Consider the following 144,179-nt stretch of genomic DNA (forward strand, 5'->3'; position numbering starts at 1 on the left):
TAACAGTTTGCAAAAAGTACAAAGGTAGCCTACAGTTATGAAATAATGATAAAAGGATAACACAAAAAGCCCTGTTCCCGGGTTCCATTTCCTTTGGCGAGCTAAAAGTCGTGTCTAGGACAGTTGCAACAGGTGCTCTTTTAGGGCGGTTTTGAAGCATGGTAGTCCCACTTATTGATTTCTGTTGGTAGAGAACACATTTGGCATAATAGTAGCCTAGAATTAATTTATCACCCGCATGTGAAGGTCCCTCTGGTGTTGTGCCTTGAAAACCAGGCCCATGTGCTAATGAGATGGGGCATATAATTATATATGGGCTGGGGCCCCTGACTACCAGGGTCCAGGGTCCTTTGTCTACCAGGGGCCCTTGACTTGACTACCAGGGGCCTTTGGACATGATGCTCAATGACAATGTAGTAAAATAAGTAACACTCAAATATGCACTGTAGGCCCAGGATCAGCTTTGTCGTCACATCACAGGTGTACAGGTGTGTAAAAGAAGAAGAAGAAGGTGGGTCCTCAGCCTGTACAGTACAAGGCTCCTCCTATTTGGCTGTGCACTGTGACAGGAATCCTGTAAACAAATCTAGTACAGGGTGTGGTGGAGCCAAAAGTAATTTGTTTATTTTGTTTTGTTTTATTTAAATGAATGGTGTGGCCTTGTTAATAACAATGATGTCTTGTCAAAGATAATTGGCCCTCGGGGGCACCTGTGAGTCTTGTTTTGTCAATACATGTTATTCTATTTTTTATCTTTTGGGGAAAACAGAAAACAGCAGGTACCTGTCACATTTGAGTTTTTTTGTTTGTTTGTTTAAGAAACTAATGTAGTCACATTGATCAGGTAATAATAATCTACTGAATTGAACAAGGTGGACCCTCTAAACAAGTGTAGTGGCTTTATTGGGTCGTCCACTCATAGTGAACAGTTTTTGTATTGAGTTGTGCTTGAAATTTACTGTAATTCTGAAAACTTAATAAATACGTCAATCAATCAATCAAACCGTTGTGCTTTACTTAATTTTCTAGTGCATAACTGGTGACAACCCCTAGGCCTAGGGTGTGTTTCACATCCACAAACACAAGACGCAAAACTCTTAAATGGCATTTATTTATTTCTCTTTCTCGATACAATAATACAATGTAATTTACACCAGCACATATTATCTCTGAAATAACTCTCATTATAAAATAGGGCTTCTACAATCAAGGTAGTCAAATGTTTGTTTTTTTGTTAGTTTTTTAGGGACAAGACGACAGCGACAGTAGAACTTCATATAAAGCAACAGGAAGTGATTGTGTTTACCGAGCTAACCCAGGAAGCTATACATCTGACCATGCCCCTTTTAGAGTATATCACACACACACACACACACACACACACACACACACACACACACAAAGAGATTCCATGGAACTTAATATTGTGACAGTTGAACAGAAACCTGTATATAAGATAGCGATATATTACATTATTATATCATATTTATATTGAATCCATTGATGAACTTTGACATTTTTTATTTTGCTGGTGAAAGTAATGGTAAACCATCGTCAACCAATTATCTTTAATTAAAGATGGTTTGATCATGCGTTCTGTGGAATATCACAGCATAAATGTGTCTATGTGTGTGTGTGTGTGGGCCTAGATTACATTACGTTTTAATGTGTAAGTCTGTTTTGCAATAGTACACACGCAACGCCAAACCGGCTCACGTGTTAGACCGTTTATTATTACGCAACGATTCAGGGTGTTGAATATACCACGATAGATACGTGCGATTTGAACGACACGAGGCATAAGTCACGACAGGACGTCAAATATAAACGTCAAAATACAACCGAGAGTCTGTTAAGTCGCCTCACACGTCGGGGTAAAGAGAGAGAGACAGAGATGGAGAGAATAGAGAGAGAGAGAGAGGTCTAGAGTATTGAGGTAAGAAAGGTGTTTCAGTAATAATGCCCGACCTACAATCATACAGTTACAATCATTTATTCTCTATTTACAAAACATCCTGATTCACATACACTCGTCCTGCTCGCCTGATTATTCACACACAAACAAAAATAGACCTACCTAAAGGACAACCTCACCAAATGTCAAACTACCTTCATATAATTAGTCCCCACTAATGTTCATGATAAAATGCTACAATGTATTTCTACTCCGACCGCGGGTGCGTTCGGAAATGCGCACCGGGAATGTGGTCTGTTTGTCGAGTGTGGTGGGCGGTGACGTCACAGAGTGCGTTCAGTGTGCCTTATTTACGAACGACCACAGCTGTGACGCAGTCACACCGCACAACCCCAGCTTCAGGGTAGGGTCGCTCAGTGCGGGCACTCGGCACACCCGGTGCGCAGCGCACTGGATTTTCGAACGACAACGCACCGAGTGCACTGAATAAACGAACGACAAGAGAGCACACCAGTGCGTTCAGGGCGCATTTCCGAACGCACACAGTCTCATTCTCATAGTAGGGCTGTGGTCACTTCAGAAACACACCTACAAGTGACATCATCTTTAGACAGATATATATTTTTTTCATTTTTTTTTGAGTGGTCCAAGGAACAGCAATGTCCGTGTCCTATGTATGTAACGCCTATGTATGTGACGTTAATGAGTATGACTATTAGTACCAGTAGGGGCGCTGTTGTGCCAGAAACAGAGAGAGATAGTGCTGTACTGTTGCCTGCTAATGAGAGAGACAGAGAGAGAGAGGAGGGGGGATTTTTTTTTTTCAAACAATATTTCACATTTATTTTTGTTTTGTTTTTAGTTACACAAGAACAACGGCAATGCTAACGTTCCAGGAATATAAAGCCTGCCGTTTCTATTAGCTTGGATTCCCCATTGATGCTGCCACTGGTTTCTGAACCGTCTATATAGCCCTGCTCTGAGACACGAATGGACAAAAATGGTACCATATTAAAAATGAGCATTAGTAGTGAGGACCAATTGTATAAAGATACAGGTTGAAAATGGGTGACGTCGTCCTCAAATGAAAAACTAAAACATAAGATCACGTGAACAAGAGAGCGTAGAAGGGGCCGAGGGGGCTCTGAGACCATGAACCACTGTGGTGAAAGACTTGGTCTCAACACTACAAAAGTGTGAAGAGACACTTTTATTCAGTTGACAACGGAGGATGAAATCGCCTTAACCCATTTTGGGTGCGGGAACCCCTTTTGGTGTTAGCATTTATGTTATGCTTTAGCTATCGAAAAATAGCAGATCTACAAGCTCATAGCGCGCTACGAGCTTGTAGGTCTGCTATTTTTGAAAAATCGAAGAACGACTGACATAGAAACATAGCTTTTTCAGAAAACTGTCAGGATGTAAGAAGACATTTTTAGAATCTGATCTCGGTTGGATCCCCCCCCCCCCCCCCCCCCCCCCCCGCATTATCATCATCATTCTGAAAAGAGTGCAAATTCTGCTGATCAACTCAAACGCTCGGCAAAAATAATGGATGGCGACAAATTGGTAGGTTGCGTCGATGACGTTGTAGATTAAATATCAAGCCAACATTTCATATACATCCATACAGGCCTTCTTGCGTTGTGTATTGGTCAATGTTTCGGGGGCTCAAATCAAGCTCGGTTCCAAACATGGAAAAGGAGGCCTTTTGTGGCAGAATGACATGAAGCAGAAGACAACCATGTCAATAGGAAGTGAAGCTCAACCAGCACTCCATCTACCCTGCACTGACCATGTTCACACAGCGGAGCTTTTGCACTGGCAAATTAACCCAAAACATATCGGAAAAGGAAATATAACAAACTTAATCCTTTGGTCACGTAGGTTAACTTGATTCATCGAGAAGGAAGTTTTTTTTTTTTGTGATTGATTTTTTTTAACGCCATTTATATCATATATTATCAACAAAATTGATTAGTCTGATCTGATAAACCACTTAAAGCACGTAATCGGAGCAAAGGTGTGAAATAATTGTGATATTGATTTGAAGTCGTATCGCCCAGCCCTACACCGTACTGGTATGAAATAAAAAAAAAGCGAAATGGCCGCCGTCTGAATAGGGCCAATAAAGCTCCGTTCGTTCCGGGCACCGATTTTTGGCAGCCCACCATAGACGACAGGGAGCTCCTCGTTTAGGGACGGGAATTAAGAAACCTAAACCGCTAAGAGAATCGGAAATCATTAACCCATTTTAGGCGGGAACCCCTTTTGGTGTTAGCATTACGTTATGCTTTAGCCATTTAAAAAATAGCAGATCTACAAGCTCATAGCGCGCCACCGAGTGGCGCGCTACGAGCTTGTAGGTCTGCTATTTTTGAAAAATCAAAGAACGACTGACATAATTATAGAAACACAGCTTTTTCAGAAAACTGTCATTTTCAAACAGACATTTTTTAGAATCTGATCTCAGGTCAGAATGGGGTTAACCGATCGTATACCTCTGCCGGCAACGCTGAGGATTGGGGTTTCCGGTAGAAGTTTAGTTCAGTGATTCTCAAACTTTTTTAAAATTTCACCCCCATTTTTACCCAGATTATTTGTTTATTTTGTGTCCCGCAACTCTCAAGAGTTCCAGGCCCGTTAAGGGCCCATTATGGACCCCCTGGTGCGGGTCCCTGGGCGGTCCGTGCGTGACTCGACAAACGGTTGGCCACAGACTGGAGGAGAGACGTGTGACATCATTAACGAGCTTAACGAGGACGAGCCTAGAGGAGGACGCTAACAGTACTAGTGCTACCTGAACGATGCTACACTACACAATGACACGAGAGGGGGGGGGGGGGGGGGGGCTACGTGTCACCTCGGCACAAGACAACAACCAGCCACCGTCGGATTTGTCAGGCAAAATTATACGCTTTACAATCATTTTCTTTCTTTACAGTACCATGTAGCCTGTCGACGGAGCAGGTATACAGAACTGTAGCCAGTGGTGGAAAGTCATGAGATACATTATTACAAAACATACATTTAACCACTTCAACCCGGCTATATATACTGTACATTAACCACTTCAACCCGGCTATATACTGTACATTTCGTCCATCTTCTGTAAGCTTACTTACTTTTACTCCAGCACGTTTTGAATTCAGGACGTTTACTTGTAACAGTATTTCTATAGTGCAGTATTAATACTTTTACTTAAGTAAAACATTTGAGTACTTTTCCCACAACCGACTGTAGCTGGTTTTTATCATGTGCCTCACAGAAACATCCCCAACTGGAGTCAGTTACTGCCATGCCCCCCCCCACACACACACACACACACACACACACACACACACACACACACACACACACACACACACACACACACACACACACACACACACACACACACACACACACACACACACACACACACACACACACACACAGGGTATTCAATTGCCAAACAGCACAATAGTTTTTTTGATTATCGATTTGAGTGAGAGCTGGGATTGCATACTGTGCCATAGATCTATGTGGACAGGCACTCTCTTGACAACCATACATACCACGTACACACACACACACACACACACACACACGCACACACACACGCACGCACGCACGCACACACAAACAATAATATTAACGTTTAATTGGTCAAAAAAACATTACAATCACATGCTCTATAATGGAATGTATAGAAAGCCCAAAAGCAGAACTTTGACTCTAGCCAGGACAGAATCCAACAGAGACACACATGGACTCACGTTTTTGACTGTGGTGTGGTTGAAGGTCACAGAGTCAAAGACGCGTTCATGAGTCAAAGACGAGTCTGAAGGTTCTGGTGGTTGAGAACCACCACAGAGAGGTCTTTCTCCCCTCAACAGTTCAGCAAAAAACTAAAAAAGAAAAAAGGTTCTGAAGTGCTTTTCATACATGCTCTGATAACTAACAATGCAACCTCAACTATGACTGCAATCCTTTTGGAAAGGACAAAAAAAAAGAAAAAAGAGTTGCTTTTTTTTAAATAATTATCTTAAAATATATATCCATATATTTGAAGGGAGTCCTGTCAGACCACCCACCCCCCCCCCCCCCCACACCCCCACCCCCCACCCACCGCAGACACCTGAAGGGGAACGGCCAGCCGACAGACACATGTCTCCATATAGCCTCTAGAGAATGCAAAGGGAGTCCATGGCGGCGTTCGGAAAACCTTTAAAAGAGCATCGTGGCCAATTTCTTTCGACCATAATCCGGGGACACGGAAGGCGTCGTTCGCGTCAGATTTTCCAGAACAGGAAGGATTTAGGATTCAGGTTGCTTCAGAAGGCTTTTAGAACAGCGATAGGTTCCTGCTCGGAGACACAGAGGAAGTCATCATGGACCGTTATATAGGCAGGTGCTCTTTCTGACCGCACACATTTTGGCTAGCCTGGGATCCATTCCAGACTGCTTTTTTTCTCTCACTTAGCTTCACACAGTCTGCCTCCTATACAGTCCGTGCCCAGACGAGAGAAAACGACTTGTGGCTTCCGGTCGGTCGGTCTGTGTGCGGAGACCAGTGTTGCAATATATTGTGTTGTCCAATATAAAACTCAGGTTGCTTCCTGACATGCCTATGTAATGGAAAATACGAGTCAAAATAGGCCCCTTGGTCAGACTGAGTGGCGAAGTGAGAAAAAGACAAACGTAGCGAATCAGGCTGGATTCCAGGCTACAATTTGGCAGCTATACCGATTTGGCTTCCATTATACCCACTGAATCCACAGCAAAGTGCAAACGCCCTCTTTCTCTTCGTTTTGGGACATCCTGGATTGTGTGCGTGTTTGTGTCTATTCTCTTTTTTCAAAGCCTTTTTTCTCTCCTTCGGAGTGACCCCTGATCGGGCAGATCAAAGTGCAGTGCTCCAGACAGCAGGTTCTATGTTAGGGCTTAGTGGAATCCACGTTCATTCTCTCTGAGAGAGAGAGAGAGAGAGACCCTCACACACATACTGATAGACGTGTTCCCATGACAGCACACGGAAACGCGTTTGCATTACTATAATTGTGAAGACATTTTAACGATGGCAATTTTATAAAGTGCATTTGTAAGCATTTCTTTTGCCGTTCTTCAACCTCTAAACCTGATTTTGGTGCATAGTTGCGCTCACCGGAAAATAAATCTATAGACCTGCTTATTGTTCGATGCATGCCCCCCGCAATGCAAAGGATGCAACTAAGTATTAAGTTGTCCTTTAACCTTCTTAATGTCTAATCTTAACCCTAAAACCCAACCCAGAGACTTTGGTTGGGATTGTTAAAACCCCAACTCTAAAAGTCTCCATTAACCATTTCTCTTGTGCGGACCAGGAAGGTTGTAGCCAAAACGTCTACTTCTGAAATTATATTATGCTCACAAGTATAGTAATGCAAATGCACACGCACACCCCTCTCCGACTAAGGTCAGATGAGTCTGGCCTCTCCCTCCATGTCAGGCTGTAGGTCACACACTCCGGTGAAGTGCATCTCTTTTCTCTTGGTCCCCTGCTGCAGCGCGGCGGGCCGGGCCCCGCCCAGGCTGGGAGAAGGCTGGGGGGCCCCCTGGGGGGGGTCCGGGGAGGGTCCTCCTCCGCCCGAACGCCTCTCCTTCAGGAAGAGCTCCAGACGACGGAGCATCAGCTTGGGGTTCTTTTTGGCAAACAGCTCCACCTCTGGCAGGAGAGAGAAACACACCACCATAGAGCTTTTTTTTGAGTGGCGCAACCGCTCCGAGGAACAGCAATGTCCGTGTTCACCTATGTGACTATTAGGGATGTCAGGGGTTAACCGGTTAACCGGTTAGCCGACCGTTAAGAAACATCCGGATATTTTTATCAGCTTTAACGGTTAATTTGCATAATAATAAATGCGTGTTCTGATCTTAAATCCCTTTATTTTAGATCGTTTTTAGTAATAGTACAACATAAACATTACAGAGACTGTAGTTGTCACTGTACAATACTTTAAAACAGTTGTCATGTTGCACACATGCCTAAAATTGCTATTTGCGCCGCCCAGCTTGTCGCACTCCAGGCTGCATGAACAGCGCTCGGGCTCTGTTTTCTGCCCCCTCAATGTCCCCGTTCTCTGTTGTACTTCAATGGCTAGTTGGCTACAAGTTACAACGGTAGCTTTGCGGTAGTCAAAATGTAAGCGAGTGACAGCGAGACGAGATGAACACATGTCGACCGTATCAATGCAGAGACCTACATTATTAAATCCATTATTGGCCATTTGGCCTGGAGGGAGAACGTTTACAGCCGCCGCTGCCGCTTCCTCCTCCTTCTCCTCCTATCCGTCTCCACACTGGCACGGCTTACGGCTATCAAAAGTTAGCCATGTGCTATCGATGTTTGAGGGTTTTCTCGTCAGCGAAAAGTCAACAAACGGAACACGGTGACATGCATGCTGATCTTCCTTAATAATAAAAAAGGCTTAGCCCATGCGTCCAGTGGCTTTATAGGTATAGGTTGCTCGGATCTGGACTGGATTTATTTATGTTTTGTTGGACTAGAACCGGCGGACCTCTGTACTGTAGACGCGCAGATGCATGCATCATGCAGATGCGATGCGTTGTTTATTGATGATTAAGCCAGAAGCCTACAACAATTTATTTATATTGTTAAATGTTGCTTTTTTGTTTGTCTTTTATAAAAGGAGCATAAATAAATGTATGCCATTCGTCTACCAACTTTAATTATGTAGCCTGCTATACATGCATATTACATTTGGGGTAGCCTATTAAAAAAAGAAAAAAATCAACCACTATCCGGTAATGAACCGGTTAATCCTAACGGGTAACCGGTTGGGAAACTATCCGTTACTGACATCCCTAGTGACTATGTGTGTGACTATGTGACTATGAGTACCAGTAGGGGCAAAAGTGGCGCTGTTGTGCCAGAAACAGAGAGAGAGAGAGAGATAGTGCTGCACCGTTGCCTGCTAATGAGAGAGAGAGAGAGAGAGAGGGGGGGGGGGGGTTCACACGGGTGTGATTTTTTAACACAATCAGCCCCGGGATTCCTTCAAAATAGGAGCTCTGGGGTGCCGGGAAGACATGGCCGCTTTTACTTTTCATAAATAACAGATCGACAAGCTCTGCTATTTCTTTCTTATATACTTGTGTGTGATACGGTTATCAAGTAGGGTAAAAATCGTTTTACGACAAAAGAATACACAAAAAGTAAAAATCAAGACGCGTCTTCCCCGACGGCAAAAAAAAGTGAAAGGGCAGCAAAAAGCTCCGGGTTGGGTCTTGTGTTTTGTGTTTTACCTTTGAGAACGAAGCCGGAGTCAGAGATTGTCTTGTGCTGGCTCTTCCACAGCTGGTACAGGTGCAGGTACGTGGCGACGTAGAACTCATTCAGCACGCCCACCACCTGCTGCCGACGATTACACTCCCTGCACGACACAACATATAGTTCACTGGCCCTACGCCGCATAACCACAGAACACAACACGACACAACATATAGTTCACTGTCCCTACGCCGCATAACCACAGAACACAACACGACACAACATATAGTTCACTGGCCCTACGCCGCATAACCACAGAACACAACACGACACAACATATAGTTCACTGGCCCTACGCCGCATAACCACAGAACACAACACGACACAACATATAGTTCACTGACCCTACACCGCATAACCACAGAACACAACACGACACAACATATAGTTCACTGGCCCTACGTCGCACAACCACAGAACACAACACGACACAACATATAGTTCACTGACCCTACACCGCATAACCACAGAACACAACACGACACAACATATAGTTCACTGGCCCTACGCCGCATAACCACAGAACACAACACGACACAACAGTTCACTGGCCCTACGCCGCACAACCACAGAACACAACACGACACAACATATCGTTCACTGGCCCTATGCCGCATAACCACAGAACACAACACGACACAACATATAGTTCACTGGCCCTACGCCGCATAACCACAGAACACAACACGACACAACATATAGTTCACTGGCCCTACGCCACACAACCACAGAACACAACACGACACAACATATAGTTCACTGGCCCTATGTCGCACAACCACAGAACACAACACGACACAACATATAGTTCACTGGCCCTACGCCACACAACCACAGAACACAACACGACACAACATATAGTTCACTGGCCCTACGCCGCACAACCACAGAACACAACACGACACAACATATAGTTCACTGGCCCTACGCCGCACAACCACAGAACACAACAGGTTGTTAAGTTCACTGGCCCTACACCGCATAACCACAGAACACAACACCACACAACATAGAGTTCACTGGCCCTACACCGCATAACCACAGAACACAACAGGTTGTTAAGTTCACTGGCCCTACACCGCATAACCACAGAACACAACAGGTTGTTAAGTTCACTGGCCCTACACCGCATAACCACAGAACACAACAGGTTGTTAAGTTCACTGGCCCTACACCGCATAACCACAGAACACAACAGGTTGTTAAAGGGTAAGACCACGTTTTTGGAGGTTTGGGTTGTTTTCTTACCTTATTATGGTCAAACTAGTCCAGTCCAGGAGTTAATTCGCTCCATTGTGCAGTTTTATAGAAAACAGCTCTCAAAGTCACTCTTTTAGCACATGAACGAACGCAACAAAAGCTGATTCTGACAGCTTATGACATCAGGAAAACTCATGTGGTTTTATTTTTAATAAAACATTTCAACGTTGTCTTGTTTTGACTAATTTGTGTAGAAAGAAGATCTGGTAGGTATGCTTACGCCAACCGAATCACTTCTGTTTTCACGTGACGCGGTACTACGATCCGATTGGTCCAACTCTAACTGCAACAATCTGGAACAGCGCACTTCATCCTCCGTTCTAAAAGTATCGTAAGCCTACAAACTTGCCGTGGGTGTCTGTGTCGGGGGTACTGCTCGACTGCAGATGGATTGGGTGCTCTCAGCGTACAACACAGGCAGCCAGCGTGCTTCCTTGTTTACAAATGAAACCGGAAACGGAAGACCGCATTGCAGCTTCAGTGTCTCTCCAAACAAAATAGTACCTTTATAAATATACGTTAAAACATGAAAATAAAACCTCATGAGTTTTTCTGATGTCATAAACTGTCAGAATCAGCTTTTGTTGCGTTCGTTCATGTGCTAAAAGAGTGACTTTGAGAGCTGTTTCCCCGCGACAATGTAAGTCAATGGGCTCATTGGGCTGGTATTTTTATAAAGTTATTTTCTATAAAACTGCACAATGGAGCGAAATAACTCCTGGACTGGACTAGGTTGACCATAATAAGGTAAGAAAACAACCCAAACCTCCAAAAAAGTGGTCTTACCCTTTATGTTCACTGGCCCTACACCGCATAACCACAGAACACAACAGGTTGTTAAGTTCACTGGCTCTGCGCCAGATAACTACTGTGCAACAAGAATGAAAAACATCAATTACTACTTGAGCAAGCAGAGCGCGCAAGTACTAGTTTCGCCGCGGGACTCGTATGCACCGTCCCAGCCGTCCCGCCAATTTTTATGCGTATGCACTGTCCCAGCAACATATACATATGCATAGTATACGTATAACTAGCTCTCAGTGATGACGTCAAAAATATGTGGATTAAAGGACCCAATGCCAGAGTGTAATTGGATTTCGATGGTGACGTAATGACGATATGTTTTAGTGTTGGGAGGATTAAAGGTAATGCTCCTGTGTATACATGTATGTAATCTGGCACCCCTGCCGTATCAGGCACAATTTGCTGGGACGGTGCATACGCATCAAAAGTGGCGGGTTGGCTGGGACGGTGCGTAGGCGCAAAGTAACCACAGTATACCGCTAATCAACTTACAAATTACATATACATAGTATATGTATAACTAGCTCTCAATGATGACGTAAGAAAATATGTGGATTAAAGGACCCAATGCCAGAGTGTAATTGGTTTTCGATGGTGACGTAATGACGATATGTTTTTTACACCTAATAATTAGAAATTTACAGAAAGGCCCTTTCGCCAACCCCACCTATAGGGTATGGGTGCTGATGACGCGGAGGAGAGAACACGCCCCCTGGCGGGAATCAAACCTGGGATCTTTTAGCTGTGAGGCGACGGCACTACCGACTGTGCCACTTCCAACATTTTAACGTAGACCTACTCAGGCTTTTGTGAACACCCCAGACAGTGTTTGTTAATGTATCTATCATGGTTACCTAACATGGCAACATGACTTAGTACTGCATGCTTTTGTGTTGGTGACTCACTTGGATAAGGCCTCCTCTCTGAGCACGTGCAGGGCGATACGTGTCATGTTGATTGACATCACGCTGAAAGGAAAGTTCTGGAACGACACAGTACAACATGGACACGAGGATACTAAATGGAATTACTGTACGCTACTTACAACAGCTAAAAGTATATTATGTAATGTTGTTTGCATAGTTTTTAATTTATATAGTAGAATACCACCTGTGTAAATACATAATTCACTCTTAGAGTTAATTTAACATTGCTTTTTCAATATAAATTGGGGTGCCAGAGATGGAAATGCCATTAAATGGGGACCCATAGCTTAATTCAAGTCATAGAAATTAAAATGTTTGAGAATCAGTGTATAAAAGTCTTCTCTAAATGGAGGTCCCTGACATATCTTTTCAAATGGTGGTCCGCGGGCTAATAAGTGTCAACTCAGGGGTCCACGACATGAAAAACTTTGAGAACCACTGTAATAGGATAACCCATTTTGGGGCGGAAACCCCTTTCGGTGTTAGCATTATGCTATGCTTTAGCTATTGAAAAATAGCAGATCTACGAGCTTGTAGGTCCGCTATTTTTTTTGAAAAATTGAAGAACGACCGACATGGAAACGTAGCTTTTTCAGAAAACTGTCAGGATGCGGAAGACATTTTTTAGAATCTGATCTCAGGTCAGAATGGGATAACGGAGGAGGTCGTCACCTCACCTGTGAGGGATGCAGTGACAGCCTGTAGATGTCCCTGGCCAGCGGCAGAGTCTCGGGGTCCATCACAAAGTACAGTGTGTGCATGAGGCCCAGGAAGCCTGTTCCACGCAGGTCTGTGGCCGGATCCGCACCTACACAGTGCACGCGCACACGCACACGCACACACACACACACACACACACACACACACACACACACACACACACACACACACACACACACACACACACACACACACACACACACAGGCGCCACATTACACTGGGAGGACATATTTGGTGCCGATCGGATCCGGCGTTTGTGACACATGGTGTTTTGTTTGTAAGAAATTGACTGCATCAAAACCGTTTTTGCACATTTTGTTGGCGACCCTTTTGGGTCAAATTGAAAATGCTTTCGGTGATTTGTTGAGTGATTGGCGTCGAATGGACGTTTTCGTTCATGATTTTTATCGAAAGGCACGCATGCCATTATTTGTGAGATTTGGACAAGATCTGTAGGAGTAGGAGCTAAAAGTGTGTTTTTAAGTGGCAGAAAATCTATCTAGGCCCAAATGGGAGTTGAGGGAGTTGATTTTATGACCCACGGTTCAAACGCCACTTGTACATCTGCTATTTTTGAAAATAGCAGATGTGGTGGGAGTGGTCCTTGGCACGAAAAAGTGTGAGAACTAGTGATTTAGAAGAACGGTGTGAGTGCAGTAGTGAACTGCTACCGAAGAGAGATGCTGACCCTGAAAGCCGATGTTCTCCCAGTGTTCTCCGTAGCGAGGGCAGTCCATCCTGCTGCCCAGCAGCCTCTTATAGATGGTCTGCAGAACACGCATGTGGACCATCTGGCTGTTGTCCAGAGAGCCTGGACAACACACACACACACACACACACACGTACACACACACACACACACACACACACACACGTACACACACACACAATGTATTACTATAGCAGTACGGACGTCCTGACGTCACTCGTTCATCCCCTGGGTCACAGAAGTTTTTCTGTGAGGAGAATAATATTGGGTCTAGACTAGGGTGGCACGGGTGCGCCCCGGAACTGAAGACCCGAGCCCCGAACCGAGTCAGTCAATGCTTCATAATGCTTCAGTCAAACCGCCAGGATAATAAATAAAAATAATTAACCCAGGAGCTAAATATAGCAGATCAAGATCACACACACACACACACACACACGAGACAATTAAGAAGACATTAAGAGGCGCGTGAGAAACAGTCCTATAGTAAAACCAGGTGAGTGGTACTGTGTACGTAATGGACTGGACTCACATTGTGCGATGGCGAACACCAGGTCTCTCTCCTCCGACAGCTCTCGGTGCAGCCGCGGAGGGCCGAACAGGAAATGTGTGATGGCCGCCAGACCCGTCCTGTGAATGGTGGGCTGGATGTTCTTCTGCGGGGGGGGGGGGGGGGGGGGGGGGGGGGGAGCGACACACACACACACACACACACACACAAGGTTAATAAAATAAAGCCTCAGTCAGTGCTTCTAACAAGTGTTAAGTGGTCAGATTGGCTTTTCATCAATCAAGCGATCGTGTTTCCCGGCTTGGATCAATGGTATCCTTGAACCCATTCTGACCTGAGATCAGATTCTATAAAATTGTCTTCTAGATCCTGACAGTTTTCTGAAAAAGCTATGTTTCTGTGTCAGTCGTTCTTCGGTTTTTTTTAATGGGTTAAGTTCCATATTTAACAGTATCATATCACAATGAACGCTCACTTTGCAAAGGTTTTAACAAAAATAAGAAAACAAATGCCACTACTGCCATACTAAGGATGTGGTTCAAATTCAGATTCTCAAAAGAAAATCACTTTGTGGGTTTCCATTTTTTTATTTGTGCCGTTGATATTTGATGGAATTCCAGTCTGGATAGAAGAAGTAGGTCGGGGACTCGGGGAGTGGCTTTATTGTCAGGAGTCTGTCCCTGTTACAATGTGCTAGACAGTAGGGCTGGGCGATATGACAAAATCTCATATCACGATATAGAATTTATTTTATCACGATAACGATATACTCACGATATAGCATATTTTTTACGATACCTATTTTTTTATCTAAAAGAATTGATTTTTGTTCAGGTCGAGTACTTTACTGTACTTGGGCTGTACTGTACTGTACTGTACTGTACTGTACTGTACTGTACAAGCTCTCCTCCCTGGCCTCTGTCTGTGTTAGGCTGCACAACAGTGACACTTGGTGGTGACAATAGTTATGCTATTTCCGTGCTCGGATACAGGGACAGGGACACACATAGCTGTCTATAATGGTTGCACCACTCAAAAAACAATTAAATTCACATTATCCAGTCTACTTATATGAATATAATACTGATGCCCTTCCCATGCACAGACAGGCCCAAAGCAAGTACAAAAATATTACAAAATAAAATGTATATAATAATAATTAGAGGCTGAACTCAATTGTTCAGCCTCTGTAGACATTTTTAAAGCACAGCTCAAGACCCACTTCTACAACATTGCTTTTAATTGATCTTTTATTTTTTGTTATTCATGTCCTCACTGTATTGCATCACTGCTTGTTTTTTAATGTCGTTGCCTTGCTTTTCTTTTTTTCTCCATTGCTCTGTAAAGCACTTTGAGAGCTGCATTTCATGTCATGAAAGGTGCTATACAAATAAAGTTTTATTAGTATTATTAATAATAATTATTATTATGACAATTAAAAAGAAAAAAGAAAGAAATAAGACGTTGCCATTCAGACACAGAAGTACAGGCCTGTGTCTGCATTAAATTGGCTTAAGGAAAAAATAAATATCTCATGTCACAGTTTGTCACTACAGTTGTTTCAGTTCATTTAAAGGTATATTCAGTGATTTCACTTAATTCAAATATCACTTCTTTTTTTGTTTTGTTGTGATAATCCTCCCTACTATAGAGTGTGCTGACCATATCAGGAGTTCCTCCCTGTCCCCAGTTAACCCCTGGGGGTCAAAAAACCTTAGGTTTCGTTTTTGACTCTCTATCCTGATTGGACGAAAGGCTGGGTCCCACAGCCAAAAACGAAACCTAAGGTTTTTTGAGTGAAATCACTGAATATACCTTTAAGCTCTGTATAGGGAATCAACATGTTCTGTTGTAGTTATAGTTTAGTTTGTTAAAGACGTTGGGCAGCTTAACGATGTTTAATTGACTACAGGCGATAGAGTGAGAGAGAGTGAGAGAGAACGCGATCTTGTCGTCAACTCTCCATGCCCACAGCTGTGCGTATATGGGAGTCTGGGACGAGTGGGGCTTTTTCTTTTCCTTTTTTTTTGATGATCACAACAAAGTCAGCGTCTTGTGTTGTTGTTGTAAGCTGTTGCTGAATTAAGGACTTTTCAAATGGAATAATTTATTTGGAACAATAAAACAAGACAGACACGCGTGACGCAGCAGGAGGACTGCACAGGTAAGAGGAACGTCTTCGTCTTGGAAGAAGTTTGCAGTGCACCCGACGACGGACAAGCTTATTGTTCAACTGTGTAAAACATGCGTGGCTCACGCAATTTATCAATTTGACCCAACATGAAACCTGCATTTATAACAGTGAATGACCGGTTACTTTAGGGCGCGTTCGGAAATAGCGCACTAGGCGCACTGTGCAATGCAAACTGATAGATGAGTTCGCTCCGGTGTGGTATTTCCGAACGTGCCCCTTACACCGCTCTGAATCTCGTCAGCCATCATCATCATCTCCCTCTTTTAGGTGCAAGCACCACCTCGGCTTGTGTTGTGGTCGTGTTGGCCTTAGAGTATATAATAGAGAAGACATCCGAAAGGTGTTGGCTCACTGTTTTCAGTGCGCGCGGTGGGCTGCTGGGCATGCCGTATATAAGCGCTGTGACGTAAAATACTGCCGTAAAGCGAAACGGCGATATAAGCGATATAGCTTTTTTTTCGTGATAGACATTTTCTATCGAAAATACGATATATATCGTCATATCGCCCAGCCCTACTAGACAGAGCCTCCCGGGAGATGGGATTGCTGGGGTGGCTGCGCCACCACACCTACAATCAGCTCCCAGTACTTCCCTCACGACTTGCCACACGCCAAGCCGTGCCTCTCATACACCAAGGTGGCGGTGCCCGGGATCGAACCCGTGAACTTGGGGTCCAAAGGCGAGAGCTCTACCAAAGGGGTGCATACTTAGTTTAGACTAGTCATTGGTTAGACATGGGTTAAGGTTAGGTTTAGGTGTGCTGCCCCTGTGGGAGGTTAGGTTTAGGGCGAGGGTTTGAGATAGGTTGTAGTTGTATAGGACTAATGACTGGTCTAACCAATGACTATAGTCTAAACCAAAAACTGTCTAAACTAAGTACTGCACCCCCACCAAAGACTGAAGAGGCACAGACTTCATTAGCGCAATGGACTCCAAATCCTACAAATGGTCTCTTAAGTAGGCATGGTTTGCTCCTGCCCTTGCCAGGACGTCCTTAACAGAATACATTTCTCTTTCTCATCTTACCAGGTCATCTTACAAGCTCATAGCGCGCCACCGAGTGGCGCGCTACGAGCTTGTAGGTCTGCTATTTTTGAAAAGTCGAAGAACGACTGACATAGAAACATAGCTTTTTCAGAAAACTGTCAGGATGTAGAAGACATTTTTAGAATCTGATCTCAGGTCAGAATGGGTTAACAGATTTCTATGTCATCTTACCAGGACGTCTCCAAAGTCTGTGGTCTGGAAATGCTGCAGAGCCTCGTTGAAGGAGATGAGAGGGACTGGACCGCTGTCCTCGCTGAGGAGAGCTGCTTGAGGAGAGCATTAAAGAGTTAAAAAAAATGAAACAAGACTTCAGTGCCATTCTAAATTAAACAAGACTTCAGTGCCATTCTAAATGAAACAAGACTTCAGTACAATCTAAATGAAACAAGACTTCAGTGCCATTATAAATGAAACAAGACTTCAGTGCCATTCTAAATGAAACAAGACTTCAGTACAATCTAAATGAAACAAGACTTCAGTGCCATTCTAAATGAAACAAGACTTCAGTACAATCTAAATGAAACAAGACTTCAGTGCCATTATAAATGAAACAAGACTTCAGTGCCATTCTAAATGAAACAAGACTTCAGTGCCATTCTAAATGAAACAAGACTTCAGTGCCATTCTAAATGAAACAAGACTTCAGTACAATCTAAATGAAACAAGACTTCAGTACATTCTAAATGAAACAAGACTTCAGTACCATTCTAAATGAAACAAGACTTCAGTACCATTCTAAATGAAACAAGACTTCAGTACCATTCTAAATGAAACAAGACTTCAGTACAATCTAAATGAAACAAGACTTCAGTGCCATTCTAAATGAAACAAGACTTCAGTACAATCTAAATGAAACAAGACTTCAGTGCCATTCTAAATGAAACAAGACTTCAGTGCCATTCTAAATGAAACAAGACTTCAGTGCCATTATAAATGAAACAAGACTTCAGTACCATTCTAAATGAAACAAGACTTCAGTGCCATTCTAAATGAAACAAGACTTCAGTACCATTCTAAATGAAACAAGACTTCAGTACATTCTAAATGAAACAAGACTTCAGTACCATTCTAAATGAAACAAGACTTCAGTACCATTCTAAATGAAACAAGACTTCAGTACCATTCTAAATGAAACAAGACTTCAGTACAATCTAAATGAAACAAGACTTCAGTGCCATTCTAAATGAAACAAGACTTCAGTACAATCTAAATGAAACAAGACTTCAGTGCCATTATAAATGAAACAAGACTTCAGTACCATTCTAAATGAAACAAGACTTCAGTGCCATTCTAAATGAAACAAGACTTCAGTACAATCTAAATGAAACAAGACTTCAGTGCCATTCTAAATGAAACAAGACTTCAGTGCCATTCTAAATTAAACAAGACTTCAGTACCATTCTAAATTAAACAAGACTTCAGTGCCATTCTAAATTAAACAAGACTTCAGTGTGATGTAGTGTCTCACCTGGCTGGTTGCACTCCACAGCCTCCCACTCCTCTCTGGCTTTCTCCAGCTCAGAATCCTCCTCTGGCAGAACAGAAAACAAGAGGGGGGCAAACGGTGAACGGTTTAAAGCTAAATAAAATCTCACCGCTGAAATATTTCGGATGGCCAAGTCCTACAGTAAGGAGCGTCGCATTGAGAACTTGTAGATCGGCTATTTCCCCTGCGCCACACGCTTCCATAGAAGACTGCTATGGAATCCAAATGACTGAAATCAGTCGTGGCGACTGAGAACTTTAAAGGGATGGTTCAGATTTTTTTAACTTAAGCTGTATGAAATACTTTCCATTAATATAGCGGTTGCAACTGTATTAACTGATTGCCCGAGTCCCGTGATGGGAGTTCTGCTCTGGTTTTGGTGAAATATTAGTTAAAAGTAAAAGTAAAAGTTAAAGTTAAAGTTAAAGTTAAAAGTTAAAGTTAAAGTTAAAGTAAAAAGTAGTTCCGGTCATTTTGTGGGGGGCACAGGGGGCCATGCAGTAAAAGTAAATTAATCCACAAAACTAACGTAATTTGCATTGTTGAACTATTTCTAATATATTAGTGCAACTTTCGTTCATTTTTACCTCTCTATCACACGGAACTATGTTTTTTGTGTGCATATCACTACGCCCAAAAAATAGTTCCATGTGATAGAGTGGTCAAAGTTGAACGAAAGTTGCGCTAATATTTTAGAAATGGGTCAACGATACAAATGACGTTAGTTTTGTGGATTAATTTACTTTTACTGCGTGGCCCCTTATGCCCCCCAAAAAATGACCGGAACTACTCTTTCAGCGCCACCTGGTGGTCCCCAGTTTAGGCTTCGAGTGCCAATTATCCCATTACAAAAAAAGAAAGAATTTGTAATTCTATTATGCATGTAATGTGCATATCATCACCTGTACACCAGATTAGAGGATTTTCTTATTTTTTTAATTCCCAAGGGAAGACGTCTTGTCGTCCGTGGCATCCGGTACTTAATTGGCAATTAGACGTCTTGACATTTATGGCTCTTTATTGACCAAAACCAGAGCAGAACTCCCACCACGGGACACGGGACATCAATTAATACAGTTGCCACTATATTAATGGAGTCTAAAAAAATCTGAACTATCCCTTTAATCCCTCACAGTACAAACGCAACTCACCGGCTGCGGCGCACACTGGTGACAGGTAGCCGTCGACCCAGGCTGCAACGGTACGGCCTTCGTCACCACTGACGGACGCCCAGTTCATTCTCAAGAAAGTGTGTCAGCGTGCTGTCCGAGTACTGTACTGTACTGTACTGTACTGTACTGTACTGTACTGTACTGTACTGTACTGTAGGATACGTAGCCTGGCACATTGCAGGGACCCCAGGGAGGTACAGACCTGCAAGGCCTGTCATGTATCTAGGAAACAAGGAGCCATCTCCACTGGGAAGGACACCCAGAGGACAGCGCTAGACTAAAAGGAGAGAGGTGTGTGTGTGTGTGTGTGTGTGTGTGTGTGTGTGTGTGTGTGTGTGTGTGTGTGTACTGTGTGTGTGTGTGTGTGTGTGTGTGTGTGTGTGTGTGTGTGTGTGTGTGTGTGTGTGTGTGTGTGTGTGTGTGTGTCTTACCTGCAGCTTTAGGCGCCTCCCCTCCCATGGTCAGTGTCTGCAACAGGCCATTCTGCTTCAGAGCTGAAATCTGTGAGGTAACAACACCACCAGTTATATTCATATGTTCCCAATGTTCAATGTCAAAAACACAATTAAATTGTTAATCTCAATTATTTGCATAACAGTTATTCATCAACTTCAAATGTTATGGGCGTCAACAAACGTTGCGCGCACGGTGCGAGCACTCTCGGTAAGATATAAAGACCAGCTAACACAGGAAGCTGTGTAAACGTTCCCTAAAATACCCTGGACAACGCTCCACACGTCCCAGACTCTTCTCCCTCACGACTCCCGAACTGTGGAAGAAACTCCCCATTGCAGTTAGAAATACAGACACACTCAATTTTCCGCTGTAATCTGAAGACTATAACTTCGACATACTGCACCTTAGCCATAGCACTTGCACTTTAATTTAGATATGTTATGTAGACAGATGCCAGGTTCATTTGTTGACCTGGCATCCGTTTGAATGTACAGATTATTATTTTGAGTGTGGACAATGGCCCTAAAGCTAGCTCTCCGCCGCACCGACGTCCAAGACGGTAAGTGTTGAAACACGAATCTATGTGTGAACTGGAGGAGAAACAAAACAAGAAAAACAAAGGAAAGACTCACGGGCAGGGATGAGAGTGGTGCCGTACCGCTGGTGGTGTGGTCCTGGATGTTATGAGCTGTTAGCACTCCATTCATGATCTACACACACACACACACACAGTCACACTGTAGATAAGTGGTTCTCCAAGTGGGCTATAGAGCGTCGCAGTCCCGCCCCCCTTTCAGAACGGCGAGTGGCCCAGGAAATAATTCCCCGTTCATTTTTCCCATAGGCTTTTCAAAAAGTATTTATTTAAAGACGTTTACACCGCGGACAATGCCAACTCAGCTCGTGACAAATCCTGACAATAAACACAATGTTTTGGGCAGATCAAATAATTAGAAAGAAGAAGAAAGAGAAGGCAGGAATCTACAACACTTTTTGTTTTGTTTTTCTTCCGACTAATTATTTGATCGGCCCCAAAACATTGTGTTTATTGTCATGATTTGTCACGAGCCGAGTTGACTTTGTCCGCGGCGTAAACCCCCATGAAAAGCCTATGGGGAAAATGAACGGGAATTATTTCCTGGGCCACTCGTCGTTCTGAAAGGGGGGCGGGACTGCGACGCTCTATAGCGGTCTGAACCTATAATTCAAGATTTGCCCGGGGAAAAAGTGGTTGTAAGTCTGTTTCACGTTTCAAGACTAGAGGTTTTAATGAGCGTCATGCTTGGTACAGACATGCATAGAGCAAGTTCTGTCAGGGAACTCAACCAATCGTAGAGCACGTTCCGTTAAGGAATCTCAACCAATCACATACTCACTTCATGATATAACACCCGAGAGAAGTTGCATTGCTCATTCCTCGTTTGTCTTTTGCGTCTTTAACCCTTTTTGGGGCGGGAACCCCGTTTGGTGTTTTAAACATTATGTTATAATTTAGCTATTGTAAAAAATAGCAGATCTACAAGCAGACCTTGTAGGTCTGCTATTTTTGAAAAATCGTGAAGAATGTGGCACAAATTTGGAATATATATATTTTTTTTAACTCAAATCTTTGCTTCTGGTGGGGGGGGGGGTCCCTGGAACAACATATTTTCAGACGGGGGTCGGAGGCCAATTACATATAATTTGTGGGGTCCTTGACATGAAATATTGCGCACCACTGATACAGAAAACATAGGTATTTCAGAGAACTGTCAGAATTTAGAAGATTTTTTTTATTTTTTACGTCAGGCCTAAATGGGCCTAAAACTGCTGCTCACCCTCCACCACCCCAGCCATAAAAACCTCTCACCAACACACACACACACACACACACACACACACACACACACACACACACACACACACACACACACACACACACACACACACACACACACACACACTTCAGGTGACATGTCGTACTCACAAACTTATGGTTGGAGTGTCCGTTGGTGGTCCCTTCCTCTGGTTTAGGGTCATGGGACAAACCATTCAGGCCCTGAGGAGGACGGGGGATTAGAATAGATGCTCACAATAAATATACATTTAACCCATTTTGGATTTTTTTTAAAAGGCTTCTAAACCCTGACAGTTTTCTGGAAAAGTTTTGATTTTTCAAAAATAGCAGACTTACAAGCTCGCCACTCGGTGGCGCGCTATGAGCTTGTAGATCTGCTACTTTTCAATAGCTAAAGCATAGCATAATGCTAACACCAAAAGGGGTTCCCGCCCCAAAATGGGTCAAGTGGCAGGACAGCAATGAGCTGCTAATTGCATAAAAGCATAACATCATATTACATTATATTTTTTTACAATAAAATATGTAGTCACATCTGTAGTGCGGCACGAAGCTTTAAAAATCTAAAATGACAGTTATGACACGGATGCTTTCGCGGTTGTAATGGGGGTTACTTGCGGTCAGGTGACAGATCCTTACATCAGTGTGTTGCGCCGCGACACCAGCGTCTTCTTCCATTGCATACGTGTTGCGTGTGTGTGTACGTGTCGTCAAGCGTGTCCTCCAGACCCCGCCCCTCTAAAAGCCTCCCAGGTCAAGGGTCGCCAACGCGGTGGTCCCAGGAGCCCATAGGAGGAGCGCCATGCCAGCTGCAGAGGATAACGAGCGCACCCGCTTCAGTCCCAGCATCCACCGTCTCTGACCGTCCGATCTCAGAACAGCCTTATAGCGCACCAGCTTCAGTTCCCAGCATCCACCGTCTCTGACCATCTGATCTCAGAACAGCCTTATTGGGACACGGGCGTCTTCCAGGTTACGCTCATCATCATATTCTTCGAGCATAATCCTCTTTATCTCTCTCTCACTCTCAGTGTTCCAGAAGCTGCCTCGACGTTGTGTTCAAGTGGAGATGAAGGTGATGAATTGTGTTCTCTTGGCCGTGGTGTTGGCTCTCTTTCAGTGTGTGTGTGTGTGTGTGTGTGTTTATGTTTGATTGCAGATGCACGGCCTCCCGGACGAGCTGATTGGAGGAGAGCGGCCCTCCGGGACCTGCTGATTGGAGGACAGCGTTATCCGTTGATGCAGGAGTTGTTTCCTGGAATCTTCCCGGCTTCCTGTCCTCCACAGAGCCACCTGGTCAGTAGGCCTCGCAGTAGGCCTGCAGGTATTCAGTACAGTTAGTTTAATAATAATAATAATAAAGTTTATTTATGAAGCGCTTTTCGAGAACAATGTGTACAACGTGCTTGACAATGCCAAGGGATAACCAACAACAATCAAATTAAATTAATAAAACAAACAGTATGAGACAAATAATAAAACCAAAGCATGCATAAATGGACATGAAAAACGAGTAACGTGATTGAACTAAGGAACCACCTGGTGGTCAGTAGGCCTGCAAGTATCACTACAGTTGGTTAAATTAAGATTAGAACGACCTGGATAGCATAGGCCTGCAAGTAGCCTGGCCCAGCCACCGTGATTTCTAGTGTAGAGGGGCGGGTGCCGCCATGGATCACGGCGCTGAATAACCCATTCTGACCTGAGATCAGATTCATACGAGGTTTCCACTGGACACACACTGGTCTGGTTAACCCATTCCGACCTGAGATCAGATTCTAAAAATGTCAGTCGTTCTTCGATTTTTCAAAAATAGCAGACCTACAAGCTTGTAGCGCGCCACTCGGTGGCGCGCTATGAGCTTGTAGATCTGCTATTTTTCAATAGCTAAAGCATAACATGATGCTAACTCTCACTTCCTAGACCAGGAAATGTGGCTCATTTCCACAGGCTTTAATTTCTTTAGCAGAATGCGAACGAAAGATAAACGCCTGGGTACCAAGGCTAGCCTGCAAGTATCAGTACAGTTTAGTTGACCATTCATTGTCACAGAAATAATTACATTTTAAGTGTTTTATGGGGGTTGACACTAAGGTCTCAGAGGCACTTGCCCGTTAAGCAAGTACAGGTCATGTTCTACTTGCCCTCAGGTCATGGCCACTTGTATAATAGCGACCGATGGTCGCAGTTAACTATGGAATCAAGCATTTCCCGTCAGTGTGTCAGGCACAACATATGGACATGGTACCCAGGTCTCGTGACATCATGTGACCTCATCAGGGATGGAGATGTGGAGACCCTAATGCCATAGTAAAAAAAAAAAAATTCCGGTCGGTGCATTTGTGACCAAATTGTTCGCAATTCCGAGCCCTGGCTTGAGAAAACTAATGGCTTTCGCAACCTGGTGATGCCGTGAGCTTGTAGATTAGCTGTTTTCGCCGGAGTGCTCACTGTGTGTGTGTGTGTGTGGTGGGGAGGTGGACATGGTAAAGAGATAGGGAGACACGCAGAGCGCTCTGACCACGTTCTAGACACGATCTATCTCGTGTTGTATTTATAGGGAATTGAAGACGATTGCATCCCTACGCAAAATGTGCACTTGCCCGGTCAGGCAACCCAGTAGCAAACTTCATCTGCCCGACCATTTTATTGACCTGACCCGGGCAGGTGGGCAGGTGTTAGCGTCATCTGCTACTTACTTTTGATGCTTTTGTGGGATTCTGTACTTGTATGGTCAAGTAGTGTAGGGCGTTAAAACACAAAAAGTTTGAATTAAAATTATGGAGATTAGCGGTTTTTGCCCAACAGAAACGATATAAATAACACAGCGTCACACAAAAGCATCAAAAGTAGACCCACATTGGCCTGGGCCGTGGCTCAGCGGTCCAGGCACCTTGGCCGGTAGCCCGAGCCTGGCAGTGTGCCGCGGGTTCGACTCCCGATCCCGACGGCCTTTACTGCATGTCACTCCCCCATTTCCTGTCAGCCTACTATCCCTCTATAAAATATATATCAAATAAAGGCGAAAGCCGAAAGAAAAACAAAAAAAGTAGATCCACATTCTCGAACCGCGGCACAAAGCGACACGTTTTTTTGTGTTGGATCTGCCATTTTTGCCATTGTTGAGTTTGAATCCTGCAAAGTAACAGTTTAGGACATAGCGTATAATAATAAGGCTTCCTCCCGAATGTGGACATGCAGGCTTCCTTACCTGTCAGAGCTGAACCCAGGGCGGATAGATGAGGCATCACTTGGCAGGGCTGGGCTCCCCCTGTCCAAGCCCCTGTATCACTGTTGGCACCGAAGAGGAGGAACCGGAGCGCCACCTAGAGGTACCAGGACACCGTTGCTTCACGTGCAGGCTGCCACAATGGGCCACCGTGTAGTTTAGGTCTTCAGCCTCGCCCTTGAACACCACACGTTTAGTGCAACGAGTTGTTCATGGACTCATGGGTAAAAAACGTCCCGCTGTCACCGCGCAGAGTTGTTGTCATATGTCCAAAGAACTGTCACGCATCTGAAAGCTACAGGACAGGACAATAATAAACATTTATAAAGCTAGGAGAGGACAATGATAAGAATTAATATAGCTATGGGACAGTACAATAAGAAGAATTAATAAATACTGAAACTGTAATAAGGATGTTTCGGGTATTATCATTCTAAACCGATGTTAAGATATTTTTTAAATGGAAGAACTACAAGAGAAGGGACTAAATTATTTGGCAACTATGACATACATGTATGTACAGTCGCCTATGTATGCATGCACTGTATGTGTAATTTCCAAGTTATACAACAATCAAGTACTTTCACAGAGCGAACGTCTAGCTGTCTGCGAGTAACAGAATTCAATAGGCCACCAACAGCAGCGTAACACCACAACTGCCCTGGCTATCAGTATTCAGTACAGTAGTGACGTTACCGATATAGCAGTGTTGCCAGGTCTGCTTATTATAAGCGACTTTAGGCTAGTGTAGTTGCCTAATTGGGATTGCTTCAGTTTAACCCGGCCCTTGCAGATCTACAAGCTTAGCTGATCTACCAGTATAACACAAATATTAGGGGTGTCACTCACTGCCTAGCACAAAAATATTTTCAGATGGCGTCTCCTCTGCCAAATACATTTTACATATCATGTGAGGGTCTATTTGACATAAAATGTGTGAGAACCACTTGCTCTTGGACTGACGGACTCAGTCTAAAAACAACATTAGACCTGGGTTCAGTCAGTGTTGCCAGATGGATGATAACTATTGTAGTTGTACTATAATTTTACACTTTTTTACGAGGTATATCAATAATGGCTCAATTTAAGTGTATGATAATTTCACCATATCACAAAGAAGTAGGAAATAGGCCGGGAGTGGCTTATTGTCGGTATCAGCCGGTAACACGCGGGAGTCTATCCCTATTACACACAGACGGCTCCAGAAAATTGTGACTGGGGGTGCTGGCTATTTAGAGGGGGGGTTACATAGAAGTCAGTCAATTGGGCTTGTTTGGAAGGGGGCTTAGGGGGGCAGTGATGTAAATAGGTTTGCAATGTAATGGACGTGGTCTTTTAGATGGATCCCAGGGACATTTTATGAGTCCTACTTCAACGACGTTAGAGACAGTACAGTACTGAGTACAGTATTGCATCCCCCAGGACCCCCGGAGGGTGACATGATTGCGTTCTTTTTCTTAATTTAGTGAGTTTAAGGATGCAGGATGCAGGCTGCAGGATGCGAACACATGAACTTGTGGTCCAAAGGCGAGAGCTCTACCGAATGAGCTACCCGGACACAACAAAACAAATCTGAATTTTATAAATTCCTTGGGTGCTGATTTGGGATCCGGTTTGGCTTTCAAAATAAGTCATAGAATCAGTAACTTTTACCTGTACTTGGAGGCATTTAAAACACCTAGTCTTTCTAGTGTTGTTTCAGGCTTTTATTTTTGTAAGGTCAAGGAAGATGTCTGTTTCCAGGCATCATTTGTGATGCATTTTTTGAGTCTCAAACAAGGTTGTTTCTTACAATAAATATGTTATTTTTTGTGAAATTACAGATTTACACCTGCGATTTCTCTTTTTTTGGTTTAGTTTTCTTTTGAATATGGTCATTTTAAGCCTCTGGTACAACAATTTTACATTTCCCATCTAACAACACTGGCTAGGTTGCTTGTTTCTCTCACAACATCTGGCAACACTGCAACCTAGCTAGTTAAAGCTAGCAATGAATCTCTAGCAGCAACAAAGCATTAAACCCTAACCCCGACCTTTAAAACTGAACGCACGTTTGACCCTGCGCCGGTCAAACTAAAACTAAACTAAACGTGAACATGTGAATAAAGTGAATTAATAATAATTGCGAACTGTATTAAATCCAAAGTAACCAGTTCAGTTCAGCTATGTACCAAGTAGATCTGGTCCAGCGACTCTCCACTGCTCTGCCAGCAGCAGTGCCATTCCCTGACTGTAACCATTAATGTGCGAGGTCTAAACTGTAGTAAAAAGAAATTAAACGGTTTCACCAGTCACCGAAACAAATGCACTTTTATGGTGTTGTTGATAGACTATTCTCCGCGGTGGGAGAACCCCAGCTTGGCAGCTTCTGTCTAAAAATCCACTTTTTGGCCAGAGAAATGTAATGATATCGACCAGACGGATACAGTTTTATTACTCAAGTGCGCCATCTACGGCTCTGGTCAATAGAAAAAAACCATAGACCAGATCTGTAGGCGGCGCATTTGAGCAAACAAAAATAATATTCAGTGCGTTTGATAGGTTTTATTTTCTGCCCAAAGTGGATTTTACACAAAAGGTGGAGGTCTGAGACGTTTCCCACGGCGGAGAGCAGTCTTTCATCGTCCCTTCGTTTCGGTGACTGGTGGAATCGTTTTCTTTATGTTCTATTATTACTACGGTTTAGACCTCGTACTTTAGCGGACGTTTCCGTCCAGAGTTATTGTGTACACTGACTATCACTGATGGAAATCTCTTCCACAATCCACAGCACTATCCGCCGATCATAACCACATCTCTGTAACAACACGCACGGTGCGTGACACCGTACTAAACAAATGCATGCAACAGCGCTGCATGCAACACACTGTCCGAGATATGTTTTGACTAAACAGTGAATCATTTAGAAACTAATACCTACAGTTTATGTGATTGTTTCTCTCTCCCTCCAATCAGTGCTTCCTTCCCTTCCCCCGTCCAGGCGTCCACTGGACACAGTCTCATTCCAAGTGCATTCTGGGAGTTGTGGTTTCCTGACTGCCTGGCGCTGGGTTCATTACGTCATTGCTGTCTTAGCTCTCTCTCTCTCTCTCTCTCTCTCTCTCTCTCTCTCTCTCTCTCTCTCTCTCTCTCTCTCTCTCTCTCTCTCTCTCTCTCTCTCTCTCGCGATGATCATGATATGCATTGAAAGTTCAAAGTTGAAACATAATATATTACATAATATTAGCATATGTAATATTTTACACACGCAGAATGTAGAATAGATGATTATGTGTGGGATTCATTTGACCAGCCCATGGGGTCCCCATGGGGATGATGATGATTATCCGACCGTCCTTCACGCACGCACAGTCATGCGCGCCCGCGCGCACACACCCACACACAAACACACACACACACACACACACACACACACACACACACACACACACACACACACACACAGTGAGAACTAACCTTGCTTATATCACCACTGTCAAGTTGAAACCTGGAAAGGACAAAAGTGTTACTTTTCATCAGGATTATTATTTTTATTTTTTTAAATAGCAAAAGTAGCAGATCTGCATGCTCAAAATGTTTCTTGTAAAGCTTGTATAGATCTGCTAGGTACTTCTGCTGCTTGTGTGACACTAGCGGCAGTAGCTAGGCTATACAGACAAAACACATATGGAGATAAGATGTTTGTGCCGGACAGCAGCCATAACGTCTTCCCTCCAGATGGGGGGACATGTAAACTTTCTGTGGTTGAGTGTGGGTGGTCTGGGACTCTCGGGTCATGGGTGGTGTCAGCTGCTCCATTCTGGCAGGGTCTAGTCCCAGGCCAGGCTAGATTTGTGCCTTTAACATTTGCCAGATATGGCAAAGCTTTTCTAGATTTTCTTTTGCAAATAGCAGATCTATACCATTATGGTATATATAAAATATGTTCAATGGACCAAAACAGTGGAGAGTGTTTGCATCGAGCTGCAGGCTCGGCACACATGTTGAATAGGCTCTGCAGCCAAACACCTGCTCTGCACCGGCTGCACACTGTATACCGTATAATCAGTGTTGTTTTTGGCAACAAATTTTGATTTTAGTTTCAGTCATGAATATAGTTTTCATTTAGATTCAGTCACATTTTAGTCACCTGGAATGTTTTAGTGTTAGTCTAGTTTTAGTCGACTAAATGTCATAAGATTTTAGTCGACTAAATCTACAGTTGATTTAGTCGACTAAAAGGTATTTGGGCGGGCCTTGATGCCGTCGTAATGACTGATTTTACGCTTGCTGAAAATAGCCAACTATTTTCATCATGCAACCAAGTGTAAAATGACTTATACTGGATCTCTTGTCCCTTCCTAGCATTTTAATCTAGTTTTGTTTTATCTGTTGACGGAATTGTCAATACATTTAGTCTTAGTTTTAGTCACCATAGCTTAGTTTTCATTTAGTTACCATTTAGTTTTCGTCAGTGAAAAAAGGTAGGCGACGAACATTTTTCGTCTTAGTTTTAGTCGACAAAAACAACACAGTATACCGTAGAATGATGGGAAAAGTACTAAAATGTTCTACTTAAGTGAACAAATGAGTAGGCTACTTCTTCCACCACTGCCAAACATGGTGGACCCTATTGTAAACAAGTGTAATGCTTTATGGTGTCGTTCACAGTTAACAGTTTTGTATTGAGTTGTGCTTGAAATGTAGGCCTACTGTACTGTTAATACAACATTCTTCAATCAATCAATCAATCAATAAATCAATCAATCAATCAATCAATCAAACAAACAGTGGGGGGAGCAACACAAATCACCATAAAGTCAATGACGTGTCAATCAATCTTTTATTCATTTGGCTTCACGCAGTATAATAATAATAATAATAATAATGTCATGATCTTACAATAAATACATTCAAATAAAACAGTCTACAGAGTCAGAGTGTTATTTATTTTTCTCTTTAAACCCCTTTTTCTCCTCAATTTAGCCATTATGTCAATGACTTCCTTTACACCACTGATTGTGATTGGGCCTTTATGCCAATGACTCCTCCCCCCACTGACTGTGATTGGTTGTGGTTGGCAGTGGTTCTCAACCTGTGGTTTTCTTCTGGGGGGGGGGGGGGGGGGCAGATCATTACCTTATGTGTAAACAAACCAACATAGTATACATATTTGTATACAGGGTATCTGCACATTTCTAAAGTGACAATTTAATGACTTAAAAAAAAAACCAAATAAAAAACCAATACAGCCTCAAAAGTGGCCAATCAAAATAGCCGACAGAAAGTAACACAAGGTGTTGGTGTTCGCAGTATTTATCTGTGGAATCGAGTCAAACTAAATGCAATCTGGGAACCCATCGGCAAAAAAGAAACCATTCTCCTTTAATAGCCCTCCTGTTCCAGTGGTGAGTCTGTGTTTTCATTCCTATAATGGCTGAGGGAAGTTACTAGGCCTAATAATTATGCTGTATCACAGTATCGGCGCCTTATCCTGGTTAATTGCCTGTGTCAGTTTGCTCATGGAGAGGGAAATTAAAAGCCACTTTAACACGTGGAAATGCGCGTGCAAGAGGTGTGTGCATGCGCATTTTGCGGCGCGTGCGCACCTCCTACTGAACGTCCTGGAAATATCTCCCCATTGACTAACAACAAACTCATACACGGTGTAACGACAGATTCAGCTGCGGAGAGACTAAACTAGAGTAAATGCCTCAGCTTATAATTCCAAGTGCTTGTCAGGTGTCCGGGGTCCAGATGCAGTTCAAATATGATTACCAGTATTACCGGGATAATTTTAGGCGGGGGGCACAGCCTGTAAGGTTTGAGAACCACAGTAGTACAGTGTCAGCAGGCTATCGGATCCATGTGCAGACTAGAAACACGACTGTCCAGCATCCTCTGTCTGAGGTGGTTGGCAAAGTCCACCTGGGTCTGGGAGAGCACTTTGTTTATGATGGCCTTGGGGATCCAGCCCTGGAGGACAGACACACAACACAAAAGGCCACGCCTAATCAATTCAGAAGTTTAACCGACTGTTAAGCGAAACTAATCAATTCGTCAGATCATGAAAAATAATCGATTTTTACGAAGATATAATACAATCAATTTTCTTACTGAAATCATTTAAAATGAATGAAAATGTCCCATAGATTTCAGTTTCCCATGACAAGAGTAAAAGGTAAAGATGTTAAGTACATACCTTTAGATCTAGGCTTAGTAACCAGGTGAACTGAGTCTTGGTGGGGTCCTCAGCGGAGGGCTTCAGAACTATACAGGTAGGCCCATTCTCTGCCCTGCAACATGCACACAGCCACACAGTCAGTCAGTCAGTCAGACAGACAGACAGACAAACAGACGGACGACCCATGGCTAAAACCCCAGCTATAGCATCCACATTTTGTGGGGGCAAGCTGTCACAGAAAACCGCAAATCGTGGCTATATTTTCACTGGCGACAGCTGTCCCCACAGCGATGGGAAACAGAAAACACACCGGTACGGAACCCTGAGGGACTCCGGTGGTGGTAGTGTAAGCCTACAGACCTGACCACTCCCCTCTGCTGGGGCATCTCGGGGTGCTGGGTGGACATGCCGGCCAGGAAGCAGGTGGACCCTCGCCGCTTGGCACAGCGGACGCTCACAAAGTCGCGCGGCCCCACCACGTTGCCGGGGGTCTCGGCCGACACCTCGTGGGTCACCATGGTCTCCCGACCAATCTTCTGAAGGATCTGTGCACGCCAGAGGAGAAACGTGCACGTCATCTCTGTAGCTTGTATACTGTACACGTGTACAGTATGGTATATGCTTGATATTTTGTGTGGGGTTAAAAGATAAACACACTTGCACACCTCGCGCACAGATAGATAGAGCGACAAGTAGTGCTAATTATTCCGACTAAAACTATGGCGCCTTTTTTCACTGATGAAAACTAAATAAAAACAAAGTTATGATGACTAAAACTATAAGTAAGTACACCTTGCCGAGCAATGAGACCCATAGGCCCATAATGAAGCATTACAGCGCCATCAAGGCCCGCCAAAATACATTTCCGGTGTCGACTAAATAAGCTGACAGAGAGACAGACGTGTGCATGCATTAGTAATAAATGCCTGGAACATATTTATTTTGTTCAGTGACAGCTATGAGTCTTTGCATTCCGGTGTGTGACAGACCGTCTCCGCTCCTCACCTTGACCTGTTTGACACTTGGGTTCCAGTCTCCCATCTGCTCCATGTTGTCCACCAGCTCTCCATACAGCCGGTCTGAAGGTTGGTCCAGCACCACCTCCAGCCTGAATACCTTCCCCACGTCAGGCAACACCTTACTCAGTACTTTATCCCCATTGGCCTGAGGAGGAGGATGGAGGAACAGGGGTCATCAATATGTCCGCGTACGTACACGGACAAATGTGTCTGTGGCAATGTCTGTTCTTTTTCTTTTTTACACACGATAACACACGACTTATTTTGATCATATGTCCCAATTACTGAATGTGAAGTGTTACAACTCATAATGTCTAGGGGTAAGATGAGTAGGCAACAGGAAACCATGATCAAATGCGAGGTTTTATTATAATAATATATATAATAAAACGTTATTCAAAAGTATAGTTACAATAAATGGCTCTTAATCAAAACAAAAATAAATACAATAAGAAACAATGCCTTTCCGAAGGGCGTTCGGAACACAACAGAATGGGTTTAAACTTTAAACAATATAAGGTAGTTTTCAGTTAGCGGGTCGGTGTTCCCCCGGTGAGCTGTCAGGCACAGACTGACTAAGTAGGCAACGGCGCACCCATTGGCCACTGGGTGACACGTGACCGTCAGCCAATAAGTGAGGCAGGCGTTGATCAGACGCACCTGACTAGAGCCGGCCCTTTCGTTGATGTCACTGACAAGGTAAAACACAGTCAAGCCAACCTGGAGTGGAGAAGGCGCTCTCTATTCCAATATATGGTTCATGACAAGTCGATATACTATATATAATATACCACAACAATACCACCAGTTACCTCATATAAATATATACATAATATTAACCAATATATATATTTATACTACATCATAACACAAAACGAATCATAACAAATAATAAACACACACGTGACCGCAGTCCACGTGACATCAAGTCTCCAGGTTTTCTCCATAACACTGATTTCTACTCACAGCCTCCACCTCGGTGGTCCAGCCGTCCTGCTGACTGAGGATGCTGACGGCCTTCTGCAGGGCGTTCTCTCCCTGCTTCATGTAGGACATCTCCTCCTCGCTGTAGCCCTGCTCCGCCTCCTCTGGGATGCGAGAGCCTTTCGGACGCCACAAGGAATACAAATGATAGAATGTTATGTCCGTGACTGTCCTGTTTGTACATTAGTACAGTGGTACTGAAACCTTTTCATGTCAAGAATATAGGACCCCCGAATTAATATGTATGTGGCCACGGACAACCTGTCTGAAAATGTTTTTGTTTTTTTTACATTTTTCAAAACAGCGGATGTACAAGCTCGCAGTGCAGCACAAAGTGATGGGCTGTGAGCTTGTAGATCTGCTATTTGTTGAATAGCCAGCATATAAATGGATAAAGTGGTTAAAATGATTGTTATGCTACCCCTCTTCCCGATAAACAGCATCCCAGGTGGCAGAAATTCTTTCAGAAATATCTCTTTCAGTCTCAACAGTGGTTTGGTTTCAACTACCAAGTTCAGTAGCAGGTTTTGTAGTTGCGCACAGACACTGATATTTATCAGCCTGAGACTCACTGAGAAGCGAGCTCCTTCGGCGGACTTGTCTGATCCAGTTACTGGGTCCTGGACCTGCTATCTTGTTGAGCTCATGGTGGATGGCCACCATGGCGTTCTTCTGCAAACCTGGGGATATATGAAAAACAATATGTTAACACAAACCTGGGGATATAAGAAAAACAAGAGTCCATGTCAACACAAACCTGGGGATATACAGTACGTGGATATGAGGAATACATAATAGTTCATGTAAACACAAGGCAAAACAACATGTTGGCCTGGGTTAGAGCACATCGATTAAATGTCCATATAGCTACACACACATACTCAACAAGTGAGCAACTAACTCAACATTCAACAAGCTGCTATATTGAAGTCAGTTCAGTATTGTTCAAGCATCCTGCTGTGACTTTAAACAGATTTCCAAATCCCGGGAGATTAGAATTCAACAGTCAGAGAAGAGAAACATGCCTACCGTATATACAGTACATGTTTTAATGTGTCTGTATAATGAACAGACAGCCTACACTACAGAGTAGGCTACATGTTTTAATGTGTCTATGTGTATAATGAACAGACAGCCAGAGTAGGCTATGTTTTAATCCATTATGTAATGAACAGAAAGCCTATGAACAGATAGCCTGTAGCCTAGTACATTAATGCACGTCTGCAATGAGCAACTCAAAGGCGTTGGTCAGCTCTTAACTTTAGCCATTAATATTATCTAAAAGAACAAAACACATGCATGAAGAAACATCAAACATAACATCACAACAAGAGAATGCATTGGAACATAAATGACATTAAACACCATTTAAAATGATAAAGCTAAAAAAGTTAAAACTGTTCACAGCTTTTGCTTGCGTTTTAGGTTCAGCTTTTAGATCAGATATTTTTTGCTACTTTTGAATTTGAATCCTTAAAAAAGCAACAGTTTTAATTGGTTTGGAGATACATTATGAGGGGTTATTTTTTCGCCCTATCTCCGCGCTATAGTAAGAGAAATCTATGAAAATATGGGAACTAAATCGTTACCAAGACATTTCTTGCACCAATGTGTTTCTAAATGTGTCTAATAACATGTACTAAAATTTTGAAATTCAACTCCTGTGGGAAATTGAGTTATTAGCATAATATGTGACCATACCCATAACATCCTATATAAGGCCAAAAAGTCAAAATTTCATCATTCTTTAAGTAGCATGTGACATATGAAACTAGGGGTTTTCAAAAAACACTCCTTGGGCTAAATTAGGCCATATCCACTTGGCCAAATGTGCTGACCTCATCACGTTTGTGATGACGGCTATGGCCGTTTTCCTCCCAAGGAGTGTTTTTTGTGCAAAGCTAATGCTTGGAATGGATTCAGAATCATGAAAAACCCCTAGTTTCATATGTCACATGCTAGGCCTACTTAAAGAATGATGAAATTTGGACTTTTTTTCTTTATATATAGTATGTTATGGGTATGGTCACATATTATGCTAATAACTCAATTTCCCCCGGGAGTTGAATTTCAAACTTTTAGTACATGTTATTAGACACCTTTAGAAACACATTGGTGAAGAAATTTCTTGGTAACAATTTAGTTCCCAGATTGGTCAAATACCTGATAAAATGCCCTTAGGCCTACTACTAGCCTGGCGCAGACCAGACTTCATCCGCCCCTATTGCATATCGTTAGCCTCATAGGATAAATGCCTAAGTCATTTTTTGGCGAAATTGAGATTTCTGCATACAGGTGATCTCCTGGGGCTGCTGCATCGTTCTGGATCATCGCCTATGTCCTCAGCCAATCACAAAGCTCACAATCTTCAAAAATGATGATCTGCCTAAGTCACTTGTGTGATTTGAGCATTTTTACGTTGCCGCCTAACTCACTTTGTGTGACTTGGGCATTTTTACATTGCATACACAGCAAACAACAGTTACTCTAATAGACCCCCAGGTGTTTAGTATGGAGTTAACATTACTCTAACAGACCCCCAGGTGTTTAGTATGGAGTTAACATTACTCTAATAGACCCCCAGGTGTTTAGTATGGAGTTAACATTACTCTAATAGACCCCCAGGTGTTCTGTATGGAGTTAACATTACTCTAATAGGCCCCAGGTGTTTAGTATGGAGTTAACATCACTCTAATAGACCCCCAGGTGTTTAGTATGTAGTTAACATTACTCTAACAGACCCCCAGGTGTTTAGTATGGAGTTAACATTACTCTAACAGACCCCCAGGTGGTTAGTATGGAGTTAACATCACTCTAATAGACCCCCAGGTGTTTAGTATGGAGTTAACATTACTCTAATAGACCCCCAGGTGTTTAGTATGGAGTTAACATTACTCTAATAGACCCCCAGGTGTTTAGTATGGAGTTAACATCACTCTAATAGACCCCCAGGTGTTTAGTATGGAGTTAACATCACTCTAATAGACCCCCAGGTGTTTAGTATGGAGTTAACATCACTCTAATAGACCCCCAGGTGTTCTGTATGGAGTTAACATTACTCTAACAGACCCCCAGGTGTTTAGTATGGAGTTAACATTACTCTAACAGACTCCCAGGTGTTTAGTATGGAGTTAACATTACTCTAATAGACCCCCAGGTGTTCTGTATGGAGTTAACATTACTCTAACAGACCCCCAGGTGTTTAGTATGGAGTTAACATCACTCTAATAGACCCCCAGGTGTTTAGTATGGAGTTAACATCACTCTAATAGACCCCCAGGTGTTCTGTATGGAGTTAACATTACTCTAACAGACCCCCAGGTGTTTAGTATGGAGTTAACATTACTCTAACAGACCCCCAGGTGTTTAGTATGGAGTTAACATCACTCTAATAGACCCCCAGGTGTTCTGTATGGAGTTAACATTACTCTAACAGACCCCAAGGTGTTTAGTATGGAGTTAACATTACTCTAATAGACCCCCAGGTGTTTAGTATGGAGTTAACATCACTCTAATAGACCCCCAGGTGTTCTGTATGGAGTTAACATTACTCTAACAGACCCCCAGGTGTTTAGTATGGAGTTAACATTACTCTAATAGACCCCCAGGTGTTTAGTATGGAGTTAACATCACTCTAATAGACCCCCAGGTGTTCTGTATGGAGTTAACATTACTCTAATAGACCCCCAGGTGTTCTGTATGGAGTTAACATTACTCTAACAGACCCCCAGGTGTTTAGTATGGAGTTAACATCACTCTAATATACCCCCAGGTGTTCTGTATGGAGTTAACATTACTCTAACAGACCCCCAGGTGTTTAGTATGGAGTTAACATCACTCTAATAGACCCCCAGGTGTTCTGTATGGAGTTAACATTACTCTAACAGACCCCCAGGTGTTTAGTATGGAGTTAACATTACTCTAATAGACCCCCAGGTGTTTAGTATGGAGTTAACATTACTCTAATAGACCCCCAGGTGTTTAGTATGGAGTTAACATCACTCTAATAGACCCCCAGGTGTTCTGTATGGAGTTAACATTACTCTAACAGACCCCCAGGTGTTTAGTATGGAGTTAACATTACTCTAATAGACCCCCAGGTGTTTAGTATGGAGTTAAAATCACTCTAATAGACCCCCAGGTGTTCTGTATGGAGTTAACATTACTCTAACAGACCCCCAGGTGTTTAGTATGGAGTTAACATTACTCTAATAGACCCCCAAGTGTTTAGTATGGAGTTAACATCACTCTAATAGACCCCCAGGTGTTTAGTATGGAGTTAACATCACTCTAATAGACCCCCAGGTGTTTAGTATGGAGTTAACATCACTCTAATAGACCCCCAGGTGTTTAGTATGGAGTTAACATCACTCTAATAGACCCCCAGGTGTTTAGTATGGAGTTAACATTACTCTAATAGACCCCCAGGTGTTTAGTATGGAGTTAACATTACTCTAATAGACCCCCAGGTGTTTAGTATGGTAACATCACTCTAATAGACCCCCAGGTGTTTAGTATGGAGTTAACATCACTCTAATAGACCCCCAGGTGTTTAGTATGGAGTTAACATCACTCTAATAGACCCCCAGGTGTTTAGTATGGAGTTAACATTACTCTAATAGACCCCCAGGTGTTTAGTATGGAGTTAACATTACTCTAATAGACCCCCAGGTGTTTAGTATGGTAACATCACTCTAATAGACCCCCAGGTGTTTAGTATGGAGTTAACATCACTCTAATAGACCCCCAGGTGTTTAGTATGGAGTTAACATCACTCTAATAGACCCCCAGGTGTTTAGTATGGAGTTAACATTACTCTAATAGACCCCCAGGTGTTTAGTATGGAGTTAACATCACTCTAATAGACCCCCAGGTGTTTAGTAGACATGTATTAAAAAATGCCTAAGTCACAGATTATTTTCTTGAAAATGGCCTAAGTCACTTTTTTTTGTTATGGAATGACTCTCATGTTTATCTTTTTGTAAAAAACATTTTGTTAACCCCTCAGGAAACCATTGTAAAAATCTGCATTAAAAACTCTTACATACTTGCGAGAAAATGTGTTTTTCCTTATTATCCGAAAATCATAAAAAATGACTTATGCATTTATCCTATGAGGCTAACGATATGTGTTAGTTTACCACGCAGCGCAGCGGAGTGGTATTTTAGTATCGCAACGTGAGGCTATCTCCGCACGGCCACTCACCCGTCATATTCCTCATGTGCCTGTAGGAGATCCCAGCACACAGTTTGAAGGTGGCAGGCAGCATGGTTCTGGTTCTGGAGGTTCAGCAGCAGCTATATATAGCCTTCTGGCTTTCAGGAAGAAACTGGAGAAACTATAAATCTGAAGCCGGTGGAGGTATTATGAGACTGAGAGAACAGAAGAAGATGAAATAAATGTATATAACTAACTTTAGTTGAAAGCAGGACGAGCGGAGCTGATGATGAGCGGAGCCCGGTCAGTATGTGTGTGCTCAGTGGTCAGTGGGCTCCGTATATAAGACAGATAGGACACAAGGCCATGGTGTCCTATCTATCAGGCTGTCATTATCACCACAGATAAACACAACATCACGGCCACGGAGCCAAGGTTGATGGCCGGACGTGACGAGCGTGTTTCGGATCAGTGGGTTCTCTTTAAGTGTGGTCCGGGGAGGGGGTACCATGGGGGGTCCCAAGATACAATTATAACTGCAATATATTTATATATTTTTTAAAAGCGTGTTTAACTCAAATCTTTGTGCAGGAGGAGGTCCCCGGCACAAAATATTTGAGACGGGGGTCCCCGGCACAAAATATGAGACGGGGGTCCCCGGCACAAAATATGTGCCGGGACGGCACAAAATATGTGATGGGGGTCCCCGGCACAAAATATGTGATGGGGGTCCCCGGCACACGATACAAGTCATGGCATTTTAACATCTGGCTTTTGGAATTACGTCACCCATATACCTATCTAAATACTTCCTTAATGTTAACGTCCACAGTCCACACCCACAACACCAGAGGGAGTGCAACGAACCATGTAGCCTACAGCCCAGATTCGGCACAAACAAGGGACTAAATTATTTTCGCTCCTATGCCACCAAAATGTGGAACGCCCTACCAACAGTCATTAAGACATGTGAATCTCTTGACTCCTTCAAAACCGCTCTCAAAGGGCACCTACGGACAGCTGCAATTCGAAACTGGCCTCTGTAAAATCGGAATCCCCCCCCCCCTTTTTCCCCACTGTATTATGTTTCTTTTCCCTTTTTACCTCCTTTATGATGAATTCCTGTTCTGTTCTTTGTATATAGAAGTGTCTATTTGTACGTCTCTAAATGTTTTGATGAATTGAACAAGGTGGACCATCTTGTAAACAAGTATAATGCTTTATTGTGTCGTCCACTCACAGTTAACATAATTGAGTTGTGCTTGAAATGTACTGTAATTCTGCAAACTGTTAATAAATATTTCAATCAATCAGTCATATGACAGCTAAGTCTATGGACTTTTAATGTTTGTTTAGGTCAGTAAATGTGAGAGGCCACAGTGGGTGCCCCTCACTTGCACACGAGTGTGATTATTTTCTTTACAACTTTCTTAATGTTGGTTCCGTTGGTCCAAAGCCAGAACACTTATTCCTAATTCCTAATTTTAACAATAAAAATAACAATTATTCTTGTGACGACCAGGAAGATAGTCCTCACAAGATTGTCTCTCAAATTATACTATACTTACTTGTATTTGGTCCTCACAAGTTTAAGTAACGCACGAAAATAATAAAAAAAACTGCAGCCACATGTGTGGTTAGAGAGAGATAGTCAGGCCCAGTGGTCAAAGGAGGTGAAGTGATTCACACAGACGCATCACATCCGCTGCCTTCACAATTACATTCCACCCCGCCTACTGGAATGTATACTCTCCAACCAAAAAGACTCCCAAACTAGTAAAAAATAGCAGATATACAAGCTCACAACGTGGAGCTATATTGAACACCTCTTATGGTAACAAAAACAAAAAAGAATCTCCATGAATTCAAGGCTTCATGGGGTGTGTAATTGATCGATTTCTTTTGGGTGAACTATAGGCTATACTCCTTTAAAATGTCAGAAAATAGCTGACTTCTGCCCTCACGACGCATCTCAATACAAACGCAGTGCAGTTTGTATTGAGAATATATTTACATTGTGTGGTTCTGCATTGAGAAGATTTTTTGTGCAGAGGGAAAACAGGACCGGTCATTGCTCAGTTTGTGGCCCCACCCCTCTAGATGGACAACAAAATGCTACAGAAATACTTTTGTAACCTAGACATGCATTAATAGAGATTACGCATGACTGTAGAGAGTGTGACAGGTGTGTCTGTGTGTGTGTGTGTGTGTGTGTGTGTGTGTGTGTGTGTGTGTGTGTGTGTGTGTGTGTGTGACAGAGGTGTGTGTGTGTGTGTGTGTGTGTGTGTGTGTGTGTGGGGGGGGGGGGGGGCGGGGGCTTAGTGGACAGAAATTAAGGCCATCTGGAACTCGGAAGGTCGCCGGTTCACCTCCTGGCCGGTCCATGCTGTCCACGTGTCCTTGAGCAAGACACTTTCACTGTGCTTTCCTTTTGCACACTCTGAAGAGTTGCAGACCTAAAGGCTCCATAATTGGTTCTTATCGCTAAGATCTTATATTTAGTTGGCTGAAACTAGACTAAAACCAAAAACATTTCAGATGACTAAAACATGACTTAAACAACATTTTATTCAACAGACTAAAGCTAAATAAAACAATTCTGCCAAAATTAACACCGATAAGATTGTGGCCGTACTGGTGAGCTCCCAGGTTTTAGTGTGTGTGTGTGTGTGTGTGTGTGTGTGTGTGTGTGTGTGTGTGTGTGTGTTGTGTGTGTGTGTGTGTGTGTGTGTGTGTGTGTGTGCGTGTGCGCGCGGCCGCGCGCGTGCGTGCCGTTGTTGAGTAGCTGAGCACATAGATAGATAGATAGATAGATAGATCTTTATTTGTCATTGCAACGTGTACAACGAAATTAAAAGTGCCAACCAATCAGTGCATCATATCACAAAACAACATACTGTACAAGATAAAACAAAAACACATGACTTCTTGTTATTGCACAACCCCAGCAGCCCTAATGCATGTGCTCTCAGCTACCACCCAGCTGTGCAAATAAAGAATAAGAAATAATACCTAAAAAAGCAGTCAACTGCAGACACTCAATTACAACGATTTAGGAGTGTGCACCCACAAAATGTGCACCCACCCTTCTAATAACAATTAATTGCATTATTTATTTATTTTCTACAAATTGTTTCCTCCACAAGACGTATTAGGCATGATTATCTCATGTACTTAGGCGTATACTGTCGGTGTGCTTCAGATGTACAAAGTAATGAAATTCAGAGGGGGAGAACAATGAATGTGCCACAGATATCACATTGATATTTGTTGTTACAAGCTGCAGCCAGTGTGTCACTTGTAGATCCGCTACTTTATAAAATTGAAAATCTGTCCACATAAACCTTTGCGTACAAATCAATTTGGGGGTCCGGCCGTCCTTGCCTTGAAAAAGTTTGAGGACCACAACTGTATAGCCTAATTCTAATCAAGGTCCATTATTTATTCAGCATTTGAGCCATGGACAAGATTTTGCATCGCAGACCCCAAACTTATATTATATTTTGTTGTCGTTGGTTAAGACTTTTTTCCACAATTCCATGCTGAATTCATGTTGTAGCATAGGAGAGATAACAGGCAGGCACATGTTGATCAAAATAACAATCGTTACATGCTCTAATTGCGTAGACTCATGGTAAATTAGGTAATGCAGACGTTTAACAATATTTTAACTCTTGAGAGTGTAAAATGAAACCAAATGGACTCGCTCTCAGAGTTAAAGGTCTAATAAGGGTCCATTTGGTTACCAACTCTCCATCATTTAGCTGTGGACCACCTGGACCACTGGTGATACCCGGACCACTGGTTGAGAGCCACTGTTCTTGGGTATTGCTTCATCATTGACCGCGTTCCGTTTTGCTCGAGTTCATCACATGTTTGGTGCAGCCCTGTTTAGACAGCCTTGTGCTCCGAGTCTCTGGTTCCAGTCAAGCCCCACAGCTATCTAAAGGACAATATTGCTCCAGCAACAACACAGCTACAAATAGGTGTACGTCAAACATAAGCTGGAAGGCAACAGAAACACACAATCTGAATGGAACATTCGCCAGAACACTCTCCGTGTCCGTCCAGAATTGAGGACAAATTCATAAATCCTGTAGAAGGATTGCAGTGACCTCGAACCTGCGACCCCTCCTCACTGCATGATGGCAGGTGTTGCCAGATTTTGCCAGAGAAACCAGGGCAGAAGTTTGCAGGATTGGTCTGTTTTGAACACAATGCCTCAAATCATGAACGCAGAGTGCAATTTGAGAGACATTTTGCATGCACATTCCCACTAGGCAGAGGAAGAAAATGCCACTTGAAATTGTTCACATCAGCCTCATGGTTGGGCTATAACTGGTCTAGGCCATGGAAAAACCTTTGACCTGCATTTTTCACTTCTGCTCTTTACAGCGCCACCAGGAGGCTGACTTATGTAAAACACATTTTTGAGACTCCTTCAGACTTTATCCAAATCTCACGCAAATCGGTAGACATGATCTCTACAGTCATGTGATCAAGACGGGTCTGTTTGATTTTTCATATTCGCACTATAGGCCGAGGAAGAAATGCCACTTGACATTTATCCAAAGATGCTCCTATCCTGGGGGGGGCACTTTTTCTAGTTCATGATGCTTTACATTATTACTTTTATTTTTTTTATGCTCTGCCCAGTCCTCTCAGGTGGGTGGAGCCTGATAGTGGGCACTTAGGACTGGATTGGGTGGAGTTCATTGTTGGCACCACCTACACCTAATCATCTCTCGCAGTTCGTAGAGAGAATCATTGTATTTATGTATAAGGCCTTGTGTGGTAAAAGCTTCCTTGTACCTATCCTCTCTTCTAGAAAGCAAAAGTCACTGGACAACACCTTCACAGTCTCCATAGAGACATTTAAGGGTGCTTCTAGAGGTGTAGTGACCGGATGGAAACCGCAAGGTTCCCAGTTTGAACCCGTGCTCCCCCAGAGTTAGTGTCGAAGTGTCCTTGAGCAAGACTCTGAACCCCTAATTGCTCCCGATGTGCAGGTTGGTGCCTTGCATGGTTTCCTCCGGCATTGGTGTGTGAATGGGTGAATGTAATGCACAATCTATGTACAGTAACTAGCTCTCAATGATGACATAATAAATATGTGGATTAAAGGACCCAATGCCAGAGTGTAATTGGTTTTCGATGGTGACGTACATAATGACGATATTTTTTAGTGTTGGGAGGATTAAAGGTAATGCTCCTATGTATACATGTATGTAATCTGGCACCACTGCTGTATCAGGCACAAGTAGTCATTACTGAGATTTGACAATTTGTAGCGGTCGAAAGTACTTGCGCACTCTGCTTGCGCACTAGTAGGCCGTGAATGGCCTACTAGTGTGCAACAAGCAAGTATGCACTCGACACGACAGAGTGCAGTTCTAGTTTGCACTGTTACTGTATCTATTATTATGTTCTTATTTTGTATTTATGCTTCATTGTATATTGTTATATAATTGTGTTTTATTTGCTTGATGTTCTGCAAGCACATTGAATTGCCTTGTTATTGAAATTTGCTATACAAATAAAACTGCCCTTGCCTTGCCTACTGTACCATCAGAGGACAGAGTGGTTGGTGGCTGGACCTGTCTGCTGTTGGCTGTGCAGCACAGCATCGTGTATGGTGGGAAATACCATCTCAGGAGTCACAACCCCCGTGAAGAACTGCAAGGTGCCCAGCTCAGACAGTAGGGTCCTGCTGCATGCACCCGGCGATGAACACCTGCACATCCACAGCTGCGTACCCTTTAATTACAGATCTGATGGATTTGGCCCCCACCGAGTCAATGAAGTTGACAGGCATCCAGTCCAGAATTATAGAGTGGCTGGATGTGAGGGGTTGGAGGAAGGGATCCTCTTCAGTGGAGGCCTTGTACCCCTTGACCTGGTTGCCGGGCATCACTTCACTGTGGGCCACGTCCATTTCCAGTTTAACCTCAGCGTCCATCTTCCACAGAGAATTCCATTTGTGGTTCCTCGTCCTGAGATTTCTCTGGGCTTTCCAGACAGCTTATAAATGCATAGGGTGCACACCTGTCCTCTCTTTGAGGTTGTTCACATAAAGCTCACTGTGTTGGCAAAGTAGACCGGGGAGTTGGAGTGGAAAATCTTGACCCCAGAACACTCCGCTGCCTCTTCATACTCGGCCACGTCACAGTACAACCCTGTGTCTGTCACCTGGTCAAGGATGGCACTTTTCGGGCTTTGTGTTCTGTATGACAGTCAACACAGCAAACCCAATAGCCACCAGAAGACCATAATCCAGACCCAACAACACTGAGGCTACAAATGCCACCAGCCAAATCGCCAGTTCTATTTGACTGGTCCTCCACAGGACGGGGATATCCCGTCACCACCATCGAAAACCATTGGTTTTATACATATACATAGTATATGTATAACTAGCTCTCAATGATTACGTAATAAAGATGTGGATTAAAGGACCCAATTCCAGAGTGTAATTGGTTTTCGATGGTGACGTAATGACGATATGTTTTAGTGTCGGGAGGATTAAAGGTAATGCTCTGTATGTAATCTGGCACCACTGCTGTATCAGGCACAATTAGTCATTACGTCATTTGCTGGGACGGTGCATACGCATCAAAATTGGCGGGACGGCTGGGACGGTGCATACGAGTCCCGGGCGAAACTAGTACTTGCGCGCTCTGCTTGCGCAAGTAATGAGAAAAGAGAAAGGCAGCGACAAACAGAAAGCTCTTCAGTTTGGCGTTTCCAAATAAATACGAGTTGCAGCAGACCTGCCATTTTCCAGGACTTTGTTCCAGATATAATGTGTTGCATATAAACTAAATGCTGCGTCACCATGTTTATTTTTGGTTGTAGGGACAGACATTTTTTCCCAGATCTTGTCCTGAGAGGTCTGGATGGTTCATGATATCATGAACCATCATGATATAACAAAATCATAAATGTATTTTGGCCCTAAACCATATTTAAAGGTTTATAGACCAAGACCAACCTCAGAGGAAGAGACGGATATAGCAAGATGCTATGACTTAGATAGGAAAGGTAGGTCACATACAAACATTGAATGCCATTGACAATGATTGGCCAGTTTTGAGTGTTTGTTTAAACACAAATATTGAAGTCCCTTTTAATATTCTGTCTCAAGTGAGAATTTATATTGTTGTGAACACAGAATACGAATTTTAATATATTTATTAACCATATTTTCAGAATTATGAAAATGTATCAATTTCCTCTATATTTGAGTGTAACAGGGTGAATCAGTAAAGCAACCTAAAAAATAGATTAAAAAGGCAAATTAACAGTGATACTTCAGCCTATATACTTCTGCTGGTAGGATAGGCCTATAGGGTTTCCTATCAAAAATAGATGCTACTTTTTAAAGGCAAGTGGCTAGACCGCTAGACAAATAGTCAGGGGGACATACAGGAGGATTTGCATCAGCATACCGGGCCGGGGACAGTCGAGTCACGGACAAACATTGATTTCAAGATTTTAAGCATTAAAAATACATTTATCACAATTAATAACTTAATTTAGTGAGAAGCATTAGAACCATACTAACAATTCGAAATTTAGATTTGATTTCAATTTGATTAGTTATATTTGTAACTGAAGCTGAATAAACATAATGGGGGACATGGTATTTTAGCATACCTGCTCTACTCAAATCAAAGTAGTTATTCTATATTTATTTGCATGTAGGCCTACTCTGAGTTAGGCCTACAAATCATTTTTTCCTATGGCAGAAAAGCTTTAAAAGCATAAGCTTTTTGGAATGTGTTGTTAAGACAGAATGAGTGTTTTTGCTTATTTTACACAATTATGTCATAGGGACACAAATGGCACCGCCTCACACATTGTACAGCAGTCAGGAGTGGGACTCAGCAGTTATAAATCAGTTTTTCCTAGAGAAAAAGTCCACTAGATGGCGCCAATGTTCTTGATATAGGTATACCCCGGTAGTTTATAATCCATATTTTAATTTCTGTGTTATTAATGATGAACATAATGGGGGCTTGTCTGCACTTTGACGACCGACTATTCGACAACTTTCCTTAAATCGTGTCATGTCAATACACATTGCTAATAAGACAATAGTCCATGTTATGAAACGTTTACAAATGTGTGTAGTGAATAGTGATCCTGAACGCAGCTCTCATTGTGTTTGTGAACACATTACTACAACAGAAAGTGTTGCTGCGTTCAGAGGTTGATTGAGACTCTCAAAGGAAGACAACAAACCTGCGACCTGACCTGATATTAGGTACCAGGTACGACTGTGTTAGCCTTGGATAAAGAGTAAAGACTATCATATTTGTATTTTATCTGACAGGCAGCAAAAGTCAGAGACGGAGTGAGGGGTGTGTGTGTATCATGGACCAGGAAATGGGACAAACTAGCCTAAGACTCTTTATGTATTGATTTTCTGACATTTGCAATCTACGACATCTCGTAGATTGAAAATGTCAGAATGAAAATGTCAGAATCGAATAAGATTTAGACTAGTCACTCTCGTAGATTATGGACAAACGTGATGTTTTAGTTGTGATTTTGTCAACATAACATGTCCTTCTCAGCCACACACAGAAAAGAAGATCAATATGTATAGCTGCGTTTAGGCCTAGAATGGTTGTGATTGTGTGATATTTGTTGTAATGTATTGTGTGTGTGTGTGTGTGTGTGTGTGCTCGTGTGTGTGTGTGTGTGTGTGTGTGTGTGTGTGTGTGTGTGTGTGTGTGTGTGTGTAGCAATATGGCCTGGAACTTCAAGACTATCATAGATGTATTTTATCAAGTCTGACTTTTGCTTTCGGATAGTCTTGGTCTCTATACCCCCCTATAGTCACCGGCTCACCGCATTCTCTATTGAAAAATACAGAGTGCAGTGCATTCATTTTGCTCCTCCATCCATCCATCTTCAACTGCTTGTCCGTAGTCGGGTCGCGGGGGCAACAGCTCCACCAGAGTGCTCCAGACTTCCCTCTCCAGAGCAACATTGGTGACTTCCTCCTGGCGGATCCCGAGACGTTCCAAGGCCAGTGAGTCGATGTATTTCCATTTTCCTCCAACTGCGCCTTGGTCTGCCCCAGGGGGTCTCCTCCCATTGGGACGTGCACCGAGGACCTCCCTAGGGAGACGCCTGAGAGGCATTCCTAACCAGATGCCCGAACCACCTAAACTGGCTCCTTTCCAGGCGAAGGAGCAGCGGTTCTACTCCGAGTCTCTCTCGTGTGACTGAACTTCTCACCCTATAAGTTCATTTTGCTCCTATGCCACAAAAATGTGGAATGCCCTACCAACTGTCATTAAGAATCCCTTGACTCCTTCAAAACCACTCTCAAAGGGCACCTACGGACGGCTGTAATTCGAAACTGCCCCCCGTAAAATCTGAATCCCCCACCCACCCCCTTTTCCCCTCACTGTATATGTTTTCCCCCCTTTATGATGATTTCCTGTTTTTGGCTATATAGAAGTGTATTTGTACGTCTCTAAATGTTATGATGAATTGAAAACGGTGGACCCTCTTGTAAACAAGTGTAATGCTTTTTTTTATGGTGTCGTCCACTCACAGTTAACAGTTTGTGTATTGAGTTGTGCTTGAATGTACTGTAATTCTGCAAACTTTTAATAAATAATTCGATCAATCAGCATTTTATGTTTTTTTTCTCCTTATTGGTTGCGCACAGATTTCCAGTGACTAGGGAGAGATGGAGACCAAGATTGTAGATACGAAAGCAAAAGTCAGACTTGATAGAATACAGATCTATGATAGCCTTGATCCGAGGCTACCAGCATGGACTTATTTGAGAATCTTGAGATTGTGCCAACATGGCAGTAAATTGCTGTGTTCATTCATTTTTCATAATTGCACCGTTGTACACATGAACCGATGTCTTTATTTTTGTCCAAAAGCTGAAAATAAGCTGAACTGAAGCACACACCGCCGTGCAACAAAGTAAAAAAATAGGGCAGTGCGTCTCAACCTTTTCAGGCGATGACCCCCCAAAATACTCATATTTGAACTGGGGACCCCCACCCGAAAAGTACTTGGAATGTAGGAGTTCAATTTAGTTTGACTGTTTTCACAGATTACACCTCGCATTGAGTCGTTGCTTGTAGAGTGGCTTTTTTCAAAATGTTGGCTCTTTCTTGTATTATTTGACAATTAGCCAATGTTTGACCAGTTTTCATTGCATAGTTTCTTGATTCTTTTTTCTTTTATCTATCTATCTGTGTGTCTGTCTATCCCCCCCCCCCCTTCAAATCATATGGGGAGTGGGGTCCCGACTCACAGGCCGAGAACCACTGAAATAGGGGTGGTTAAATAAAACCTTCACATATTACAAACGCTCAATGTACGCATGTCCTTTTTTGTCTTTTTTGTCGTCAGAGCTGCATATCATGCCTTTGTTCCGGGGCTCCAGGACCTCGGGTAAAGAAGGCTGGCCTGGAGGAGGCAGGCAGAAGAAGACGACGGGGAGGACGAAGCCGAGGACCCGTGGTGTGGATGACAGTGGCTCTGTGAGCTCCCTGACCCAGCTCTGTCTGCTGAGCTTGGCCGACAACATGGACAAGCTGTGGGTCAGAGACTACGTCGACAACTACCTGGACAAGCACTGGTTCCGACACCTCATGGGGCCGTTCAGCGTGCTGCGTGAGTGCCCTCTTATAGCTGCGTCCACCCGTATATTTCCAAATACTAGCCCTGCCGCAAATACCCGCTACCTAATAACTGCCGAGGGTCCGATGCCATTTTGCGTATTCTACGCCTCCTACAAACAATAGCCTCCGGTCCGGTCCGTTTAAATGTCGGGCCTGTTTAGTCAGCCTCATCTATTTTTTTGTTGAATGACGTGTCCTGTACCTAAAATAGAAGATCCACAAGCTCACAACGCGCTGTGGACGCGACACTTACTGCATCCCTAAAAATAATCTTGGTTGTTGTAGGACGTCGGGTAGTTTAATATACTATACCATCAGCCAATTCACAACTGATTGTTATAATTCAAAGTGAACTATACTCTGTAAAGTGTCTGTTAGAGAGAGAGAGAGAGAGAGAGAGGGAGAGAGAGAGAGAGATCATCAGTAACATATGATAGCTTACAGTATGTGTATCAATATCAAATATGGTTTTATTCAAATGCAGTTAAAGGCTACAGCTTATAATAAACATTGGCATTTATGGTTCCTCAGAGCTGCAAATGGATCGTAAAGGCCTATTCATAGTCTGGATTTCCGGTGGTGAGGTGACCACCGCTCCGGTGGTGAGCTGACCACCGGAGCTGAAATAACGTTGAGCGGTGGTGAGTAAAAACAGAGAGAAGGGCTGGAGCGGTGGCGGTGGTTTGCTCTTCACCGCGGCTCGTGACGTCATGTTGTAGTTCGGCGGTCACCCCACCACCGAAAATCCAGACTATGTATGAACCTTTACCGGCCTGTAACTCAGAGAGTGTACGAATGAAAGTTGCAATTGTACACTACTAAGGATTGTACAGTGTAGATTGGGGGTACCAGAGTTTTTTCTTTAAGTATGTTGTATCAAATGGGGGTCCGTGGTCTGGGGGTCCTTGAAATAAACCTCTCTCTCGCTCTGCCCTTCTGTCTTCCCTCGCTTGCACATTGTTGTACTTCGCCCAGCCGATATGGGAGTTTCTTGTCATTAGTCGAGTTTTTAAAATCTCCGTGGGTGACTGTAATCTTTCTCTCCCCCCCCCCCCCCCCCCCCCCCCATCATCCCAGCTTGTCACCTGGTGGAGGAATTGACTCACATGTTGAGCTCCAGGAAGCAGTTGTCCAGAGCAGCCATCCATCTCCTGTTGGTGCCCCAGCTCCGCAGCCTGTCCCTGGCAGGTTGTCCGGGCCTGGCCACCCCGGCCGTCTGCAGCCTCGTAGCCGCTCGCTGCCAGGTCGATCTCCTTCAAATTATAATCAAAGATGTATTTAACCCATTCAGGCCTGACCTCAGAATTTAAAAAGAAATCTTCTAAATCCTCCAGTTTTCTGAAATAAATATTTTCACGATTCTTCAATAATAGCAGACCTACAAGCTCGTAGCTTTTATATCTGCTATTATTCAATAGCTAAATTATAACGTAATGCTTAAAACAACAAAAGGGGTTCCCGCCCAAAATGGGTTAAAAGTTCATCAGAGTTCAGTGTAGGCCTGGTTTACTGTATGAGCACGGCTCAACAGAGTTCAGTGTCAAGGAGAAAGAACTGCACTCACGGACATGTCCTTCAGGACCTTTTAATTAAATATTGGCACAGGCAAAGGCACGGACATGTTTAAGCCGCAAGCCTTGTCTAATTGTGTAAAGCCAAGTGTAATGCTCATCACACTGATGAATGCTTTGTTTGAGTGATTGAATACTTCATTAAAGACATTAAAGACATTAAACCTAAAAGGGCAATACAAAAAGGTCCCAGGGACTTGTTGTGGGTCTATGTATTCAATTCATCAACATAGCATACACAATGAACACAGTAATGCATGTCATCAACGCATACAAACACTATATATCTACAAACATGGAAAGATTACATAAATGTCCTAGTCCATAGTTCATACCCGTCCAGGGTTAAGAACAGCCAAACTTACACAAGCAGGCATGTGCGCAACGGCAACTGGCGTTGAAGAAAGTGACTCGCGTCCCACACGCACACGGCCAGGCATGCATGCGCATGTGGCCATGCATGCGCAGTAATGGCAGAAACTTCAGATTCTTAGCATACAGTTTAGAAAGTGAAAAAGGGCTTCGCAGTTGGGTGCATATTTAAGCTAATGGTCAAGGCCCGTGTGCAAATTCAAATCAATTGCTCCAGGTACTGAGGAGAAGCGGGCGGTAAGGACAGACAGACAGACGGACAGACAGATAGACATTTCAGGTATACGTGATGGATGTTTTTGTTTTTTTGTTTCATGCCAATTTTGAAAGAAACCGGTGTTCCTCTTGAATGGTGTGTGTCAGGGCGTTCCAAATGTTGGTGTCCGAGCAGTTGAACTTCCTAACGTGTCGAGGACGACTCTCTATCTGACTCTCTGTCTCTCTCTGCCAGGTGTTGTCCACTCTGGACGTGTCGGGCGCCCAGCAGCTGCCCGCCCAGGCCCAGTGTGCCATGCTGAGCTGTCTGCCCGGCCTCCGCTACGTGCTGCTGGCGGGGACGCCCTGCGACGGACGGGTGATCGGGACGCTGGTCCGCCGGTGCCGCGCGCTGCGCCACCTGGACGTGTCCCGGTGCCACCTCCTCTCCCCCGCCGCGCTGCTTCCTCTGGGAGGAACGGCCGATGGTTCGCCTTCCTCCTCCTCTCATCAAGGTTTGTTATTGTCATTTATTTAGGTTGTTAAAAAGCGGGTTTGCTCACTTTGTTTAGTGTTTGGCTTTTTCTTTTTTAAAGGATTCATTTTAGCTTTGTTGTTTCTTGTCAGTTTCAGTGTTGATTTTTTCTTTTTTTGTATTGTGTTATGAGGTTGCCATGGGGCTTAGATTCAACAAGCTCACACAAATAGTGAAAATAGCTAATCTACAAGCAACAGAAACTATTGAACGATGTCATATATCCACCCAAGATATTATTAGGCTTATGTGTGGAAGCATGGACGACGTGTGCAAATCTTAGAATATATATTCTTTCACAGCAAACGCTTTTGACTCAAATCTTTGCTTCTGTGGATCCCTGCCCTGGAACCACATATTTTTAGATGGGGGTCGGTCGGCCGGCCTAATGCATCACATTTTTGGGGTCCTTGACATGAAATGGCCTGAGAACCACTGATATATATAGACAGCTGTCATGATCTAGAAGACATTTAGGATCTGTTCTCGGGTCTCAGTGGGTTAACCCTGGCTCTCATTTACTCAATGTCCTCCCCAAAGCCGCCTCCTCCTCCTCCTCCTGGCCTCCGCTGCCTCTCAGCAGCCTCCTGGCGCTGGACATCGGCTTTGGGGAGGAGGAGGGCGACCCGGTGGCCGCCACGGCGTACCTGCTGCTGGCGCTGCCCTGCCTGCAGCGCGTGGCCATGGACAGCCTGGCGCAAGCCTGCTGCCTCATCCAGCGCCGGGAGTTTGGCCGAGCGGACGGCCTGACGGCCAGGGAGGAGCTGCCCAGCCTGGAGGAGGTGTGGAGGGAGAGGAGGAGGAGAGAGAGACTGGAGGAGGAGGAGGAGGAGGAGGAGGACGAAGGAGACGAGAGGAGGAGGAGGAGAGAGAGACTGGAGGAGGAGGAGGAGGACGAAGGAGACGAGAGGAGGAGGAGGAGAGAGAGACTGGAGGAGGAGGCAGAGGAGGAGGAGGAGGAGGACGAAGGAGACGAGAGGAGGAGGAGAGAGAGACTGGAGGAGAAGGCAGAGGAGGAGGAGGACGAAGGAGACGAGAGGAGGAGGAGGAGGAGAGAGAGACTGGAGGAGAAGGCAGAGGAGGAGGACGAAGGAGACGAGAGGAGGAGGAGAGAGAGACTGGAGGAGGAGGAGGAGGAGGAGGACGAAGGAGACAAGAGGGCGTGGCCGTGGGCCGAGAGCGAGGGTGCGGAGGCGGGTGGCGATGAAGGTCCAAGTAAGTCTGACGGAATTATTACATCGTCTGATTATTTGAGCTACAGTGTTTTAGAATATTCTTTAAAATGATTAAATATGGCCTATTTTGGCCATAATATATTATTCATTTTGATTGGTGGTGCCAGTCATTTCTTTGCATAGTGTAGTCTATTATTTATCATATCTGCGAGTTTTCTTTTCTTTTCTTTTTTACAAAAAAGGCCAACAGAAATGTCATTTTGATTTGTGTTCCAATGTGCAGTTCCAAAAAAACCATAAAGGAAACGTTCATTAGCAATTATTTGTTCTACCGTTAACCCATTTTGGGTGGGAAGTGGGAACCCCTTTTGGTATTAGCATTATGTTATGCTTTAGCTATTGAAAAATAGCAGATCTACAAGCTCATAGGTCATAGCTTGTAGGTCTGCTATTTATTTTTTTAATCGAAGAACAACTGACACAGAAACATAGCTTTTTCAGAAAACTGTCAGGATGTAGAAGACTTTCTTTTTAGAATCTGATCTCAGGTCAGAATGGGTTAATCACAATCGTGACAATCCTAATCCTAGGGCCAAGTTGCTTCCGGGGCCCGGAGGAGGAGGAGAGCGGCCACGACGACGCACGGCACAAAGGCAGAGAGAAGAAACTCGCGCAGAGAGAAGAAACTCCAAAGCCGCCGGGCAAAAAGAAGAAGAAGGAGGAGAGTTTCACCCTGCGCCTGAGGGAGATCCATGGCTTGTCCTCGTCGTCCTCCTGCCTGGAGGCCATGGGCCGACTGTGCCCCGACGTCTGCTCCGTGAGCCTGGACTACGACGACGACGGCGACGACGACGACAGCCCGCCGCTGGCCGCAGGCCTCCGGTGCTGGGCGTCCGGTCAGCTGAGGAGTCTCACCGTGCGGTACCCACGCTCCCTGTCCGACCTGCTCCCGTCCGTGCACCTCGTGGCCTCCCGCCTGACCTCGCTCACCCTGGAGGTAGGTATAGGTCGCCCCCCCGGATGGATCGCCAGTAAATGCCCCGATGGCAATATATTAGTTGAGATGATCGCACTTGTTTTGCACAATTGTTATGTATTTGGCCACGGACCCCCCATCTAAAAAGGTTTTGTGGCAGGGACCCCCCCAGAGGTCATTTATTTTCTGTCATTACAGTTATTTATCATATCTGGTCTGTGTACAGTTTACATGTCGCCTAATTAGGCAAACACACATTCTTCCGTAATTACTGGTACGACAATTAATTAATCAATCAATCAACTCTGAAATGTCACGACGATCCTCCGTGGAGGGGGTTAAGACGGGCCCTCAGACGCCTCTGCTGGAGCTCCTGGGGGCGTGTCCCAGACTCAGGGAGCTGTCCGTCAGCGCGGAGCCCGGCCCCTTTCAGATGGAGGAGGTGGTGGTGGAGGGAGAGGAAGGGGAGGAGCTCCGGGATGACGAATGGGATCATCATCGTCGTCATCTGCCCTGCCTGCCGCATCTCCACTCCCTCGCACTCAAGTATGTCTATGTGTGTGTGTGCCGCACGCGGGAGAAATATCTATATATGTCAACTATATCTGTCCGACATAGTAGCCCAAACCAGTAGTCACTTTGAGCTCTTCCGTGTTTTTTAGACAGCCGGTGGATGGAAATGAAGCTCCACCCACGCCGCAACTTGCAGCGTCGGCCAGAAAATCGGAAACTCTTTGCCGCAAATTGCAGCATGGGTGGAGCTTCATTTCCATCCACCAGTCTTAAAAACCACGGAAAGAGAGGCCTGCCGCTCGCGGCTTGTGGCATCTCCGTGACTCCACTGTCTGGTTGCGCTGACTGTCGGACATTACTAACCCCTAACCTAACCCTAACTTCATGCGGAAGCCACAGGTGAGTCTTAACCGGCCACGTATGTCGGACATTACTATTACTAACCCCTAACCCTGCCCCTAACCCAGGGGTCGGCAACCGGCGGCTCAAGAGCCGCTTGCGGCTCTTGAGCACTCCCCTAGTGGCTCCCTGTAGCATTACAAAAAAATCTATGAAAATGTATAATGTTTATTTTTTCACATTTTTATTTTTCATTTATGGTTTCTGTAGGAGGCCAAACGTGACAGAAACATTCTTAAGTTTCCCAATTTTGTAAAAATGTGTAGAATAAATATTATGATGGATTGCCTGTATGCTTAATCTGCAGTAGGCTATAGCCCTGAAACATGACTGTCAGTCATGACGCAACAGCAGCCTGTTTTACGCAATCGCAGTCCATAAACATTCCGATTTAAAATATAAAGTCCTCGACACATGTGCCACGGGAGTTAGAAATTTGCTGGTACAGCGATTAGCATTGCTGCATCCCGCGTTTAATAAAAAGCATTTTTATCCGAGCGCCCCTTTTCTCAAACGGGGTTGGGAAACAGTTGCACACCGGGTGGGGGCGCGTAGTTGAAAGCCAATGGCAAAATAACAGCTCGGATAAAAATGCTTTTTATTAAACAACGCGGGATGCAGCAATGCTAATCGCTGTACCAGCAACATTCTAACACCCGTGGCACATGTGGCGAGTACTTTATATTTGGAATCTGAATGTTTATGTACACGTTTACAATGTAAATGTAGCGATTGCGTAAAACAGGGTGCAGTTGCATGACGCACCATGGCTAAATCTGCAGTGACAAACTATCAAACAATAAATAAAACGTGGCAAGCCGTTCACAGACGGTGACTATATGAAGGAGTCATATAGACGTTTTATTATCTCCCGGGTTGCAACGAAACAGCAAAGCAGCAGCCAGCAGTGGTGGAGTTTAAAGCTGCGATCCACTTCTTAAAAGTTTTCTCCCTTCTGCCTTCCCACACACTTGTGTGGAAAACATGGAATACTCTTCCAGACAATTATGTGAACATGAAGAAACTCGCATTTGGAGTATTATCCATCTTTGGATCAACGTACTTTTGTGAGCAGATATTCTCAAACATGAACTACATTAAATCCAAATACCGCACACGCCTCACCGATGAGAGCTTGCAATCGTGTGTGAAGATTAAAGTGACATTTTACGTGCCCAATGTTGAGAAGCTCTCCAGCGATGTCCACACACAGAAATCACATTAAACGGGTATAAGAACACAATGCAAAAAACATGGCATAATAATGGAGGGTGCGTTGACTGCGTTCGGAAATGCGCACCGCGGGAGCGCACTCGCCTATTAGTTTGCATTGCACAGTGCGCTCAGTGCGCTATTTCCGAACGGGCTTAAACCATAGCGCACTTTTTATTTTGATAGATAGGCTAATATCCACTTGCAGCCCTGTTGTCTTCATTATATAAGCATTTTAAGGCTTAAAAAATTTTTGCGGCTCCAGGTAGATTTTGAATTAATTATTTTGGTCGAAAATGGCTCATTCAACATCTTGGGTTGCCGACCCCTGCCCTAACCTAACCCTAACCACACGCGGAAACCATGGGTGAGTCTTAACAGGCCACGTATGTCGGACATTACTATTACCTAACCCCTAACCCTGCCCCTAACCTAACCCTAACCACACGCGGAAACCATGGGTGAGTCTTAACAGGCCGGACTCCATCGCTGTCTAAAACGTTGCAAAAAGTGGTTGGCAGAGGATCTACTATTAAGGAGTTGAACTATGTTCACTTGTATTCTCGAGGACCAATTATTTTAGCTAAATTTGACATTATTGTTACCTTGTAGATCAGTATAATTAGTCTTACGTGTGTGTGTGTGTGTGTGTGTGTGTGTGTGTGTGTGTGTGTGTGTGTGTGTGTGTGTGTGTGTGTGTGTGTGTGTGTGTGTGTGTGTGTGTGTGTGTGTGTGTGTGTGTGTGTGTGTGTGTGTGTGTGTGTGTGTGTGTGTGTGTGTGTGCGCAGCTTCTCCTATGAACACAGCATCATGATGCCTGTCATGTACTGGAGGTCCCTGCAGAGGGCGATCAAATGCCTCCTGTCCGGTTCGCCCCTGCTTGAGAAGGTTAGCATTTGCCAACATGACATGGTCCGCTAGTATTCAGTATTTAAGTCTGACGTAAGGTAATTTTGTAGTGCTACGCTACGGCCGGGTCCAAGTGGCACCAGCTCCCGTCCGCATCTCATTGTAAACAGAATATCTAAACGTGTGAGTCTTTTTACAGTGACGTTATTTTTCAGAAAGGAAGCCATTGAGGGTTAAATTGGTCTTAATGCTTCCAACTCGAGTAGAATTATTAATGTTGTGTACAAGTGTCCATGACAAAGAAAATATATGATGTGGAGACAATAAAGACTATTATTATCATTATCATTGAAGGTATAACAGTCCATTTGCTCAGTACAATATTTCGGGGGCATATTTAGAATATGTGCAGGCTTGAGTATGTTGAATCTAGTTTGCAATTACTGAGGATTTAGTTGACACAATGAAATAAAATGGCGATAGTATCCAGTGTGGGGCAGACGGCCTGTCACAGCCAGATTTGGGAGAGCAGCCTTGTTATGAGGAAAGCGGTAAAATGAGACTTTCGTGGTTGTTTTCGTCTCAGATTTAGTCAGACGGAGCGTCACAGTATAACTCTATGGGGACACAAAAGCGACGCAAATGTAGGACCCGGGAAGTATCTCTGGAGGGGGGCGCTCACGTCACGGCTAAAATACCGAATGGTGTCAGTTCATACATTTTCAAATATATTTGTCATATCTGCACTGTGCAAATTTTGATTACGAAGCCTAAACGGCAAACGGAATTCATGATGTACTTCCATGCCAAAAACACAATTAAATACTTGATCACAATTATTTGTATTAATCGTCAACTTGTATTAGGCCTGTCACAATTGTTTTGTATACAAATGATGAATATGTCAGTAATTAATTGTGTTTGTTTGTTCTGCCCTGTGCATGTTTTGATTACCAGGCAAACAAAAATGTAGTTCCAATGTTCGACGCCAAAAACACAATTAAATCGTTAATCACAATTATTTGTGTGACAATTAATCGTCAACTTACATTCGTAGCGGTGACAGCCCTAAAAAGAACACTTTTCAGTCACAAGGTTTTATTTTAACTTCCTTCCATCATGTGGTTCTATAGGTGTCCTTATTGGCCCTGCCCTGCCCGTTGAACTCCGTCCTCCGTCACGTCCTCCTGACCCCTGCACCCAGCCAGGGTCACCTCCGTCACCACATGGGTGCTGCCGGCGGTCCGTGGTCGGACCCTCGCCCGGCGCCGCCACCGTCGTCGCGGCCGTTGGCACGGCTGCAGCAGCTGTGTGTGGCGCGCACCGACGTGACCCCCGCCGTGGTCCGGGTGCTGCTGGACGGCTGCAAACGGCTCAGACACCTCGACCTGACCTGCTGCTGGAAGATTGACCAGTCGTCCATGTTGGGCTTTCACCGAGAGGCTCTCACCGTCCTGTGGAGATAGCAGCAGGGGTCATCAATCAATATGTCCGTACACTGACATATGTGTCCGTGGCAAATGTTTAGATTTTCTGTTTTACACACCATTGCAGACACCATTACAGTGAAGGTGAAATGGGTGGAGGGGGAGGCTCCACCTGGTGGAGGCTTAGGGCCGATTCATACTCCTATTTTAGAGCCGAATAAAAGTCGGTTCGGCGCTGTAGAGCCTACAATGTGACGTCATTTGAGGTTCGGGGGGGGAGGCGGGTACCGTCCTAAAGTCGGCTCTTCGGTGCTACTGAAAATGTATGACGAGCCGAAATCATTTCGGCACTACAGCGCCGAAACAGCGGTAAAATAGGAGTATTAATCGGCCCTTAGCCTCCCCTTACCCCCCAGTCCAAACAACTTATATGTAAACCCAAGATTCATTAGCCCCTGCTCTAAATAGCCAGCCCCCCTTTCCTCCGAGGTGGAAAGCCTGGTGACGCGAGATTAGGAGAAGAGAGAAGGGAGAGCAGGAGAGAGAGAGAGAGCCCGCCCGCCCGCCCAGGGCTAATTGTGTCGGAAACCATTGACCCATCCGCCCGCAACACTTGTTTGTTCAAATATGCGCTAAAAGAATATATGACTGGCTTTTGTAAAATTGTCGTCCAAAAATGTTGTTGTCCTCACAAGTAGAGTAATACAATCATCTATACTCCAGTGTGTTCTTGCTGCCTCCCTCCTCTCTCTAGCCTAGCTCATCCAACATGCTCATTTCTGTCCCCAAGGCCTGAGGCCTTGGGTTGTTCTGCGTGGCTGACACTGTCCCTGCTTCAAAGCAGCTCCCTGAACTAATGCACACTATGATTATTTCAACCCACAAATAACTCATGTTAAACTCTTTAAGTTGCTGAGCTGCACAGAGATAAAAGAGCTGTGTCATCCTGTCTGAAAATAGCATGAAGGCTAAAAGCTGTGCGGTGGCAGCCCACTATACTCCTCCTCCCTCACTGGCCAGGTGGATTCTTATCAATAGTGGAAGAAGTACTTTTACTTAAAGGTAGGGTGAGTGATTTTCAGATTTGATTTGTATCCCAGGTCTTCAGAAAGGACTGAAATTACTTGGGGACTCAGAGCCCATATTTCTTCCATTTACAGTAATGACCAATCCCTACCTTTTAATTTGTAGGACTCCCGAGTCCCAACACATCTCTAGCACGATCTATTGCACTTGTCAACCAGCAGGTGTCCCTCCTGAGTCTAAATGTCTCAATTGTAGAGTATACTGTAGGGAGATCATGTCCAGTGACAGCAAGGGTGTTGACTCCACTAGGCCATAGGGCCTAGTTGACAAGAGAGGCCTAGTGATTAGGGACGAATGAGCACTTCCATGTAATTTTGATCCCCCCAAAAAAAAGAATAGCCTAATAATAATCATTTTGAAAACGGTCTTAATAAATGTAAAGAATACATGATTAGAACATGATTGAACTTTTCACAATTGAGGTCTAATATTTGTTCAATTGCTACTACAAAACCAATCATTTTTGGGCATAAACAAGAAGTTTATGCCCAAAGGTAAATTTAAGTCTGATGATGATGTACCAACAGTATGGCGTATGTTCAAAACATGTATATGCCTACTTTAGATCAAGACCATTTTAAAATTCATATATATTTATAAACATTTTGGATACAATATTACATTTTACATCTAGGTGCCCACTCTTTCGAATTGCAGCCGTCCATAGGTGCCCTTTGAGAGCTGTTTTGAAGGAGTCAATGGATTCACGTGTCTTAATGGCTGTTGGTAGAGCGTTCCACATTTTGGAGGCATAGGAGCGAAATTAATTTACAGTAGTCCCTTGTTCTGGGTTGCACATGGTTTGTTGAACTCTCTCTGGTGTTGTGGGTGTGGACTTCATTGACATTAAGAAAGTATTTAGACAGGTACCTTGGTGGTGTAGCGAATCTTGTGGACTAGACCCATTGCAAGATACTGTACTCTGTCGTCAACCTAAACAGTGCGTTTTAACAGCGCACTGTAAGCCATTCCAGCCTGTCAAAATGGGCAGGGGTGAGGTGGGTTCGGGGAGTGAGGCCAAGTAGTAGCCTGATCAGTTGAATTAAACGGTTCTTTCACCCCGCTCTAAAAATGTTACTTTACACATGTTATTTTATCATCTGTAACTCGAGCTCTGTAGAAATACCTTTTACTTTTTGGATACGATACTGCGCAAAGGGTTTCCGCCACTGCTTTTGGGAGATCGACCCATTTTGACTTATTCAGGGATATCCTGAGCTAACAGCAGAGGGTGAGGTTCCAAATGGGGCTAGGAGCCAGCCCTTGTTCTGGGAGATTTAAACCCTAGTGTTCTTGTTCTAGGAGATTTGGTGTAGAAGGAAACTCCGGCCCGTCAACTATATGTAGTTGACAAAGGATATTAAAGCACTTAAACCATAATAGTATATGGTTTAATGAAACCACTTGGACCATATAATATATGGTTTAAGTGGTTAATGGCTTTTGTAAGCACCTGGTCTCAAGCTTTCATCCTAAAGGGAAACCCTGCCCCCTCATTCCCTGCCTTTAGCCAATGGAGGCTATTTAGGCCGCTAGGGTTCAGGCAGTGCTGCTCTACCACACATGGTAGAACATTTACTCAAGACTGTAATTTGTAGGCACTTTTACTTTACTTGAGTATTTCAATTCTTACACAGAATCTGCAGATCTACAAGATTGTAGATTTTATTTTATTTTAAACCTTTTTGGAGAAAGAAGAAATGGAACATACAGTATTTCTACTACATTGTAGTCTACTTCTTCCAGTTCCACCCATGGTTGGTGCTACACCTAACTTGACATCAGCAGTTCAAAGCAACAAGCAGATTGGACCTGGCGCCCCAGAGGGTTGGTAGTTGACCCTGATAATCTTGACAGCACTCCCAGACAGTAGCGTCACCAAGATGCAGCTAAGAGCAGGCGTCTCTTCCGGGTTTTTAAACAGCTGTTGGGTGGAAATGAGAAATGATGCTCGTGCAGCCGCTCGCGAGCTTCATTTCTATTCCATCCACCAGCTGTTTAAAAACCCGGAAGAGATGCCTGCTCTAAGGCAAGCTGCATCTTCATGACTCTACTGTCTGGGAGTACTGAGAGGGGCCTACTCTGGACTGCCACATTCTGCGAGAGGAACAAGCGGTCAGGTCTACGAAAACAAGCCCCCAAAAAGCGACTAGGCCACATTAGTGTGCACACATGCGTGCGTGTATGTGTTTAACCATTTTAAACCTATATACATCTGCTATTTTTGAACACATTTAAATTTTCAATCAACATTTTAACAACGCAAAACTTGTATGGGGGTCCCAGGCACAATATATTTTCAGATGTTGGGGGGTCACAACAGAGCCACTGGTTTAAAAATGAACTACACTTTAACAAGCAACTATAGCCTACTTTAACAAGTCCCATATTAAGTGACTTCACACAAAAACAAGCCTGAAGTGGCTTATAAATTGAGTTGAGTTGGCAACCCTGGGCTGCCGGTCTCTTCAAACAGATGCTCAGGCTGACACACCTCAGCTGCCATAGCAGCTGCCGGCTTGTGCCGCCATCTGCACACAGCACACACTCCCCATGCAGAACTCAGGAGTGTGTGTGTGCGTGCGCTAAACATGTGCTGCCTAGCTGGGTCCAAACCTTTGTCTCTTGCCTTGGCCTAGATAAGAGTTGGTTCTCAAACTTTAACTTGAGACCTGAAACTTATCTTATCTCCATATTCTTTTGTCTTACAAACTTACTTTATGAATTAATCACTTTAAGGCATATGTAATAGCGAAAATAGCCTGTCACTAAAGGATTGGGGCAAACATTTGTTGTGGATAGCCTATGTTGGGTGCATGGAATGCTTTCATGCAATCAGACAGTCGTGGCGACTGAGAACTTTAATTCATGATCCATGATGTACCGGTAGATCTCACAACAATCACATAATGGCAACATCTTTCCAACACCTTCCTTCAATGAACGTTTAAAACACAGATTCGCTGCACGCCTGGATGAATCAGCTTTAAAAAAATTCTAGTGGCATAGCATTACAAGACACAAATATCATTCTACACCAAAACATGACAAGGCCTTTGTAATGTCTCTCTGTACATGGTTTATTTACATGATACAATTCTGCTGTAATGCTGGGATAGCAAGATTATATGTAATACATAAATATCAACACAGTTTGTTGTTTTTTCTTTTTTGTACAAATTTGCATATAACTAAGAATCATAAAGGGTGGGGGGGGGGAACCTCAAACGGATACAGAGTTGTTTTTTTTCTCTTTTAAATGAAAAAGAAAAAAAACTCACATCCTCACCAGGAAGAGGAAAAAACAGGTTCAACACAAGTTGAACACATTTTGTTTTCCACATCTCAGGCAGCCATGAAAACATCACACACACACACACACACACGTGTCTACAGTGCTGTATTGCAGACACACACAGATCAACAGCTGTTAAGAAGAGAGATGAGAATTGAAATTACATCCAAGTCCAGGTGTAGTATTTCTCATTAAGTCTAACTCGGGCATGCTCCGGAAGTCCTGTAAACATGTGCTGTTAAAACCGGCTCCACAGACAAAAAGGGTTCACGTACATCAGACGTGCCCACACACACACACACACACACACACACAAATCTGTGCTCACACAAAAACTTTGTTAGCGCCACATACACACAAAAATAATAATACATAGCATGGCTCACATACCCTAATTCCACGAACGCACTGAAGAATACATGTGCTAACATCAGTACTATAACCAAATTAACACATAATTTCAACGGGGGGGGGGGGGGATCGAAATGACCCCAAAAAAAGAAACACTAGTCGAGTGGATGCCAAAGCCGTTACAATTCATTCAAATGTTGCTTTACACACTATTGCAGATAACATACGGTAACCCATGCATTTATCCCATTCATTCCCCCCCCCCCCCCATACAGTGATCCCCCCCCCCCCTCCCCTCCGGATCATTAAACAACAAGCCCTCTGCCCGAGCTACAAGGGAGTCCATGACTGCGGGCGGATCTGATGTAGTCTCACAGATCAGATCTTTAGGACTGACCGTCCACACATTTGCAAGGCCTCACATTGGAGTTGTGGCCAAAATAGCTGCTCTACAGGCTCACAAGGAGCTGCGAGATCGGCTACGTTTGGCAGGACTGAGACAAAAGTTTGGAAATCAGATTCAAATCTCATTCGTAAAAATAAATCTCGTTTCCAATCATTTGTTTCCATCACCAATCTGACTGAAATCTGGATATTAATATAAATCTGATTTGGGTTTCCAGTGTGAAGGGTACAGTCTACAATCTGAACTCAGAGCAGCAGGGGAGCTTCCTTCACCCATCCATTACCGTCACTCACATGTTCAGCGATGAAAGAGCCAGTGTCCCCCCCCCCCCCCCCCCCCCCCCATCTTTTATTTCTATGACACCTTTCGCCTCTCGAACACGAACGACCTCCGGTCGTCATCGCGGTCGAGACGACCTGCAGCCCACGTGGCGGGCGTGTTGTCTCAGAGCCACCGCGGGCGGGCGGCTGGCTCAGAGTAGAGACCGTGAGGGTTTACAACAATGACCTGTCGTTTCTGTCCCAGGCTCTCTTGGGTGAGATTCTGAGAAAGTAGAGGAGTCGAGCGGGGGAAGAAAAATGAAAGATTGAAGTGTCGGCTGTGAGGTAGGTAAAGCTAGGAGAGACAGAGACAAATCGACGAAAGCCCCTTGTGCATAGTGGGGCGTTAGTTGTCATCTGACTTCAATACTAAAACGGAACACAGAATGAAAGGGTCACAGAATGGAACGGAGGGGGGGCCACAGCTCTGGCGTAACGGAGGGGGCCACAGCTCTGGCGTAACGGAGGGGGCCACAGCTCTGGCGTAACGGAGGGGGCCACAGCTCTGGCGTAACGGAGGGGGCCACAGCTCTGGCGTAACGGAGGGGGCCACAGCTCTGGCGTAACGGAGGGGGCCACAGCTCTGGCGTAACGGAGGGGGCCACAGCTCTGGCGTAGTCGTCGTGACATCTGAATGTAAAAGGTTGAAAAGACCTGTCAAGCTTCATGCCACGAGTTGACATGGTCAAATCAAAATGGCTACCCTGCGGTTTGGCACAAAATGGCGCCTGCTTTAGGTGAGAGGAGCACAGCATATCTAGCACAGTTCACCTGGGCAGCTCTGTAATAAGACGATACATATTCTTAAAAAAAAAAAAAAAAAAGATCAAAGAGCGGCAAAGACACACCACAGGAAAAGGTAGGATAAAACAAACTAATGAATTCGTCAAAATAAGGAGAAAAGTGATCATTCATGCATCGCCCCTCAAACAGGACCTTGACTTTTTTTTCTTCTCTTTTCCTTAATTTCTTATCTCGAGGCAGCATCTTAAAAGATCGAGTCCTTGGTTTTGTTTTTTTTTCTTTTAAATCCTTTTGTTAACCACCCATGCCAGTGTTCATTGTCCAATGTTCGCACTCGTACTCCAGTCTTTGTCAAAAGGTTTCATCAGGGTTTATGTCGTCGTGGTCGCTGATGTTCCTTTTTTCTCTCCCTTCCTCTATATTCTCTGGATCTTGTCGGCGACCACCACGGGATTCTCCTTGCGGATCTTGGCGGCGGCCTCGGCCTTGTAGTCGTAGGGACAGTTGTGCTTGTCGGAGTACCGATGGATCCCGCAGAAGAGGTTGCCGCAGCGGCAGTCGAACCCTGTGTGGCAGCAAGAACACAAGAGGTCACAAAAGGTCAACGGCCTGTTTAACCCATTCTGACCAGAGATCAGATTAAAAAAAAATGTCTTCTACGTCCTGACAGTTTTCCATTCTGACCCGAGATCAGACTCTGAAAATGTCTTCTACTGTATGTCAGTCGCTCTTCGATTTTTTCGAAAATAGCAGACCTACAAGCTCGTAGCGCGCCACTTGGTGGCGCGCTATGAGCTTGTAGATCTGCTATTTTTCAATAGCTAAAGCACAACGTAATGCTAACAAAACCAGGTGGTCAACAAATCATTTAAAACAATAATTAAAAGAAGAAAAAAAAAGAGACAAAAACGATCTACAAGCTGCTCACTGCTAAGAGGCTGAATTGTACATCGTTTCCCAGGCTCACCTGTCAGTCCGACCCTCTTGCGGCACATGAAGCATCTAGCCTTCTTGGGTTTGTGGCCGTCCCCCTTGCCGTCATCGGCGCTGGAAGAAGAAGCTACGGGGCTGCCACTGGAAGCAGTGGGCTGGCTCACAACTACAACAAGGAGGAACAACACAGACACCAAAAATACTTCTTAAGTCACGTGTTTAAAAAAAAAAAAAATCTTTTCTTTTTGTCAGGTAAAACCTGACTTAATGAAAGCTCATGAAATGTAAGCGACCTAGTCTTCTTCATCAGTCATCATCATGCTGCCTAAGCCAATGGGAGTCTGACCCCATACCTTGAAACGCCACCTAAACCAATGACAGTCTGAACCATACTCTGAAACGCTGCCAGCCAATCGCATAGTATGATTGCCTGCCTCCTAAGCTATGACACGCACTGCGAAAGGGCCGTTGTTATGAGCTAACTGCATGGACTGCAGGAAAGCCACAACAAAACAGTCATTGAACCACGCACAGAACGGCGGAAACAAACGCAAACAACTGCCGCACTGTTGCCACTCAGAAACATACACTTTACTAAAATAATAATAATAATAATAACAATAATATGGGAAAACAAAGACAAAAACGGAGACAACGCACAGAACTCTGCCACCGCAACGGCCGCGAGATTGCGATTAGAGAAACAAACAAAACATACAAACAAACAGAAACAGCGCCTGTTTCACCGGACACATTATGACTATGTCATCATTCCTTGTTTTTCTCTATGAACACAGAATAGCTCTTCCTACTTCCTTCACAGGTGTTACTGATAATACTAATTAAGGCTCCGCTATTCCATTTAGTGTACAGTGGTTCTCAAACATTTTAATTTCAAGGACCCCCATAACTCATAAAGGGCCCATTTGTTTCCATCTGTACACTAGTTACAGACCCAAACTCAAGGACACTTTGAGGCCCACTGATGTAGCAGAGTGTTTACTGCGAGCCAACACGCACAATAGCAGCTCCATGACTCTGTTTGACCAGAATGGAACATAGCCTTCATCTATAACACCTGTGAAGGAAGTGGGAAGAGCCCAAGTTCTTTCCAAAACGGCGTGTGTGCATAGAGCCCATGCCATGTTTACTGTGGTCCTTGTCATATGTTGGCCTGCGGTGGGTGTGTAGACAACCACACGTCTCCTCCCATTCACATGCAAGTCACCACACCAGCATCTATAACCACGTTAAGCCCCTGGCGTTCCAATTCTGGTGCATGTCATTATCGGCAAAAATTAGCTAAACTAGCAGAAGTTCAGGTTTTGTCTCGTTGTAGATCAAGCTTGTATCATTATACCACTAAACGCTAAAATACATCTGGGCCTTCGGTAAATATCCCAAATATTGTCAAAGATTTCACACATTCACAACGTTAAGAAAAATAAATCCTAAATCTTATGTTCAAAGTAGGCACCTAACCATGACAGCTTGCATGCATGTTTATCAACTTAAAAAAAAATCACCCATGCTTTAATCTAATTGATTGATTGAAATATCCAATATGAATCAATTCATTTCTTGGCCCAAATGTCTTCGCTGGAAATGGCCAATCTACAAGCTCGGCTACTTCCGGCGAAAGTTAGTACATCAACGCTCTATTGATCACACTACACTACAGCATCACAGAAAAGGCATCAAAAGGCGCAGACCCACGAGCTCGAAATGTAGATCTAGTACTTTTGCCGTTTTTGGAATTTGAATCCTGAAATGTAACAGTTTTGGACATGTGAGGTTTTCAGCCGACGGCGACGATACGCTCGACAGGATAGCGTGCCGTTCTGAGAAAGACGTTGGCACGCGGCAGGCATCGAAGAATCTCAATGGCTCTCCACAGCGAGGAGGTATTTTTGAAGCAGGCTTTTATTTCTAGACAGCCTCCATATCTTGGGGAGGCTGTAAGGGAAAAGTGATAGCTGCGGGTCGGAGGTTCACGTCGAAAATAAACCTCGGCCCTGAAGTGGATCATACCGAGCAATGGTTGCCTTTAGACTAGGGTCTGTGTGTCTGCCAGTTGTACACTGAATGTGTGTGTGTGTGTTCGTGTGTGTGTCTTACCAGGCTCTAGGGGTTCCGTCTTGTTCTCTCTCGAGATGCTCATCTCTGTCATTTGCTGAGTCACCGGAAGAGAGCCTTGAATAGTTCTACAGGGAGATAAGAGATAGGAATCGGTTAGCCCTTCACACTAGCGCCGCTTCCTAAAAACATGTAAAATGATCATGTTTTGGTTGCTGTTCTACGGGTGAATAAATTACAGATTGAGGCTTTTAGCCTTTGCTTTTATGAAATATCCAAGACATGCTCAGAGAGATTCCCTTTGGAACATGGCAATACGTTCCAATCTTAAACTAACAACAGAAGAGAGAACTAACCTAGCCATGTCCGCTGAAGAGACCGGCATGGCGTCCACCTTGGCTAGACTGGCTTCTAGTCTCTGGATTGCCGAGGCCTCTGAGGTAGCACTACCGGCACCACCTGCGGGGGGAGACAAAGTGCACAAGACATGAGACGTGAAACAAAGCCGAGATTAAAGGTATATTCAGTGATTTCACTTAATTCAAATATCACTTACCTACGGTTTTTTGAGTGAAATCACTGAATATACCTTTAAATCTGTATGAGGGGCTGGACAATATTAGCCCAAAATATATCAAAACCCATATTTCGTTGCTGTCGGGAAGAAACCTCTTATCGCTTTCTTTTACCTATTTTGTGTTCATTTTTTCAACCCTCTTATTGCTAGATTTAATAACATCTTATTGTGCATTGGGCCAGATTTGGCGACTTTTTGAATGGCAATAGAAAAATGTGAGATATGACCACAATGTCACGAAATGTCTAATTTTAAAGCTGCAAATCTCTACTTTATAGCAAAAACATAATTATGTTTCTATCATGTTCCCTCGTTTACTTATAAGCATTTTAGTACACCTTGGTTTAACTTTGCACTGAAACCAAGGTCTACTATAAGCTTATAAGTAAACGATGGAACGTGCTATAATCATAATTATTTTTTCATTGTAAAGTAGTGACTTGGAGCTTTAAAATTAGACATTTCGTGACATTGTGGTCATATCTCACATTTTTCATTTGCCATTCAAAAAGTCGCCAAAGCTGGCCAATGCTGGCCAGAGGACCATTTCTTTCGTCATTTTAATGGAAAAATAGAGCTCAGCGATCTAAATAATATATTTCACTTTTTACTTTCACTTTCAAAGTAATACCCAGAATTGCCACCAGATGGCGGGAACGCACCATTATGCTGATTTTGGCTAAAGTGTCAAATCTGGCTAAATCACTTCCTGTCAAACGGAGGTAAACAACCGAGGGTAGTTTGACCCCAAACAGATAGCTTGGCTGTCCGGATTGCTAAGCTAACACTAGCTTTTTCATAACTTAGTCAAATTAAGCCCAAAAACGGCCAGGAACATCCCAAAATATCAAAAAAATTGCCGCGAATCACAGAGACGGTGCGAGTGCACGATAGTGCACGATCGCGCGGATTTCAGCCGGTTTTTGGTAGATTACATAAAAAGAAGAAAAAAAAAGTCTAAAAGTTACATTATTTTGTTATAATAAGACGTACTGGCAGGGCAGTACGTCAATAACGTCCTTGGCCACGAGGGATTTGTTGATTTAACACGCAGATTACGTCATTGGCCACTAGGGGGTTAAGTTAATGCCGCCACTTGTTCACAGTTTGAGGTTTCCACCAGACAGATGATTTTGAACCAATAACCTACTTATTATATTTATATTATAAGAGAGAAACAATTTGCCTTCACACACACACACACACACACACACACACACACACACTTGGTCTAACCACTCAACTCTATTATAATGTACAATGGTGGCATGCAAAAATGGCTGATCTACTTCAGATCTACTGCTAGACTGCTACTCTCACAAAAGCTATCAAAATGACAGGCAAAATAAATAGGCTCACAGTCACAACACGTCACCTTGACAGATTGCGAGCCTATATATTTATAAAGGAGCTTGTAGATCTGCTATTTTTGCTAGTTTAGAAAAATTTTACGCAAAACTGAAAGTGGTGAAAGGTCAACTTCAGCCATTTCCAATGTATCTTCGTATAATTGGTCCTCACTAATACTCATGATAAATTATTTTCTACTTGACCTGTGTCAGAGGAGGGCTGTGGACATTTCAGAAATCAGTGACATCATTGATGGGGAATCCAAGCTAACAAAAACTGCAGGCTTTCTATTCCTGGAAAGTTAGCATTCTATAATGAAAGCCATTGTTCCCACGTTTAATAAAAATCGAAATAAAAAGATTGAAATCTTAATAAATAAATGTGGGTTTCTGAAGTGTCCACAGCTCTGCTATGAGACACAGACAAGTATAGGGGCTTATAATGAGCATTAATGAAGACAAATTATATGAAGATAAGGTGAAAATGGGTGAAGTCTCCCTTCATAAATATTGAACCACTGAATCACATTCATTAACAAGAGCTTGTGACTAAATAATAACTACATTGGATCCATTGAAACACAGCCCCCCACCCATTGCCATTTTCACTAGTGAGAGATCCCATTTCTCTTTTGGGTCACGGGCTAAAAGGTTTGGGTTGGAGGGAGTGAACCCCTGCAACACACACACACACACACAACCCCACCCAACCAATACATTGTTATGTAGCAAACAGCTGTCTTTCATCATTGTGTGAGTGGAACAACAGGGAGGCTGGGCATAGAGGAGAGGAGTGAGAAAATAAACAATGTCCTCTCCTTGGCCTCCAGCTGAAAATGTAGATGTCCCTAAATAAATAAAAAAACGGCTCGTAAACCGATTTAGTCGCATTATGAGATTTGAATCTATTAGATGTAGCAATCCAAACATAGTCAACAGTTTAATAATAACTTATGTTTGTGCTATAAATCTCAACATAGTCAACACTTAAGGCTCATACATAGTCTGGATTTACGGTGGTGGGGTGACCACCGAACTACAACATGACGTCACGAGCCGCGGTGAAGAGCAAACCACCGCCACCGCTCCAGCCCTTCTCTCTGTTTTTACTCACCACCGCTCAACGTTATTTCAGCTCCGATGGTCCGCTCACCACTGGAGCGGTGGTCACCTCACCACCGAAAATCCAGACTATCCAACAATAAGGTTTGGGCTATAAAAAGGTAGATTATTGCCCTGTGGTGACTCATGAGTCATGACAATAATGATTTCAGAAGAACATGGACATCTCTATTTGTGTAGTACAGTAGAATTCAAGTACAGTACAGTACAGTAGAATTCAATAAATATACGTTGACCATTTACTATCCTCACAAGAGAAATAGTTGTTGTATGGTTAAAAGAAGAGTGAAGAGTTAAGGTGTGCGAGGTGCACATTGCTGCATTTTTCAGATTTTTAGCGGCGTTCTCTGAAAAACGCATCCCGTCTGTAAGGACCTTTATGCCTGATTTATACGAAAATATCGGGCCTACAATCTCACATCACAATGCATAGATCTGACATTTTTGGCTGTGGGCTTAAAAAATGGTAAAAACTGCATTCATATGATTTACCACCCTAAAATGCTGATGTCTTCCCAAGTATAGTAGTGTATGTGTGTGTGTGTGTGTCTCTTACCCATAGGGCTGAGTGGGCTCATGCGGTCACTGTTCTGCTGTCGATTCAGGTGATCCTTGTAACACACTGAGCACATGCCATTGGTTCTGGGGTTGCCATAGAAACCACAGCCAGTGGCACAAAGCATGGGCACCGCGCTCTGATTAGTCTCTTGGGCCATCGCTGAAACGAGAGAGAGAGAGCTGATTAGAATGTGTGTGTTTTTCTGGGGGACATGCACCCCCCGGAACAGGACCCCAGTGGGAACCCGGGCCCCACGTTGAGAAGCAGTGTGCTATTGGACAATGTGAAGAGCGGTGTGTGTGTGTGATTGTTCAGTGTGTTGGTTAGAAGCCGTTAGATTGGGAGAGGTCTGCCGAGCTCTGCTCCTTTTATACTATACGGTTTTCTTTAAACTCCACTAATGTCCACTAATGTAGGAGTAAAAAAGTACAATATTTGGATCCAAGAGTGGAAGTAAAAGTGTTGGAACTTGGAAATACCCATGTGCAAATACCTAAACATTATAGTACAGCGCTAAAGTAGGCTAAATACACTTTAGTCACGTTCCACCACTGCTGAACGCAGTCATGAATGAGCCGATGAGGAAACTTCTCTGCAGTAGATCACAGGAACAAACAACAGTGTTGTTCTCGTTCTCGTTCAGCAGCACCTTGGCAGAAGAGCCACGTTACGTTCCGTCCCCGCAACTTTGTACAGTCCCGTCCCCCCCTCTTCCTCCCCCCTCCACACAATTCAGAGAAAACCTGGCACGGCTCAGAGAAGAACCTGGCACGAGGCTGTGTCTGACATCACACAGATGAGACGACGACAACAGCCTCTGAAAAATCTGTCCTTTTTATGATAAAATGGTAAATGGTGCATTTATATAGCGCCTTTATCCAAGGCGCTTTACATAAATTCACCCATTCACACACACAGCTGGCGGATACCATGCAAGGCACCAAGCATCACATCAGGAGCAATTAGGGGTTCAAACTGGCAACCTTGCGGTTACCATCAGGCCACTCTACCCCCGAGGCACCGCCGGTTTGTTTGCAACATGGGAAAATCAGATGAGATCTGTGAGAGATGCCCTTAAAGGTGCAGTGAAATGAAAAAGACGTTTTTCACACTTTTAGACCATATCCGTGGTCATTATATGGGCATACCTAACAATGGATGCCAAAGAAATGTGAAAATTCTCATTTCTGTGTGTTTTTATATCAAAGGTCCATAAAAACGATTGCATTATTTATTTATTAAAACGAAAACGTGCTGCGTGATGACGTGTAGAGATACACATCGATAAAAGCCAATAACAATGAAGCTCACCCGTTTAATTTCCCATATTTGTGCGTCCGTCCATCACAGCTGCTATTGATTACAGAATACTCCGTTTTTATTTCCATTCCAGATAACATCCAGACAGTGTATTACTCGCTTTCAACTTAATCATCACGCTAGAATATGTATCTGAAAACATTATATGGAAGAAATAAGCCACATAACAGTAAACTGGTTGTGCTGGCCGACCATATGATTTATAAACAAACAACACCACGCTGTTGCGCCTAGCATAGCTACCGTCCCATCGCCTGAAGGGATGCAACGGTCTGATTGGTTCAGAAACTTCAGACCGGTGTTTCATGTTGAAACACCATTTTCATGTTGTTCACCATTTCCGTTTCACTGCGCCTTTAAGGCAGTCAGTGGTTCCCAAGCTTTCCTGGATCATGGTCCAACACAAAACCCGAAAGTGTCCATGGCCCACCCATCGATCCGACCACTTCACACAGCTGCCTTTATTATCGTTGCAATTCTATGTGTTTGAGCCAATTATTTGGGGGCCCACTGAGAATTTGCTGGTTCAAAACATAAATGTGATGAGATATGTGTGAGAGTTGACCTTCAATCAGGGAAAGCATCTGTGTAATTTTACATTTTAGCTAATACATTATACAGAAAAACAAGTTTAGAAAAGTGAGAAAACAGTAACACTTAGAACAATGCTTATCAAAAATAGCAGATATACAATCTCACAGCCTTTGTACATCTGCTATTTTTGAAAAATCTTGAAAGTGTTTGAAAATGTTTCAATAGTTTAGATGTTTTTTTTAACACAAATCTTCTCTCTGGGGCAGTCCCTGGCACAAAACATTTTTAGATGGGGTAGAATCGGCCTCAGGTCCTAATGGGTTAACGAGGGAACCACGAGCCTGCTAAACTCCACTATCATGGCATCACAAAGTTTTATGACAACTCGTGAGTCATCACTTTGTGCGATGATTACCATACATAACTGTCGACGGTAATGTGTCTCAATCAGCCAGCCTCGTTGTTTCCTCCTGCCAGGGACACATAATAAAAGACACTTTACTTTATCTTACCCACACAGAGGAGAATGTCTGACTGTTACTGGCAGAGGAAGAACAGAGTGAACCAACAAGTTTCAAGACGAGACAGCGCAACGTTTCAAAATAGTTCAGCGGACCGTTTCAAAATAGTTCAGTTTAACTGTGGTTCTGTCGCCACAAGAGAGATATGAGTAATCCAAAACTTCCTCCACAATTTTCCCAAACAGTCGTACGTTTAAATTGGTATACTTGTGTGAGGACATTGAAGTTTAAGAACACTGTTAAAACAGCTGCCCAATAGCATATCGGCCATTCTTCTGTGTGATATCGCCGCACAACTAAGTAAAAAAATAGGGAAATCACCAACCCTAACCCCTATACCTAACCTCTAAATGTGTAAAAAGAACCATGTATCTTAATGTGAGGACCAGGAATGTGCTATTTCTCAAATTCTACTATACTTGTGGGACATTTGGCCCTGACAAGTATAGTAAAATACAAGCACAAGCACACACACACACACACACACACACACACACACACACACACACACACACACACACACACACACACACACACACACACACACACACACACACACACACACACACACACACACACACACACACACACACACACACACACACACACACACACACACACACACACACACACACACACACACACACACACACACAGAGAGAGAGAGAAGGAGAGCATCTGGACTTAAGTTGGGGAAACGTGACAAGACGTTGCAGCCCTGCTAGCTCTGACTGCAGCAACGAAACACAACACGTCAGGGGCAGGAAGTTGTGTAATGGGAGAAGAGAAGTTGTCTGAGGCAATCATACCAAAACCCACACAAAGAACCAACCAGCCAACACACAACCGAACCAGGCAGCGAGGAGAAAAGGCCTTGATGTGTAGTGTAGTATGCAATATCCTGTCCCTTTGGATGTAGGCCTACTATTGAGCAAATCCTCTTTAACCACCCCTGCTGGCACCGTGACCAGTGTGACGTTCAGTTTTTCTACACAAACCTACTACCGCTGGCAACTGGCCGCAAAAGGGCTCAGCGGCAGGCAAGCACACGACCGGTATCGTGTTTCATTAGCATAAACAACTCCTGAACCTGTTGTATACAGCGACGAGGCAGCTGCTGTTGGTGGTGGCGGCGCTCTCTACCTGCCTGGCAGTGGCTTAGCCTATCTGTATTCTGGTCAGGGACACAAACACGGCACAGCAGTAAAAAACCAGGGACGACTAATGTTCCAGTAGAGTCTTCAGAATGTCCTGTTAGACCCCTGGAGGTGTCCTGACCTCGACAACGGACAAACAAAATCCTGTTAAATCTTCAGAGAGAACCCCCCCCCCCCCCCGTGTTCTGCCCTGCATGCTACCACAGGCGTGTCAACAAAGGGTTTCCTAGGAAAAACCCACAAAGCTGAAAGCTCTCTCTCCCACTACATCACGTGTGTTTGCTGCTGACTGTGCTGAGAAATGCAATGCGCACACACACAACAGTGACGAATGCAATTTGTATTACAACATGTTAGCGTGCTTGTAAAAGGTTCAGTACCGGTATATATATATATATATCTCACACACATTAGGCATCGTTTCCACTTTATCATATCTAGCTGGCTAATTTATCCGAGAAACAAACAAAACAAAAATCCATCTTGGTTCCTTTTATTGTTTTGTTTTTTACTGGCTTTGTTCAGTCAACAAAAGAGATTAACTTGCCCTAGGGCCATCATTAGGGCTTGGTTCTTCTAATAAGTGTCGTCATCTCTAGTAACAACACAATGGAACAATGGACAGTCAGCTCAGTTGTCAGGGGCCCATGTTAGGGCCCACCTGTCAGTCAAACGTCACACATCTGTTCGTTATCACGAGTCTTCACGACAATGTATGACCAGCCAGAAACTAGACCATTGCTTCTCAAAGTGGGGTCCGGGGGTCCCCAGGGGTCCTTGGGGGTTCCAGAGGGTCCAAAGCTAAATGACTGATAGTTGAGGACCAAAACGGACCTTTTAATAAATCCTCTATAACTGAAATGGCACGCAATGGACCCTATTGAATACATACCACAATGGTAACAAGCTCCCATGATTTGGTTGTGTTATCCTTATAGCATAAAATGGCTGACCTCGTGTCGTTTATTTCTAAACTAATAAAGACAAGTATTCAATCAATTATCAATCAACCGCAACCCCTTGACAGTGCACTACAAATGGCTGCGCTACGTCGCATACCAAACGGGTGTGTGGGGGTCCTCGACCTCCGTCCATTCTCAAAACTTAAATAACAAAGTTTTGAGAATCACTTGAACTACAGTATAGTGTCATGGTGCCCATGATGATTACTAGCCTATTGCCGTCGGTGGCGAAGCCCTCGTCAGCAGGCAGACAGGGTAAGTTGGGGGGATTTCCGTCAACTTGGCACAGAATCAGCATAGTCTCTGGCACAATGATTCACCAGCACGACGCCATGCCCATGATCTGCAATGCATGGGGTTCGAGACGAGTTTCTTTCACAATAACCAAACTAGCGTCAAAATGGGTGGTGGGGCAAGGGCAATCGTTTTTCCACTGTTATCTGTTGTTGAGTGAAACGCCTGCTGTCTCCTCCGAGGCTAGTTGTTGTTGAGCATAGTAGAAATCACTTAAAAGGGTTAGATGATGACGCCATTTATGATTGTAATTACAGACGGGTCAACGGGGTGTGATATACATTTAAACCAAGTGGGTTATGAATGATGATAGCCACAGCCTGGTGTGTTTTCTAGGGCCCAGGCAACAACAGAAAGGATGATTGTTCTCCCTGCTAGCAGCTCATGTTTCAGAAAGTACTGAGTCACTCCAACGAGGCCTCGTTTATACGCCACCGTATCACTTTGCGCACACACACGAGAACGGATCTACAAGCCCAACAACTGTAGATCTGTTTGTCGGCCAAGCGACTTAAACCGATGAAGCTTTTAAACAAAAGGAAACGGGGCTAGTAACAGTAGAGCATTGCTACATTAGCCAACAGCCCAGTGGAGGGAGTAACTATAATGATACAATGTATCTTATCTAATCATTCTAACGGGTTTAAGATGATACTGATATTACCATGTTATACAAGGAACAAGGTATAATATAGCGGCTTATGTTTGGTCCCTTTGTTTCTTTCTCCCTTTGTCTAAAAACCCACTTGCTTCCTGTTTAGACAAGAGAAATCTCCCCCTCCTCCATTTATTTTTCTTCCCTTTGCCTACACTGGTGTGTCCATTAAGATACGAAGAAACTACAAACGATTTTCAACTAAATAACAAGTTCAACATCAAAAACAATATTCCAACCACGTTCAGACTAGGACACTGTAGGCCTACTGTACGTTTTCCCTCAGAACAAACAAAAGCCCCCCCCCACACACACCACCAGACAATGGCACCTCGGCCATCCATCCACTCCACATTCACCCCATGTATCAACATTTTCCATCAATCTAACGACCATTTATTTGGTCAATCATCGTTTTCTAAACAGTCTTTTTTTGCTTAGTTTCACCCCCACCACCCCCCCGTAAGAATCGGATAGTCAACAGCCACTAGCTAGTAGCTTGCTGTGCTCCTGCCCCCCTCCTCCTCCCTTGTTTTTCCTATCCAGGCAGACAGGTCACGTTTGTAGGCTTGTGATTATTTTAAGCACAGAGCAGTGCTGCCTGCCTCTAAACCAGCACAAAACCCCTCAATAAATCCAGCATCTATACAACGGTTTAAATGTCGCCATGGCCCCGAACAGATATTCCAAGATAAGACAAAACAAATAATAATGGAACAATGGTCTTTTGTTGAACACAGTAGGCTTAGTTCCCCCCCCCCCCCCACACACACGCAAAAAGAACACAATCCATCATAGATTCTCACCTGTAAATGAAATGCTAGATTCTCCAGACAGGGAAAAAATTAAAAGATTGTATCCGCAAATCTTCAGCGGGAAAAAAAATAATTGTGTGGAAACAGATTAAATGTTATTTTTTCCCCTTGGTGTGTCCTCCGTTTGAGACCGAGAATAGATAGCTGTAATTCAGTTTCTCGTCTGTCTCCCTGTCTGTGTGTCACTATCTGTATATGTCTGTCTGTCCTCTTGGCTTGGCTGTTTGTTTCCTTCTTTAGTAAGGAGGAGTGGCCAGTGACGTCGCGGCTGGAACGACGTGTCGCCATTGGCTGCCCGCGGTGCCCCCGAATGCCGTCTTATGAGGTACTTGTATTGCCTTGACTTGTTACTTCAGACGTTGGTTGGTATTAAAGTGCACTGCCATGTAGACAATTATTATTCAACTCTCAAAGGGCTTAGATTCTGTGCATGTAAATAATATTTATAATGATCATTGTTGGGCAGTAACTATTCAACAACACACACCAACAACGTAGAGTCTGTGGGGGCCACAGCCCCCATGAAGATACCCAGGGCCCCTTTAGGCCCCCATGAAGATTTTCGTGGACATTTTACATTTACATTACATATTTTCTGGGAATTCCGAACATTTTGGACCTCTCCGCCGGCAATCTGAGAATCCCATCGTCAAATATTCGGGAAAACAGCGCCTCCCCTGTTGTTGGCAGGAGGCAACAGTCTGTCTTGAGAGACACCGGCCGTCCAAGAGGTGTTAAAAAGTGCTAATCGGGTTTCTTTTGTAGTTGTTCTTGAGGCGTGACATAATAACACTGATCAAGAATTCACCAAAGAGACCTAACCCTACACAGACTAGTGGGACTACACACTGACTCGAGAAAAGACCCATATCGTCCAAAATAGGCTGATCAGTCGCTGTTTGTGTATAGGCTAATTCATTGGTAAAAGTATGCTAAATAACTCATTTTTAGACCATTTGGGAAATAAATAAATCCGCGGCGGCGGCCTCGCTTCGCTCGGCCGCGACAGTCCCCCCCAACGCAATTCTGTAGCCTACCCAAAGGTAAAACGCACCCGCCACCTATGATCTCTCTCTCCCTCCGTATCTCTCTATATCTCCCTCTCTCTCTCTCTCTCTCTCTCTCTCTCTCTCTCTCTCATAATAATATAGTCCTGAAAGTCCTCACCTTGGCTTGGACATTGGCCTATAGAAGCTGCTTTAAAAGTACCAGCGAAAACAACTTCTTTTTTTCCGCGCTGCGGCGGGGGGGGGGGGTGGTGTGTGCACACACATATTTGGTTTCTTTATTTGAATCCACAAATTACAATTAATTTTACAAGGAAACAAATATAACGGGGTTGACAGTTCATGTTCACTTAAGGATAGGCTACACATGGCACCTCCTTATCCACACAGACAAACTGCCTATAACAGCCGAAACAGAATTATTTGGCACACACACAGTCACGCACACACAGTCACACACACACACCCTGGCAGTCATACTTTCATCCTCTGGCTCTGCCCCCTGACCCCACCCTCCTTTCTCTGTACCTTTTGATGCTACTGAGTTTTGTATCAATACATTGCATTTTATGTATTCAGAAATAGCCTACTATTACTGATGTGCTGACTGACTAGTCTAGAGTTCAAAGGAGTTGGATCACAATGGGGCTTTTTGTGTTATCCTTTATTTAGCGTGACTGTGCTACCCTACCTGTAGACCTAATTTTAACAAACTTTGTAATAAAGTTTTCAAATCAATCACACTCACTCAATCAAAAAGCAGCCGTTTCTGTCATGAGTTTCAGCCTCCCTGTAATGCTAGATAGCCTAATCTACATTTCCTTTATGCCTAGCAATAACCATATTTTGTACTACTCTGCAAAGCTATAATCTAGTACATAGCTAGTTATCAAATGGTGTATAGTGACAAATGCCCCAACAACAGTAGCTGGGCTAGATAGAGGGCTACATCACAGACTAATACAAAGGACCTCAATGGAAATGACCGAGCCCCGACCTAATCCTTTTAGCATTATTTTGTTAAAATCTGTGCCAGTGTGCTACCATGCCTTTTTGTTTTCGCAAACTGTTAATCAATCAATCACATTTTCAGTGGCACATGGACATAAAACATCATAGTTTTCACTTTTCAGTGCAGTTCTTCATCACATCACAAGAGAATTCTGCATCTCCACCCAACTGCAGATTTATTTCCTCTTTTTGTCCTCACTTACCTTTTTATTGGTAGCTTGACTTTACATTTTGCAAAGTAACTCGCCCAAAACAGTTAATCTTCGATATTCAACATAAACTCAGCTAGACCTGATATAGCCTGATGTTAGTACTAGGTTATAGTAGCCTAGTTGTAATGTGTAACAGGAAGAGATGCCTTATATAAAACATTATGGCAATAATATACCTTATGCAAAGCTTGTCCTACAATTTACAGTACACTGTGAAAGGCAGGGGCGGGGCTTGCGAGTCGGTGAGGTATGCCTTATTATTATTATTACACATCTATTCGTCATCCTCGTTCAAGGACAACATCTCTTTATCCCTATTGAGTAATCCACCCCAAATGAACGGTGAATAATGCTGACCTGGCCACAGTGAACAAGGAACGTGACGATCAGGCAGGCGATCAGGGGGCAATAAGGGGGATCCCTTCCCTTGGGCTATATGGTGTGTGAGAAAAGGCATAGTGTTGTTTTTCTTCATGTTAACATCTGTCCCACTCTCTTGACCACTGCTTCTCAAAGAGGAGTCTGGGGACCCCCTTGCCGGTCCTTGAGGGGGTTCCACGCCTCCACGGGGTCGCCCAGCAAAATGGGGGAACAGTTTATTAAGCCCTATTTTATTGTTTATAAGTCTTGACAAATTAATGTTGATGAATCTTCTCTTGTGGGGGTCCATGGTGTAAACTTTTCACATTGGGGGTCCATGGTCAAACGCATCACTCCTTTCCTTTTTTATAAAAAAGAAAAAAAAATAAGTAGTGGTGAAAATAGCCGATCTACAAGTGCAGATCAGCTACTTTCACTAGTTTGGGTCCCGGGCAAATATTTATTCTCTCTTTTGGGTCTTGACCTGAAAGGTTTGGGAACCACTGTTCTATAGACTCTAGAGACATAGTCGGCCATATGTTTGTAAGGCGTGAGGCCGTGAGCTGCTGTGTGGGTGACGCCAGAACTCTCCCACTCCCCTGCTTGTGTGTTGTTGACATTAACCGAGTCAACATGTTTCCAGGGTGCTGCCTGCTGACAGCAGCACACAAGAGCCTGAAATCCCTCTGATCAGCACGTTCGTTTTGGTAGCATGCAGGTCAAACACGATTGGGAAATGTATGTCCATAAAACACATTGTCCAGTTAAATGACAAGACAAATAAAAATGGTGACAAATCCGTTGTCCAATTGCCTCTACACTTGGCACAAATATCACAGCAAGTACTCTCAAGACACTTAGAGCAGGCTAAGATCATACTCTTTCTTGTGGCAATCCAACATGAACACGCGCTTGGCGACGATGGCAAGGGAAAAACTCTCCTTTGAAAAACGCTTAAACCCTACATACATAACTCAGGGCTCTATTCTAGGCACCCTCTTGTTATCGAAAACTTGAGCAGAACCTGGCTGGCAATAGGTGAAGATTATGGCCCTGCATATTGCATTGTCTGCCAGCATTTAATCAAACGCATCATCAGCACATTATTGTTATTATTTATTTTTCAACTCTACTCCGTTTTGCACCCGTTTCAACAACATTCTTCACAACATGTTTGCAGTAGTAATACTAGCATACGGGTCAGGTGTGCATTAGGTACGTTTTGGCCCGCAGGCCTCAAACAAGCCCCAACGTATTCACACACACACACACACACACACACACACACACACACACACCAGGACATCCTGGGGAGAAGGAAAACAGGTGCGTGTGTGTGTGTGTGTGTGTGCGCGCTGCGCGTGCGTGCATGCGCGCATACCTGTGTATGTTTTGAGTTTGTACTAATGAATCGAGTTCGTGGAAAACAAGGTGACAGCGGAGACGCTTTGTTCTGTCTGGTTTGTACCAACCTGGAGAATAGTATACAGTACAGCACACAGCAGCAGTGTCCACTGGAACAGCACAGTGAAAACAAGATTATATTTATTTATTGCCGATTTCCTGCTGGCTTCCACTAATGTTCCTAGTGGAGTATACAGTATTCACCCATGCACGCATGCGCACATGCACGCACGCGCACGCTGGAAAATAGTATACTAAGACATGAAGCCTGATTTATTGCAGAGCAAGATCTCCTCTTTTGACATTGACTTGTGTTCATTCTGACCAATGTGTTATCTGTAAATAAAACTGCAGTGCACACGCGTGCACAAACTCACCCACTAACATTTGCGTTGCTATACTTGTGAGGACATTTAGGATGCCATTGTGATTTTTATTTTTTGGGGGGGAGACCAGGAAAATGGTTCTCACATCTATTTCTCAAATTCTACTATGGGTCCTCAGAAGAACACACCCGCGCGCACACACACACACACACACACACACACACACACACACACACACACACACACACACACACACACACACACACACACACACACACACACACACACACATTGCCAAAGCAGAAAGAACAATACAGCAATACAATCAAAACAAAAATTATGTACTACACACACAGTACTCACCTTTGACACAATTAAATCAATAGAGACAGTTCTCAGTTCCCTATGTGTATTGCGTCTCAGCAGAAACACTCTGACATGCTTTGAAGAATGTGCTCACACACAAACAAGGCATTGCCACACACTTCTTAACCCTTTCCTTTGACAAAAGCCTGAGATTGATAGCAAATACATGTCTCAAACTAAAACCTGTGGTGTCTGCACACATTTCCCCTTTTCCTTCACAAGAGCATTGTACAAACGCCTCACCGCAATGTTTCTATTGATCAAATAATTAATTTATTATATCAACAATATCAATGCAAAACAATTTGAATTGATTAGATAAGGCTGCATATATTGTTTATTGTTTATTGAATGGATCCCCATTAGCTGACGCCATGGCGACAGCTAGTCTTCCTGGGGTCCATATAAAATACATACAAAAAATACATACGGTAATTACAAATACATTCAACAAAGTTAAATACATAATTACAATTTATTCTATCAAATTAAATGCAACATAATAAGAATAACATTATGGTCATGTGGTCAGCTGTATAGCAAGTGTTCCTTTAAAGCATATTTGAAAGATAATTTATTTTGTGTTATGTTAATGTGAGGTGGTAACAGTATATGCTTCAAAAATAGCAGATGTACTGTACAAACTCACAATACATCGCACCTTGATGCATTGTGAGCATGTAGATCTGCTATTTTTGCTTTTTTATGTCACATGTTCACTCTCCCACACCAAATTAAATGATTTTGTATTTAAATCGGTTGAAAACAGTGGGTTGCGCACATCCAGTTTGTTGCTGGTGCCAGACACAAAATGAGGATGAAAGAGAAACGGCATTGCTCCTCAGTGTTTTGTTCACTTCAAACACAGAAAGTTAAGTTCTATTGCCTCCTGTCTGTAGCCTGGTTATTGTGATTTGTGGCAGTGACAATGATCAGGTCTCGCCGACGCCTAGCCAGACAATCAGAGATCTCCGCCTACTGATAACGCCCGCTGCTTTGAAAAACAGTCCTGATACCTGAACATTAGCTCACGGTGCCTCGTGCTGCGAGGTGCTGTGAGCTTGTATATCTTCTATTTTCGGTAGAGATGTTTGGTGTAGAGGGGAAACGGAGTAAAAAAGCCAAAGGTCAGGTTTACTATAGCGGTTTAAGTGGTTAAATGTCTGAAATTAATTACAAAAAACATGAATTAATAGCACAACACTGATGATAGTCTATAAATCTATATGATTTTTTTTTATCTGCAACTCAATTCTTTATACAATAATAGTAGATGCTGTCCGGCTTAATCTCTCTATCAGCTAACCTGGCCTGAAAAACATTACCCTATTTAAGTGATGCTGTATTATGTATTATTACCCAGTTTGAACCCGTTCATTGAATTTAGACTTCACCAGAGATGTCTCACCGTGCTAAACAAAACTAGACAATGATTTGTGTATGGTCCATGACCGAAACTGCATTCATTACATTTCTCAAAGCGGGAATCCTGATTTTCCTGATAAAGAGTATGGTCTTTCTTTACCTGCTCTATACTGTATGTAAAGTGGCACGCTATATAAATGCAAATTGATTGGTCGACGGATTCATTGTGGAAATGTTTTGTCTCTAGTTAAATTGAGCATAGAGTGGTTGATGACTGAGCCAGGGCCGGATCTACCATATGGGCACTTTGGGCACGTGCCCAGGGGCCCTTGGGCACCAGGGGCCCCTCAAACCCCCCCCCCCCCCCTTTTTATTTTATTTTTTTAAATTATTTTAGTTCCACAGATAATTTCCCCTGCTAATCCGAATGAAATAAATGGTGTCTAAAAAGATTAGTGTTTTAATGTTGGTGCGAAGGGCAGCTGAAAAGTGCAATTGTGTCTAAAGCAGCAACAACACACTAGATTGGCTGTCACTCTGGGGAGGTGGGGGGGGGGGGGGTAGGCGACCGGAAATAGGCCAATATAACGGCATAAAACTGCCCCAAAACGGCTACAAAACAGCAAAAATGTTGCGTGCGCGTGAAGGGGGGGGGGACCTTCTAGCTTCAGTGCCCAGGTGCCCTCAGAGGTGTTAATCTGGCCCTGGACTGAGCCTTGTTCTGGGGCCAGTATCGCTGAATAAATCATGAACTGTTTGTTCTGTCCTTTACAAACGTATACGAGTAAGTAAGGGCTTAACTAAGACATGCTATATGTGTTCTGTCTGAACTCTAGACATGATATAAAATGCATTGTTGGCAAAAGATCAGGGCACGCCACAATGTCTGTCTTTTGCTACTTGTTGTAGAGAAAAACTCAGCTACATTTGTTTCCGCACGTATTGAGGAACTATGTCTATGATCATCACCAGAGGTAGAACATCACCAGTATAGCACATGACTTCAAAATAATTTTTCATGGCAGCCCTCAGTGTGTTAATCTGACCCCCGTGTAAAAATGGATTTTGGCTGCTGTGCACTCCTGTACCCCTGCTTCTTTTAATAGCTCATGACAATGGTATTTTTGTTGACTGGGGGTCCCCCAGGGGTCTGTACTTTGCCCCCTCCTTCTCCTCACAACCGACAGCTGCCTGTTCGCCTGTTATGACATGTCCACAATAGGTACGCTAGTTTAGGTTATGTGGTTACCACAATGTTATACTTTTTAGAAAACTGTAGAAAACAGCTAAACTATTTTTGATATATTTTTGAAAATCTGTGAACATTTCTTTTGCCTATAATGACCATCCAAAAATGGGGGCACCAGGTTGAAAGTGTTTTTAAGGATGTCCATTAGATGCGAATGAGCCCTTCCATCAAGCAATGGATTGTTTCTTGATGATGGAGCTCATTAGCATATAGTGAACATATGGGGGTCTTTTGTTAACCGGTCCGTGAACAACACCACCCTTTTGTCACATATACAAAACGTCAACACCACCCACACTCTGAGGACGACACCATCCTTTTATCAGATAAAACGTCACCACCCTGACTCCGCCCTGCACTAAGTCAGTGTGACACTCTGAGGACACCCGAGGACAAAGTGCCATTCACAATCTCACATTGGTCCTGAAACCTCAGACGTATTAAAATATCTAGATGTGAATTCCCATCGAAATGAGGTGCCATTCACGTTTTTGCCTTTTCTCCTTTGTACATAGTGTTTAGTATTTGTTGATGACACGTGTATAATGGTGTTTTCTTTTATGCTATATGTTGATGAATTGGACCACAATGGAAACGAGTCCCCAGAACCTTTCTGTGTTATCCCTTTAAACGTAATCTTATAATCATCTGACTGTACCCTGTGCTGTTTAAATCTTTTGACCAATCAATCAATCAATCAATCAATCAATCAATCAAAAGCATTTGAAATGTTCTTTTCTTAATATAGTACTGACATCATGCTCTGATGAAGGCTGCATAGCCAAAACGCGTAAGCGTTCCTTTTTGGTGTGTGCCAATAAAAATAAATGGAAATGTGAGTACTTTGTCCCCCGCTTGTTTAATTTTTGGATGTGCTACCTTTTTGGATTTTTTTAATTCCTATTTTTGTAAGTACTGACATGTTTGCTACTTTTTTGCACCCCTCACTTTGAGCACAGAGCACTTCATGATAAACTAGAAAAAGTGCCCTTCTGGGCACAGGTCTCCACCAGGTTATCCACAGATCCGTGCAGTTAGAGGTAAAAACACTTTTTGGCCAGTTATAGCGCCACCTTGAGGCTGAGTTGAAATTGTTCATGTGGCATTTCGTCCTCGGCCTAGTAGGAATGTGGGTGCACAATTTCACGGAAATCACGCGATGTGTTCATGATTTGCAGCATTTTGTTTGAAACGGAGGACTCCTGTGAACTTTGGAAGCCAATCTTAACCAATCAGGATGGAGTGTGAGAAATCTGAAAGACCGGTTTCGTTGAATGGCTGTAGAGAGACTGTGTACCAATTTGCGTGATGTTTGGACAAAATCTGTAGGTGTACTGTGCAAAAACTTTTTTTGCACAAAGCGGCCTCCTGGTGGCGCTATAACAGGCCGTTCTGGAAGGTTTGGGGCAGAGGTTCATCGTTGGCATCCAGGAAGTGTGTGTGCAAAATTTGGCATCGACCGGGTTGTTTTGCACAAAGCGGCCTCCTGGTGGCGCTATAACAGGCCGTTCTGGAAAGTTTGGGGCAGAGGTTCATCGTTGGCATCCAGGGAGTGTGTGTGAAAAATGTGGCATCGACCGGGTTAACGGTGGCCGAGATTAGCTGTTCACGGACACACGGACGGACACACAAACGGACGGACGGAGTGCAAAACATACTCTCCCCACATGCCTTCGGCCTGGTGGAGACAAATATCATACTTACAGAGAGAGAGAGAGGTATCATTGCCCACAATTTAGGCGTTTAGCAGACGCTCTTAATCCAGAGCAATTTACAATAAGCAAGAACAAAAAGCATGGCAATACATCACATACAAAGTAGTTCTATGAAACATGCGTAAGCTAAGAACGTAACTAAATATAAACTATACATATATACTATACTATGCTATACATATGTACTATGAAGTGCTATGACTACATACAATGCAATTCTAGTGCTGTCTACATAACATGCTATAAGTCTGTCAAATGCTATAAGTCTACAAAAAGTGCCATCTATAAGGGGGTAGGGTAAGGGTAAGTGCTACACTTTTTCATGGTTTGGCTTGCGTATATATTGTGTGTGTGTGTGTGTGTGTGTGTGTGTGTGTGTGTGTGCTCATTCCTCTCCATGGCAGCCACACGTGAAGGAGGTGTCGACGTATATATCCTGAAGAAGGCAGCTGCATCTGCCGAAAAGTTGGTTTCTCACTCTGCATCCTAATAGATAATCGGCACTTTGGCTATCGGTGTGTGCGGCCACTCTTTTGTCTTTTTAAGACCCATTCTGAACGGGAACCCATTTTGGTGTTAGCATCATGTTATGCTTTAGCTATGGAAAAATAGCAGATATACAAGCTCATAGCGTGCCACTCTTGTAGGTCTGCTATTTTTGAAAAATCGAAGAACGACTGACATTTTTAGAATCTGATCTCAGGTCAGAATGGGTTAAGACTGCTGTGTGCGTATAGCATCCTCCTGCAGAGGTGTCGACGTATTGCCATGACAACAGAAACATACAGTTTTGCAGCCACCCCTCCATTTTTGTGTGAGTGCCCATGTGTGACGTGTGTATGTAGATGTGTGGGGTGAGGGTTAACCTGTGTGTGTGAATCTGGAACATGCAGCATGTCTGTAGTTACTAGGCAGATATTTACACACACACACACACACACACACACACACACACACACACACACACACACACACACACACACACACACACACACACACACACACACACACACACACACACACACACACACACACACTGAGTGTGTGTGTGTGTGTGTGTGGAGGGACACGCTTGATAAAGTACTGCATGGCTGAAATGGTAGATTAACCATTTACATAAGCTGTGTGCAGCTTGATAAGCTCTGCACACTAACGGCATACTGCTCCTGAACGTGGTCGACACCCTGCCAGCACCCTATGTTCAGCACCCAATGCTCAGCAGTGCACCCTATGCCCAACACCCTATGTCCAGCAGTGCACCCTATGTCCAGCATGTGTGTGTGTGTGTGTGTGTGTGTGTGTGTGTGTGTGTGTGTGTGTGTGTGTGTGTGTTGCCAACCCCCTTTACACCACACTGAACACAACACTGAACAAGAATAATTTAGAAACTGACGAGACAGACACGCAGTACGCACGCACTCTCATGCAGGCATACATAAACATACGTGCATACGAAGACGGATAGAAAGAGTGGAATGGGCACAAGTCAGATGAAGGTGATTTGCTGAGTCAACGTCTGTCTATACGACTCACTTCCTGTCTCCCTGATGACTTAATGCCTCATGGGATGTGTAGTTTTTTTTTCAAATTCTTTTCATGACGGGGAGGGAGGAGTTTCCGCAAGACTAATTTATGCTTTGTCCTACGCTGAAGCATAAAGAAGTCTCTCTCTCTCTCTCTCTCTCTCTCGCTTGTAATTTGATGGAATCCCATCCTGTATGGAGTGTGTGCGTGCCTCGTGCTCGTGGGTATGGCTGTTGCTTGTTGGTTGGTGCGTTCTTCAGCTCTATCAGCTACTATTTTGAGCAAAGTTCAGCGAGGACAAACAAGGGGGAAGCGATGGGCGTACTGGACTGTATCAGACTATCTAGGCTACTGTATACTCTGTACTCTGTACAGTACAGTACAGTAGCCTAGATAATAGAATAGTACTGTACTCTACATGTAGCACTTGAACTTCCCATCCCCCGTGCGCTATAATTAGCTACCATCTGACGTGGTGAAACTATACAACGGTATCGTATCCCAAATCTGCATACCCACACACGTCTGCGATCTACGGGGTGTGTGGGTGCGCGTGTGTGTGTGCACGTGCTTGTGTTACATTTGCAGGTTAAAAAATGCATAATAAGAGTCCATATGTTTTGTCTGAAAGGTTGCGTGTGTGGACAAATTGGCATCTGCGTGTCTGTGCGTGCGTGTCTGTGTGTGCGTGCGTGCGTGCGTGTGTGTGTGCATGTGTCTGTGGCAGATGTCCTGTGTTGAGTGTGTTCTGTTGCCTAGAATACGTGGTTCTCTTTGTGCCTGTGTGTGTGTGTGTGTGTGTGTGTGTGTGTGTGTGTGTGTTCTTTGTGCCTGCTCTCTCGTGCAGACAGGGCCGGCCACGTGCGTCTCTGTCTGCTCAGAGAGAGAACACCCCTGCCTGCATCAGCTGTTGGTGGTGGTGCCCCCCCCCCAAGCCCCGCCTCTGGACACACCCCCGAGGATTTGCAGTCTCCTCCCATAACAGTTGAGAATCCCTCTCTCTCACACATTTTCACATACTTTGTTACCACACACACACACACACACACACACACACACACACACGCAATTTTGGTGTGTTCACACGCGTAGATGCAAAGATACTGTCTATATCTTTTTATCCCACGATTTTGTAACCCATTTTTTCACCCAGCGTCATTTATCTAATGTAATCCCGGCTTCCTCTGCCAACCTGGGGGGGCAGTGGACTGACCTCATGCCTCCTTCTATGCATGAGGAGTCCAAGCTGCTTCTTTTCACCTGACAGGGGGGAGTTTCCCCGGCCGGACGTAGCGCGTGGAAGGAACACGTTATTCCAACCAGTTCCTTTCCCCTCCATCAGGCGCCCCGGCTGGCCAGGGGGAGGTAGTTTAGAGACCAGGATTACTGCATGTTTTTTGTGAGGGTACCTATAAGGGACATGGGGAGAACATGCAAACTCCACACAGAAAGGCCCTTTCGCCAACCCCGCCTCTGGTATGGGCAGTGATGACGCAGAGGAGGGAACACGCCCACAGCGCCCACAGCGTCCCCAGCAGGAATCGAACCCAGGACCTTTAAGCTGTGAGGCGACAGCACTGCTGACTGTGCCACCGTGACCCCAAAGATACTGTCTACATTCATTGCCAATAGAAGTCGGCGACGTGATTCTACGAAGCAAATCTGACGTTTGTAGCTACAAAGAGCTACAAATGCGCTTTGCATCTTTGCGTATGCCCGTGTGAATGCATCATCTCTCATAACAATCTTCTCCCTGTCGCTCCATCTCTATCCTCTCTCTGCTGTTTTTATACATCTTATACACACATGGGCCCTCATTTATCAACCGAAATTACCGAAATCTTTGGCATTTACCATTTCCGCCAAAGCTTGAAATTGAACTTGACGTCTGGTCGGGAGCTGTCGTACGCTTTGTCCTCACCTGTTTTTCTGTCGTAGAACAGCGGAGCAGCATTGTTTGACCAGCTGAGAGGCTGTCACAGGCATCTAAACATATGTATTCACTCCTAAAATGTTTATATAAAACTGTATAGGTATGTATATGGGCTACAAAAGATTACAAAATAATAAAATAGTAAAGGAATACATCAACGATGTGTCTTTGTGTCATGAAATTAGTAAGAGTAAAATCGCGCAATTAAAAACAATGTTGCAAGTTAGATGCTTAAGCCATTTAAACAGTGTTTTGCATGAGGGCATACATGCGAGGATTTGGGCTGTCTGTGCTGAAATATTTCCATGACGGGATGTTGGAGAGTATAGCAAGGGAAGCGATCGAAGCGAGAGGAGAAACAGACAGCTTTATTTAATTCATGCAGTTTTATATATTTAAGATACAACAAGTTGCGTGTGCGTGCGTGCGTCTGTGTGTGTGTGTGTGTATGAGAGAGGGGGCAGCAAGGCAAGCGAGCAAAACTTTATTTTCCCTGTAACCATGGTTTCCAGGTCGTATTGCAGATATTCATGTCGCAAAAACGAGGGCGAGGCTTGATTTCATAGGGCGTGCCAGATAGATTTCAGCCGTCACATTTATTAACGTCGGAACGAAATTAAGGAAGGATCAGCTGTTTGCGATCACTTTATAAATGTCGTGGCGACGTGGGTGTACTACGAAACCTACATTCGAATTTGAGGCATATTTTACACTCAATTGATAAATGAGGGACATGCTGTCTGTCTGTCTGTCTGTCTGTCTGTCTGCCTGCAGTCAATTAGGAAACGCAATGACATCATAATTGAGCATGCACACATATACACACACAATATATCATGTGTGTGTTTGTGAGTGCACACACACACACACACACACACACACACACACACACACACACACACACACACACACACACACACACACACACACACACACACACACACACACACACACACGACACGCACACACACGCATCATATGCCACCTGCCTGTGGGGCCGAAACGTGTAGAAAGGTGTTAAGGACACACCTGAGGAACCTGTAGCACTTCTCCCTCCCTGTTCCCTCTCTGAATGTCAACAACTTAACTGCTGGGGCGGAGTTTACCGCTGGGGGTGGAGTGTATCACTTGCATTGGCTAACTAGTAGCTACTCCCAGACAGTCGCTTCAAGGAGATGCAAGATGCAGCTGTGTGTGTGTGTGTGTGTGTGTGTGTGTGTGTGTGTGTGTGTGTGTGTGTGTGTGTGTGTGTGTGTGTGTGTGTGTGTGTGTGTGTGTGTGTGTGTGTGTGTGTGACTTTAATCTGCTTAAAAAATGCATGAAAAACCCCTAACATAAGTAACACACGCACGCTACGCATTATACTACGCGTAGCGTACGCACTATACACGCATTCAGAGCGTGTATAGGCTATACAAAGTACACATTGTTGTTAGTGGGAATGTAAACATAGGTGCCCCACCAGACCCAAAACGGGCAACATCCTGCTATCCACATTCTGCCTCCAGAGGCAAATTCTAAGGAAAACGACCAGTTTTTGCCGATGGGTTCTCAGATTGATCATTTGATGACCGGGAGAGAATCAATGAGTCTCCTATTGACCGATGAGCCGGTCATCAAACTATTGGCTGAATGCTACAACTGAATGCTTCATGGGGTGTGTAACTGATGAAAATAAGTATTTGTTTGGGTGAACTACTCCTTTAAATTGGGACGCAGCAACCTGTAGGACTGGTGGTTAAATATTGACTATATAATCACCTTATTGTTGAAAACAACACAGCAGTTGATCATAAAGCTGTCCTACTGACCTCCCTATCTGTGTACATGTACACATAACAACCAGCGACACTGCAGGTACTGCACTCCCTGTGGGGGTGTGGAACGTTTATGTGGAATTTGAAAGTCGGTGGGGCGAACGGTTCTCAAGTTACGTGGATTACAGCCGTACACACGTACCTACAGACAGCCAGACGTACAGAGACGCGGTGCATTTATAGATGGATTTTCTCTAGAAACAGACTGTATCAAATATAACTGCACTGACTGTCTTAGACGATACCGACGCACCTCCCCGGACAATATCGCCGAGACAAACGGAAAGGAAATGGGAAATAGAAGACAGCTATGGTTAAGCAAATATAACTGATTGGTATTTAAGATAGTTTTTAAGAGACAGTGACCTCATACCTGTCGAGCTACTTCTCCAAAGTTGAGTGGCACCCACAGCCACAACACCAGAGGGAGAGACCAGATCTGATACCACACACATTTAGGACACATAATGGGAAAGTTCTCATTCTACTGCTCAGCCACCAAAATGTGGAACACCCTGACTCCATCCATTACACTTAAAGGATGTGGAACACTGGTTTCTTACAAAATTGGAAATTAAAAAAAATCTATCGGGAGACCCAAAGGGGAGGTAAATTTTCCCAATACCTTTGTTCATATAGTGTCTGTATTTGTTGATGACCTGTATTATTGTGTTAATCAATTTGTATGCTATGTTGATTAATAGCCTCCAAATGATCCTGAATGCCGCAGCACGCTTGGTCTTCAACCAGACAAAAGTTCCACATGTCTCCCCACTTCTACACTATATTGGCTGCACTACTCTGCCGGCTCCATCACTGCCCGCACAGAGTACGGGACTACCTTTTACACAGAGCCTCTATTTCGATGGGTGCTGATGGGACGCTTGTTTTACAGCGCCGGCTACTACTAGTAGGGCGGTGTTATATAACCTCAGTAAAACTATGCCTAAACCTAACTCTAACATGTAAAACAAGCGCCCCCTCAGCAACCATCGACTCCCAGGCTCTGCGAAAAAGGTCATCCCCACAGAGTACGGCCTACAAAGCAACCAAAGGTATGACATCCCCATATCTCCTGATCAAACGCTACCACCCCCTCCTGCTCACTCAGATCACTAACACAGGGAAGCTGGCAGAACCTTCACTAAAAGATCCGGGACAACGCTCCACGCGACCCAGACTTTGCTCCCTTCTTGGCTCCCAAGCTGTGGAATGAACTCCCCATTGCAATAATTATTACCCCAATATATTGAAAATACAGTACTATATACTCCCCATTGCACTCCCAATCTTCCCGTCGTGATCTGAAGACTCACCTCATCAGACTCCACCTTAGCCTGCAACACTTTTTGGGGACATACTGTGAGATTGATGATAGGTTCTTGGTTTACCAGGTTCCAGCCCATAGACCCCGCCCACTCCACTAAGCTTCAGGAAGCTCAGAGTCTGATAACCAGGCTACAATTTATATGTATTTGACGTATTACCTTGTGTTTACCTTGCTTACTGTAAATCGCTCTGGATTAAGAGTGTCTGCCATATGCCTAAAATGGAATTGTGTAACTTTAAAATTGATGAATTGAAAAGTCCCCCAGGACTGTCTGACTAATTAATCAATCAATCAAAGGATGTGTGGAAGTGTAGAATATTGACCCAGTAAAGCAGTCACTATAGAGTGAGATCAAAGAGAAGTTATAGAAAACAGCTTAAATAGAACAAAGAAAGATAATAATAATAATAAAACTTTATTTGTATAGCACCTTTCATGACATGAAATGCAGCTCAAAGTGCTTTACAGAACAATGGAGAATAAAAGAAAAGCAAGGCAACGACAGTAATGCAATACAGTGAGGACATGAATAACAAAAAAAAAACAAAAAAACAACAACAACTAAAAGATCAATTAAAAGCAATGTTGTAGAAGTGGGTCTTGAGCTGAGCTTTAAAAATGTCTACAGAGGCTGCCTGACGAAGGTACAGAGGGAGCTTGTTCCATGCGGACGGCCCGTAGAAGCAAAAAGCTGCTTCCCCGTATTTTTTAGTTACCATTTTTTAGGCAAAGCGAGCAGGCCAGCAGTGGAAGACCTTAGCGGGCGGTTTGGGACATATTTAGGCAGGCAGTCATGTAGGTAGGAAGGTGCGAGACCATTGAGAGCTTTATAGACAAGTAAAATAATTTTAAATTTATTTTAAAAAGATGAAATAATACTGTATACAGATAGCATATGTGAAAACAGATATTATGTACAGGTATGTAGGACGTTAGCATCATATGCATGTGAGGACAATTGGCAGCATTGATTGATTGAAAATTGTATTCATAGTTTATTAGTTTGTACAATGGGTAGGCTACAGTTCAAATGAAAGTACACACTAAGAATCATGGGTATCATGGGTGTCTTAAGGTGGTTGATGGGTTTTTTTCCACCATATGATTATAACGACAAGGACTATAAGGACTGTATGAATTTAGTTACTATAAATAGCTTCGACAGCAGAGCGGAGAGCTGAGAGCGCCCCGGAACAGCGGAGCTCTGGAAATACTTTTAGGAGTAATCGAATTACAATATATACTTAACTTTAGCTTTAACCAGGATACATTAAGTAAATAGCCAATATAAACACTGTTACTTTAGGAGAATTACCTTATAAATACCGAAATGTTACCTGAGTCCACCCAAGGAGAGACGTCCAATTCAATGTGAGGTTTTAGTCATATTTTATATTGATTCAGAGAGACAGAACAAGGATTCACAAACAGCATAATAATATTCACCCAGACCCCTGGTGGTGGTCTCTCCCTGCGGTTCCAAAATGGCACGGAGTATTTATACAGTTTCAATACAAAATGGAGAATGGTATGAAATAGACGTGGCAAGACCGAGGAACATCTTACTCAATGTAAAGGGATATGTAGTTTTGGAAATTACCTGTAGTTCTTAAATCAAGTCACTGGCTGGAAAAACACAGAGGCGGCCTGGTTGCCATGGCACCCGGCTGATAAGATACCCCAGCACTAGAGCAAGGTCAGAAACATGCAGTCTCGAGACAGAGACAGAGTGAAGTGATAATAATTCTTACTAACTAAACGCCATAAGACAGCGTGAAGTCAACCAGATTAAAAGGTCAAAAGGTCAACTGACCATTCACCCACAAAATATACAAAATTACCTATCAGTGGTGTTTTCAAGGCCAAAATAGTGTTCATTCCCCTTGCCTCGATGATGCATAGCTACCCTCTATTTGGTGCATTTTCATTCTACACAACGTTACATTGTTAGTTAGGCAACAGCAAAGCAATCAGAGTTCACCAGGCAGGTTTCCTGAGACACTGCTTTTGTTTTCTTTATTGTTATAACCTGTATTTGTTTTCAGGCTGTGTGTGCATCAGCAGGTCAGATTGGTGACATACATAATTGTCTCTGTCGGGTGGAAACCTCACATCTCCAAAACTGTTTACTTGTCAGGATTCAAAATAAAAAATCATCAAGATCTACAAGCTCAAAATGTGCAACTTTTGCACCGCTTTTCAAGCTTGCAGATGTGCAACTCGCAACTGTTCATGCTTTTGTGTGACGCTGTAGTATTAGTAGGGCCTGCGGCGTTGATTTATGAAACAACACTAAAACGTTAGAATAATGGAGACAAATAAGAGCTTTCTGCCCGACAGTCAGCAACGGTGTATCCTGTGTGTCAGATTGCTGTGTGACTCATGCATGGAGAGACGTTTATCGGGGAACGTTTATCCTATCGTGCGGTTCAGGATGAATCACTGTTTGTCACAGCTGCTTGTTGCCTGCATGCTGAGAGGCACAAACATGCACATGGACATCGTCTCTTAACTGTTCTCGTTACTTTTCAGTATTCAAATTCGAATGTGGCAAAAGTAGCAGCTCTACAAGCTTGAAACGTGGCGCGTGTAGATCCGATGTGTTTGCGTGACGCTGTATAGTATGAACCCATTCTGAACGGGAACCCATTTTGGTGTTAGCATCATGTTATGCTTTAGCTATTGAAACATAGCAGATCTACAAGCTCATAGCGCGCCACTGTAGGTCTGCTAAAAAAAATTAAATCGAAGAACTATAATTGTATTGTATATAGTCATAGCACGCCATAGTACATATGTATAGCATAGTAGTGAATATGTATAGTTTATTATGTATATTATGTATAGTGTATGTATAGTTTCATCATATAGATATTCCACTGTTACCTTCTTAGCTTACGCATGTCTCATGATAAATGCTTTTATGTGATGTATTCCCATGCTTTTGTTCTTGCTTAAATGTAAGTCGCTCTGGATTAAGAGCGTCTGCTAAATGCCTAAATTGTAATTGTAAATTGAAGAACGACTGACATTTTCAGAATCTGATCTCAGGTCAGAATGGGTTAATCAGACCAGTGTGTGTCCAGTGGGAAACCTCGTATGAATCTGATCTCAGGTCAGAATGGGTTAAGTTAGAAAATGGAGAAAAGAGGTTTCTGCCCGACAGCGACGATATACAATGCCTGACACATGCTATGCACCATGTTTGTTCTTTTTTTCCCCTTTTTGACTATTTGTTTTCTATTTCAATAGGGCCTGGATGGCAACCGTAAGGTTGCCAGTTCGAACCCGGGCTCCCCCAGAGTTACTGTCGAAGTGTACTTGAGCAAGACACTGAACCCCTAATTGCTCCCGATGTGCTAGTTGGTGCCTTGCATGGTTTCCGCTGCCATCGGTGTATGAATGGGTGTGTGAATGGGTGAATGTAATGCACAATCTCTGTAAAGCGCCTTGGATAAAGGCGCTATATAAATGCACCATTTACCATTTAATGGACCCTTCGCTAAGCCTCGATCACCCACTCCATGCCAGACCAACAAAGCTGTGCTTGTCACCCATTGAGATTCATGTTAGTTGATGGGATTTCCCCATATAAATAATCGATCATTTCAGGAACAAGAGTCTCTCCTTAAATTGGCAACTGTAGTGTGTGTGTGTGTGTGTGTGTGTGTACATGTGTGTGTGGTCTCTCCTGAAATTGGCAAATTGTGTGTGTGTGTGTGTGTGTGTGTGTGTGTGTGTGTGTGTGTGTGTGTGTGTGTGTGTGTGTGTGTGTGTGTGTGTGTCACACGCACAGTGGACTACAATATGCACACCGAAGCACAATGTACAATTGTACACATGTTTTGTACATACAGTGGAGTAGGGCATGTGTACATACAGCAGTAGGCTACATAGACAAGAACATCCTTTTTTTTAGAGAGAGAGAGATTCAGGTGAGGACATTGTGAAGAATCATTGTCCTGATCCTTTCCTAGTTCAAAATGATTTGGGGAGTGGTTTAGTTTAGGAGAAGATTCAGGTTGGGGCTAGGGTTAGGCATTTAGAGGTTATGTCTAGGGGTTAGGGTTGTAGATTTGCAAATGTGTACTTGTCAGCTGTCACACACTGAAAACAGCATCTCTGGTGTGTGTGTGTGTGTGTGTGTGTGTGTGTGTGTGTGTGTGTGTGTGTGTGTGTGTGTGTGTGTGTGTGTGTGTGTGTGTGTGCCTCACTCACCTTTGGGCTTTTCCTGAAGCTTGCAACATGCAGCTAACTTTAGCGTGAGAAACCTGATCTACTGCTTTATGCACAATGTTATTGCACGCACAATATTTTCTTTACGCACATGCATGCACGCATTGTCGCATTAGAGATAGATGGGCAGTATTTTAAATACATGTATTTGAAATACGTATTTGAAATACTTTTTTGTATTTTTTAATTTGTATTTCGCTGGGATGGAAGAAATGAGATTTTGTATCTAAATACTTTCAGATTGAGTATTTTCTGTATTTCAAATACATAAAATACTTTTTTTGTTTTAATGTAATTTTATTCTCAAATGGACACATTTACACTACCTCAGGTTAAAACTGTAGGGACAGTACATGGGCAAAACACAAGCACCCATACCATAGGCTGTAAAAAATAAGCATTCCCCGGGTCTAACATGGACGTAAAATGAAGCCTGTAATTCCTTGCACTGTAAGTCGCCATATTTCTAGATCCGTTTTGGCCCAGCTGGCCATTGGCTGGCCCAGACAACGAGGCGGGACTTCCCCCCCTTACTCTTCGTTGGTTTTTATTTTGACTGAAGGGGGGGGGGGGCTCCCGTTCATAGACTGTAACGGTAGCCACGCCCCTCAGAACATACACGACTTTATGGTAATGTTTTTAATAAATGGGACCATAATTTTCCAAAAAGAATATTATATTATAATGAGACTTTAAACTAGTGACTGGAAGCAGAAAGTATTCATGACCATGTTTATTAAGGTAATACAGTCTAGGACGAAGTTGGGCCCAATGACAGCGCCACAACAGGCCATTATATGAACTTTCAGTAAGTCCCGATTTCCTTAGTGGCTTCACAAAATATCTGTCTGACTCTTAGAGTATATATATTTATAGAGAAGGCACCCAGAGGAAATCTTGAGGCGAAATGGACATAGTGGCCGAATGAAGGTATTGCAGCCTGGCCCCAAACACATGAACGCGCTGTCCGTTGACTACAGGGGGGCAGTCAGCCAGATATTTCGTGAAGCCTCATTTGAAATCGGTAGTTCATATAATGGCCTGTTGTGGCGCTGGACTGGACCCAAAAAGCCCCATAGCTCCATAGAGGCCCATGTATTTTGGCCCAACTTCACCTAGACTGTATTACCTTAATAAACATGGTCATGAATACTTTCTTCTTCCAGTCACTAGTTTAAAGTCTCATTTCTAATGTCATAATATTCTTTTTGGAAAATTATGGTCCCATTAATTAAAATAATGACCATAAAGTCGCGTATGTTCTGAGGGGCGTGGCTACCGTTACCGTCTATGATCGGGATTCCCCTCCCACTCGAGTCAAAATAAAAACCAACGGAGAAGAAGGGGGGAAGTCCCGCCTCGTTGTCTGGGCAGCCAATGGCCAGCTGGACCCAAACGGAGCCAGCCAATGGCCAGCTGGTCCAAAACGGATCTAGAAAGATGGCGATTTACAGTGCATTAGAATGCAAGGGATTGGCCCAGGCCGTAGTGTAACGGTCTGGGCACCGGACTGGTGATCCAGTCGCGGTGTGCCGCGGGTTCGACTCCCGGACCCGACACGGCCTTTACTGCATGTCATCCCCCCATCTCTCTCCCGTTTCCTGTCAGCCTACTTTCTATCCCTTAAAAAATCAATAAAGGCGTAAGCCACAAAAAAATATCTTAAAAAAAAAAAGAATGCAAGGGATTTCAGGCTTCATTTTACGTTCATGTTAGACCCGGGGAACGCTTTGTCCATATTTTTTACAGTCTATGGTTGACTATCATTGTACACGTTCACGACGGACGACGCTCGTGCGCGTTCAACAGCAGCGCGTTCATGTGTTTGGGGCCACTCACCATTGCAATCCGTCCCAGAATGCACTCTGTTCCTACCAGGAAGGAGGAGTGAATCCGCCTCATGCGCTTTTGAGCAACTCAATGCAAGTGGATGGGAGGAGAACTCAGTCTGACTGCCCCCCTGACCCATACACACAACACAACACAATGTGTGATGTCACTTCTATTCCGCCTTCTGATTGGCTTACACACTCAAATTGAACCACAAATGAGAGGCAGAGTAGGGCGGGCCTTCAGTTGTTCTTCAGAGTTACCTTTCCTTTGTGGGTCCTGTTTTATTTGCTTAAAATATAAAGTGTATAATTCTTAATAATCTTCAATGTATTAGACATTCTGACAGGTCATTCATTTAATATTTGGCAATCAATTATGAATTTACTTATCATTATCCACATGTTCATGAAAATGTATTTTCATGTATTTTCTAAATACAAAATACGTATTTGTATCTCAAATACATTTCTCAGACCAGTATTTGTATTTTGTATTTAGATACATTTTTCGACCCAGTATTTGTATTTTGTATTCAAAATACATTTTCAATGTATTTTGCCCATCTCTCATGCACTCACATGCATGCATTGCACACACTGACACAGGCATGTATGCAGGCACACATAGGCTACAATACAACCACACAAACATGCACATGCTGCAAGATGATAGGAAAAAAAAACATTAATTAAACGTATTTATTATAGGCTATAGCTTGTGCTATTACAGTAAACGCATAAGTCTTGTTCTTGTTTTGTTCATTTCTGACAGTTTTTTTTTCTTCTTTGTTTTGTAAATGTGTAGGCTATGGCTTCAGCCAGCCTATACCGTTTAGGTCAGAAATGTGGTTATTTTCTTTAACTTCCTTTGTATTACGTCTGAAATCTAAACTTTATGTTACTACAGAATTGAATGAACTAAACTAAACTAAGCTAAACTAGAGTGACATCGCCCTCTAGTGGTTTACCAACACATTACATGTTTGTTTGAAAAGTCTCTCATGTCTTGTTCTCAAGTACGGTACTGTCCGGACTGATGGATATACAGTGATTCCACTTATAGATATAATTGATCTACTATTCTACTTCATTGTGTTTTTCTATGACTGTCAACATTATAGTGTTTGGTGGTGATTGGCTTACACACACACACACACACACACACACACACACACACACACACACACACACACACACACACACACACACACACACACACACACAGGGCTATAGTAGCCTACATAATGGCAGTTCATAATTCTTCTGAATTATTCATAGCTAGTGAAATTGCGCCGCTCTAGAGTTTCTATGGCGTCATTGTCCCCGTCTCAGACTGATGGGTAGCTGGGAAAAAGTGAACTTCTCATGCGAGATGAAACTCATCATGGACCAGTCTGCACACACACACACACACACACACACACACACACACACACACACACACACACACACACACACACTCTCGTGTGTATTGGGAGGGACGGACAGGGAGAAGGTGCGTCTTCTCAAACCCAGCATTGTCCTCTGGATTGCAGAGGAGGTGCTGCTGCTGATGATGTAGGACTCCACAAGACCAGAGGAGGTAGAGCAACATGTCCCGCAACAATCTGATCGTCTCAGAGAGTGACAGTAAGAGATTATGTAATATATTTGTGCAATCATCAAACCTTCTCTTCTTTCAATATTGTTGTGTGTAGGGGATGCATGGAGCTCGATAACTGATACCCGAATGTATCCGATAACAAGCTTATTGAGTACGCGTTATCAATAAGCTTTGGGCTTATCAAGCCTGTTATCAAGCAGAGGCGATCGAGAAAATAAATGTAATCATCCATGCTGGCACAAACATGTTGGTCTAAAAGTGTATTGATGCCTGCTATAACCAGTGCTGTCCGGGTAAACAAAATTACACTTTTAAAGTGAGTGTACACATATTAACCAGTTTCTTTAATATAATGTTATTGGTAAAAAGGTCAATTTCCTTCCGTTTGTTAGAAAAGTTCTGTATTTTAACTAAGGCCCTATAGTAAAAGATACTGGTTCTTTTCAGAATGTACTGTATTGTCTCCCATGTTTCCACGAAATAATAGAAAATGCTCGATAGTGGGCTCGATAAGAACCCGGCTCGATAAGCCTGATCGATATCAATAAAAGTTAACGAGGTCCATCCTTAGTTGTGTGACATCACAGCTTTAGGTGTTATATACGCATGGCTGATTGGTAGGCCTACTTGGTCCGCGAGCCCTGTTGCGCATCAAAAATTGCAGTTCGACAAGCTCACGGCATATGGTGTTTTGAGCTTGTAGATCAGGTGTTTTTTCTTTGGTACACCATGATACTTAAGTGTAAACCGGGCTTCGCTCTGTTCTTCACTTGAACCTTTGTGCTTCCAAAGGCAATAATGGGAGTATAGGATGAATGCATCGATTATATGACACTTTACACAAAAAGAAAAAGACTAACATTAACAATCCGTCCTGTTCGTGTTATGCATACATGCCTTATACATACCCACATAGATAAACATGCATTATGATATATGTTTCTCTGAGTCATCCAACCACACACATTCACATTTTGAATCTACCTTAAAAACGTCTCTGCTTGGTAGAGTTGTAGAATATTGCATTACAATACAGTGCGTGTGTGTGTAGAGAAGTGACTAATACAAAATTAGTTGAGATCACACATCACAATATGAAGACCAAGCACGCCAGCCCTGATTTGAGCACGTACGGATTGTTTCTTTTTTGACAGGTTTATACAGTATATCATTTTCTGGATCATAGATAGATTCTTTATCTCACAATATAGAGCTTTGGTTTGCACCATATATCCAATGCCCAACTATCCTTTACTTTTTGATACGTAATTTGTTGTACTACGATACAAGTGAAAGTTGAGTTCACTCGAGTTAAAGTAGTAGAACAAGTAAGACGCGCAAACGCGGGAAGCGAACGCAGCTCGTAAATTGCAATAACAACAATTAGAATAAATTACGTATTTTTTTTTTCTTTTTAGTTAGGACTTTTTAAAAGTTTTCTACTGTGTGTGTGTGTGTGTGTGGTTGTTTGTGTGTGTGTGTGTGTGTGTGTGTGTGTGTGTGTGCTACAGCTGCGCCCTCTGGTGGCGGGCGGGTGGTGTCACAGCGGGACAGACAGACACACAGACAGACACAGACATGATCTGCAGGGTCTCATAGTTAGTGCTCAGTGCGTTCGCAATAATTGCTTTTTTCAAGTACTTAAAGCTTCACTAAACTAACTTGCCTCTTTTACCCCGGTTTTGAACCCGGGTTCATGCGCAAGTCCGTCATCTTTTTATTTTTATTTACCATTGATCTAGTAGAGCCTGCCTGCTTGCTCAGGGGATAAATTGAATCTTGACCACCGGGTCAGAATTCGTGTCAGATCCTGTGTCTAGGTGAGAAATTATCTTTGACACAATCTAAATTCCAAATGTCTCAATAGAAGATGCACGCACGCATGCACGCACACGCGCACGCACGCACGCACGCACGCACGCGCGCGCGTGCACTCACACTCGCACACACACGGTTCAAGGTTTCTTTATCTTGTCTCCCGGAGGACACATTTGTCTTGGACCCCAGGGACACGCCCTGTAGCATACAGATACAATACACAATATACAAGACAACAAAGGCACACAGTGACCCGTACAACATTTAAGTACCACACACACACCAACATACCTATAGTGCAAAAAAGGGGAAGAACATCACCTCAAAACCTTCGACCCCTACCCTGTCTGCCCACACACACACACGCACACCGCGCGCGCACACACACACACACACACACACACACACACACACACACACACACACACACACACACACACACACACACACACACACACACACACAATATGCAGGCACCCCACCTCCTCTGCCACAAACACATACTGTGTTTGTGGCCTCTATCACGCATGCAGCTGGAGGTGCTGCTAACCCCCTGGCCACTGGCTGTGTCCCCGTCCATGCCACCCTGTGTCCCCTCATTAGTGCCACTCAGTGTCTCGCAGTGTGCCCCTCCGCTGCGCTCGGCCGGCCACCAACCGCAATGACCTGTACGTGCCGGCCACTCCGGTTTCACCACAGACAGACATCAAAGGGCCGCCCGCCCGTAAATATCTGTTCAGTCTGTCATCGTCAGCCTTTGTCCGGTGGATGTGGATATCCATGGAGGACAATGGAGCCAATGTGTAGACAATGAGGGACGGACAGGTACTGCAGACTAAGCTGTAGTGAAAGGGCTCAGTGTTGATGCTGTGTGTGTGTGTGTGTGTGTGTGTGTGTGTGTGTGTGTGTGTGGCTGCATGCGTGTGTAGAGAGAAGTAAGTGACTTTTCCAAATTGTATGACCTCATCACATTTGTGATGAAGGCTAATGAAATGAGTGTTTTTCATGCAAAGCAAAAGCTAGTGGTAAGCATTTATTTTGCAAAAAAAATCGCAAAGAATCCCTAATTAAAGGGCAAATAAAAATGCTCCCTCACAACTGAGCGGTGCCAGACCAAATCTGACAAGGGCTAATATTTATTTTCCGCACTGGCAGATTTGTCTGTGATCCTAAAAATGCAGATGAGAATCGTTGCTTCAGTCTACAGATTAACCTGCAATAGTTTGCATTGTTCTAATGCAGGGGTGGGAAACTTTGACGATGGAGAGGGCCACTATATTTCCACACTCACTCCAGAGGGCCACATTGCTGTCGAATATAGCAAAAATAGCAGATCTACAAGCTCAAACTTGCTAGCTTGTAGATCTGCTATTTTTGCTATATTCAAATTGAAATCTTGAATCACTATTTGCTATTCTTTAATTATTTTAGAAAAATTAACATTTTGATGTAATTTCAAATGCCTTTAATTATACTTGTGTTGAGCATTGAGCTACTAATTTAGACTGAAGTAATTAAAGCGTGTCATGTTTGCATGTTGTCGAATTGTAACGGCTGAAACCAATATTATATCAGTATTCTGACATCAACCTGCAGGCCGCATTAAGTGAAGGTGGGGGCCGCATATGTGGCCCCCGGGCCGCCAGTTGCCCGTCTATGTTCTAATGTATTGTTCTGTTTTGATTCTGTTTCTCTTCTTCTAACTCAGTTGACGTTGGACTAGATGACACAGGTGAGTAGGATCTCACACACTTAACTCCTTAAAACCCTACTGGGGTAACTATACCGTTACTGAAGAAATAGCAGCATAAAAGCCTTCAGGTATCCCATCGCCCTCTCCCGTGACGTGCATAAAATGTTTTCTTTTCAGTTGGATAAAGCATGTCCATAATATATTTCCTCTTTTCTGATCACCGAACCATTTAGTTGATGTTGGCACTGCATGCCGCCATGATCATCAGGTGGAAGATGCGTACGTGTCTCCTCAATCAGATGATTCGCTTTTATTCTCAAGCTGAAACGTAATAACATGCCCGAAGGCAGCTCTTTTCACAACGGTAATAGGATAGGAGGGCACTATAGGGACATCTGGGGCATTTTGCACCTATCCTGTATCCTTCACACACTGAAACACAGGGTCTCTATCTCTATAATATTTGGAGCTCTTCATGCTTTATAGGGTTTTGATCTTTTGAATGTCGGATAGACCACCCAATAACAATTCTGTCCCATCCCGTCAACAAAAATCTAACATACTCATTGTATTTGTGTCATCAAAGAACTATATTTAGCCTGTGACGTTAACAAAATCATGTCATCGTCAACGATAATAATAATGGGGCAGCCCGTGGCATAGGCCTATCAAGCTTGAGGACAGGGCTGTTTTGTATTGTTGCTCCCCGGCCATCCCCTTTCCCCAAGAGGACCACAACGGAAACTAGAAAAAGTGCCCTTCTGTGCACAGGTCTCCACCAGGAGGATAGTGTGATGTTTGGCAAAATGTTTAGGAGCAATATAATATGTAATAATATGTGTGTGTGTGTGTGTGTGTGTGTGTGTGTGTGTGTGTGTGTGTGTGTGAGACGCGGCTTGGCCTGTTGTAGCTCCACCATTAGGCTGATTTGAAAAATGCCAAGTGGCATTTCTTCCAAAGCCTAGTGGGAATATGCATGCACAGTTTCACCACAATCGGACGCTGCGTTGAGTAGTTGTGGCGATTTGTACAAAACGGGTACAAAGCGGGCTACTCCTGAAAAGTTTAGAAGCCAATTGTAGCCAATGAGGGTGGATTATGAGAAATCAAACATCTTGATCACATGACTATGGAGAGCATGTGTACCGATTTGCGTGACATTTTGATAAAATCTGAAGGAGTAATATTAGAAAATGTGTTTTATATATGTCGGCCTCCTGGTGGCGCTATAAAGAGCAGATGTGAAGAATTCCAGGCAAAGGTTTTTCCTTGGCCTCTAGGGAGTGTGCATACAAAGTTCTCCACAGATCCGTGCAGTTAGAGGTAAAAACACTTTTCGGCCAGTTATAGCGCCACCATGAGGCCGAGTGGAAAATGTTCATGTGTCATTTCTTCCTCAGCCTAGTGGAAACGTTTTGTTTGAAACTGAGCACTCCTGCGAACTTTGGAAGCCAATCTTAGCCAATAAGGTTGGAGTCTGAGAAATCTGAAAGACCCGTTTCGTTGAATGGCTCTAGAGAAACTGTACCAATTTTCGTGATGTTTGGGCAAAATCTGTAGGTGTACTGTCCAAAAACTTGTTTTGCACAAAGCGGCCTCCAGGTGGCGCTATAACAGGCCGTTCTGGAAATTTTGGGGCAGAGGTTCATCGTTGGCATCCAGGGAGTGTGTGTGCAAAATGTGGCATCAACCGGGTTAACGGTGCCAGAGATTAGCTGTTCACAGACGGAAGGACGGACGGACACATGGACGCAAAACATACTCTCTCCCCATGACTTCGGCCTGGTGGAGACAACAATCTGTAAATGTATCCTTTTGAATGTATTTTCAATAAAGTAATCAATTAATCAATCAATCAATCTTAAACCCAAACCACACCAATTGTTATGACTGGTAAGTGTGACCCAAGCGCAACAGCAAAAGAGCTAGATGCAAGCCAGAGGGTATATTTATTCACAAAAGTATCTTGGGAAAGAAGTGGTTGTTGTGGGTTGGTGGCTCCGTTGTAGGCTCAATTTATGATTTGGAATCCGGAATACTGGAGGAGAGGAGAGAGGCAGGATCAGTCAATAACCACCACAGGAAAATAACAGAAGACTGGAGCTTTTGTAGAGGCAGTAGTTGATTGTAGGACGGAAGGTGCAGAGATTGGCGAAAGAGAGCAGGTGTGCTGAGTTGAGCCATGTAGTAGTCAATGAGGGGGGAGAGGCCGAGTGGTGCTTGGATGTGAAGGTGAGCAGCGAGCCGTAACACCAATGATTCGCCATGTAACATGCAACTTGTTGCATTGGTGCGGTTGTAAGGCGCAACTGTTTTGTTGCAAGGAGTTGCAACTATAGTTGCATTGGTGCGGTTTGGCCTTTACTGTCTTTGCTGTTGGTGCTGTGACACCTGACCATGGGGATTAAATGGTGCTTTGTTCAGCACTTGATAATAAAGCATTGATCATTATCATTTAATGGGAAGATGTAACACTGATGAAGGCTTGAGGGCCGAAACGCGTACGTTGTGCAGTGTACCATGCCAACCATTTAATTAATCTTTTAGAGATGTTTCTGTTAAACATTGGGAAGGTGGCAGTACTGTGGAGAGGGGGGGGGGGGGGGGGGGAGGTTCCTGTGTTAGATTGGTAAATTGAATAATCTTGTAAGCCTGAAATGTGCCTGAAATATGTATTTGGAATTTGTTCTGTAAAACATTGTGTAAGATACGTCATGGGCTGTGGTTAGCCATGATCTTGAGTTAATTGGATTACCATTACTGATTGTGTTTTGGTATGGTCTACCTGCTATATAATGGAGGCTGGAAAATTGAGTTTGTTTAGACTTCAATAGCTAGTAGACAACACCAGGGGAGAGCTGCCAGTGCCTTGGTCAAAAGTATATTGCCTGTTACAGTTCATAACTTCTTGAGTTCCTATTTTTCAGCTTTGACTTCGCTCTTTATCAAGACCTTAAATTGAATGACCTGTGTCCCCATCATGACCTGTCCCCCCCCATCACGACCTGTGTGCCCCCATCACGACCTGTGTCCCCATCACGACCTGTGTCCCCATCACGACCTGTGTCCCCATCACGACCTGTGTCCCCATCACGTCCTGTGTCCCCATCACGTCCTGTGTCACCAATTACCACCAGATTCATGACATGCCCCCACGTCACAGAGAGGGGGTTTGGATTATGTTTTTGTAAAAAAAAAAAATCACACTCATGTAAAGTGAATGTTGCCCATTGTATTTATGTCGGCCACATCGTCTTACATCATCTGTTAGTACCCTAAACAAACATTAAAGTCATAGACTTTTCTGGCAAATGATGCACGTCCTAAATGCTCTAAACAAACATTAAAAAAAATCCCATAGACTTGGCTGCCATATGACGAAATCATCAAAAGCCATGCATTGGAGGGGCTAGCGCACATCATCATCAACAATATCTGTCTGTCTGTCTGTCTGTCTGTCTGTCTGTCTGTCTGTCTGTCTGTCTGTCAGTCAGAAACACCGCCTTATCTCCTCATTGCTTGCACCAATCACTCCCACTTGTCACACAGGCATTGACCATATGAATATGGAGGTCTTAACAAAGCCCTTTTTTCGATTTGACACATTAATTATTAATAATGAATTTATTAGTGAATTAAAAACACACCGGGCGTAGTACCCCCTACAAATATCTCACAACGGGTAAGGGCTAGTCAGAAAAAAGAAAAGAAAAGAAAAGAAAAAGACTCCCACGAGGCAGCACACCTAAACCTAACCGTAACCCATGTCTAACCAATGCTATGTCTAACCAAAGTATGCCTCCCAATAGAAGAGAACATTTTAATGAATGACCGATAGATAGATAGATAGATAGATAGATAGATAGATAGATAGATAGATAGATAGATAGATAGATAGATAGATAGATAGATAGATAGATAGATAGATAGATAGATAAATACAAATACCCATTCAATCCAGGAAAGCTTTTGTAATTTTTAGCTAGATATAGGAACATACGTTTTTCAGAAAACAGAAGGCATTTTTGGAATCTACCTCGGGTCTAAATGGATTAAGAAATAATCCGCACTCACAGAATACATTATTTGCAGTTTTATTTATGTATAGTCCCAGTTTATTAAAAATCCAAAAACATCTGTGAGTGCATGTGGGTCATATGACAGATAGATTGATCTTATCCCACAGGGTCCAGGCAATTCAGTTGGCAGTAGGCCTACAGCAGTTATGAAAAACATATTGATATTGTGATGTCACTATATCACTGTTTTTTTCATTGGCACATTTGACTGTCAAGGCCTCCTGGAAGAAACCCTAAATACAAAGGGAAGACATGATTCATTGCACATAACAACCACACCAAGGGGTCTAATGAAGTACTGTCACCTCATAAACACATGAAAAACTGGATCGGTCAGGATCTAATTCCTGTTATGTCCACAGGTGGTGAAGAAGATGATGAAGCTTCCTCTCACCATGAGAGGAGGAGAGAACAGAGCAAACGGAGAGAGGCAAAGGGCAAAGGAGACGAAAGGAGAAAGGGGACTTCCAGGGCAGGCAGAGGGGGAGACATGTGTGAGGCAGCGAGAGCGGAGAAGATGGAAAGGCACGGGAAGAAGAGGAGGGAGAGGAAGAGGGGAGTGGATCAAAGTGAAAGGGAGAGAACAGGAGAACAGGAGGAGGAGGAGGTGGAGGAGGAGGAGCAGGGAGCGGTCAGAGAGAGCAGCGGCAGGAAGGACAAAGGCAACAAGAACCTCAAAAATGAACAAAGGAGAAAAACAGAGCCCGGGGAGGAAGGAGAGGAAGAGGAAGGAGATGTGGCCACGGGAAGGAAGAAAAACGACAAACTCGCAGACACGAAGAAAGAGGACGGCAGCAAACAAGAGGAGGATAAGAAAACGAGCGAAATGAAGAAGAAGAAAAAGCACAAGAAAGTAGTTGAGACAAGGTAAAACTTGACACGGTGATTAAAAAAAAAAGAAGCAACTGGGAAAAACAAAATGAGTGAAATAATTTTTCGGAAAAGCTCCCATCATTTGTAGTTTAAAGGAACGGAAGAATATTAGTTGAAAGAATATGGAAAACAGGTCAGCTATTCCAAACGTTCCTGGTATGAGTCGAGTGAAATACATGCAGTATTTAAATCAAACTGCCTTGCTCTCAGCTCCGAGGCAGCATCCAGCGATGATGAGGGCGAAGAAGAAGATGACAAAGAGGAGGTGAGACCAGAGAGTCTGTCTCCAGAGGAGCTTGAGAAGCTGAAGGAGGCGGTGGAGGAGAAGAAGAGACTCATCCAGACTCTGAGAGGAAAGCCCTGGCCCATGAAGAAGAAACTCACCACCTTACGGTACAACATGGATCACCATTAACAATCTGCTTATCGTTGTTGTCGGCAGTGTTGGGCAGAAACCTCCTATCTCCACATTCCAACGTTTTGTTAGAATTAAGGCCCTACTTGATCAAACTACAGCATTACACAAAAGCATCAAAAGTAGATGATGTAGAACAAAACTGTCCCATCGATGGCTCCTCCATGTACCACTGCTCTAAACTCCTAACATGCCAGTTCACATTCATTTTTAGTAGATTAAATGTGACCTGAGACCCTGTAATGCTCTTTGAATGGAATGATGTGTGTGTTTTTTGCAGAGAGTCCCAGGAGTTTATGGAGAAATATGAGGGGGCTTTGGGGAAAGGGAAAGGCAGGAAGCTGTACGCATACAAGGTCATGATGACCAAGGTACGCCTGTCTGTCTAGTGTCTATCTACAATTTACAATTTAGGCATTTAGCAGACGCTCTTAATCCAGAGCGATTTACATTAAGCAAGAACAAAAGCATGGCAATACATCACATACATAAAAAGTAGTTATCATGAACATGCGTAAGCTAAGAACGTAACCGTGGAATATGCACCTATACATATAAACTATACATACTATACTATACATACTATAAAGTGATATGAATACATAAAATGCAATTCTAGTGCCGTCTACATAACATGCTATAAGTCTGTATAAAATGCTATCCAATTCTACATAAAGTGCTTATCTAAGGGGCTAGGGCAAGTGCATCTACTATCGGTGTATCTGTCTGTCTGACTTGTATGTCTGTCTGACTTGTATGTGATCTGTCTTGTCTGTCCAAACTGCAATATAATTATATTACAATAATACCACAATTTGTTTTTCCTTTTTAGAAATGGATGAAGTTTCAACGGGACTTTGGAAACTTCAAAACGGCCTGCATTCCCTGGGAGATGAAAATCAAAGAGATTGAAAGTAGGATTATTACCCAGATACATGTCTCTTTGTTTCAAGTTTAAGGACGTTACGAGTCTCAGTTCTCTCTCTGTCTTAATTCCAGGTCATTTTGGATCGTCTGTTGCCTCCTACTTCATCTTTCTGAGGTGGATGTATGGCATCAACATGATCTTGTTTGGCCTGACCTTTGGCCTTGTCATGGTGCCAGAGGTACGAGGCCATACATCTGTCCATCAGAGACATTCTTTATGGAACCGTGAGGTTGTATTATATCATGTTCTAGGAAACCATTTTATGACTGTGGCCCCTCAGTGGTGGACAGATTTTGTTATACAACTTTTACATTTCAAAGACAAATATTACACTTTTGACTCCACTACGTGTCTATGAATGAACCACTTAAGCTCTATCTCGATCATTGTGAAAATAGCTGATCCACAAGCTCACAACGCGTCTCAGAATAGCTATTTTCACAATTGTTTTATTTGTGTTGCATTGAGAATTTGACTTTGTCATTTAATACTCAAGTATAGTAACAGTAGACAACATAGTTGAGTAATATTGGACCAGGGGTATACTTTGACTATACCTTGACTTCCACCAGGCACTGATGGGTAAGCAATACGGCAGCATGCCCAGGAAGACTGTCCCCAGGGCTGAGGAGACCAGTGCCATGGATTTTGCTGTCTTATGGGACTTTGGGGTCAGTACAGAACTCTACCTTCCAACCTAGGTTCTGCTTCCTTATGTTACACATGCATTGCATTTGTACGCCATTTTAAGACGTTGCTTTGGTTATGGTGCGTTCACACGGGCGGGCAGATGCAAAGACGCAAAGATCACCAGTGAGGGGCAGCTACAGTATATGCATCATTGCGTCTTTGCATCGTCATGTCGCTGGCTTCCATTGACAATGAATGGTAGACTACTTATGTTCCCATAATGCATCATTGCTATAGAGTGTTTGTTCAATAACAGGGGTCTCCCTGTCTAGACAATACAATTTCAGGTCGGATACCAATTTCATAATTCATACAGGGTGCAGGCTAAACAAGTGAATTGGAAGTGATGAAACAAAAATATGAGCAGACAAAATTGGAAATGGAACGTACACAAGCTGACAAATGATCTTTGTGGGGTAGTTTTCTACTACTGATTGCAGTTCTTTCATATTCATCTGTCATTGTTGACACTGTTTCAACTCAGGATGAAAGCAGGATTCACCTCAACTAAAGTTGTATCTTTTATCTGGAGACCCAGAAGATAAATTGGACGTTTGCCAAAACTTATGAAAATAGCAGATTTACAACCACACAACGCGTCGCGAGCTTGTAGATCACCACTTTTTAATTATTTATTTAATTTATGGAACTACGTTTGTTTGTTTACAATTATACAATTATTTGTATTTACTTTTTAATAGGATTTTTACTTTAGTCGTGGCCCATAACATTTGGTCTGTGACCCACAAATAGGTCCTGACCCGCTGTTTGGGAACCAGTGATCTACAGGGCTATATATTCAGATCTTCTCTACAGGGCTATGCTCACTACTCAGATCTTCTCTATGTGATCTACAGGGCTATGCTCAGTACTCGGTCCTCTTCTATGGATACTACAACAGCCAGCGTGCCATTGGCTGGCTCAAGTTCCGCATGCCGCTGTCCTACTTCCTGGTCGGCGTGGGAACCGTTGCCTATAGTTACATGGTGGTCATTAGAACGTAAGTACCTGCTGGGAGAAACTCACTAAAACCAAGAGTTAATCGAATATGCAAGAAGCAGTTTGTTTTGATACATTTCATATTTATTTATTATAATTTGTATCAATGAGTCAATGCCAAAAACATCGACTTGATTGTTTTTAAATCAACTAAATTGATTACAAGCTCGTTTTTTGAGCTTCACTGAAACATTTTAATAATCGTTCATTAATCGCAATCGAGGAAAAGGTTTTATGGGTCCATTTGGTTCCATTTGTACATTCTCAGAGTTATGTTGATCCGTGAAATAAAAAACGTTTGAGACAGCTGTATTTTTATTGGTATTTGTATAGAGCGCCGAAGTCCTGACGTAACTCGCTCATCCCTTCGATTCCCCTGGTTCGCGGAAGTAATTTCTCTATGGAGAATAACATGGGGTGATCTTAATATCATCTACTATAAGCGTTGTGGTCCAAAAATAAACAAGCTGTCTCGGCGTTATTCTCAGGGAGGTGTCTCTGTATCGTTTGCAACAGTCAGTCACTCATATATGATACAGTCTGCTTCTAGCGAAAATGTAACTAATTCAGTAGCAGTAACATTAGCGTTTTCTCTCAGTCAGTTGATTCTTCATATCCATATGAGTGAAGCGGCCGGGATGACATGTTTATTTTTCAAACACAGTTCTTATATGAAGCAATCTAAAAATCCTCCTATGGCGATTTCAATGCAACTAAAAAATACATGAACCTGGGGACTGACGCCCTCTACTGAAAGTGACGTCAGACTTCGGTGCTCTATAGGGTAGACAATCTGGGACACATTTAGGCCTCTGGTTAATGGAAAGGATGTTCTACTGTAAATCAAATCAAATGTGTTGTTAAAGGATGGCCCGTAATGCCAACGAGACGGGTGGAGTGGATGACAACAGCTTCAACTTCAACTGGAAGGTGTTCACCAGCTGGGACTACCTGATAGGAAACCCTGAGACCGCTGACAACAAGTTTGCCTCCATCACCACCAGCTTCAAGGTATACCAAAATCTGAAACGACTCAGGCACGGTCTGCCATTATGTCTTCTTTTTTTTTGGCTCAGTCGCAGAGCCAGACTGCCCAGCCCTTCTGGCATCGGCTAGAAGTACAAATACCTCAAAATTGTACTTAAGTACAGTACTTGGACATTTCACCACTGGAAGAAACTGCAGTCACTCAATGTTTTTCGTTTTTTTTTTTATTAGAAGGTAGGCATCAGTATAAAGTGTCATTTCAATCACATCATATTGTATATCATATCAATATTGTTATTTAAATATACATGGAATGACAGCCTTTTATAACAATTCTGATTAAATTGCCTTGCCCACTCCCTTACATTAGATAACAGCACAATTTGAAATTTGCACTCTATGCCCATGAAGAATGAAGTCTGTTTGACTAGGGTTTGACTGGATTGCTGGATTACTACTAGTCCAGGAAGGAAGTGAGACTAGTGCCTATGATATCACAGGCACTTTGAAATACTAAAATATCTAAAACCACATACTACACACATAAAACCGCAGGAAAGTGTTCTAAATCTTCTAAACGTCATTAACATAATTATTTATATTTTTAAGTGGCCCTTTAAGTAAATGTAATTAGTTACATTCCACCAATGTCCTTACGCAGATGAGAGAGAGTGATTCAATGTATGCACTCGGTCTATCAGATAAAGGTCAGACTAATCATAACAGTTACCAATGCCATTTACCGACCAATCATAACGCAGTTACCATGCCATTTAACGACCAATAGGAAGCCATCTTAGAGGAGCAGGAGAGCAAGAAGGACGACAACATCCACCTGACTCGCTTCCTGCGCGTGCTGGCCAACTTCCTGGTGCTGTGCTGCCTGGCAGGAAGTGGATACCTCATCTACTTTGTGGTCAGAAGGTCACAGAAGTTCGCCCTGGAAGGACTGGAGAGCCACACGTGGTGGGAGAGAAACGAGGTAGAGAGAGAGACAGACACAGAGACACACACAGAGACACACATGTACAGACAGGCTATCAGTGATAGTGAACTATCGTTCTTTGAACGCGTTCGGGTACAACACTGCAATAGGTCATGTCACGACTCACTCAGTACTCTATCTATCATGGGTTTAAGTAACAGCCACCTATGGTCGGCTGCCAATTATATAGACGAGACAGCACATTGAGCACAATACTTTGCCAGCCGTTTTGCCGCCTTTTTGGGCATCCCAAGATGTTGGAACCCTCTCGAACAACCAGTCTGTGGCCAAACTTTGCATAACATTTGTGCCACACGAGCCATATATGTGGCAGAGAGAGGGTGACAAGAGAAAAGGTGGAGAGAGGTAGTCCAGGAAGTGCTTATCTTCGGTTGATTTAGTGCTGGGGGAAGCAGCAACTGCCAGGCACATCACAGATTTAGGCCGATTCCTGACCTGCCTATAACGACTGATAGTTCTTGCAGCCAGTTGTGAATCAAATGCATGAAATTTGGATTGTATAACCTTAACTTTAACTTTAACCAGTAACCGTAGTATCTATGTGACTCAAACACACACACAAATCCCTCTCCGTCTCTGTCGCTCGCTGTCTTTGTCTTTATCTTGGGCATTCTCACTCGCTGTCTCTCTCTCTCGATGTCTCGCACGCACGCATGCGCACACACACACACACACACACACACACACACACACACACACACACACACACACACACACACACACACACACACACACACACACACACACACACACACACACACACACACGGTTTATCTACAGTTGATTTAGTGCTGGAAGGAAGCATTGTTACTTCGTTACTTCGTCCACCAACAACATTTCTGTACATCTGCTTTCTGAAGATGAAATCAGTGATATGAAAACATGTACATACCAATTCTGTGTAACTTTATCACAGGCTGCTTCAGCATTGCTCGCTGTATAGATCTCTGGCTGTTACTCCTCTGACGCAGTGGCAGAAAAGCTGGACGACATCTTTTTAAAAACGCCAAATATTACCGTTTGGGATCTGACTAGCTGGAATGTAATGGTCTTGAGGTCAATGAATGACTTGACTCCGTCCTCTGCTCCGCTTCCTGAATGAACTGTTCCCAGGTCAACACTGAACAGAAACTCTCGTCAACTCTCTTATGAGAGAAATATGCCAACCCACCTCCAAATATGGCCTTTTAATGCTAATAAGAAATAAGACTCAATGCATTTATCGTTATAAATAACAGATCAACACTGGACAAAACAGTGCTTACATTCCCTCCCTCCTCTCTCTCTCTCTCTCTCTCTCTGTTTGTAAGTTGATTAGCGGTATACTGTGGTTACTTTGCGCCGTACGCACCGTCCTAGCCGTCCCGCCACTTTTGATGAGTATGCATCGTCCCAGCAAATTGTGCCTGATTACATACATGTATACACAGGAGCATTACCTTTAATCCTCCCAACACTAAAACATATCGTCATTACGTCACCATCGAAAACCAATTACACTCTGGCATTGGGTCCTTTAATCCACATATTTCTTACGTCATCATTGAGAGCTAGTTATACATATACTATATATATATGTATATGTAATTTGTAAGTTGATTAGCGGTATACTGTGGTTACTTTGCGCCCAAAACCGTCCCAGCCAACCCGCCACTTTTGATGCGTATCCACCGTCCCAGCAAATTGTGCCTGATACGGCAGTGGTGCCAGATTACATACATGTATACACAGGAGCATTACCTTTAATCCTCCCAACACTAAAACATATCGTCATTACGTCACCATCGAAAACCAATTACACTCTGGCATTGGGTCCTTTAATCCACATGGAGATGTTCTGTCCCATGCTGTTTTGTTTCTGGTCGTCAGGTGAACATGGAGATGTTCTGTCCCATGCTGTTTTGTTTCTGGTCGTCAGGTGAACATGGAGATGTTCTGTCCCATGCTGTTTTGTTTCTGGTCATCAGGTGAACATGGAGATGTTCTGTCCCATGCTGTTTTGTTTCTGGTCGTCAGGTGAACATGGAGATGTTCTGTCCCATGCTGTTTTGCTTCTGGTCGTCAGGTGAACATGGTGATGTCGTTGCTGGGGATGTTCTGTCCCATGCTGTTCGATGTGATCAGCACCCTGGAGAACTACCACCCCCGCATCGCCCTGCAGTGGCAGCTGGGACGCATCTTCGCCCTCTTCCTGGGGAACCTGTACACCTTCATCATCGCCCTGATGGACGAGATCAACCTGAAGGTGATCAGGTCCGGCGGACCGGCGGGGATCCTTGAGGGGGATTTTTTAAATATTATATTCAACTATTTCACTGAAATAGACTAATAGACATGAGCTGCTACACACACACTCAAGTGTTGGAGCGGCTAGCACTGCTCATATGTCATATGTTCAGATGAGGGTCCTTGGACTGTGGAGTACATTTCTATATTGAAGTGTGTGTGTGTGTGTGTGTGTGTGTGTGTGTGTGTGTGTGTGTGTGTGTGTGTGTGTGTGTGTGTGTGTGTGTCAGAGGAAGGAGGAGGAGGTGGTGAAGTTGAACATGACGCTGTGGGAGGCCAGTGTGTTTAATGGAACAGCAACACCACAGAACACCACGTCTCCTCCACCCAGCGTTCACCCCGCCGATGTACCCAGAGGACCCTGCTGGGAGACCATGGTGGGCCAGGTATGTGTGTCTGTGTGTGATCAAATTAAACAAACTAGTCCATACCAGCCATTTTCACCCACCCTCCATCCGGGCTATGGGACTGCGACTACAACTGCAGGTGGAAACCAACCCCATATCTTGCAAGTTTGGTCAGACCCTACAAACCTTCCTGTGCGCTCAGATCAGGGAAACTGGAAGTATACATTCGCTAAAAACACCAGGGCAACACTCCACACGTCCCAAACTCTTCTCCCTTCTGCAGGCTCCAAAATTATGGAATGCACCATTGCAGAACTGCAGAATCACTCCCAATCTTCCGCCGTGGTCTGAAAACCCACCTCTTCAGACTCCATCTTAGCCGATAGCACTTGCCGTAGTAGTCTACTTGCCCTAGCCTCGACCACCTACAGGCGTATGCATAGGCACAACTTATGCAACTGTAATTTTGTCACACTTGGGTGTCATGCAAAAAATACCAAAAACACACAAGCTTATAGATCGGTTATTTCGGTAATTTCTTTGATTATTGAAATCCGCAAGCTGAGAGGCTAAATGTCGTCAAATGGTGGGCCGTGGCTCAAATGCTGCACAGACTTTTTTCAAAGTTTGACGCCTATGGCCGGCCGCACTGTTTAACCAATCCCCGCAACATATAGGTCAAAATGTGCGGCTAGGCTAGGAATGGTGTGCTTGTGCTTATATTTCTGTCACGCTTTACCATGGCGACGTAATTCGCAATAAACTTAGACAGAAATACCCCATTGTAAGCCACTGCTAAACCAAATAGAATAAAGTTTACCTTCAGAAAAAGCATTGTTTATGGCTTCTGAATGTAGGTCTTTTAATATGTAATGTCTATGAAGTGACGTCACGTCAACACCACTAGGTCTGGAAAGGGGGCGTAGAAAGGGGGCGGGAAGGGCTGTGAGATAGGCCTATTACCTGTGGTAAGACCCTGCTGTGATCTACTTTGGCCTACTGTGGTCAGAATAAAGACAAACTCGAGTAATGACATTGTGCTGCCTGTCTCTAGCCCCTTTGGATGGCTAAAACAAGAAAGATCCGAACAACCACTGTCTGGAATCGATTTTTATTTCGATAAGTCTGACCGTGCCAACGTCAATTGTGCGAAAAATGCCCCGCTCAAAGTCAATGGGGAAACGCGGGGAAAAACAGAAAAAGACACGATTTAAACATCAAACAGCACACGATGCCATCGACTTTGTCGTGGTTCAGACGGAATTCAAATAAGTCACGCGGTTTTTTTCTGCTATCGCAGTTCAAAGTGTGTGTGGTCTGAGCAAAGATCTCGGTGTGTCGCACACCCTAGAACGGGACGGGGCCTGGTCAGAGTGCTGAACAAATCATCCTCACGGACAAAATATTCACTTTACACGCATGGGTTTCGGTAATTTTGTAGCCACACTCGTCCTCTTTCACCCAATGTAGCCACACTCCATTGGCTGCCCATCAAGGCTAGAATAGATTTAAACATCCTTTTAAAGCCCTACATGACCCCACCTTACCTTTCTGATCTTCTGCCCCCCTTCTGAGAATGTGACACATGGAACCAAATGGACCCTTACAGGTCTGTAACTCTTAGAGTATATACATGTAACCAAATGGACCGTTACGTTACAGGGTCCAATGTCATCAAATGGTGGTCCGTGGCTCAAATGGGTCTGAGAGGCTAAATGTCATCAAATGGTGGTCCGTGGCTCAAATGGGTCTGAGAGGCTAAATGTCATCAAATGGTGGTCCGTGGCTCAAATGGGTCTGAGAGGCTAAGGGCCGATTCATACTCCTATTTTAGAGCCGAATAAAAGTCGGTTCGGCGCTGTAGAGCCTACAATCTGTGACGTCAGTTGAGGTTGGGGGGGGGGGGGGGGGGGGGGGGGTACCGTCCTAAAGTCGTCTCTTCGGTGCTACTGAAAATTTCTGACGAGCCGAAATCATTTTGGCACTACAGCGCCGAAGCAGCGGTAAAATAGGAGTATGAATCGGCCCTAAATGTCATCAAATGGTGGTCCCGTGGCTCAAATGCTGCACAGACTTGGCAAGCTGCAGTAAAATTTCTTGAAATTTTGTTTCTATAGTTTTTATTCAAATCTATACTTTTGTACAAATGGATTAGTTCAACTCACTCTAAACCCCTCAATGTGAACAGGCCCTTTGCGTCCCGCCTTTGCAGGAGTTTGTGCGTCTCATCATTTCGGACACCATGACGACATACATCACGCTGCTGATCGGTGACTTCCTGAGAGCCGTGCTCGTTCGCTTCCTCAACCACTGCTGGTGTTGGGACCTGGAGGCGGGGTTTGTGAGTCACCGTTTTTACTTTTTTTTTTTACTTTTGAGAGATCATTATTATTTTGTGGCTCTCTCTCTGTTGTATTAGAATTAGACCATGGAAGCGCCCGGGTGGTAAAAGTATACCTGCTATATCTGCCCCCCATGCAACACCATGGAGGTTGTGGGTTCTGGCATCTGTGTATGAACACAATGGGCTCTATGCACGCACGCCATTTTGGAATGATACTATAATGAAGGCTCTAGTAGCTGTTCCATTCGGTCAAACAGTCAGGGTGCTGCTGTTGTGCGTGTTGGCTCACTGGAAACACAAGGGGGCAGCAAAGTGTCCTTGAGTGGGTTCCAAATGGCCCGTATCGGTCTGTGACTCTGTGCTGTATTTTGCGTGTCTTAAGTACCAGGTCTTATTACTTAACTTAAGACCTGGAGGCGTGATCAATGCCATTTGGCTATTCGTGTGTGGCCAAAGAGCATTGACCAACGCCTCCAGGTCTTAAGTTAAGTAATAAGACATGGTACTTAAGACACGCAAAATACAGCCCTCACTGAGAGTGTACAAATGGACCGTTACGAAATGGGCGCCTACACTAAATATCTTTGCTGTAAATAGCAGATCTACAAGATCACAACAATCCTCAAGGACCACCCCACACTACTTAAATGAAATGTTTTTCTCTCTCTTCCTTTGTGAACAGCCATCTTACTCTGAGTTTGATGTCAGTGGGAATGTACTGGGCCTGATCTTCAATCAAGGAATGATCTGGTAGGACATATCGCTTTCATTTGAATATTTTCCAAATTAGATAATTACGACAATTGCCATTGTCTACCTTTAATGCATTAAGACCTGAGGCTCATTCTACAAATGCCTTCTAAATCCTAACAGTTTTCTAAAAAAGAAAGAAACATTCAGGATCCCCAAATGTATATAATAACTCAAAACCCACCTCTTCAGGATAGCTTTCCCCAGCTGAGGCCTCGTTTATCCTTTTATCTTTTTAACCCTGTGCTGTTGTTGTATCTGTTACGTTTTGCTTTGTTTTTTCTTTCTTAATAAAGTCCGTTCCTAGTGTTCCTATGTAAAGTGCTTTGGGTATTTAGAAAAGCGCTCTATAAATCTGAGCTATTATTATTATTATTATTATTATTATTATAATAATAAAAAAACTTTATGAGAAAAAGAGGTTGCGCATCAGCAATGGCTTTCAGTGGAGTGCCAGACCCAAATCAAGTATACATCAAAAAATACGCGCTGACGCGTTTCGGCTATGCAGCTCTGAAGGCTGCATAGCCGAAACGCGTCAGCGTAACTTATTTGGTGTTTGCCAATAAAGAAATGTAAATGTGAGTACTTTGTCCCCCGCTTGTTTAATTTTTGGATGTGCTACCTTTTTGGAATTTTTTATTCCTATTTTTTGAAATAAAAAAACTTTATTTGTATAGCACCTTTCATGACATGAAATGCAGCTCAAAGTGCTTTACAGAGCAATGGAGAAAAAATAAAAGAAAAGCAAGGCATAAACATAAAAAAACAAGCAGTAATGCAATACAGTGAGGACATGAATAACAAAAAATTAAAGATCAATTAAAAGCAAGGGTGTAGAAGTGGGTCTTGAGCTGTGCTTTAAAAATGTCTACAGAGGCCGCCGACCCCATTCTAAAGATTCCCGGTCTCAATGGTATTTACAACTGGAATTATTTTTCTCAATGAAGATATACAGCTAAAGTTGAATAAAACTCATCACTCTTATTCAGAGTGACTTGTAACAAGTGCTGCTAAGGGTGGCAGAGGCTCAGTCGTTTGGGCCGGTTCGATACCTGACATTTAACCACTTAATTCCTCAATACTTTAAACTTGTCCTTGCACTCTGCACTTAGTCTAATCTTTCTTCCCCACGCTTTGCCGAAAATAGCATTCTGAGGCATTGTGAGCATGTAGATCGGCTATATATCATATATAAGCTGAATTAAAACAGTTGCACTACGTATGTTTAGAAGAGCCGATTTGTTCGTCCATATGACGTAAATTAATTCATTCTCAATGGCATTTAATGTTTGTGTTGCCACAAAAAGTAAATTTGTTCATACACATATGACGTACATAAATTCTCCTTTCATTGTCAATGGCAAATGTGTCAATGGCAAATGTGACACGAGTGAAGGACAAAAAGCTATATATAGGAGGGGCTAGCGCCCCTCAGAAATCACACTTGTGTGAAGTGAGAGGCGCTCTTATCATCATCATACATCACATTCCATGCTCGACCGATCAAATCAATCAAACAAACCGTGATACACACAAACACACACACACACACAGCTGGGCATAGGAGGGGCTGGCGCCCCTCAAAAAGATGATTCTATCGCACAAAGATTTGGCGGCCCACTCCCATCCCATCACCATGATCGGCCATCACATTATCTCCCTGTCCCGTGTTTTGCAGGATGGGTGCCTTCTACGCCCCCTGTCTGCCGGCGCTGAACGTGCTGCGCCTGCACGTGTCCATGTACCTGCAGTGCTGGGCGGTCATGTGCTGCAACGTGCCTCAGGAGAGGGTCTTCAAGGCGTCGGGCTCCAACAACTTCTACATGGCCATGCTGCTGGTCATCCTCTTCCTCTCCACCTTACCCGCCATCTACACCATCGTCACCGTCCCCCCGTCCTTCGACTGCGGACCCTTCAGGTGACCGGTGCTTTATTAACCCCCCCCCCCCCCATAAGTGAACCGGGGACCCCCAACACCCCCCAGCCTGACAAGCACACAATTGTTGAGGCAGTACATTTTAGTTTGACTCTGTTCCATGGATAAATACTGTGAAATTAGACAATCTGCTGTTTTCACAATGTTTGCCTCTAATTTGACAATTTGGCCCCGTGGGGTCCACAACCCACAGGTTGAGAACCACTGGCTTAAAAGGATCCCTGGCTAATATAGTAATAAGACCTATAATTATGCCTTAATAACTAAAATCTGAAATTTAAAACACCTTAACCCTTTAAGACCCAGATATATTTCTACTTGCAAAAAAGAGATTTCAACCTTACTACTACTTTGTACTACTACTACTACTAGGACTACTAGGAAAAAAAGAAAATAAAGTTTGATGAAAATTCTATGCACATTTATAATAATTATATAATAATTATATGAATTAATAATTTACATTTGGGGGATATCTTTCACAATAATGAATAAAACATGTTCTAGACATTCTAAAAAACATAATATTACAATTATTTTACTTACTTTCATTAGGGTTAAAGGTCAAATGTCATAGGTTAAAAATTGTTAAAGAGTCCAGACATTTTTAATTTGTGTGAATTTCAGCCTCTGTGGGGGGTATTTATATACAAATATCATGATCAATGGCATTGCAATGAACATCAATGATGACGTTTAGGTGAAAAAAGAACAGAAAAAAAAAGAAAAAGTAATTCATTAAACAAAAAATGTTACCGAAAAGCAACGCTGGGTCTTACAGGGTTCAATATTTTATTTGTCTTGGAAATAGTCTGTTTTTCACTCAATAGGGGCTGGTCCCGTCACAAGTTGTACGGAATTTATGGAATGCATGTGCTAATATAATACAATGTAATACTTCCTAAGGTTAATAGGAGCATCAATGCAATATTTTAAATACATTTTATAAACACATTTTCTTAGCACAAATGCACAATCCATAGGACTGGACAAGACATGGGCAAATATAACTTAATCAACTTGTGACAGTACCTAGTTTTCCATATTGAGTGAAAGATTAACTATTTCTCAGATATATAGAATGTTTAAGGTGTTTTGAATGTTTGAGGGGCGCTAGCCCCTCCAATGCCTGGCTTTTGAAATGATGTCATATGGCAGACTTTTAACGACAATCGAATATAGGTGATTGGGTGTGTAGATGAAGTTACGATCTACCACCATGCAATGGCAAATTCCAAAATCCTGTCCCCTTGGCCTTAAACCTCCTCTAGGAGAAGGTCTCTGGATTTAATGTTTACAGAGTACGGTAGAATTCCCATTGACAAAACATGTACTACTTTCCATTGTAGGCAAACGTCGAAATAATTTGTACATTTCCGGGTCTCCGGACCGTCCGGAGACCCGGAAATGTACAACCGGACCTGGTAGTAGCCCCCCAAGTTGACAGTAGAAGTAAAAGTATTGGAAATGCTCAAGTAAATGCTCAAAATTGTACTTAAATACAGTACTTGCACTTACTTTACACCACTGGTTAAGACTGATGATTTGCCTGTGTACTGTACTGTACTGTACTGTGCTCTGTGGTGTGACAGTGGAAAGAACCGGATGTTTGATGTGATCCAGGAGACTCTGGAGTCAGACTTCCCTGCGTGGTTCAGTAAGGTGTTCAGCTACGCCTCCAACCCTGGCCTGGTGCTGCCCTTCCTTCTGCTGATGGTGTGAGTCCACGAACCTCTGACCTCCATAGTTTAACCTTTTGTGTTGTTGTCCCCCCCCCCCCCCCCCCCGTAAATTATACTATGTGACTTATTATGTGCAACAAGCAAAGCAACAAAGCTACTGTAGCAGTTAGCAAGCAACGTGTTTTGAACTTGTCGATCTGCTACTTTTGCTTTTTTGGAAATTTGAATCTTGTAACCCTTTTGTACATGAGGTTTCCGCCCGACAGAGACAATATCCATATCGACATGAGACTATTGTTTGGACCTTTTGATATCGTAATAACATTATATTAATACATCATTTTATTTCAGATTTCTAAAATATAAAATAAAAACAAAAAGGAAATAACAAATGGCAAATCTACAAGCCTACAAGGTATTGTGATTTAGAAAATAAAAATACATATTTCTGAATTGGATGAAAAATACAGTTTAAAATTCTATGATTTAATAATGCACACAGACCTTTTTTTGTGAATGATTTTCATAGTGCAGGTCAGATGACGTTTTGTTGTTATGTTTCAGGTTGGCCATCTATTATTTGCAGTCCACATCCAAAAGCTACAAAGAAGCAAACATGGAACTCAAGAAGAAATTGCAAGCTGTAATTATTTTTATTTTATTGTATTTTATTTGATAACGTTAGTGGACAGCAACAGTCAGTTACATTAACCTGGTGGTATCCCAGCTCTAAAGTAACTCTTATACTTTAGCTCAGGGGTTCTCAATTATATTGAAAAAAAAGAAAAAGAAAATGGAAATTAATAGTTTACATAGTACACATAGTACATGCATAAACTTTCCTTAAAGGACCACTTCACCACTTTTCAACTTCTCTTCCTATAATTGGTCATAACTAATGTTCATGCTAAAATACCACCATTTTTTCCTACTCAGTCTGTCCCTGTGAATACACTGTCAGGCGTGAAGGCGTCAGTTGGATGTCGCGTCAGGTCTCAACTTTAAATCCTTCCGGGGCTTTGGGCGGTCCCTAGAGGAGACGCACACGGAAGCCTATTTAAACGCCTGTAGTCCTCTATTTCTTGGTTAGCGAAGTGGGCGTGAGAGTGACGTTTGAGTGACAGGATGTTGACACAGACAAAGGCGCATTCTAGTGTAGGCTATATGGTGCTGTGTTGCTACTTGGCTATCGAGTCATGACTGTCTAGTCGACTGGTTAATGTACGTGCCTTTGGAACGGGGTACCCGGGTACGCCTCCTGGCCGAGGAGCTTTAAAACTAGTTTTGTTTTCGCCGACGACTTGCGCGACGGCCAGCTTACATCTGACGCTGTCCTCCGCGTCAGATGTAAGCTGCTGACAAGCATAAAAATGAAGTGTGTCACCCGGCGGTGAGAAGGAGATTTTTGATTGATTGATTTAAATATTTATTAACAGTTTGCAGAATTACAATACATTTCAAGCACAAACTCAATACAAAGACTGTTAACTGTGAGTGGACGACCCAATTAAGCATTACACTTGTTTACAACAGGGTCCACATTGTTCAATTCATCAAAACATTAAAGACGTACAAATAGACACTTCTATATAGTTAAAGAACAGAACAGGAATTCATCATAAAACAGTGTTCCCCGACCGGGAATCGAACCCGGGCCACGGCGGTGAGAGCGCCGCTCCCTAACCACTAGACCACCACGGAGATGATGATGATGATGATGATGATGTTGATGTTGATGAGAAGGGCTGTGGAGGCTGAAGAGAACAGGCTATTTTATAAAGTATAAAGTTATTTTCAATGTCATGGATCAGGGTTACAGTAAATTACAATGAAATTCAGCCAGGGGTGCCATGGATGAAAAGATTACAGGGGTGATCTGAAGCAAACATGAGAACCAATGCTTTACTTTATTTCTTCAGACGATTTTTCAATGTTTTGTTAACAATTTGGACATAATGTTACTTCGAGGTGCCCAATGCCCAGTCTGCCTGTATCCCTCGACATGGCTTTACAAATCCCTCCCAGGGGCGTTTGGGTCTGTGAAGAAGAAAACTACAAGTGAATAACCGCCCAGTGGATGGGCTGCAGGCTGCATCTGTTCCATTGGCTAGTGCCTATCACTGCCGGGTGACGCGCTTCGTTTTCACGCTTGTGCGCGGCTTCCATTTGAGTCTGGCCGTCGCGTCCATTTGAGTCTGTCCGTCGCGTACGTCGGGCTCGGAGGTGGAGCTTATTTTCCATCCACCAGCTGTCTAAAAACCCCACGAAGAAGAAAACTTCAGCTTCAACTTCACGCTCCTGACGCTTGCAGTGTGCTCAGAGCCTGTGTCTCACTCATAGGAAGGCTGTGGGCAGTTCAGAAACCCGTCCACCAGTGACATCATCGATGGGGAATCCAAGCTAATAACGGCAGGCTTTCTTTTCCTGAAAAGTTGCAATGCAAAAGTTGAAGCCATCATTCTCACGATAATACAAATCAAAATATATTTTAAAACAAATGTTGTTTTAAAAAAAAATCTGCCTAATGATGATGTCACTGGTGGACGGGTGTCCGAACTGCCCAAAGCCCTCCTATGAGACACAGAGTAGGAAAAAATTGTGGTGTATTATCATGAACATTAGTTAGTAGTTAGGACCAATTATATGAAGAGATGTTGAAAAGTGGTGAAGTGGTCCTTTAATGATTATTTATGATGTATTTTCTCTATTATTAAGGTTACTGTTACGCTCAAGACTCAATTTGTATTGGGGGTGGGGCAGGGGTCGCGAGACATGGCCAAAGCATTTCCGGGGGTCCCCAGCCAAAGTTCAGAACTCCTGCTTTAGCTATCTTCAAACCAGTGTAACAACAACGTCCATCCACCAGAGAGCAGCAGAGTTACAGGAAATATCTGGTCTATTTACTAAACTATTATTTAATTACCCTAATGCAGTCAAATTAACTACTATAAATAAATAAACTATATGTATATGTTAGGTACCAATCAAAATGTTGCTAAAATGTTTGCTAGTTAATAGAAATAATAGCAAATTACATGTATGTTCCAGACCTATCATATTGCTAGGTCTGACTGCATGTTGTGGGCAAACGTTATCAGACATATCTAGGCAGGTCAATGGCAGATTTGTCTCCTTCCCAGTCTAGTAATAAGTTAATTGAAAAACAGTGTAGTAAACAAAAATGTGTAGTTTACATGTGTATAGTAAACAAAAATGTGTAGCTTACATAAAAAATCCCTGGACATTTTTATCCAGGCAAACAGATCATATGATGACTATCTGGATTCTAGATGGCAGTGGCACTGGAGGAGAGTGCATGTGTCTGCGTGTGTGGAGTCAGTAAGTCACAGGTGGTACAGAATAGATAGTGTATTGAAACAGTCTCTGACCTGGTGGTGTAGGGCAGTGGCGTATCCAGGAATTACGTTTTGGGCAGGCAAGATGTGTTAATTGTCGTCTCCCCGGGGCACAATCGTAGCACTAAAGGTTTTCAAAGAGATATAGGCCTACCTGCCAGACGAGTAGGATACAAAGGCTGAAAGGCTTGCATTTACATTCCAATGGGTGATTGAGGGTCACGCTCTACAGCAACGGCCAGCTGATTAGCTTTCCATTAATAGTTCTCAGGCCTTGTTTTTGTCCTCTTTTTTTTCTCATTGTATGGTTTTTGGCCAGGCCAGAAATGGATTTGGACAGGCGGACGCCTGCCCTCGCCTTATTGTAGGTACGCCTCTGGTGTAGTGTTGGATTTCAACTGGACAAACTGCAGCTGCAGCTGCAACCATTAATAGACAAACACACTTTATTTTCTCGTCAGCTTAATTATGGGGTAATGCTGTCATAATGTCATGGTTCCTCATGCAAGGTTAGATTGAACACTAATCTTCTATTGACAAACACACAGACACACACACCCACACACACACACACACGCACGCACGCACGCACACACACACACACACACACACACACACACACACACACACACACACACACACACACACACACACACACACACACACACACACACACACACACACACACACACACACACACACACACACACACACACCTGGCCTGTGTGTGTCTGGCCCATAGACTGTAAAAAATATGGACAAAGCGTTCGCCGGGTCTAACATGGACGTAAAATGAAGCCTGTTATTCCTGCACTGTAAGTCGCCATCTTTCTAGATCCGTTTGGTACCAGCTGGCCATTGGCTGGCTCCGTTTTGGACCAGCTGGCCATTGGCTGCCCAGACAACGAGGCGGGACTTCCCCCCTTCTTCTCCGTTGGTTTTTATTTTGACTCGAGTGGGAGGGGAATCCCGATCATAGACTGTAACGGTAGCCACGCCCCTCAGAACATACGCGATGTTTTTTTTTCTTTATGGTCATTTTTTTTATTAATGGGACCATAATTTTCCAAAAAGAATATTATGACATTAGAAATGAGACTTTAAACTAGTGACTGGAAGAAGAAAGTATTCATGACCATGTTTATTAAGGTAATACAGTCTAGGTGAAGTTGGGCCAAAATACATGGGCCTCTATGGAGCTATGGGGCTTTTTGGGTCCAGTCCAGCGCCACAACAGGCCATTATATGAACTACCGATTTCAAATGAGGCTTCACGAAATATCTGGCTGACTGCCCCCCTGGTCTGGCCTCATAAATCTGTCCGTTGACTGATTGAAGCGTGGACTTGGTCTGCACCTGCCTGCTCTTTCAAGACAAATGGGAGTCCCGGATTGGCAGCTGCTTGTCGACACTTGATCGGCCCCTGATTGTCCAACTGTCCCTCTGGGAAAACTCCCAGTCCTCCAGATGGACCGTCCATCCCGGATGGTCACACTATACTTTGACACTCACTATGAAACGTTGCCGTCTCCAGCCCTGGCAATAAACAACCTCCAGTCCCTCCCAATTTTGGGGAATGAATACTTGTTCTCATATTGTTACTTAATGCTATTTTAATGGAACCATTACGTGTCCATTTGGTTACCTTTGTACACTATCAGAGTTCTAATAAATGGATAAATGAACACTGCATGGGGCAGTGTTGTTGTACATTATAGTATAGTATATTATTCCCATACTCAAAAAAGCTTAGTTCCTGAAAGGAATACCTGAACATCTTTGAAATATAATATTTATTGCTAGTTCATATGAAAGTATTCTATTAACAAAACTGCTCTGTCACCAGGACATAATAATAATTGTATAAAGAAAATGTCTTTACCTGTAGTTCAGAGTGCAGTGGACAGGGGTGGGGCTACTGAGTTCCCCACAAACAATCTGATGGTTGCTTGTTTCTTACTTTCATTATCAGCAAAATGAGGATAACAAGAAGAAGAACAAACTGGCGGCGCTGAAGGCAGCAATGGAGCTGGAGGAGGCCAGACATCTAGAGCATCAGACCAACAACAACGCTTCACAGCAAACTATTAAAGGTAAGAGAGAGAGACAGACAGAAACAACAACAATGCGTCACAACAAACTATTAGGGCGAGACAGTAACAACCTCTTAAAGGTAAGAGAGAGAGCGAGAGAGACAGACAGACAGACAACAACAAACTATTAAAGGTAACTACACTAACTACACAAAAATCAAACGGATTGAACACAGCTTTAAAGTGTGTCTGGCTAAGAAAAAACGATAATTGATTATTAACGTATATACCGGTAATTGATATTGTATTGTATATCGTTCGTTGCTGTCGGGCAGATCGAAACCTCTTATCGCCATATTAGGGGAAAGAAGCGTATCACCTATGTAGACGTGCTGCGGCGCGACAGCTTGGCTGACAACACTGCAGAACTTAGTCAAGAAACTGATGTTGGACAACAACAACAATCTCCATTCAAACTTTGGTATTTTTGGTATTTTTTTAGTTTAGTTTCCTGCGAGAGGTCTAGCCAACACCAACTCAGGATTCCTGGATCGCTGCCCTCCACAAATTCCTATCCAACATCAGGTTCTTGAGCTCTTCAGTGTTGCTAGCCAAGATGTCGCACCACAGCACGTCTACATAGGTGGTACGCTTCTTTCCCCTCATGGCTTTGCCCTGGGTTGGCTCCCATAGAGTCAATTTATTTGCCTCAAGTTCTGGGTGCCTGACGCAGTGCCCTGCCAGCCTCATCCTTCTCTCTCTGACTTTGTCTGTGACCCGTGGTAGGTCCCCATAGAGGTCTACATTTCTGATGCGGTCCGTCCATGTGACACCTAGTGCCATTCGTAGCATTCTTCTGTAGACTCCATTTCCTGTTGTACTGTGAGGGTCCATGTCTCGGGCCCATACAGCAGTACTGACTCCACAGTAGCTATGAACAGCCGGCTCTTGAGGTCTTCTCCCATGTCTGATTTCCACACTCTCCTCATCCCGTGCAAGGCTTTCCAGGCAAGTGCTCTCCGAACCAGATCCTAATCGCATCTAATCAACTTATACTAACTACTACAAACTATGTTTGTGTTAACTTTTTCAAAATAATACTCTGATCAGGGGACCATCCTCACTGCCACTGCTCCAGTCCATTTCACTCTGTGAAAACATTGTTACGAATATAAATAATGCTCAATGTGCAAACACCTTAAGACTTTGAATGTATCTCTTAACAGTATTCCAGTGTACCAGTGCTTAGCCTAACTATTAACCAGCAACATAGCCAGCTATATAACACACCCCCAATAGCATGGAGGCTGATTTGACTGCATGTTGGCTTTGTAGAGCGGCGTAGACCAGTTACTGGCCTAACCTCTCAAGCATTTTCATGTCAAGGACCCACAAATGGATATAGTATGCAAACAGTAATGTACATACAGAAACCCGACAGATCTGCAAGCTCACAACTCACGGCTATTTTCAAATATCTGAAGTATAAGATGGGGTTAAAGTGTTTGAATTGTGCCTCATTTTACTCCGACAGCCCATCTTTCGGTTTGTGCTTTGTCATAACTTTGCGGTGCACGGCTATTGTATAACATCTACTCTGTTACCTGTGGTTTTGTGCTGATGTAATAGGCTTACCTTGCTGCTTTCTTTCTTGTTCCGCATCAGTCAGGGTGATTGTATATACATCTGTACTGTATTATTTATTGACGGTGTCTTTGTGTCCTGCATTAGGCAGCATGATTGTATAGGGAGTATACATCTGTACACTTTCATCAATAATTTATTTGAGGGCGTCTTTATTGTGATGTTACTCTTCTGTAGAGTACTTCTTATGCCCTTGTATCTGTAACTTTTACTGCTGTGCTGTCTCTGGCACCTGAATCAATAGAGCAGGGCCTCTTCTAGGCTGAGCGGCAAATGAAGCAGGGACATATTTTATAAAAAATAAAAAAGACTTGACCTTGGCTCTGTTATTTGCTCTGCTCTTTGCCCCCCCCCCCCCTAGACTGAACGTCTTTGCCGAAAATAGCATTTTATAGCTATTATTATAGCCATTATATTATTTGTTTATTTAGACATTCATATTAATGGACATGCAACGTAAATACACTGGATCTAGCAAAGGTGCTACAGTAAGGTCACGTACTTCCCGTTGCATTCTCACTTTCTATTCTGCGTTTAGAGTTAGACAGAGGCTCAATTGATTGAAAACTGCTGTAGTGTGCATGCATGTAAATTTACATCCGCAGTCCCACACAAAACATAAAAACTAAAGCAGTGGAATACATTACATTAGAAAACAAAGCATGAAAACATACATACATTACATACATGTATACATACATACATACATACATACATACATACATACTGTAAAGCGACTACATGAGAAACTAATCTTAAAGTCGCTGAGAGGCGATGGGATGGGCCAGGTTGTCAGACGCGCTCTGCTCCACATACAAAAGGAATTTGCTGGATCCAAAACAATGCGTTTAAGGGTTTATTAAAGTAATATGAATGACTCAAAAAGTGCTCAAACATAAATCCAAGTAATCACAGCGATCAACGTAAATAAAGTAAAGCAAAATAAAGCGGTCAACAAAAAGTATGGCGTCCCACACACCCCCTCTCTCTCACTGTGTGTCAGCCAGGTGAACAGGCCACCTTCTTGAGTGAACCAGGTCCGCCCCTATGCCCGTCAATCAATCATATTAACACCAGTGACAGCCCCTTCATTTCATTGACCAAAATATTACAAGAATCCAATTCATGGCTCCTACGCGCCAGCCCCGAATTATTAGGTTATTACATAATAATTACATCACAAAAGAATAGGAGGCATGAAATAACAGTAACCAACTTCCCAAACTTTTCTTTTTTCTCATGGATATGAAAGTCTCTTCAGCCGAACGCGAAAACGATTGTTCGTAAGAGGTTCCCACGCAAAGTCATTTTCAGAGTTAACACTCATTGTAAAGTCAATGTCAAAGTCAAAAGGTCAAGATGAAAGCAATCCAAGTAATTGTAATCATATTCAACCTGAATTCAACAGGTCCTGGAATAGTCCAGACATTAGTCCTCCTCTGCCTCCTGAATTAAGAAGATCTTGGTTATTGGCAGTTCCAGGGAGCTGTTGTTTATTATTTTCCATCCGTTGGCAAAGTAGGGAGATGTGACTATCCCCCTTCACACTTTCACCTTTGTGCGGTTTTGAGAAGTCCTCTGGAATCCTAGTCCGTAGGGTGAACTCCGTGATTTCCAGTTCTGTCTTCTCAAGCTCATCTCCTGGCAAGCAACTTGAAACGGTCTCTTTCTCAAAGGTCTCCATATTATTTTCTATTGAACATCTATTTTGGTCCACGTCTAAGTCAGACTGTTCAAGGTCCACTTTTATGTCTTGTTTATCACAGAGAGACAAGAGCCAGGTCATAAATCTTAAAATCCAAGCTACAGACTTTACCATACGTGTCCAAGATTCCCAGTATGGGATCACGCGAGTCAGTGAGTGCACCAACCTCCTCCTTGGTCTGTATAGCATTGACCACAACAGCCTTCTTGACCTCAGGGTCATCCGATAGTGGTTGATGAGTTTCATCTGGATCAACTATTAACCTGGAAGTCTCGTTCATAATGGGTTCGATCACTGAAGCAACTTCTGTCCAATTTACAGAAGCTTCTGGATCCATGTGTAGCTCTTTCCTCCACGAGACATCCATGCGACTCGGCTTGGTGGCAGTAATGACCTTCATTTGCGGGATGGTGATGTCCCTTCTCCTCAATGGTGAGCCGGTCTGATACTGGTCATTGAGCAGTTCCATAAATGTATGATCTTCTCTTGAGATGCCAGGTTGTTCATCACCGTTACGTTCTGGGAAATCTGTATTAAACTGAGGCTGCCACAGTTCCTCCAAGTTCATGACAGACGCCCGGTTCACAGAAAACTCTGGCTGCTGAGAATCATTTGCATTCTCGCTGCCTCCTCTCGGTCCATTCACAGTCCAGCCCAGTCTGGTCCTGATGGCATAAGGACCATTATTAACACTGCGAATGACATGCAGCGGTTCTAAAGCCTCAGGAACATTTGTTCCTATCAGTAGCTCGATGTCAGCATCAATCTCAGGCAGATGAACGTGATTTAAATGAGGCCATCTCTGAAGATCCTTGTGTCTTGGAATGTTCCTTTTATGGACAGGTATGCACGCCTGTGTGTAAGCCTTGGGCAGTTCACAGAAGTGCTTCTCATTCAAGGCAGAGACTTCCAGTCCTGATACGATGTGACTAGAAACAACTTTCTCTTGGCCCATTGTCTTCAAGAGAATATTTGTCTTCCTCCCTGTGAGGTCCAGTTTGTGCATTAGAGCTTCAGTACAGAATACTGCAGAGCTTCCTGGGTCCAAGAAAGCATATACATTAATAGTCTTGCTCCCCTTCTTGGACTTAACCTGCACTGGAACAATAGGCAGCTTGCAGTCATTGTCACCAGCCCCAGTAAGGCCACTCGATACTACTGTGTCATCCACTGACATCCTTGACTTCCGATCAGATAGGTCAGACCCTTTGTTCCATTCTCTCTGAGTGATGTGAAGTACAGTTGGATGTTTCCGACCACAAGTTTGACAGGTAATCTTTTGTCTACAGAATTTATTGACATGTCCAACACTCAGGCATCCGAAACAGACTCCATTTTCTCTTAAGAAGCCTATCTTCTCTTTGTGGGGTCTTTTCTCCAACTGGGGACACATATCCAATGGGTGTTCTTCTCCACAGCACAGACATGTTTTAATTACTTCCTGAACATGTTCCTCTTCAAGTCCAACCTGAGTCATGGTTTTCACGGGGGTCACAGTGGTGGCATAGCTAGTTCCTCTCATTCCAGATGGGTATGGGTATTTGCTCACACCTTTAGTTGTAGTTGGTGGCGGGGCATCCTGTATGTTGCCAAATATTGGGTCAGTTAAAATTCCCACCTGTTTCCCAATAAAAGTGGTAATGTCTGTAAATGTAGCTCTACGTTTGAACTTTTCCTGTAGTTCATAGGCTACATTTCTCCATGTGTCTCTGAACTTGTATGGCAACTTTCGTATGATGATCATCATATTTGCGGGCATGTCTAGCTCATGTAAATATTGGACTTCCTCCATGGCGTTACAGCAGCCTCTGAGGAAAAGACTGTACTCTTGAAGAGATTTTACATCTTCGATTTGAATGATGAATGAATAATGAATGAATAATGAATAATGAAAGAGCCTTGTCCATGTATGCGGATGCTATTTTCTGCTTGTTTCCAAACTCCTCTTTTAACAGAGCCTTGGCTTTAGCATACCCCCTCACTGGGTCTAAGTGCTGGCAGCTCCTGACCAGTTCCCTGGGAAGACCCGTTGTATGCTGCTCCAGGTAATACAGACGATCGCTGTCCTTTTGAGTATTATTTTCTACTCCATTTCCAAAAGCCTTCACGAAAGAATGGTATTTTAGTGGATCTCCATTAACACTAGGAAGTCTGAGCAGCCGTTCTGACCGAATTTGAGATTTCAATGTTTATTTTCTTAGCCCATGGAGTCCAGAGAAAGTTCCCCTTGCATGACTTTGTCTAAATATTCGATTGAAATCATCTCTGTTTTTTTCCCCATTTGAAACGTTTTGTAAATATGATTTTAGGCATATATCTCTTACTCAGTCTGACTATAATCGGCACAATCGACCGCCGTCACCCTTTCTCCCCCACTCGTCTGTCACCTCCGACAGCTGGAGACGGCATTGTTCAGGCCTGCATTCCATGTCCAACGAATTAAATCATATACATTTGGCTGGTTAATTAACTTGGAATTTGTTTATTATTTTGATAAGATAATAGGAATATGAATACAATGATTATTATCATTGTTATTATTATTATTATATCATTATTGAATGCTCGGTTAGACTCGACCGACATTTACTTTCCATGAAGCGAGAATGCTTGCGAGAATTTTTTTCCCCTCCTCCTCCCTCTCTCAAATGCTGCTGCTGTTGCTAGTGTGCAAGTCTTACATCCGGTCTAAAGCCCACCCACTGTATTTCCATACACAATACATACACGATCCGTATCCTCTCCTCACCGGATGTTGAATTCACAGTGCTAACGGCCTTATTTGAAAAGACGTATATCCAATCTTTTACACAATAAACCGATTTCCCGACATTTCCTTTTCACTTGATATCGTTTCGTAGAGAGGGCCTACATAACCGATCTATATACCAAATGGAAGTCCCAATTCTGTAGTTTACATGGTATTTTGAATTCTTTTAAATGAGCAAAAAATGAGCGAGTTATGTCTTATAGAAAAGAGGGGTGGAGAAAAAAAAGAACACACAAACAGACAGCTGGAGACGGCATTGTTCAGGCCTGCATTCCATGTCCAACGAATTAAATCATATACGTTTGGCTGGTTAATTAACTTGGAATTTGTTTATTATTTTGATAAGATAATAGGAATATGAATACAATGATTATTATCCATGATGAGGGTGGGATGTTATTGAATGCATGCTCAGTTAGACTCGACCCGACATTTACTTTCCATGAAGCGAGAACGCTTGCCGATGCGCGATACAAAATAAAAAGTGTTTGAAATCATTCCAACCAGATAGACCTCCCGAACCTCTAAATGTTTTGTGGAACTTTTCTTTTTCTCTCTCTCTCCCTCTCAGGGAAGCATGTAAATGTTCATGAATTCAATAACTGCGCGATGTTATAAACAGCAGCTGAGCTGGGGTTTCTCCTCAACATACAGTGGCAGACTGTATAGCCTATATGTTTCTATTTAGTGTGCAAGGCTTACATCCGTTAAGCTTTACGCGCTGATTTCCATACACAACACATACACGATCCGTATCCTCTTCTCACCGGATGTTGAATTCACAGTGCTAACGGCCGTATTCTGAACGATGTTTTTTATTAATTAAACTGATATAACAACATAACGTGGCTAATAATTGTTTATTTGGAATGTACTTTGGCTGGTAATTTAGGTAAATATAACGCGACTCACTTGTATAAGTAATTTACCGCGGACAGGCCGCATTTAATGCAATACATTGGCTTTAGTAATGTTGTTAGCTTATAATATTAGCAACTGTAAGCTAACGGCTGGAAGACTACGGACAATCCGGTCAATAACATCATTACACTTAAACATTAATACAATTATGTCATGTTTACATGCCTAGTCAAGCAGTCTGTACATCGCGTGGGGTCACATATATTAATTACATCGATAACACACGAGAAAAGACGAGTGATCTTGGCTCTTTTGGAAGGAAAAAAAAAACAACAGAAGGCAGCAACGCGACACTCTTCCATGGCTATGTTGCAATATAGCACTAACGGGCAACGGCAAAATATATCTTTTTCACATGTATTATTAGTTTTATACATTTTAGGAGTGAAAACATGTGTTTAGAAACATATATGATTTAATTTGTTGGAAATGGGATGCAGGCTTGAACAATGTCTTCTCCAGCTGGAGAGGGACGAGTGGGGGAGAGAGTGGCCAATCAAATCGCACCAAAAACACGGTCCCCCTGACCGTTCAGCCGACTGAGTAGTAGTGAATTATTTTCAGCCTTCCTAGTGTTAAAGATTGGCACCTCTCTTTTTGGCAAAGAGGAGAGGCAATGTTTCTGGATCAACAGTGTGGTAATTTCATTTTGCTTTTGCATAATGCTAAGCATTTCATTTTGACAGTCATTTGCATTTTTATTTCCACAGTTAACATTTTCAAAATGAGCATTTGCATTTTCAGAATGAGCATTTGGATTTTGAGAATGAGCCCTTGTATTGTCATGATTAGTTACATTTGAACCATTGAAAACATATTGCATTTGTTGAACTGGGCGTGGCCTAGATTCCTGGTGCATAACTGACGGAGGCTGGGATTGTGAATTAATTAATTGAGAGTTGGTTTTCTCTTTAGGCCTTGTGAATAGATTGGCATCAGCATTGAGTTTGTGGTTTTCCTTGTGCCTTTTCCACATAAGAATTCATACCATCCACAGCCTTTGGTTTTGAGGATCTCCCACTTACGACACTTTGTGATTTTAATACATTTAATTTTGCCATTTGGGCAGCAATGTCCTCATCCATTTTCAATTGCTCCTTTCTTTTGCGCAACCCTTCAAGTTAATATTGTGCTCTCTTGCGCAACCTTTCCTCCTCAGCTTCAAGTTTATGTTTGTCTTTTAATAGTTTCTGTTTGACTTGCATTGCTGCCAATTCAGCTTGAGCCAACAGACATGCAGAGGAAACCCCAGAAGTGATAGATCTCCTTCCCGTATCAGAGTTTTGTGTTTCAGAGTTTCCTCCCACATTTGACACACTGTCACTTGGTTGCACATCATCTTGAAATTCATGTGTTATGGACATGCTTATTGATGCCGCTTGCGTCACTGAGGGAGGAGCGTCCACGTGCAATTGTGAACTCCTTTCAAATTCAGTTTGCTCATCACTCTCAACATGTCCAACCATTTCCTCTGGCTCATTTAACCATTTTTCCACGTCACCTTTAAATGTTTTGGTGTATTTTGCAATGCTGCCAAACCATTCATTTTGTCTTTCCTTTTCCTCGTCATCAGGCAATAAAGGCAATAATGTATTGTGAGATATTGTTGCATTTGCGTAATGTTCATCCAACGTAACCAACAAAGATTTTACTCTCAAAACATTTCCCCTTTTTTCCATGAAAGATTTTATTTGTGGTATTAATGACTTCATTTTATTGACGGAAAGGCGACGCTCCCGTTCAAGTTTGTCCATTTTGTTCAGTGCGGCCTTGGCCGTGAGCATAATTTCTCGTTTTCCATGTTCCATTTCTGACTGAGAGCTGGTCACTTCCCCAGTATGTATTTGACTCATTTTTCCTCTTAGTTTTCCTTTGCGATTAGGCTATATTCGTGCAATTCAACACAATTCAACTTATCCACAAGACATCATCCACCAGTATTCCGCAATATTCACACAAACAGCACAGCAGTTTGACAGACAAGCTGATTTAAATAGACGGCGGATTCCTTTATTGACGGCTACGAGAGGATTCATCAAACTGTATTCATGAGCGTCAACTCAACCCGTGTCATGATCAGGTGGGTTTATGTCCCCAATGGAATTGTGCACTGCGTTCTTTCCTTTATACAGTTTACAAGCGTAGGCTACTACCTGACTTTCGTGGTTGACTTTCGTGTTTGACTTTGACCGTGACTCACGGAATGTTTGTTGTCAGCATGCACAGCCATGCAGTGTTCCTCCATCCTTGTCTCCGACCGTCTTTATTCAATTCTTGTCCACTTGATCCGGAATTCTGCTGTTTGATGCCGCCGTTGACAATGCCGTTTTTAGTTGACAATGTAAAGCGACTACATGAGAAACTAATCTTAAAGTCGCTGAGAGGCGATGGGATGGGCCAGGTTGTCAGACGCGCTCTGCTCCCAGTGTTGGGTGTAACGGCGCTATTAATAACGGCGTTATGTAAGGGACTACTTTTATTGGTAACGGAATAAACTAACTAGTTAGTTTTGCAATTTAGTAGTTAGTTACTTAGTTACTTTTCCAAAACAGTAGTCCCGTTACTATAATGTGTCCCTGTTCATTTTGTGTGCAAGATTTAAAAATAATAAAGACTGCCCGGAGTCTATTTCTCCTACCTTCATATCTGTGTGATTTATCTTCCCAAGCCCCAATGCGCAGCGCATAGTAGCCTACTATACATCCTGCGTCTACTACATCCTGTAAGTTCACTTAAGAAATAAAAGTATTGTTACAAGTAGCTTTTATTTTGAAGAGGAAGAGGAAGTTGTTTCGGTAGTAGCCAGCTACTATGACAGTGCCGGTGGTGGTGGTGGAATATACTCTATGCGGAATAATAATAACAACATGCTTTAAGCCAAAGTAAAAACCGCATGCGTCTTTGACTTAAACAATGTAGGCTAAACACTTTGGAATTACGTTATACATGGTAGATCCTCCGTGGCTGCGTCATTAGGTGAGTACTAGTTTAATGAATTTTGTTTAAGTTTAATAGTAACATTCATCATCAATGCCCCCCCCCCAAAATAACAGGTTTCAGGATTATCATTCCGTTACTGTCTGTCACTGCCTGCAAGGATGGCCGCCGTGCCATTTCTTATAAACTATCTAGTTCATACGTGGGTCCACGGTGGTGGTGGTGTTGTTCATGCGCCGCGGTGCGCGCCGTGGAGAGGGCATCTGTGTGCGCTGTTGGCTGGTTGGAGCGCAGCGCAACAGCCTTTCTGTCCAGTCCTACGTGTAGGCTATAGACTGGCGATTGTAGCGAATTATATTCGTTAATAAAGAGAGAGCTGTAAAGGGGATATTGTCTATGGTTAGTTCATGGTGTGTATCATTCTCGTTTTTAACCATAGAGTTAATTAGGGCCGTAATAATGCGGCGCAATGACGGTAGGCAGTAGCCTAATAGCCTACAATGTAAACAACCTGCGCAAGCATTAAAAATGGGTTTTAATTGTCTGGTAACGGAAAATAACGGAAAATAATCTAACTTGTTACTTTTCTCAGAAGGTAATCTGTAACGGTAAGGGATTATTTTCATGGGCAGTAATCCAGTAACCTAACGACGTTACTTTAGAAAGTAACGATGCCCAACACTGTCTGCTCCACATACAAAAGGAATTCGCTGGATCCAAAACAATGCGTTTAAGGGTTTATTAAAGTAATATGAATGACTCAAAAAGTGCTCAAACATAAATCCAAGTAATCACAGCGATCAACGTAAATAAAGTAAAGCAAAATAAAGCGGTCAACAAAAAGTATGGCGTCCCACACACCCCCTCTCTCTCACTGTGTGTCAGCCAGGTGAACAGGCCACCTTCTTGAGTGAACCAGGTCCGCCCCTATGCCCGTCAATCAATCATATTAACACCAGTGACAGCCCCTTCATTTCATTGACCAAAATATTACAAGAATCCAATTAATGGCTCCTACACATACATACATACATACATACAGTACATACATACATACATACATACATACATAGTGCATCTATAATGTTTAACACAATTTTCATAGGGCAATACAGATACTTTATGCTTCACAGACAGCCATGGAGGTCGCCATCACCAGAGGCCGAACCCGGGTAAGAATGGACGCAACGCTGCTCCTCCACTAAGGGACCAGGGAGCAGGTGGAGTCCCAGACCCCCGGACCCATCATCACCACCACCACCACAGCCACCGTGGTGGGGGAGGGACCACTGGGTACCTGCCTGGTATCCCCCGGCAACCTGAACCCAGGGTGCATCACAGCAGGACCACGCAGAGACACTGAACACTCACAACGATCTACAAGCTCACTGTGAGCTTGCAGATCTGCTATTTTTGGCATGATTCATTTCGGCATATTAATCAAGTATCGTGACACCATCACGGTCCGTCAAGACACATTTTAGTCGACTAAATCAACTGTAGATTAGTTGACAAAAATATCATGCCATTTAGTTGGCATGATATAGAGCGCCGAAGTCCTGTTGTCACTCGCTCATCCCCTGGTTCAAAGGAGTTTGCGGAGGTTTTTCTCTATGGAGAATAACGTGGGGTCATCTTAAAATCGACCATGACTGAAACTACATAAAGAATTGCTGTGAAAATGAACACTGATCTATACTGTAGTTATTATTCAGTCACAAGCTTCTGTTAAAATAGTTCACTTTTAAGCTACATTTAGCCAAGGACGGATGCAGCGATTACAACCACAAAATGAAATAAACAGACCACTTTCCATCTCAGATAAAGCTGATTAACAGTGTCAACTACATGCTGCAGGCCAATGCTTCTTTTAATGAGGTCTTCACCTGCGGTCGCCGGTCGCTAAATCAGAGGTTTGAGTTTCGTTGTTGCGGAGTTTCAGCTACAGGTGACCTGAATGTAAAATACACTTGGTGTCCATTTCGTGTGTTTGTTTACGTTTTAAGGTAGCTCTCCACCAAACAGACCTACTACAACAGATTACTACAGACTGGTAGATGAATGTATTTGGGAGATCAGTTGGAAAGTGTGAAAAAAGGTTGCTGAAGCAAGGCTGGAATCCACCATGTTACTCTTTGTTGCTGTCGGGCAGAAACCTCTTATCTCTATATTCTATCTTTTCATTATTATTATTATTATTATTTTGTAAAAACGCCCTGCTTGATCAAACTACAGCGTCACACAAAGGCATCGAAAGTATAGCAGATCTGCCAGCTTGGAACAAGACGCGAAGCAACGCGCTTTGAGTTTGTAGATCTGCTACTTTTGGTATTTTTGAATTTGAATTCTGAAAAGTAACAGTTTTGGACATGTTTCCACCCGGCAGGCGTCTTGGTAGCGCAGATTGTGACATGTACATGAAGTGTGACTTTGACACTGTTTCTGTTCAAACAAAGTCATTGGATCATCAATTTGTAATCACAGCGGAGCTACTACTGAAGATGTCATCATGATTGATTGATTATGGAGTAGTGGCATGATAGTAGAATGGATTTATCCCCATGTTTGTGCCGAATCTGCGGGGACTGGTATATTGTGCAGTTACTTTGCTATGATCTCCACTGATCTCAGACTCAAAGTGTCATTGTTCTTTCATGCAATAATGACTCCAACATGTAGAAGTATAACGTGAGATGATTCCCTCTGTAGAAGTAAAACAGATGATCAATGGTGGAGAGTAACAAACATTCACTTCATGAGTACATCTTTTTGATTTATATATATATTTTTGTTTTTGCAAGCTCATGACCTTTTTGCAAGCTTGTAGTTCTGCTATTTTCAGTTGTTTTAAATTTCAATAAAGCAATGCATTGATATTAAAAAGAAAATGTACCTCGTAGCTTGTACTATTGAATACATATCGGGCTCTATTTTTGTCAGAGCTTTCTAAAGCCACTATTTGGGGATTTATCATTGGGGAAGGGGTGTTCCCCACTAAAGTGGATATTTTGGTCACCTGCCTAAATCCCTAAAACACCTCCGCTACGAGCCGTTACATTATGCATAGGTGTAGTTTGGGCGTTACAAACAGCTGATGTCAGCCGTTGCTAGGATACAGGTATGGAAAACAAGTGCACTCTCTGTTCCATTTGGAAACATAAAGTGCGTCTCAGCCAATCACAATGCGAGGTCTGAAGTAATTGTGATGTCACCACCTATATAAAAGCTGCTATTGGAGTAGCCATTGATGCTTTTTGCAATGCTAGCCTGCTGTTTATGCTGGATGCTGAAAGGAGCGGCAAATTGACAATGCTGTGAAGACATCATTTTGTTTGGATTGACATCTAATTCCAACTTTTTGAAATGCCTCAGAGCTGACTTGATCGTTGCCGAGAGGGGCTAATCTAGCTTAGAACAGTATTTTGTATAGGGCCTTATATAACAGTATATCACAGCATATCAATGATGATGTGGAAAATCAAATTGACTTTACAGATGCTCGGCATTCTCTTTCTACTGTGGCTCTTGGTCTGGTTCCAACACCACCGTCGCCACGACCAAAGACACGACGGCAACGTGGGACGTTCATCTTCCAGCAGCAGTCAGAGGAATCAAAGCTGTTTCTGTCACCTGACGGGGGTCCTCGACGACTGTTTCTGCGACATCGAGAGCATCGACGCCGTCAACAACCTCCAGATCTACCCTCATATCAAGACGCTCCTGGAGAGAGACTACTTCCGATACTACAAGGTCAACCTGCAACGACCGTGTCCCTTCTGGCCGGACGACGGACAGTGTTTCATCAAGGACTGCAACGTGGAGCCTTGCCCACCGAGTCAAATCCCAGACGGCATGAAGTCTTCTGCTGACATCTACAACGAGAAGATCACGTCAGACATGACAGATTGTGAACAGACAAACGAGCTGGGAGCCATCAACAGCACTCTGAGTAGCCAGAGTAAAGAGGCGTTTGTGGACTGGGCACGACACGACGACGCCCAGGACAACTTCTGCGAGCTGGACGACGAGACCTCTCCGGACGCCGAGTATGTGGACCTTCTGTTGAACCCTGAACGTTACACCGGATATAAAGGCCCCCCGGCCTGGAGGGTGTGGAACACCATCTACGAGGAGAACTGCTTCAAGCCCAGGTCGGTGTACCGACCACTGATCCCTCTGGCACCCAGCAACGGGGGCAGTGATGACGGGGAGGGTTTCTACAACTGGCTGGAAGGCGTGTGTTTAGAGAAGAGGGTTTTTTACAGGCTGATCTCCGGCCTCCACAGCAGCATCAACATCCACCTCAGTGCCGAGTATCTGTTAGACGAGATTTGGGGTGAGCAAAGGTGGGGCCCGAACGTCGAGGAGTTTCGTCGACGTTTTGACCCGGACGAGACGGAAGGCCAAGAAGGAACACGGCGGCTGAAGAATCTCTACATCCTTTACCTGATCGAGCTGAGGGCTCTGTCCAAGGTGGCGCCCTACTTTGAACGGGCCTTTGTCAATCTGTACACCGGAAATGCCACTGAAGACGGCGCCACCAAGGAACTGCTGCTGCAGATTTTGAATGCAACCAAAGCTTTCCCAATGCACTTTGATGAGAGGTCCATGTTTGCGGGCAACCAGACCGAAGCCAAAGTGTTAAAGGAGGAGTTCCGTCTTCATTTCAAGAACATCTCCAGGATCATGGATTGCGTTGGCTGTAGTAGGTGCCGTCTCTGGGGAAAGCTGCAGACTCAGGGTCTAGGCACGGCTCTGAAGATCCTGTTTTCTGAGAAGGAGATCGAGAGCCTTCCAGAGCACAGCCCTTCTCAAGGCT

The 144,179-nt window shown here is 43.4% G+C and overlaps 6 protein-coding genes across 10 annotated transcripts in view; 3 read left to right on the plus strand and 3 right to left on the minus strand.

Annotated features, from left to right (window-relative positions):
- Nucleotides 1–6,858: 6,858 nt before the first annotated feature.
- Nucleotides 6,859–28,559, minus strand: elmod3 (ELMO/CED-12 domain containing 3). Of its 2 annotated transcripts, XM_083783939.1 has the most exons (15): nt 28,501–28,551; nt 25,563–25,875; nt 23,298–23,669; nt 22,991–23,233; nt 22,481–22,552; nt 21,147–21,224; nt 20,490–20,559; nt 18,869–18,931; nt 17,572–17,663; nt 14,180–14,303; nt 13,627–13,749; nt 12,895–13,025; nt 12,197–12,273; nt 9,203–9,330; nt 6,859–7,601 (listed from the first exon to the last, which is right to left on the minus strand). In XM_083783939.1, the coding sequence occupies exons 4-15, from the start codon at nt 23,027–23,029 to the stop codon at nt 7,354–7,356; spliced, it is 1,245 nt and encodes a 414-aa protein (XP_083640065.1). In that variant the 5' UTR covers nt 23,030–23,233; nt 23,298–23,669; nt 25,563–25,875; nt 28,501–28,551; the 3' UTR covers nt 6,859–7,353. The 2 variants fall into 2 exon arrangements, with proteins under 2 accessions (XP_083640065.1, XP_083640066.1); XM_083783940.1 differs by having other exon boundaries at nt 22,991–23,669; nt 28,497–28,559.
- A 2,847-nt stretch (nt 28,560–31,406) lies between these two features.
- On the minus strand, nt 31,407–39,016 carry star (steroidogenic acute regulatory protein; the record flags this gene model as incomplete). Its single annotated transcript, XM_083783392.1, has 7 exons — nt 31,407–31,535; nt 31,762–31,855; nt 32,104–32,288; nt 32,749–32,907; nt 33,729–33,865; nt 34,319–34,426; nt 38,953–39,016. The coding sequence occupies 7 exons, from the start codon at nt 39,014–39,016 to the stop codon at nt 31,407–31,409; spliced, it is 876 nt and encodes a 291-aa protein (XP_083639518.1).
- An 8,124-nt stretch (nt 39,017–47,140) lies between these two features.
- Nucleotides 47,141–58,831, plus strand: LOC310871755 (uncharacterized protein; the record flags this gene model as incomplete). The annotated part of the gene is made up of 9 exons (XM_083783393.1): nt 47,141–47,177; nt 49,331–49,560; nt 50,646–50,812; nt 51,963–52,221; nt 52,782–53,023; nt 54,036–54,413; nt 54,727–54,938; nt 57,305–57,404; nt 58,499–58,831. The coding sequence occupies exons 2-9, from the start codon at nt 49,473–49,475 to the stop codon at nt 58,829–58,831; spliced, it is 1,779 nt and encodes a 592-aa protein (XP_083639519.1). The 5' UTR covers nt 47,141–47,177; nt 49,331–49,472.
- A 4,983-nt stretch (nt 58,832–63,814) lies between these two features.
- On the minus strand, nt 63,815–78,057 carry zfand5a (zinc finger, AN1-type domain 5a). Of its 4 annotated transcripts, none has more exons than XR_014570384.1 (7): nt 77,860–78,057; nt 71,608–71,769; nt 68,360–68,462; nt 68,046–68,131; nt 65,962–66,093; nt 64,856–65,559; nt 63,815–64,701 (listed from the first exon to the last, which is right to left on the minus strand). XR_014570384.1 is itself a non-coding variant. In XM_083784282.1 (6 exons), exons 2-6 carry the CDS (start codon nt 71,765–71,767, stop codon nt 65,411–65,413), a joined length of 630 nt encoding a protein of 209 aa, XP_083640408.1. In that variant the 5' UTR covers nt 71,768–71,769; nt 77,860–78,057; the 3' UTR covers nt 63,815–65,410. The 4 variants fall into 4 exon arrangements, 2 of the variants coding, with proteins under 2 accessions (XP_083640408.1, XP_083640409.1); XR_014570385.1 differs by having other exon boundaries at nt 64,830–65,559; XM_083784282.1 differs by having other exon boundaries at nt 63,815–65,559.
- A 31,496-nt stretch (nt 78,058–109,553) lies between these two features.
- tmc1 (transmembrane channel-like 1) lies at nt 109,554–140,723 on the plus strand (the record flags this gene model as incomplete). Its single annotated transcript, XM_083783394.1, has 18 exons — nt 109,554–109,615; nt 109,832–110,014; nt 110,317–110,407; nt 110,869–110,950; nt 111,036–111,142; nt 111,537–111,635; nt 112,512–112,654; nt 113,520–113,664; nt 114,428–114,622; nt 116,712–116,891; nt 117,163–117,318; nt 119,492–119,620; nt 120,306–120,373; nt 122,055–122,294; nt 123,905–124,030; nt 124,559–124,637; nt 129,323–129,443; nt 140,494–140,723. Exons 1-18 carry the CDS (start codon nt 109,575–109,577, stop codon nt 140,721–140,723), a joined length of 2,415 nt encoding a protein of 804 aa, XP_083639520.1. The 5' UTR covers nt 109,554–109,574.
- A 2,132-nt stretch (nt 140,724–142,855) lies between these two features.
- LOC310871757 (ERO1-like protein beta) overlaps nt 142,856–144,179 on the plus strand; it is a gene marked incomplete at both ends in the record, with an annotated part of 1,431 nt that continues 107 nt past the window's right edge. Inside the window, one exon of the mRNA XM_083783395.1 lies at nt 142,856–144,179. This exon is cut by the window's right edge and continues 107 nt beyond it. Within this exon, the coding sequence (XP_083639521.1) occupies nt 142,856–144,179 (1,324 nt within the window).

The sequence above is a fragment of the Protomyctophum parallelum genome (assembly GCF_964188405.1).
Source record: "Protomyctophum parallelum genome assembly, chromosome: 15".
In the NCBI taxonomy this organism is placed as follows: Eukaryota; Metazoa; Chordata; class Actinopteri; order Myctophiformes; family Myctophidae; genus Protomyctophum; species Protomyctophum parallelum.

Excerpts from the sequence above, each read along its gene's own strand:
- elmod3 (XM_083783940.1), bottom strand. The coding sequence starts at position 23,029 with ATGGAAGAAGACGCTGGTGTCGCGGCGCAACACACTGAT. Across the intron at positions 18,932-20,489 it reads GGAGGCGCCTAAAGCTGCAG|AGGAGGATTCTGAGCTGGAG; the intron begins GTAAGACACACA and ends CTGTTCTGCCAG. Across the intron at positions 12,274-12,894 it reads TGTCACTGCATCCCTCACAG|AACTTTCCTTTCAGCGTGAT; the intron begins GTGAGGTGACGA and ends GTGTCGTTCCAG.
- zfand5a (XM_083784282.1), bottom strand. The coding sequence starts at position 71,767 with ATGGCCCAAGAGACTAATCAGAGCGCGGTGCCCATGCTTTGTGCCACT. Across the intron at positions 68,463-71,607 it reads GAGCCCACTCAGCCCTATGG|GTGGTGCCGGTAGTGCTACC; the intron begins GTAAGAGACACA and ends CTCCCCCCGCAG. Across the intron at positions 66,094-68,045 it reads GACGGAACCCCTAGAGCCTG|TTGTGAGCCAGCCCACTGCT; the intron begins GTAAGACACACA and ends TCCTTGTTGTAG.